General features: G+C 48.1%; 2 protein-coding genes and 2 pseudogenes across 9 annotated transcripts; 2 read left to right on the top strand and 2 right to left on the bottom strand.

Annotated features, from left to right (window-relative positions):
• Positions 1 to 38008: 38008 nt before the first annotated feature.
• On the bottom strand, positions 38009 to 38140 carry LOC115832069 (annotated as a pseudogene).
• Positions 38141 to 69415: 31275 nt separating this feature from the next.
• RUFY1 (RUN and FYVE domain containing 1) lies at positions 69416 to 128728 on the top strand. Its single transcript, XM_030824684.1, has 18 exons — positions 69416 to 69735; positions 78783 to 78956; positions 79622 to 79739; positions 84919 to 85020; positions 87686 to 87809; positions 95319 to 95380; positions 98201 to 98266; positions 100904 to 100973; positions 104598 to 104699; positions 106683 to 106799; positions 108483 to 108650; positions 112273 to 112370; positions 115224 to 115343; positions 117431 to 117560; positions 120578 to 120672; positions 124553 to 124601; positions 126252 to 126329; positions 128078 to 128728. The coding sequence occupies exons 1-18, from the start codon at positions 69426 to 69428 to the stop codon at positions 128219 to 128221; spliced, it is 2127 nt and encodes a 708-aa protein (XP_030680544.1). The 5' UTR covers positions 69416 to 69425; the 3' UTR covers positions 128222 to 128728.
• Positions 90324 to 91133, top strand: LOC100606625 (annotated as a pseudogene).
• Positions 128729 to 132997: 4269 nt separating the features above from the next.
• On the bottom strand, positions 132998 to 142460 carry HNRNPH1 (heterogeneous nuclear ribonucleoprotein H1). Of its 8 annotated transcripts, none has more exons than XM_030824633.1 (14): positions 142336 to 142446; positions 141775 to 141902; positions 140005 to 140160; positions 139655 to 139798; positions 138023 to 138161; positions 136895 to 137073; positions 136739 to 136810; positions 136549 to 136682; positions 136260 to 136395; positions 135793 to 135852; positions 135611 to 135700; positions 134866 to 134958; positions 134361 to 134410; positions 132998 to 133777 (listed from the first exon to the last, which is right to left on the bottom strand). In XM_030824633.1, exons 2-13 carry the CDS (start codon positions 141869 to 141871, stop codon positions 134361 to 134363), a joined length of 1350 nt encoding a protein of 449 aa, XP_030680493.1. In that variant the 5' UTR covers positions 141872 to 141902; positions 142336 to 142446; the 3' UTR covers positions 132998 to 133777. The 8 variants fall into 8 exon arrangements, with proteins under 8 accessions (XP_030680493.1, XP_012360339.1, XP_030680535.1 ...); XM_030824641.1 differs by having other exon boundaries at positions 133008 to 133777; positions 142377 to 142459; XM_012504885.2 differs by lacking the exon at positions 134361 to 134410.
• Positions 142461 to 142711: the final 251 nt, after the last annotated feature.

Below are 142711 nucleotides of genomic sequence, written 5' to 3'. Positions count from 1 at the left end.
ATCCCCACATCACTCTCCCACCCGTCACCATCATCCCCACACACCACCCTCCCCACCCTCCCACCCATCACCATCATCCCCACACCACCCTCCCACCCTCACCATCATCCCCACCCCACCCTCCCACCTGTCACCATCATCCCCACACCCACCCTCCCACCCGTCACCATCATCCCCACACACCACCCTCCCACCCTCCCACCCATCACCATCATCCCCACCACCACCCTCCCACCCTCCCCATCACCATCACCCACACCACCCTCCCACCCATCACCATCATCCCCACACACCACCCTCCCACCCTCCCACCCATCACCATCATCCCCACACACCACCCTCCCACCCTCCCACCGATCACCATCATCCCCACACCACCCTCCCACCTGTCACCATCATCCCCACACACCACCCTCCCACCCGTCACCATCATCCCCACACACCACCCTCCCACCCTCCCACCCATCACCATCATCCCCACATCACCTTCCCACCCATCACCATCATCCCCACACCACCTTCCCACCTGTCACCATCGCTCCGTGCACTGCCCTCTCACTTGTTAGCATGAGTGCACTAGGCAGGGACACATTGCTCTGTTCTTCCTCTTGGGCCTGGATCCCCATCCACTCACCACCTCCAATGCACTGCCCAGCAATTCTCTGCATGTTTCTCTCTGTTGTATCATCCCATAAGCAGACCGATAAGCTCTTCTGTCACCCATCTTGGCCACAACTGAGATGACTCCAGATCCCACCCCCAGCTTCCATGCAGTTCCCACCCTTTGCAGCAGCATCCCCCACCCTCCCTTCAGTGACTCCATCCGGGCTTCCCCCACCGCTCCACCAAGGCTGTTCTCACGAAGGCTCATGGCCTCTGGGTCGCCCTCCTCCAGCAGTCAGTGGCTTTGGCGTAGCCCATGACGCCCCCCTCATGGATCCACGGTCTTCACTTGGCTCCCAGGACATCCACCCTGGCATTTGCCCTCCGCCTTGGTTGTTTCCCCTCCATCTTGGCTTGGTTCTGCTCTTCCCCCCAGCTTCTGACTGCCACAGTGCAGTCCTCTCCGCTCTTCTAACTGCACTCACTTCCACACTGATCTCCCAGCTCACAGCTTTAGATGCCATCTATAGACCTCCCACCCCCAGGTGCAGCAGGGTTCAGCCCAGCCCTCGCTCCCAAAGCCCAAGGTCAAATGTCCAGCTGCCTGCTGGCGTCTCTCCTGGATGTCTCATCCTTGACTCCGATGAAATATGCCCAAAGCTGCATTTCTGCTCTTCCCCGGCCCCACCTGCTCCAGGCATCACCTTCTGCATCTCAGTTGATGGCAAAATCTTTCTTCCAGTTGTCTTAGCTCCTCTTCTTCCTTCACAGCCCTGCCCCCGCCCCCCGGCCCCCCATCCAACCCATCAGCAGATTCTCTGGGCTCTACCTTGAAAGTACACTCCCATACTCGCCCGTCCCACCCTCTCCAGGGCAGCCTCCAGGTCTGGCCCACCATCACCTCTCGCCTGGAAGACTCTCACCGCCTCCGACCTGCTTCTGCTCCTTCTCTCCTCTGCTCATGGCTCCCACCATGGCTCCCTATTTTCTCATGTAAAAGCAGAAGTCCTTTCAGCAGCCTGAGACCATCAGGACCAGCCCCCTTTATCTCTCTGGCCCCACCCCCTGTCACTCTCCCCGGCTCACTTCAGCGGGCCACACCCATCTGTCGGTGCTGGGCTGCAGCTCCCCTGGGCCGGGAACTCTTCCCCACGCGGCGAGCTCCCTCACTCAGCTTGAAGATTTGCCCAGAAGTTCCCTTCTCAGTGATGTCCAACCTGACCACCCTGCTTCATACTGAAGCCTACCTCCTCCCTCACCCCACTCTTCATCTTTCTTCCATAGCACCAATCATTTCCTAGCACATGAAGTCATGTATTGACTAATCACGCTTATAGTTTACTAGCTGTTCTCTCCTACTAAAATGTGAGCCCCATGAGGGCAGGGATCATTTTGATCTGTTTTGATCAGTGATGTGTCCCAAGTGCCCTGAACAATACTGTTACATAACAAGTACAGATGAGCTGAATGAGTAAACATGAAATGCCCCATGACCACTCAGTTTAGGAGCATTAGGTGAGCACCGCCCTGGGTCGAAATAACTTTCCAAGCTTGACTCTTAGGAGAGAGATTAGTAGGATGGGTATTTCTTCTTTTTTCTTTTTGTTTGGGACAGGATCTTGCTCCATTGCCCAAGCTGGAGTGCTGTGGCGCAATCATAGCTCACTGCAGCCTTCGCCTCCTGGGCTCAAACTCTCCTCCCACTTCATCCTCCCAAGGTATGGGATTACGGGCAGGAGCCACTGCTCCCGGCAGGACGGGTATTTTTCAAGAATCTTCTAGTTTAACGTGTCCTAATGCAAGATGATGTAACAAGCCTTTATTGGCTCAGGCAATAAAGAGGAATTAGCTGCAGGAGTGGGCGGATCCATTCAAGCAGATGCTGTGGTCACGGGTTGGGCTCTTTCCTGCTGCCTTGAGCCTGAGGCAGGCTATTCTTCCTGCGTGGCTCCACAGCTTCAGCCAGCCCCCTCCCCGCTCAAATCCCTGAGGCAGAGATCCTCTCAAGAAGACTTCCGATATTAGGTTGCCTGGGCCCAGCTTGAATCAGGTGCCCCCAGCCGAGTCGCCCTCCCAGGGAATGGAATACAGTGACTCCCAGCCCCGGAAAACGGAGTCCGCCTGAACCACAGGGACTCGGATGGAAGGCAAGTGAGGCCTGATACCTCAGTGCAGATACACGGCTGGCTTTGTTGCAGGACTTTTCCTTAGTTTAGCTAAAGATGGGATCTTGTCCATCCCATGGCCATGAAAATTTAGGCTCACAGACGCTTTAAAAGGTGAGTGAAGCAGGGTTTTATTGGGTGAAAAGGGAAAAAAAGGGGGTAGGTAACAGGGATTCTCCACAAGGCCAGAGTCCCCTGCTAGAATGCTCCCTACCCGCTCCATTCGAATCCCAGGTTCCACACAGGAAGAGGCCCCCAGGTTCCACACAGGAAGAGGCGGTTCCCAGGTTCCACACAGGAAGAGGCGCCCAGGTTCCATACAGGAAGAGGCGGGGCTAGGCTCCTCCCGGCTGCGAAGAGCACAAACTTCTTAAGGCTCCACCTCAGCGGGTTTGCTGGTTCTCCAGGGACCCCTCCCACCTGGCTGTGTCAACTTGAGCAGCCGTCCATGCTGGGGTGCCCGCCAGGGGTGTGGGAACCACTCCCAAGAGGCCTAGCGGTCCTGGCACTGACCAGGGGTGACCCGAAGAGTAACCTGTCTCCCCGAGAAAACCTGAGCTGTCTTCTTCCCACCTCAGTCACCACTCAAATGTGAAGTAATGCAAAAGGCTCAACATGGTCAAAAGAGCCCCGTTAGCCAGAATCTGGCCTCGGTTGCAAAGCAGCTTAACATGCAACAGCTCCCTACACATTCTCCGGACCCCACCCTCCACCAAAGCCAGAAGCCATGAAGTCAGGACAAAGAAGGGTGGTGGCCATGATATCCCATTGTTCTACAGGTATAGGACCACACAACGAGGACAAAATAAGTTTAAATATTCAAAAGAGCTGTCTCTACTATAATGTAGATGATACATTTATAAACCTGGAAAACTCAAGAATGGACTGTGAAGGTATTAAAAATAATAAGATAATCTACTCGGGAGGCTGAGGCAGGGTAATGACTTGAACCAGGGAGTGGGAGGTTGCAGTGAGCCGAGATTGCACCAGTGGACTCCAGCCTGGTAACAGAGCAAGACTCCGTCTCAAAATAAACAAATATAATATAATATAATAATAAAATTATACTAAATGACTTGAAAGACTTGGTTAAATAACATATCTTGTTTTTTAATACAATGTCAACACGAATTTTAAAGATATTATACCAGTAACTGTATACCTGTAACTTCAGAATGTGACTTTATTAGGAAACAGGGTCATTGCACATGTAATTTAAGATGTGGTCATAGTACAGTGGGATGTGTCCTTAATCTGACACAACTGGTGTCCTCATAAGACAAGGACAAGAAACAGAGAAACACCAGGGAGGATGCTGTGTGAAGGCAGAGACACAGATTGGAGTGATGCGGCTACAGGTCAGGAAACACCAAGGATTGCCAGCAAAACCAGAAGCCAAGAGAAAGGCATGGACCAGACTCGCCCCTAGGACCTTCAGAAAGAGCATGGCCTTCCAATGCCTTCACGCTGGACTTCAGCCTCCAGAACTGACAGAGAATACATTCTTAATGTCTTAAGGTGCGTAGTTTGCGGCCATTTGTTACAGCAGTCTTAGCACACTAATAAGGATCTCAATTCTTCCCCATGTTGGCTACAAGCTTAATTCGATCCTGATGAAAATCTTAAAAAGGTTTGTTTGGGTTTGAGATTTTGTGCTTTGAGTTGTTGTTTGGTTGGTTGGTTGGTTTTTTGGTTGGTTTAAGATAGTATTTTCTATTTTTTTCCTCTTGTTTTTGCTTTTTTGGAAGGGTAAGAGACTTAAATGTCAACATATCAGAATGAAAACAGAGTTATATCCAGGAAATTTCTGAAAAAGAAAAGTAACAGAGCAGGACCAGCACTCCCTTCCAGGAAGTGGCCCTGCTGCTGAGAGGGAGGGGCCAGGACAGAAGAGGGAGTTCCAAAACAGCCTAAGCATGAACGGGGATTTAGTACACAACAGGGGAGGAATGTCAAATCAGTGGGCAAACATAGATCTTTCTTTTTTTTTTTTTTGAGATGGAGTCTCGCCCAGGCTGGAGTGCAGTGGCACAATCTCGGCTCACTGCAAGCTCCGCCTCCCGGGTTCACGCCATTCTCCTGCCTCAGCCGCCCAAGTAGCTGGGACTACAGGCGCCCGCCACCACGCCCGGCTAATTTTTTTTTTTGTATTTTTAGTAGAGACAGGGTTTCACCATGGTCTCGATCTCCTGACCTCGTGATCCACCCGCCTCGGCCTCCCAAAGTGCTGGGATTACAAGCGTGAGCCACTGCGCCCGGCCTGGAAGTTTCATGTTAGAGTGAGATTCATTTTTCCCACCAAATCTCCTTGGTGCCTCTTGCAAAGGGGTTCTCGACATCCAAACGTACCTGAGTCCCAAAGCGTGTGCCGCTCATTCTCGGAGACGAAACCCGATACTCTAATAAGGAGAAAAATGACTAATCGAATAACATTTCTGTTCATCTCCCTTTTGCAAAAATCATCCTCCTTTTGCGAAGATTTGGGGAAAATGAATCAAATGGAAATTCCCCAAATTCAAAACCTTTTTATTCGCATAGACCAACATCTAAGACATATATGACCTTGTATAATACAATACATAAACCAGTGTAAAACACACTGACTTATACTCTCCGCACCCCCAGGACCACTTGCCATGTTTGCTCGTGGTTTGTTCAAACAAAGGAAATAAACCCCCGGGGATGCGTCCACTACCCGGACACTCCACAGAGGGGAGAAACGCAGTCCACTGGGTTTCAGGCAAAGCCCAAGTTCCCTTCCCCTTCTCCTCCCCCTATGAAAATTCCTTTCCAACAGTCCTCAGGCTTTTTGTAAGCTGTCCTCCAAAGCCCTTCCTCAGCGCGGACTACGGGGCTGAAATGTAATCATTCTCCTGAAGCATTGCTGAGTTTTGCCGAGTCCTGCTGGTGCCCCAGCCACTGAGTGTGTCCTTGAAGCTGGTTCTAGAAGTTGTGATGGATTTTCACTTATCGCTTCCCCGTCCCCTCTTGGTCAGCCTGCAGAAACAGAGACTGCCCCGTGGCGCCACACAGAACACCGTGGCCTTGGCTGCACAGTGGGAGAGCGCGCTGTATATTCTTGAGAAACGGGGAATCTGTGTGCAGGCCAGGGCCTCCTCCTCCATTCCCCAACAGAGTCAGGAAGCAGCCCCAGTGGGCAGCGAACTAGGGAATAAACAGTGTGGATTACCAACGGGGAAGGAGCCTGGACCAGGCAACCCACACACGTTCACCCCTTGCTATTATTAAAGTTAAAGCACCGTTTAAGTCCTGTTTTATATCCACCAAATTAGCAAAGAATAAGAAAGTTCTGGCCAGGACACAAGGAAATTGGCACACACAGGCACACAGGGCAACTGAGCATGGGCCTTCCCCCCAGAAGGCACAGAAACCGGTAACTCTCCAGTTTCCCCTTGGCAAGCTCAGGTCATATCTGCCATTTGCAACCCAAGAGTCCTGACTAAACAAGGACAGTGCACAGAGATGCTTACAACACCTGTGCAAGATTAGAGACCACCTCGGCTTAGAGCACAAGACTAGCTAAAAAAATGTTGACATGTCAGCACAACAGAATAATACAAAGACTAATAGCAAAATGGAAAAACAGTCCGGGCATGGTGGCTCACGCCTGTAATCCCAGCACTTTGGGAGAACAAGGCGGGTGGATCACCTGAGGTCAGGAGTTCAAGACCAGCCTGGCCAACATGATGAAATCCTGTCTCTACTAAAAATACAAAAAATTACCTGGATGTGGTGGCACATGCCTGTAATCTCAACTACTCAGAAGGCTGAGGCAGGAGAATGGCTTGAACCCAGGAGGTAGAGGTTGCAGTGAGCCAAGGTCGTGCCATTGTACCCTCAAAAAAAAAAAAAAAAAAGAAAAGAAAAAAATGGAAAAACAAACCACACATGATTCCCAGTTAAGGGAAAGAAGAGCCCTGAGGGATCCCGTCCGGTGCTTCCGGCTATAGAAAAGTGTAGGCCAGGATGGTCCAGATGGCAGGTGTTCACTGCGCCCTACCCTGTGCCAGGCCTGGTGCTCCGTGGCTCACCAATGTTGTCATGTGTCACATTCACTCTAATTCTGAGGCAGGTGCATTTTGCAAAGGAAGACACTGAGGCATTAAGCAGTTCCATCGCTTGACCATGGTCAAGAAGGGGGTCCCAAACCCAGGCTGTGGGCCCCAAGCCAGAGCTCCAAAGGCCGCAGGAAAGGGAACAGCAGTCATGGAAAAGGGGAGGTGGTTTAGGGGCTGTTTATTTGTTGGTTTGGTTTCAAATTTCATCTTGAGTTTTTCTATTATCTTTTCCAATTAAAAGAAAATCCACAAGGAATCTGTGAAAGGGGCCGGGCACCGTGGCTCATGCCTGTAATCCCGGCACTTTGGGAGGCCAAAGCGGGTGAATCACCTGAAGTCGGGAGTTTGAGACCAGCCTGGCCAACATGGTGAAACACCATCTCTACTGAAAATACAGACATTAGCCAGGCGTGGTGGCCCTCGCGTGTAATCTCAGCTACTCAGGAGGCTGAGGCAGGAGAATCGCTTGAGCCCAGGAGGCAGAGGTTGCAGTGAGCCAAGATTGTGCCACTGCACTCTAGCCTGGGCAACAGAGCAAGACTCTGTCTCAAAAAAAAAAGAAAAGAAAAGAAAAGACATCTGTAAAAGGATCAACACACAGCCCCCACTTGAGGACACCTACCTGATGGCTCCTGCCACGCTGGGACCCTCCACCCTGATCCCCCACGCCACTCAAGACTGAGTTCCCGAATGCACCTCCCCAGGGTGGTGATGGGGTCCAGCTTTGTGTCCACATACCAGCATCTGGCATGGGGCCAGGCAACATTGACACTCAGGCCCTGTTGGATGGATTCATTGATTGAGTGATTAGCAGCCTGAGGGCAGGGGACAGAGGCCATTCTCATTCCAGGACCTCCCTCCTCCCAGGGGTATCCAGGGAATCTCTCCTGGGCCCTGGGCCCACCCACCACTCCCCATTGATTAGGCCTTCCATAGAACTCTCAAATCCACTCCCTCCACCCCATGCCTGGCACCACCATCCCAGTTCAGCCCTGGTTTCAGCCGCATACTCCTGTTCCAGGACCAGCTGTCTAAAGGGTAAGTGTTCTGCTCTCCCTATCCTGTTCCAGTTGTTCACAGGCTCACTGCGGCCTCCAGAGAAAATCCTGACGTCACAGCCTGATGTCCCTGCTGTGCCCACAGTCCCTGTCTGCCACCCTCCCCCCACCACGCTCGCACTGCAGGCTGCCACCGGCACACCAGATCCCAAATTCATCATGTGTGCTTCCTCACACCCCTGGACCACACTGCTCTCCAGCCCAGCACTCCTTCTACACTGTCTGGTGAGTTCCTTTTTAAATAAAAACTTTACTGAGGCTGGGCACGGTGGCTCACGCCTGTAATCCCAGCCCTTTGGGAGGCCAAGGCGAGTGGATCACGAGGTCAAGAGATGGAGACCATCCTGGCCAACATGGTGAAGCCCTGTCTCTGCTGAAAATACAAAAATTAGCTGGGCGCAGTGGTGCATGCCTGTAGTCTCAGCTACTCGGGAGGCTGAGGCAGGAGAATCGCTTGAACCCAGGAGGTGGAGGCTGCAGTGAGCGGAGATCGCGCCACTGCACTCCAGCGTGGTGACAGAGTGAGACTCTGTCTCAAAACAAAACAAAAAAAAAACCTTTACTGAGCTACAATTCATATACCATAAAACTCACCATTTCACACCATTTTAACGTGTAAATTCAATGGTTTTTAGTATAGTCGCCATCACCATAACCATCACCACAATTTTAGAACTTTTTTTTATTTTTTTTAGACAGAGTCTTCTGTCTCCAGAGCCTGTTGCCCAGACTGGAGTGCAGTGGCAGGATCTCAGCCCACTACAACCTCTGCTTCTCAGGCTCAAGCAATTCTCGTGCCTCAACCTCCTGAATAGCTGGAATGACAGCAGTGAACCACAATACCTGGCTAATTTTTGTATTTTTTTTTTTTTTTTTTTTTTTTAGTACAGACAGGGTTTCGCCATGTTGGCCAGGCTGGTCTTGAACTCCTGACCTGAGGAGATCCACCCACCTCGGCCTCTCCAAGTGCTGGGATTACAAGCGTGAGCCACCACACCAGACCTAGAACACTTTCATTACCCCCTAAAAACCCCATGTTCCATTAGCCCTCACCCCTCTGCCGCTCCCCATTCGCCCCTTGGCCCTAGGCAACCTGTAAGCTACTTTCTGGCTCTATGAATTTGCCTCCCGTGGGCGATTCATATAAACGGAATCATCTCACTGGTCTTTTCAGGCTGGCTTCTTATTCACTTGGCATGTTTTGAAGATTCATCCATGTTGTAGTACGTGTCGTGGCTATAGCACCTCTTGTTCCATTCACCAGTTGATGGATTTGAACGTTGTTTTTCTTGTTCGGCTATCATGACTAACGCTGCTATGAACATTCATGTACAAGTGGGGTTTTTTTGCAAGTTTTTTTTTTTTTGAGACGGAGTCTCGCTCTGTCACCCAGGCTGGAGTGCAGTGGTGTGATCTCGGCTCACTGCAAGCTCCCCTTCCCGGGTTCACGCCATTCTACTGCCTCAGCTTCCCGAGTAGCTGGGACTACAGGTGCTCGCCACTATGCCTGGCTCATTTTTTGTATTTTTAGTAGAGACGGGTTTCACGGTGTTAGCCAGGATGGTGTCGATCTCCTGACCTCGTGATCCACCAGCCTCAGCCTCCCAAAGTGCTGGGATTACAGACGTGAGCCACCGCACCCGCGCAAAAATTTTTTGTTTTTGTTGTTGGATATACACCGAAAAGCAACATTGCTGGGTAACATGGTCGCTTTGTGTTTAACCTTTTGAAGAACTGCTGGGCTGTTTTCCAAAACAGCAGCACAGTTGTAGATTCCTACCAGCAGTGTAAGAGGCTTTCAATGTATCCACATTCTTGCTAACACTTGCTATTATCTGACTTTTTTATTGTAACCATGCTGCTGGGTGTGAAGTGGTGTCTCTGTGGTTTTGACTTATAATTCCAAGATGGTTAATGATGTTGAGCATCTTTATATATGCCTATTAGCCGTTCATATATTTTTTGAAGCAATTTCCATTCTGATCATTTGCCCATTCTTAATTGGGTTGTCTTTTCTTATTGAGTTGTAAGGGGTCTTTATATATTCTATATACAAGACCTTTATCAGATATGCAAATATTTTTACTTTTTCTGATGGTGTCCTTTGCAATGAATGGGAGAAGTTCCCTTGCCCCCCTCACAGGGGTGTGGCTCACTTCTTTGTTTCCCCACTACTCAAACCCCTAGTGGGAGCGTGCAAATGGGCAGGTCGTGGGGAGCACTTTTGGGCTCCGACCCCACAACAGCGACTAGAATAGGGTGTTTACAGCTCCCGAAGCCCCAGTGGGTGTGTGTGACAGTGTGCTCTTTCAGCTTTGCCATCTGCAGGTGGCTTGTGTTAATCAGCTCAATTAGACCCTCTGCGTTAACACAAGGACAGAGGGCTTTCTGTATCCCGGATTCTTGCCCTGGTGTACCAGAAAAATTGGATCACAAGTGGGCTTGGAGAATGACTGCAAGGTTTTATTGAGTGGTGGAAGTAGCTGTCAGTGAGATGGATGGGGAGCCAGAAGGGGAACGGAGTGGGAAGGTGGTCTTCCCCTGGAGTTGAGCTGCCCAGCAGCCGGACTCTCCTCTGATCACCCCTAACTGAATTCAATGTTGTCCCGCTGTTGATGGCCTGCCAGCATCTGCTGGTGTCTGTCGATGTGCTCTTCTGGTCCTCTGCCCCTCTCAATGTCCAGCCACTTGTGTGTGTGCCCACTAGGGTCTCAGAGTTTTTATGGGCACAGGATGGGGGGTGTGGTGGGCTGAAAGGCAACTTTTGGGGCACGAAAACAGAAATGCTTGTCCTCACGTAGGTCTGTGGGCACAGGCCTGAGGGTGGAAGCCTCGCCAGGGACCCAGCCCTTCTCTACCCAGCACTTCCCTGCCCTGTTCCCGTATCAGCAACACAAAAGTTTTTAATTTTGACAAAGTCCAATTTATCTATTATTTCCTTTCATTGCTGAGTGCACACAGAAGCAAGTGCACAATGGGAATTTTTTCAATTTTTATTTTGTAGAAATGGGGTTCCACAACGTTGCCCAGGCTGGTCTCGAACGCAAAGTGCTAGAATTACAACATGAGCCACCATGCCCAGCCTGTTTTTCATCTTTTTTCTAGCTTTACTGATTTCTGTTGCCTGTGCTGTTGGTGTCAATCTGCTTACATGCCACAGGTCTATTAGAATTTTCTGTTTCTTCTTGAGTCAGTTTCAGTAGTTTGTCTCCATCTATGAATTGTTCATTTTATCTAAGTTATCCAATTTCTCAGCAAATACTTGTCCAGATATTCTTTTATAATCCTTTTTATTTCTATAAATGATGCCCCTTCTCTCCTTTTTTTTTTTTTGAGACAGAGTCTTGCTCTGTCGCCCAGGCTGGAGTGCAGTGGCGTGATTTCGGCTCACTGCAAGCTCTGCTTCCCGGGTTCACGCCATTCTCCTGCCTCAGCCTCCTGAGTAGCTGGGACTACAGGCGCCCACCACCACACCCAGCTAATTTTTTTGTATTTTTTTGATAGAGACGGGGTTTCACCGTGTTAGCCAGGATGGTCTCAATCTCCTGACCTTGTGATCCGCCCGCCTCGGCCTCCCAAAGGGCTGGGATTACAGGCGTGAGCCACCACACCCGACTGCCCCTTCTCTTTTTTTAAAGCTTGAGTCTTTTCCTTTATTCATTAGTTTTCAGAATAATTACTGGCTCCCTACCACCTCGCCTGTAGTCCCAGCTACTCGGGAGGCTGAGGCAGGAGAATGGCATGAACCTGGGAGGCGGAGCTTGCAGTGAGCTGAGATTACGCCACTGCACTCCAGCCTGGGGGACAGAGCGAGACTCTGTCTCAAAAAAAAAAAAAAAAAAAGAATTCCAATCCTCCCTTTCTGTCACTTGGACCTATCCTCTCCACTCCTGTGGCCCAGGCTGGAGTGTGATGGCATGATCTCAGCTCATTGCAACCTCCGCCTCCCCGGTTCAAGTGATTCTCCTGCCTTAGCCTCCCCAGCAGCTGGGATTACAGGCACCTGTCACCACGCCCGGCTAATTTTTTTGTATTTTTAGTAGAGACGGGGGGTTCACCATGTTGGCCAGACTGGTCTCAAACTCCTAACCTTCAGGTGATCCACCTACCTCGGCCTCCCAAAGTGCTGGGATTACAGGCTGGGATTACCATGCTCTGCCCTATCCTCTCTTTTCAAAGTTATTGATCAACGCTGACTTCTCGGTATCAGTGACCTGTTTAACTTTTCCTGCCTTAACCCTAGGTACCTATGGAGCCGCTGGGAACACCCACATGCTCTTCGGGGTCACTGACTCTTGCCTCTGGCTCTTACCTGATGCCCGATTGTTTGATTGTCACTTTTGCCCGTGGGCTGTGAGTCCTGAGGACCGATAGGCTCCAGGCCTTACTGTCCCCCTTTGCCTAGGAAGTTCGTATTCATCATCTAAAATCCATCTAATACTGACCTAGTTCACCAGCTTCCCAACACGCCCACGCGTGCCTTCCCCACTGTGCTCTGCATTCGCTGCCCACCATGGTCACACTGTAACCCAGGCACCTAGCCACCCTGTCACAGCCTGCATGCTTCCACGTCAGGAATCTGTGAGCTCACCAGAAGTCAGGACCTCACCCCTCATCTCAGTGCCCAGCTGCTGGGCCAGGGCTAGCCCGGCTGTCACTGAACTACGTGAGTCTCTGCTGGCGTCAAAGAAGGGGGCACCCTTGGCTTTCTCTGGCACCCCCTTCTTTGATACCTAGGAGGCAAAAAGTGGGAGCAGGCATGAGGGAACATGAGCTGGGAAATGGTAAGGGAATGCGTTTCCAAATGCAATGGCCCACGAAACCTTCCTATGCGGTAACGAGTTCACTCTAGACCGTGTGAATTAACTGCTAAGGAGCCAGGGTGCGTGAAGGGTTCTGGGGCGCCCCACACCATTAGCTACTCATGAAGTGCTTTGTGTGCCCACTTCTTTCTCCAGAGGTATTTGGCATGAGTGACTTAACTGATAAGGTTTGAAAGTTAAAACCAGTTCCCACTAAGGCAGCCCTGGGGTCCTCCAGACACCATCGCCAACCATCGGAGTCGGTAACGAACACCCAGCACCGAACAAAGCATGTCAGGGCTGCTCCAGTGGGGCTGGGCGGTTCTGTGGGATCCCTTCGCTAATTAAAATTCACTCTTCCAGACAACTGTGATCTTTGGTGTCTTATGCACTTGAAAAATATATCTTGACATTTAAGCCATGCTTGCTGGGATGGTGTGAGTCGCAGTGATAAGCCACAAATTCCAATCAGTGTAAAAATGCTAAATTCCATGTTGGGGCTTGATTTGAAGGACAAGGGCACCCGAATTCCTACAGTTTGTCCCCACTCCGTCAGCACCCGCGGAGACAAGTCTCTTCCTGGTCTTGCGATGACACAGATGCCCACCCAAGGCCACTGCCCACTCCTGAAATTTCAGGCTGCAATAACCACAAACTACATTTTCGCTCTGGACAATTTCGGGTGCTGTTACTGGCCAGTTGGTGTCTGCACAGCAGATAGTTCAGGAATGTTCTGGGCCACACAAGGTCACAAGCCTGGGTGAGCAGAGCCTCCACCCCTGCCCCAACTCAGCTCCCAGCCCATGGTGGATCCAGCCATCATCTCTGCCCAGGGTCGCTAAACAGGATCCAAGAGCCTTGGGGGAGTAGGGAGGCGCCTGGCTTATTGCGGAATCCCTGCTCCCAGACATCCCCATCCTGGGAGCCTAGCCTCTGAGGCACACAGGGGGATCTCCCCAAGGCCCCTCCCACTCTCTCCCAGGTCCCCAGGGGAGGGTACCCGTGGCAGGGCAGGATGCTCCGTAAACCCAGCAGGCCTCTTCTGTCTGAAGGCCCAAGCCATGCATCTCTGACCAGGGCGGCTTTGAAAGGTGTCTGAGGTGTGGGCCCCAAACACCCTCCCGCTTCATGCCTTGGCAGGAGCTGCTCTATGCGGCCGGAATGACCCCCACTCTCTGCCCCACCCTTCACCTGCACCACACCAGCCAAGGAAGGTCAGCCACCTAAGCTCTGCGGACCCTATGTTCCTAATGCAGACAGCCCCTACAGGCTCCCCCGCACTGCTGTGGTCTGCCATAGCCTGTCCCCGCCCATTGTAGGGAAAGTCACGTTCTATCATGAAGTGGGGGCGAGGCTGGGGATGAGAGCATAGGGAGACCTGCTCTGGGGGGTCAGGAAGACCCCCCACTGGCCACTGGGTCACACCAGGTTCAGAGCAAAGGGTGGGATAGGGAGTGGGCACCATGGAGCGTAGGTGGTCTTCTCAGGGTGGAGAGGTTACCCAAGCAAATGCTCTCTTTCTTCCTTTTGTTTCCTCTAGGAGATTTGTTCAAGGTGGAGGCAGGGCGAGCCCAGGCATGGGACAGGGGCGTCTCCAGAGGAGAGAGACGCTGGACAAGTGGGGCCCTGGAGTGGGTGGGGCGCGTGCGGCTCAGGCCACTTTCTACCCGTGCTGTGGGTCCCCTCTGTCACCTGCCCCAAGGTTTGTTTTGTTGACAACATAGATACTTTGCCTCCCTTAGTGCGTTCAGCTGTCATCACAGAATACCATAGACTGGGTGCTTATCAACGACAGAAATTTCTTTCTCGCAATTCTGGAGGCTGGGAGCCCAAAATCAAGGGCTGGCAAATTCAGCGTCTGGTGAGGGCTGCTTCCTGGTTCATAGATAGCCCCTAGCCTATTCATGAGGGCTCTGCCCTCATCACCTCATCACCCCCCAAAGGTCCCTCCCACCACCTGATACCATCACGTTGGTGACTAGGCTTCAATATATGAAGCTGGGGGTGACACCAACATTCAGACCATAGGATTACCCATTGGCAAAATAAAATTCTTCTTAAAAATACATGTGGAAGGCCGGGCGTGGTGGTTCACGCCTGTAATCCCAGCACTTTGGGAGGCCGAGGCAGGCGGATCACGAGGTCAGGAGATCGAGACCATCCTGGCTAACACGGTGAAACCCTGTCTCTACTAAAAATACAAAAAATTAGCCGGGCGTGGTGGCGGGCGCCTGTAGTCCCAGCTACTCGGGAGGCTGAGGCAGGAGAATGGCGTGAACCCGGGAGGCAGAGCTTGCAGTGAGCCGAGATCGTGCCACTGCACTCCAGCCTGGGCAACAGAGTGAGACTCCATCTCAAAAAAAAAAAAAAAAAACAAAAGCATGTGGAAGCATGAGGCAGAAGCATCCCCAGCCAGCTGCTACGTCTATTATCACCCTCTGACCCAGCAGGCACGGCCAGTGCCCCCCTGCTCTGTGAGCAGGACCAGGTGTCATCGGAGACACCTGTTGGGGGACACAGAGGCCTTGGGCTGGGTCAACTCCGCCAGCTGCTCCTTGGGGAAGGCAGGATGAGGGGCCGGCTTTTAAGATGGTGGCTGCTGGGGAGCTGCCTACACGCTCTGTTTAATATTCTCTTTAACTCGAGACCTTCTGACACCGTGCTGAAGGCTGATGAAGGGGAAATCTGACTGGAGCTATAGGGTGGGTCTGAGATGTCAGTCCTCGCTCTGCCATCTCTCTCCTCTGTTGCCACATTTGGGTTGGACCCGGGGCCGTCGGAACTGGGACCTTTAGAAGTCCCTTGTGGAACGTTTGCTAGCTTTATTGTTAGGCACCCTATACTTTTTGTTACTTTGGTAAATTGATTTTTTCATTGCTTTTTGGAATGTAGAAAGGCAATTGATTTTTGTTTATTGATCAAGCAACTTGCTCAACCACCCTATTAATTCTGTCGTCTGTCTGAAGTTTGGGGGAGGTTCTATTTATATAATCATGTCATTAGACAGAGATTACAGTTTGCTTTCCCTTCTTCTCATTCTCATACATTGAATTTCTTTTTCTTCTCTGTCTGCACTGTCTGGGGCCCCCAGGACAATCTCCAACGGAAACAGCGTGCTGGGCATCTGATTGTATTCCTGACTGGCTAAGGATGACGACTAGCATGTCACTGTCAAATGTGACGTTTCCCATAGATTGTTAGTGTATATCTTCTTTGACTTCAGATTTGCTAAGAGTTTGAGTTTTTTTCCAATCATGAGTGTTTTTTACATTTTATCAATTTATTTTCATGCATCTATTAAGAATATCATCTGCTCTTGACTGGGCACGGTGGCTCATGCCTGTAATCCCAGCACTTTGGGAGGCCAAGGCAGGCGGATCACGAGGTCAGGATATCAAGACCATCTTGGCTAACACGGTGAAACCCCGTCTCTACTAAAAATACAAAAAAAATTAGCCGGGCGTGGTGGCGGGCGCCTGTAGTCCCAGCTACTCGGAGAGGCTGAGGCAGGAGAATGGCATGAACCCGGGAGGCAGAGCTGGCAGTGAGCCGAGATCCCGCCACTGCACTCCAGCGTGGGCGACAGAGCGAGACTCCGTCTCAAAAAAAAAAAAAAAAAAAGAGTATCATCTGCTCTCTTTTCCCTGTGCTTATGAATATGGCGACTTCACAGGTAGATTTTCTAACGTTAAATCAACCTTGAGTTTCTGGAACATAATAACCTTGACGTGACCCGTTATATTTCTTTTTTTTGTTTTTTTTCAAGATGGAGTCTCAGTCTGTCGCCCAGGCTGGAATGCAGTGGTGCGATCTCGGCTCACTACAACCTCTGCCTCCCAGGTTCAAGGGATTCTCCTGCCTCAGCCTCCTGAGTAGCTGGGATTACAGGCACCCGCCATCATGCCCAGCTAATTTTTGTATTTTTAGTGGAGATGGGGTTTCACCATGTTGGCCAGGCTGGTCTCTAACTCCTGATCTCAGGTGAACCACCCGCCTCGGCCTCCCAAAGTGCTGGGATTACAGGCTTGGGCCACCGTGCCCGGCCTGAACTCCATGTGTTTTGCCTGGATTTGATTTGCACAATATTTTACCTAGAGAGTTTTCACATCCATGTTCATAAGTAGATTGTTTGTTTGTTTTTGTTTCTGAGACAGAGTTTCGCTCTTGTTGCCTGGGCTGGAGTGCAATGGCGCGATCTCGGCTCACCGCAACCTCTGCCTCCAGGGTTCAAGTGATTCCCCTGCCTCAGCTTCCCGAGTAGCTGGGATTATAGGCATGCGCCACCACACCTGGCTAATTTTGTATTTTTAGTAGAGATGGGGTTTCTCCATGTTAGTCAGGTTGGGCTCGAACTCCCGACCTCAAGTGATCCGCCCGCCTTGGCCTCCCAAAGTGCTGGGATTACAGGCGTGAGCCACCACACCCAGCCGTTCATAAGTAGATTGGCCTGTAACTGACTTTTCTCCCAATTTTCTCTTTTTCATACTATAAAAAGAATTGGAGAATGTTTCCTCTTTGTCTCCAGAACACTTTCTATATAAAACCAAAACCATCTTCTCCTTTAAAGATGTCTTAAACTTACCTCGGTCTGTTTCCTTTGTGAAAGATTGTTTACCAATAATCTAATTTCTTTACATTTTATCAGACACTTCATTCAGGTTTTCTATTTATCCTTAAGCTGGTTTTTATTAATTGTATCTTCTAGGTGTTTTAGACAGTTTTGAGTTTACGAGCACCAGGTTGAAACGGGAAAGGTTCCCTTGTCCTCCTCGCAGGGCATGTGATGGGGGGTGTGGCTCGCTTCTTCAGGGCCCCACTGCTCAAGCCTCCAGGAGAGCACACAGACAGGCAGCGTCTAGGGGTGGATGTTCGCAGCACCTGAAGCCCCAGTGGGCGTGTGCTGCATGTGCTCTTTTAGGTTTTCCGTCTGTAGGCAGCTTGTGTTAACCAGCTCAATTAGACCCTTTACCCTGTTGCAATGGCAGAGGGCTTTCCGTGTCCCAGGTGTGTACCAGGTTCCTTGGTGTCCCGGAAGAATCAGACACCACGTGGGCTTGGAGAATGAGCGCAAGGTTTTATTGAGTGGAAGCAGCTGTCGGAAGATGGCAAAGCCAGAAGGGAGATGGTTTTCCCCTGGAGTCAGCCACTCAGCGGCTGGACTCTTCTCCGACCACTTCAGCCAAACTCCATGTCATTCCCCCGGTCAACAGCCTGCCAGTGTGCCAGCCTCTGCCTGTGCCTGCCGGTGTGCTCTTCAACCCATGTGCTCTTGTCAAGGTCCAGCCGCCCTTGTGTTCCTCTGCTAATGTGCTCCTCTGTCCAGCCACCTGTGTGTCTGCCTGCCAGGGTCTCGGGTTTTTATAGGCACAGGATAGGGGCTTGGCAGGCCAGGGTAGTCTTGGAAAATGCAATAGATGGGCAGGAAAACAAAAATGCCTGTCCTCACCTAGGTCCGTGGGCGCAGGCCTGGGGGTGGAGCCCTTGCCAGGGACCATGCCCTTCCCTTCCCAGCATTTCTGTGTCAAAGCCGTAGTACTTTTTACTGTCATTTTAATCTTTGCTGTACCTGAGATGTATCTTCTTTTTCACTCCTCAAAGTTTTGGGGTGTATGTGTGCCTTACTTCTTTTCTTACAGCTTTATTGAGATATATTTCACATACCATAAAATTCACCCATGTAAAGCATACAGTTTAATGATTTTTAGAATATTCACAGTGGTACAACCAACACCACCATCTAATTTTAGAACATTTTCAGCATCCTTAAAAGAAATCCCAGCGACATCAACAGCCACTCACTATTTCCGTTCTCCCCTTCTGTTTCATTCTCCACCTGAGATTTTTTTTTTTTTTTTTTAATTAGACAGAGTCTCACACTGTCACCTAGGCTGGAGTGCAGTGGCGCGATCTCAGCTTACTGCAACCTCCGCCTCCCGGGTTCAAGCGATTCTCCTGCCTCAGCCTCCCGAGTAGCTGGGACTACAGGCGCCCGCCACCACGCCCGGCTAATTTTTGTATTTTTAGTAGAGACAGGGGTTTCACAATGTTGGCCAGGATGGTCTCGATCTCTTGACCTCGTGATCTGCCCGCCTCGGCCTCCCAAAGTGCTGGGCTTACAGGCATGAGCCACCAGTGCCCGGCCGAGACTGGCTTTTAATTTGTTGCATGTTTGCATGGTTCAAAAGTCAAAATGACATGATGAGGCATAGAAAAAGTATAGGCTGGGCACGGTGGCTCACACGTATAATCTCAACACTTTGGGAGATCAAGACAGGAGGATCACTTGAGGCCAAGAGTTCAAGACCAGCTTAGGCAACATAGCGAAGCCCCATCTCTACAATTTTTATATTAAACTTAGCTGGGCATAGCGCTGTGTGCCTATATTCCCAGCTGCTCGAGAGGCTGAGGCAGGAGGATTGCTTAAGCCCAGAAGTTCGAGGCTGCAGTGAGCCATGATCACACCACTGCACCTCCAGCCTGGGCAAGAGTGTAAGACTCTGTCTCTAAAAAATTAAAAATTAAAATGGGGTATAAAAATATACAAAAAAAATTCTAACTCCCATCTTCATCTTCCCCACAACTGTCTCTCTCACACTCACATAACCATTTTTATTCATTTTTTGTTTATTTTTCTGTATTTCTTTATGCAACTACAACAAGGAAATGCGAATATATTTATTCCTATCTTCCACTCTTTTCTTACAGAAAGGTAACATCATTGATACAGTATCCTGCACCTTCTTTTTTTTCTCACTATATCCTAAAGTAGCTCCTTATTCTTTCTTACAGTTGTGGTTCATGTTTATTCAACCAGCTCCCCATGGGCAGACCCTTGGCTGGTTTCCAAGCTTTTGCCATTACAAACAGTGCTGTAGTGTATAACCTCCTTCATGGGTCATTTTATATTCGTGAATATCTATCTGTAGAATAGATTCCCAGAGGGAGGATTGCTGGGTCAAAGGATAAATACATTTTTTTTTGTTTGTTTGTTTTTTGTTTTTTTTAAGACGGAGTCTCGCTCTGTCGCCGAGGCTGGAGTGCAGTGGCACCATCTCAGCTCACTACAAGCTCCGCCTCCCAGGTTCATGCCATTCTCCTGCCTCAGCCTCCTGAGTAGCTGGGAATACAGGCGCCCACCACCATGCCTGGCTAATTTTTTGTATTTTTAGTAAAGACTGGGTTTCACCGTGTTAGCCAGGATGGTCTCGATCTCCTGACCTCGTGATCCACCCACCTCGGCCTCCCAAAGTGCTGGGATTACAGGCGTGAGCCATCGCGCCCGGCCAATACATTTGTATTTTTTATAAGCAATGCCAAACTGCTCTCCATAAGGTTTGTACAATTTTGTATTCTCCACAACCAAACCTGTTTCCTCACAGCCACACCGACACTGTATTTGACAATTTTGGATTTTTGCCAAATTGAATTGTGCAAAATGATGTCTAAGGGCAATTTAATTTGCATTTCTCTTATTACAACTGGGATTGAGCATCTCTTGATGTTTAAGGATCATTTGCATTTCATTCTGTATGAACTATTTCTTTCTTTTGCCCATTTTTTCTTTGTAGTCCTTGGTCTCTTTCTTAGGAAAGTAAAAGCTGTCTTTACCTATTACTGCATGACGAACTACCTCAAAACCTAATGGCTTAAAGCAACATAATTTATTATTCCTCAGGATTCTGCGGGTTGAGTGGGCCCAGCTGGGTGGCTCTTGCTCTACTTGCTACCAGCTGGGGTTACTCACTTGGCTACATTTGGCCCCGCAGCTTGGCTGAGCTGGATGGTCCACGAAGCCTTCACTCACTTGTCCAGTGCCTTCGTGCTCGTCTGCATAGCCACGTCACCTCGGCTTGGGCCTCCTCACAGCATGGTGGTCGCAGGGAAGTCAGCCTTCTTACATAGCAGCTGGCTTTCAAGAGGGAGGAAACAGAAGCTGCCAATCCTCTTAAGGCCTGGATGCCAAAGTCATGGGATGTCACTTCTGCATTCCTTTGGTCATAGAAAGTCACAAGGTCAGCCCAGATTTAAGGAATAGGAAATAGACCCCACCTCTGGATGGGAGAAGTGGTGTGGGCCACAGGGAAGGAACGCACTGGTGGCCATCGGGGCCAAAGACCTGGGATAAACGGGGAGAACTGGGGCAGCTGCTGGCATCACCTTGAGCCTGTCTTAGCCCTTGGGGGCATCATGAGCTTGGATTATTTAAAGACAGGGCTCTGAGGGTTGGGAATCTTGAGGGTTATAACAATACTAAAAACTAAGGACACGCATACATTTTGTTGTGATTTTCGGTGGAGGAGCTTAGTGAAAGTGGTGTTACGGGGTCAGGGAGAAAATGTAACAGCTTGGCCATGGGTGGGTTGGGGCCGACCCTTTCTCCCACCGGTTTTTGGCTGGTGAAGGTGGGAGATGTCAACTCCATTTAGGGGACTGGAGGGACCTGGACAGTTTTGAAGGGGAATTTGAGGGTTGAATTTGAGAGTGCACTTGTAAAGGACTCGACCCTGCCAGTCGCGGTTCAAGGTCAGGGTTGGCTGTAGGTGGGAGGCCGTGCAGTTCCTGGGAAAGCTAACTCACCGCGGTGTCTTTTCTTTCTCACACCAAGAAGAGCCCTGTTTGTGCTCCGCTACTGCCTGGAGTCTCCAGAGGACGCAAACAGGCGAGGGGATGTGTGGGGAGAAGTACTTGCTTTTTCTTGCTTTCTTCTTTACAGAATTTGTTCTTTTCCCACAAGGCCACTCTAGCCACACCAGGAGCGCTCTCAGAAGCAGTCACAATCTTTTTCCTTTTTTTTTTCAGACAGGGTCTCACAAATGACAAACAACAAGACAAATGACAAACAGGCAAAAAAAAAAAATTCTTTTTTTTTCCAAGATAAAACCCAAATGGATTCAGCAGACATTTTAATCAGGAAATCCTATAAATCAGGACCACTCTAATTTCAGACACTCCATTATGAAGTGGACATCTACATCTGGGGATGAATAAACCATTGAATCTTCTAAAAACTGGCTTTTTAGGGACTGTTGCCGAGGCTGGAGTGCAGTGGTACCATCTTGGCTCACTGCAGCCTTAAACTTCTGGGCTCAAGTGATCCTCCTGACTCCGTCTCCCTAGTAGCTGGGAGCACAGGTGCATGCCACCACCATGCTGGCTAATTTTTTTTTTTTTTTGAGACAGAGTCTCGCTCTGTTGCCCAGGCCAGAGTGCAGTGGCATGATCTTGGCCCACTGTCACCTCTGCCACCCAGGTTCAAGCGATTCTCCTTCTTCAGCCTCCCAAGTAGCTGGGATTACAGGCACCTGCCACAGCGCCTGGCTAATTTTTGTATTTTTAGTAGAGACGGGGTTTCACTATCTTGGCGAGGCTGGTCTTGAACTTCTGGCCTCGTGATCCACCCCCTGCTTGGCTACCCAAAGTGCCGGGATTACAGGCATGAGCCACCGCGCCCTGCCTAATTTTTGTATTTTTGTGTAGAGATGCGATCTCGTTATGTTGCTCAGGCTGATCTCAAACTCCTGCCCTCAAGCAATCTTCCTGCCCTGGCCTCTCAAAATGCTGGGATTATAGACGTGAGCCACCGTGCCTACCTAAACAATCTCTTGAGCCTCTCTCCTATCCTCCCAGCCAAACTTTCTTATTCCACCCTTGCTGGTGTCTGTAGGAATGGACAAGAGACCCTGGATGTTTTTCTGCTCTGCGCTGGCCTCTGTGAAGCTGTGGGCCTCAGCCTCTGCACGTCCTCACCCGTGCGGTTTGTCTCCTTCTCCCATGCAGCTGTTCTTTGTGACTGAAGCTGGTTTTAAAATGTGGCTTTCCCCGAGGAGAAATCACAGGCTTTGCCCTTTGAAGCTTAATGGTGTCTTACGAAGGTCCTACCCCCAAATGCAAAGGTAGCAAAGCCAGTTTTTAAGAGATGTAATGGCTTGTTCATCCTCCAGATGTAGATGTCTGCTTCATAATGGAGTGTCCGAAATTAGCGTGGTCCTGATTTACGGGATTTCCTAATTAAAATGTCTGCTGAATCAATTTGGGTCTTGTTTTGGGAAAGAAAAGAATTTTTTTGCCTGTTTGTCATTTGTCTTTTGACTTTGCTTACGTTTGTGTCTGTGTGTCCATGTGCACATAGGGTTTTGTTGAACATTTTATTTGGAAACAATTATAGATTCACAGAAGTTGCAAGGATAGTATCAAGATGTCCCCATTTACACTTCACACAGTTTCTCCCAGTGACAATATCTTACATAACTATGGTACAACATCAAAACCGGGAAAATTGACATTGGTACAATGTGCGTCATCTTTTTTTTTTTCTTTTTTGAGACAGAGTCTCACTCTGTCGCCCAGGCTGGAGTGCAGTGGCATGATCTCAGCTCACTGCAACCTCTGCCTCCCGGGTTCAAGCCATTCTCATGCCTCAGCCTCCGGAGTAGCTGGGATTACAGGCGCCCACCACCACGCCCGGCTAATTTTTGTATTTTTAGTAGAGAAAGCGTTTCACCTTGTTGGCCAGGCTGATCTCTAACTCCTGACCTCAGGTGATCTGCCCATCTCAGCCTCCCATAATGCTGGGATTACAGGCATGAGCCACCAAGCCCGACCCAGTGCGTGTCATCTTATCATATGTGTAGTTTCATGTAACTATTACAATCAAAATACAAAACTGTCCCATTGCCACAAAAATCACCCTTGGGAGCCACCCCGTGATAGTCACCTACACAGCCATGTCCCCACCATCCCTAACCTCTGACAGCCACTCATCTGTTTTCCATCTCTGTAGGGGGTGAATAGGCCTCCAAAAATGTCTGTCCAGCTCCTAACCCCTGAAGCTGAGTGTGACCTTATTTGTAAAGGGGTCTTTGCAACTGTAATTCAGAGTCTCAAGTTGAGATCATCTCGGAGTCAGAGTGGACCCCGAATCCAATGACAGCGTAAGAAAAGGAAGAAGGACACTGGAGACAAAAGGCAAAGAGGAGAAGGCGATGTGGAGATGGAGACACAGGTGGCAGTGACGCGTCCAAAAGCCAAAGAAGGTCAAGGATTTCTGCAGCCACCAGAAGCCAGGAGGGAGGCATGAATCCAATTCTGTCTCAGCGCCTTCAGAAAAAACACTTCACTTAAACTGGTCAAAACCAAAACCAAAATCAAACAAACCAAAACATTGACAAAGGGGAATCCACACCCACAGGGCATTAGAGCATTCAACAAACATGAGTGCCCACCACAGGCCAGGTGCTGGACAGAGCATTTGGGATACTTCAGTGAACAGGAAGGCGAAGGGCCTGCCCTTGAGCAGTGACTTGCTAATGGGTTGTTGGTTTTTCCGGGCTATTTTCTTTCTGCTATTCCAATTGGATAATGTATGTCATTGTACCTCCAAGTTCATGGATTTCTTTCCTCCATCATCTCCATTCTGCTGTTAAACCCATCCATTGAGTTTTTATATTGTTGTTCTATATTTTATCCATACTTTTTTTTTTTTTTTTTTGAGATGGAGTCTCACTCTTTGTCACCCAGGCTGGAGTTCAGTGGTGCAATCTCGGCTCACTGCAACCTCTGCTTCCTGGATTCAGGTGATTCTCCTGCCTCAGCCTCCCAAGGAGCTGGGGTTACAGGTGCATGCCACCATGCCTGGCTAATTTTTTTGTATTTTCAGTAGAGATGGGGTTTCACCATGTTGGCCAGGCTGGTCCCAAACTCCTTCAGGTGATCCGCCGAGCTCGGCCTCCCAAAGTGGTGGGATTACAGGCATAAGCCTCTGTGCCTGGCCTCATTTATTTCTTTTTTCTTTTTTTTTTTTTTTTTTTTTTTTGAGACGGAGTCTCGCTCTGTCGCCCAGGCTGGAGTGCAGTGGCGCAATCTCGGCTCACTGCAAGCTCCGCCTCCTGGGTTCACGCCATTCTCCTGCCTCAGCCTCTCCGAGTAGCTGGGACTACAGGCGCCCGCCACCACGCCTGGCTAATTTTTTGTATTTTTAGTAGAGACGGGGTTTCACCGTGGTCTCGATCTCCTGACCTCGTGATCCGCCCGCCTCGGCCTCCCAAAGTGCTGGGATTACAAGCGTGAGCCACCGCGCCCGGCCCTCATTTATTTCTTAATATCATCTATTTCTTTGCCTAGACTTTCTCCTTTTTCATTTGTTTCAAGCGCATTCATAATGTGCACATTGCAGCATTTTATGACAGCTGCTTTAAAATTCTTATCAGATAATTCTAACATCTGTGTCATCTCAGTGTTCGTGTCCGCTGTCTCTTCTTATTCACGCTGAGACTCTGTCCCTACAAAAATTAAAAAATAATTCGCCGGGCATAGTGGCATGTGCCTGTGGTCCAAGCTCCTCAGGAGGCTGAGGCAGGAGGATCACCTGAGTGCAGGAGTTCAAAGCTGCCATGAGCCGTGATCACACCACGGCACTCCAGCCCGAGTTACAGAGTGAGACTGTCTCCGAAATAAATAAACAAATAAATAAAAATACACACATTTAAAATATTTGACTCAACTCGTGAATGAATGAGAAAATCAGTAAGCTACCACAATTAGTTTAAAGGAGAATTCAAAGAACAGAGACACCTTTGGATCATGAAGTGGATGTATAAATATATATCAAATTGGCTCTTTTTTGATAGGGTTTGCATTAGCTTCCTCTTGCTGCTATAACAAATTATCACAAATGTAAGTGGCTTAAAACAGCAAATGTATTGTCTTGCAGTTCTGGAGATGGGAGGTCCAAAGTGGGTGGACAGAGTGGAGTTCCTTCGGGAGGCCCCATGAGAGCCTGTTTTCTGGCCGGGCGCGGTGGCTCACGCCTGTAATCCCAGCACTTTGGGAGGCCGAGGCAGGCAGATCACGAGGTCAGGAGATTGAGACCATCCTGGCCAACATGGTGAAACCCCGTCTCTACTAAAAAAAATACAAAAAATTAGCCGGGCTTGGTGGCGGGCGCCTGTAGTCCCAGCTACTCTGAAGGCTGAGGAGGTAGATTGGCGTGAAGCCAGGAGGCGGAGCTTGCAGTGAGCCGAGATTGCGCCACTGCACTCCAGCCTGGGCGACAGAGCGAGACTCTGCCTCAAAAAAAAAAAAAAAGAGAGAGCCTGTTTTCTTGCCTTTCCCACTTCTAGAGGCTGCCCTCATCCCTTGGCCCATGGCAGGCCTCACTGCACCCTCTGCTTCCAAAGCCACATCTCCTTCCCTAACCCCGGCCCTCCTGCCTTCCTCCTAGAAGGAGCCTTGTGGTTACGCCGGGCCCTCCGAGATAATTCAGGGTGATCTCCTCACCTCAAGATCTTTACCTAATTTACGTATGCAGAGTCTGTTTTGCCATGTAAAGTAACATACTCACACTGTTGACATCTTTGGGGGTCTGTTACTCTCCCTGCCACGATGGGGAATCAAGTGTTCTTTCTGCCAGAAAGAATTAACTTGCACATCTACAGGTAAAAATCCTTTGCATTGCTGTTGCTTATCTACAGCTTACAAAATTACAAAACAGCACAAAGACAATGAAAAGCACAGACCCAGAAGTGGGTGGCCCAGAAGAGAGTGCTTCGTTTTACACTGTGATCCAAAGCACTTTTCCACTGAAGACACCTAATCATTCTTCTGGTCCATTTCAAAGGCTTTTACCACTTTTCCTGATATTTCTAACCTGCTTCATCCCTTTACTTCTAGTTCATGCTTTTTCCTCATTTCTGTTATCTATGTGCCTTAGCATGTTTTCAACTCTATCTCTCTTCAACTCCTTTTAATTCCATGTTCATTCTGAAATAGGTTTGCCTTTTCTTCTATTTTTTTTTTCTAATTCTACCAGTGCATAATGTCCATCTGCTATCTGGTCATCTCTTCCTCTTGTCTGGCTATTTCGATCCTGAGTTCTTACATTTCTGCTTTGTGGTCTTTATAGTTGCAACTATTTCACTGAGGTTTTTTTTCTTGATATATGTTGGAAATTTGGGGTGCAATTTTTCTCTGCCTTTAGCAACATTTTTCTGACATATTTTCTTCGTCTGCAGAGAAATTCTGTTTCTCTTTTTCAGGGTTTTTCTTACAGTATTCTGTGTGAATTTGAAGTTATAGCTATTATGTTACTAATATTTGGGTGAGTTCTTTGATCCCAGACCAGCTGTTATGTTAGCAGGAGAATCCTGGTGGTGGTGGTGGTTGGTTTTGTTTTGTTTTGTTTTGTTTTGTTTTGCTTGAGATGAGATCTATGTTGTCCAGGATGGTTTCAAACTCCTGGCCTCAAGCAATCCTCCCACCTTGGCCTCCCAAAGTGCTGGGATTACAGGTGTGAGCCACTGCGCCTGGCCTATCCTGTGTCTTGATAGCATAAACTCAGATGTGGTCCAAGGGCCACCATGAATAACAAACACAACTCTTGTCACTTGGAGAATTCCAAGAGCTTTAGAAGCTTCATCCCATGAACTCTAGGGAAAAAAAAATCTTTACCATAAAACAGAGGGACTTTCTGATGAGTATGCCTAAGGAAGTGAGAGGCCGAAGCTTATCAGAACAGCCAAGGGTATCAAGAGAGAAGGCCTGGGAAAGAAGAGACGGCAGACAGGAGATCTGTCTCCATAAAGAGCTACATAAGTCACGGCACTTGTTCCTCTGGGCCTCAGAAGATGACTGGAAACAGTCCACTCCAGGTCCAGGACATGGGCTGCGTGTTAGAGGGAAGTAATCCTTCCCATTCGAATCCCCCTGAGAGAGTGATGGGCTAAGCCAGTAACCACCGTATCTGCAAGCGCCCTGGGCCTTCATTTGATGTGGGGCCCGGAAAGATCCTGCTCCAGGGAGGAGTTAGGGCACCCGTAAGGGTCACCACAACTCGCAGGGGTCCAGCACAGTGGCCAGGCCTTCACATGCACTTGGTAGACAGTTTTTTTGTCATGCTGTACAGACTGTCCCTCCAGGTTTTGGAGAAGTAGGGGACGTAGGGTTGGGTCCACCACTGTACACAACAGGGCACAGTGTAAAACTGAGGAGTGGGTCACGTCTGCCAAGCCCCTGAACCACCACCCTATGTGAGATGATCTCACTGATCATCTTTACTCTTCATGCCGCCTCTTGCCATAGGCTGGGTCTCCTCCTCCCTTCTTACATGGCATCAACCCCTCATCCTCAAATTCTTATGCACAATCCCAAATAAGGCTCCAGGAAAACATTTGCTCAACCAGAAACTCATGATGCTGAACCTTAAACAAAGTGTCAACCACCCTTGCCCCCTGCTGTCAGCAGCACAACATAGAAGCTTTGATTCCTTCTTCTTCAACATACCCTTGACCTGCTCTTAGCAAGGCCCCCAACCTTGACTGCAGGGCGGGGTGTTTCTTCCTGCAGAACTGGGTGTGAAGAACATCATCCACCCTGGCACCCCTGCTCCCTGTCCCTCTGCTGCACAGCCAGTGGGGCTGCCTGGCCACCTGCTCCGGACTCATCATGCACCAGCTCATTGGGATTCTGTTGACTGAGGCTTCCATGTGCCCCCACTCCTGGTTTCCCTTCCAGCCTGTCCCCTATTCATGGTGTCCCCAGAGTCTCCTCTGTGTCTCATGACTTTCACACCCTCCCTGGGTCCCATGGCTTCCCATCTTACCCAGTTGCTAAGGACCCCCAGTTTCTGTTTCCTGTGCAAATCCCCCTCCCATCTGTGGATGGAGACACAGAAACTCTTTCACTGTGGTTTCCTTTGGGTAGAGCTGTGAGGAGCATAAAGTGATATATACACGTTGTAGAGGATGATTATAAGTGTTTTCCTCCCATCTCAAACTCCTGCTAGTTCTCCCCAGTTTGAGATTGCAGTGGGCTATGATCGTGCCATCCTGGGCAACAGATTATAATTACTTGGTTTTGTGTTTTTGTCCTTTTTTTTTTTTTTTAAGACAGGGCTGTCTGGGCGCGGTGGCTCACAACTGTAATCCCAGCACTTTGGGAGGCCAAGGTGGGCAGATCACGAGGTCAGATCGAGGCCATCCTGGCTTGCATGGTGAAACCCCGTCTCTACTAAAAGTACAAAAAAAATCAGCCAGGCATGGTGGTGGGCGCCTGTAGTCCCAGCTGCTCAGAAGCCTGAGGCAGGAGACTGGCGTGAACCCCGGAGGCAGAGGTTGCAATGAGCCAAAATTGCGCCACTGCACTCCAGCCTGGGCAACAGAGCGAGACTCCGTCTCATAAAAAAAAAGGGGGGGTGGGGGGGCCTTGCTCTGGGCTCAAGCAGTCCTTCTACTCCAGCCTCCCAAGTAGCTGGGACTACAGGTGTGCACCGCCATATGCAGCTAATCATGTTCTGCAGGGACAGGGTTTGGCCATGTTCCCCAGGCTGCTCTTGAACTCCTGGGCTCAAGTGATCCTCTCACCTCAGCCTCCCAAAGTGCTGGGATTACAGATGTGAGCCACGGCACCTGGCCACGATGGTCAGCTTTATGTGTCAACTTGGCTAGACTATAGTACTCGGTTATTTAATCTGTTAAAAAAGTAAACCAAGACAATAAAATGTTAAAGAGTTTATTTGAGCAAAGAGTGATTCACGAATCAGGCAGCTCCAAACCAGAGGTGGTTCGAGGGTTGCACTGAAGATGCAAAGGCACAGGTGTTATAGGGTAAATGTGGAAGTGATGCTGAGAAAATATTTAATTGGTTATAATTACAAGTTGCTTTATTTGGTCTATCCCACTGGAAAGTCCTTAGTTATATAATTAGAAGTTTTTTGGCTGATTCTGACTAGTTGAGCTTAAGTTCTGTTTCTCTTTAACATAGACATTTGTAAGAAATAGCTCGAGTTAAGTTTCACTTATGTTTGCAAATCAAGCAAGGTGAAGGTCGCGTATGGGCCTAACCGGCTTTGTCTGCTCAGAATTCTTCAGACCTGGTCTTCATTTTAATTGACTTTAACAAACTCCACACTAGCCTAGGTGTTCTGTAAGGCATTTTGTAGATGCAAATCACGTCTGCAGTCAGCCAATTTTAAGAAAAGGAGATTATCCTTGGTAACCTGGGTCAGCCTCATCCAATAGGATGAAAGGCCTTGAGCAGAACTGAGGCTTCCCTGAGGATGGAGAAACCCTGTCTGGACTGCAGCGTCGGCGCCTGCCTGAGAGTTCCCACCCGCCCTTCCAGTGCCCTGGCCTACGGATTCCTGACTTGCCCTGACAGCCCCACCTCTGGGGAAGCCAGTTCCTTGCGATGCATCTCTCTCTCTGTATATATGGATATACATACTGGTTCTGTTTCTCTGTTTCTCCGGTAGAGCCCTGACCAATACACTACCTAATAAAATCAACTAAATTCAAACTCATCATTCTCTCTCCCACTATCCTGCACCATCACACCCCCACAAGGCGCCCTCCAGTCCTCATCCTGGTGAACGGCATGGTCTTCCTTGCTGCTGCCCAGGCCAGAAGCTGCGGGGTCTGGCCAGACTCCTCCCTCTCTCTCCTCCTATACCCAGGCATTGGGCCAGCCCAGGGGTTTGGAGAATCCGCACCCATCCCTCCACTCACACCTCCGCTGTTTGCCCTCTGGCTTTCCACTGTAGATATCTCACTGGATTCTCTGTCTCCATGACAGTCTCATCTCCCCTGCCCCACCCACCAGCCAGGGTGGTCTCTGAGAATCCCATCTGTCCTGTTTAAAGGCCTCTTCTGTGGGCAACGTGGAGTCCACACCCCCATGCCGGCCGGCCCTCTCACTCCAGCCGCTGCCCCAGGACCAGAGCTTTGGGCCTCCATCTACCTACTGGCTGGCTGCTTGCTTTCCTGAATGCCAGGAAAACCCCAGCCACTGGGGGCTTGGGCTGGGTCTCTCAGTTCCTACTTTGGAACCTAAAACCTAGTAAGTACTTAAAAACTGTTTTCCTGCAGTGCGATTGAATGGACTTACCCCTCCCTCACCATCTCCTTTAACTGCTCATAATACAGAACCCAAGAAATGTACTTAATTAGTTTGGGGGTTACCAACAGGAATTTCATTGTCTTTGTTCATGATTTAACGGTAGGTGATTCGCGCAAAAAAGATGTTGCCCCTTAAGAAAATGAAATCTGCTTTTGTCTCGCGTGTGGGCTTCAAGTGAGTTTTATTTATTTATTTATTTATTTATTTATTTATTTTTGAGATGGAGTCTCGCTCTGTCACCCAGCCTGGAGTGCAGTGGCGTGATCTCCGCTCACTGCAAGCTCCACCTCCCAGGTTCATGCCATTCTCCTGCCTCAGCCTCCCGAGTAGCTGGGACTACAGGTGCCCGCCACCACACCTGGCTAATTTTTTCTATTTTTAGTAGAGACGGGGTTTCACCGTGTTAGTCAGGATGGGCTCGATCTCCTGACCTCGTGATCCGCCCGCCTCGGCCTCCCAAAGTGCTGGGATTACAGGTGTGAGCCACCGCGCCCAGCCCAGTGAGTTTTATTTTTTGTTTCCCAGTGGTGCTTGATACTAAAATATGTTTCACTCCGCTGTTGATCCTTCAACAAGTCTAGAAGAACATGTGGCCTCAGGGCCATTTCTTTAGGGTCCTAAGCAGATAGGAAGAGCTTTGCTCTGTCTCATGTTCCAGCGGACCCAACATTCATGTCTCTATTGGATGGGAACTGCTGCTGGAGCATCTTCCTTTCTGGAGACAGAGCCTGAGTCCTAGGCCCCGGGCCTTTCTCTCCATCCCTGTCATGCAATTCTTTTAAGTGTTAGCTCCTGGCACAAAGCCTGTGGTCTGCCAGAACCCACCCTGAGGGCCGAGCCCCATGCCTGGCTTCCCTAATGCCCCAGGCTGGGAGCTCAGCAGCCACAGCCTACAACTTGGAGCAGGAAGAACTTACTGAAAAGGCTCACTGTGAACTTGGACCTGATTTTGACTTCTTCTCTGTTTGAGAGTTTGTGTTTCCCCCACTGGATTCTGGATTCCTAATAATCCTGTGATGAGTCCTCTCTGGAACGATGACAGTGATTAAGCCAACAGTTGTGTGCTGCAGGAGGCAACTCTGACCCACACAGTCTTCTTGAGTTCATGAATCAAAGATGCCAGACCCTGAACCCCAAGGGCCGGGTGCCAGTGACCCTGTGAAGGTCGTCCTGTGGCCCTTGCAGGTGGAGCCTGTCTTTCCTCCGTGCAAAGCGTGCTCTTGCTGCCCACCGTGGGAAGCTGGGCCCCTGAGTTCCAGCCTCCCTTGCAGAGATGTGCACTTTCCCGGTACTTTTCCGCCCTGGCATTCTGCATGACTGCCAGGCAATCGCTCGGAGATAAAGTGTACCCTTTATAAGCCCAGAACTTTAAGTTTCTCTCACACAGAGATCAGACTCCTAAAGGGAGTAACTGAAGACATTCTGAAAGCTCCAGGAACAGAGAAGCAGAAGGAGGCCGCCTGCCTCCTGCCAACAGCCAGTCAGGTGAGCTGCGAGCCACCTGGCTGTGTCCCCGGCTGCCCTCCGGGGCCCACTGCCATGGAAACCGCACACGGCATCGCTGCTTGAGGAGCCAGACAAACACGGCTGGCAGGGCCACTGGGTGGGCAGAAGGCAGCTGAGCAGAGCTTCAGGAAGCTGGGCTTCTCTTCTCAGCCCTGCCGCCCCCTCTTCACCGTGTCTGGAACAAGGTATTGCCCCACTAATGATCTGCTCCCTTGAAAGTGATAAACAATCTCACGCTTCGATTCAAGGATGCGGAGCCCTGGTTCTGAGGCACCAGCTGCTCTGTGAGCCTGAAGTGGCTCACATAGTGTTTGAATCAACATGCATTGCATGGCGATGAGAAGGACCACCCTTCAGGAACCAAGTGGGAAAGTGGCCCTCAACCTTTGCAGTCGGAAAGCATCGTAGAGAGATTCCTCGTCCCCAGGGTTTGTCCCCAGGCCCCTCCGTGTCATGTAAGCAGTGGTAGCATTCGTGTGCTACCATAGCAGGTAAATGGAACAATTAAAAGTTACGGAATCACTGTAGTCTCTTCCCCACCCTTCACAGCCACTGGAATTCATATCTGCCTTAACGGAGTTCTGGCCACCTCCTTCCTCCTCTGTGAAACCCTCTGTGGCTGCCCATTGCTTGCAGGAAACACCCAGAGCTCTGAGTGCAGCAGCTCACGTTCTTCACAGTCTGGCCCTGACCTTCCCTCTGGCTGCTCAACAGCCTGAATGTGGACCCCGGCCAGCCTGCCCTCCACATCACCCCGGCGACACTTAGTTCCTTCAGTGCGTTCTCATCTGAACACCACACAGCAAGTGTACCTACCACATTGTCCACTTACGAGTGGCTTTCCTTTTGCGAATAGAATCTTTAATGGTACCCAAAAACAATACAGTACTTTGAAAAAAAGAGTGCAAATATTAGTTGGTACTGGGAAACAAGAAAGGGTTAGAAATATTCTGACTCTGCCGGGTGCGGTGGTTCACGCCTGTAATCCCAGCACTTTGGGAGACCGAGGCAGCCGGATCACCTGAGGTCAGGAGTTCAAGACCAGCCTGGCCAACATGGTGAAACCCCGTCTCTACTAAAAATACAAAAATTAACCAGGTGTGGTGGCGCATGCCTGTAATCCCAGCTACTCAGGAGGCTGAGGCAGAAGAATCACTTGAACCCAGGAGGCGGAGGTTGCAGTGAGCCGGGATCGCACCATTGAACTTCAGCCTGGGTGACAGAGCGACACTCCATATATATATATATTAAAAAAAAAAAAAAAAAGGCCAGGTGTGGTGGCTCAAGCCTGTAATCCCAGGACTTTGGGAGGCCAAGATGGGCGGATCACAAGGTCATGAGATCAAGACCATCCCGGCTAACATGGTGAAACCCGGTCTCTACTAAAAATACAAAAAATTAGCCAGGCGTAGTGGCGGGCGCCTGTAGTCCCAGCGACTCGGGAGGCTGAGGCAGGAGAATGGCATGAACCCAGGAGGCGGAGCTTGCAGTGAGCCGAGATCGCTCCACTGCACTCCAACCTGGGCAACAGAGCGAGACTCTGTCTCAAAAAAAAAGGTTACCTAGAGGGGGAGGTGGGGGAAGGAGAATGAGCAGGTGGGGATATCTTTTCATATCATTTTGATGGTTTGAACTATGTCATGCATCTCCCATTTGAAAGTTAAACATATTTTTTGAAAAATTATACAAGCATAAAACATTGTTAAATTCAGTCACTTCACAAAAACATGTAAAGTTGGACTCCAAATGCCAGAGGATCCATGGAATCTAACTGTTCTGCCTCTTCTCCCCTATATAAAGCTTCCTCGAGGGCAAGTATCTTGTCCTATTCATCTTTGCATCACTGGGCCCAAGCACATAGTAGATAATCAACAAATCTTTATTGAATACATGGGTTGTGGAAACTGACAGCCACAGATGAAACGCAGAAGAAGGCACTAGTGCACATGATCAGGACTGCTCACTTTATTTAACAAGAATCACCATAGTGATGAGAGATGTGTGAGGGAAACTGCACTGCGGCTGCCAACAGCAGCAGGCTAGGGCCAACGGGCTCCTGGAGGCAAAGCCTGGACCATTTCTGACTGAGGGGCTCGTCATTGCCTAGAACTTTATGCTTTGTGTGGGGGGCGAATTTCTTTTTGTAAAATTGTATTCATTTTAACAGCAAATGTTGAAAATGTTTCAATATGCATTCTCCCCTAAAATGTGTAGTTATAAGATAGGAGACTTGGTTTTCTTGCCATTTTTCCTTTGCTGATTAAAAAGAAGAAAAAATAAAAAAAAAAAAAACAGGAAATGAAATCTGGTTTATATATAATTTGTCACACATGTAAGATATCCAACTTTGTAAGCACTCCAAGTTTTCATTAACTCTGCTAAAATATATTTACATTAAGAAATTTCCCAGCCCTAATGTCGTTAGTTTCAAACTTCCAAACTCAGTTGTTTTGCTAAAAACGCAGATCAGGGCCAGATGGAGGAACAAGCACCCCTGATTGACCTCCCTCCGAACCAAAATCCCATAAATGACAGAAACATCTTCCTTAATTAGAAGTAGCACAAAAGGGAAAGAAAGGGGAAGGAAATGCATCATGTTCTGGGAATAAATCAGCAAGGTCACCAGCTTCGCACAGCATTTGCCCCCAGTTGATATAGAAAGTGTGAATACTTGCTCCAGAGAAGAAAGACAGTCTCCCCAGGAATCACTGACTCCCTGTCCCTGAGAAGGACAGGGAACTCATGGCCGGGCACGGTGACTCACGCCTGTAATCCCAGCGCTTTGGGAGACTGAGGTAGGCAGATCATGAGGTCAGGAGATCAAGACCATCCTGGCTAACACGGCGAAATCCTGTGTCTACTAAAAAAATACAAAAAAAATTAGCCGGGCATGGTGGTGGGCGCCTGTAGCCCCAGCTACTCGGGAGGCTGAAGCAGGAGAATGGCATGAACCCAGGAGGCAGAGCTTGCAGTGAGCCGAGATCGCGCCACTGCACTCCAGCCTGGGTAACAGAGCAAGACTCCATCCCAAAATAAATTAATTAAATAAATCGGGAGGCCGAGACCGTCACTTGAGGCTAGGAGTTCGAGACCAGCCTGGCCAACACGGCAAAACCCCTTCTCTACTAAAAATACAAAAATTAGCCTGGCATGGTGGCACGCCTGGAATCCCAGCTACTTGGGAGGCTGAGGCAGGAGAATCACTTGACGCCAGGAGGCGGAGGTTGCAGTGATCTGAGATCACCCCACTGCACTCTAACTTGGACGACAAAGCATGACTCCGTCTCAAAAAAAAAAAAAAAAAGTAAAGTGGAATTTTAGAAATCTAGGCACATTGCAGCAAAATTTTGGAATACCAACGAAAAAAGGAAAATCCTCATAGTTTTCTGACAGAGAGAATAAGTTGTCACAATAGAATGAAAATCAGCTTGACATCAAGACATCATCAATCCCGAATCCTAAAAGATAGTAGAGCAATTTCTCTAACATTCCAAAGAAAAAACTATTCGTAATCTAGGATCCAAGACCCAGCTAATCTAGCCTTAAAGTGGGGGTGCAAAATAAAGACATTTTCATGCATATATGGGTTCATCCCACCTATAAACTCCCCCCAAAGAATCTAAGAAAATAAAAGAGATCGACTGCAGTAAGTGCTGAAGGGAGAAATAAAGACAGAGATGATGCACTAAGCTGGTCTTAAAAATATGAAACTAAAGTCTCAAATGAGCTCAGTGTGGTAGAGAATTGGTCACAGGCGGGCAGAAGCAGCGGCGAGAGAACAGCGAGTAAATTCACATTCCCGGTGCGGGCATGACTGTCCCAAGGCAAGAACAGAGCTTTCTGCAAATGATCCGCTCAGACCTGCCGCACTTCTGAAAACAACCTCACTGGGATTTCTAATAAACTGGACTGATTCACTAAATAATTGGACTAGCAAACCAGTTTTACCTTTTTTTTTTTTTTTTTTTTTTTGAGACGGAGTCTCGCTCTGTTGCCCAGGCTGGAGTGCAGTGGTGCAATCTCGGCTCACTGCAAGCTCCGCCTCCCGGGTTCACGCCATTCTCCTGCCTCAGCCTCCCGAGTAGCTGGGACCACAGGTGCCCACCACCACGCCCGGCTAATTTTTTGTATTTTTAGTAGAGACGGGCTTTCACCATGTTAGCCAGGATGGTCTCCATCTCCTGACCTTGTGATCCGCCCGCCTCGGCCTCCCAAAGTGATGGAATTACAGGCATGAGCCACAAAGCTCTTTCTCTTAACTTACGTTGTCAGGAAACTGGTAACGTAGATTGAATGACCCGCCCCAGTTTTTCACCCACACTCACACCCTCGACATAGCCTCCCTTTCCCACCCCTTGACTTTGGGCTTGGCCAAAGGGATGCCAGCAGGCATGACACAGCAAAACTGGAAATGTGTCTGTGGGGTTAGATGTGCCCTCTCTCAGGGCCCTGCCATCAGCCAGAGATGAACCTGCCCCTGCTGGTCCCAGGAAGAGGATGAGAGGCATGTGGAGCAGGGCTGCCCAGCCAACCCACAAACTCATGAGTAAGAAATAAATGATTATTACTGTTTGCCACTGAGATGTGGGGATGGTTTGTTACACAGCATAATGGTGACAATAGCTAACTGATACTCAGAGGGCAAGTGTCATGGCAGCAAACATGAGGTGGAATTCCTGAGCCTTTATATTACAGTGGCTGCTCTCGCTAGAGATGCAGTTCAACTCTGGCTGGTGCGATGGCTCACACCTGCAGTCCCACCTGCAGTCCCAACACCTGCAGTCCCACCTGCAGTCCCAACACCTGCAGTCCCACCTGCAGTCCCAACACCTGCAGTCCCACCTGCAGTCCCAACACCTGCAGTCACACCTGCAGTCCCAACACCTGCAGTCCCACGTGCACTCCCAACACCTGCAGTCCCACCTGCAGTCCCACCTGCAGTCCCACCTGCAGTCCCAACACCTGCAGTCCCACCTGCAGTCCCACCTGCAGTCCCAACACTTGCAAGGCCAAAAGCAGAGGATTGCTTGAGCCCAGGAGTTTGAAAGCAGCCTGGGCAGTGGATCGAGACTCCATCTCTACAACAACAACAACAAAAACACAGTGTTTTGAACTAAAGGAGCCATACAGAGGATGTAATACAGATTTATTAAATTCAAAACCAGGCCGGGTGCGGTGGCTCACACCTGTAATCCCAGCACTTTGGGAGGCAGAGGTGGGCGGATTACCTGAGGTCAGAAGTTCAAGACCAGCCTGGTCAACATGGTGAAACCCCATCTCTACTAAAAATACAAAAATTAGTCAGGCGTGGTGGTGCATGCCTATAATCCCAGCTACTTGGGAGGCTGAGGCAGGAGAATTGATTGAACCCAGGAGGTGGAGGTTGCAGTGAGTCAGGATTGCGCCACTGCACTCGAGCCTGGGCGACAAGAGCAAAAGTCTGTTAAAAAAAAAAAATCCAGGCCGGGCGCAGTGGCTCACGCTTGTAATCCCAGCACTTTGGGAGGCCGAGGCGGGCGGATCACGAGATCAGGAGATCGAGACCACGGTGAAACCCCGTCTCTACTAAAAATACAAAAAAATTAGCCGGGCGTGGTGGCAGGCGCCTGTAGTCCCAGCTACTCGGAGAGGCTGAGGCAGGAGAATGGCGTGAACCCGGGAGGCGGAGCTTGCAGTGAGACGAGATTGCGCCACTGCACTCCAGCCTGGGCGACAGAGCGAGACTCTGTCTCAAGAAAAAAAAAAAAAAACAGAAAAACTACTTTTCTGGAATACAAATCAGAATAGTGGCTGCTTGGGGATTAGGGCACAAGGGAAGTTGAGTAGACTGTAAAGGGACTGGGGGGAGTTTTCTACAATGGTGGCAATGTTTTCTGCCTTGATTGGGGCGTTGGCTACAGATAGATATTTGTAAAAAGGCATTAAATTATATACTTAAGATCTGTGTGTTTTACTAAACTATTCCTCAGTTTTTCAATTAGCAATAATCGCGCCTCGGATAAACCTCATTGGCTACGAGACTGCCACTGCACAAAGCTATTCCTCAATTTTTAAAAACATATCTGTATGGAGTGGACACCCAGACCAGGGTGAGGCTGAGGTGCAAACAGGCCAGGCTGAGGTGCTGCGCAGCCCTCCAAGACTCCAAGACTAGGTGGGCTCTGGGTAGACAAAGCCTCCCTCTCACAAAAGGTCTGGGAACCCTTTTCAGGGGGCTCAGAGTCTGGCCACATCTCTAGGTTTTCTGACGTCCTAGACACACCATGAGAAGGAACTTTGACTGGGCTCTCAGTCTGGTAGGTGACCTAGGATATGAGGCTTATACCCAGGGCCAGGAACCCAGGGCTTGTATCCAGAGCCTAGGACTTGGGGCTTATACCCATGGCCTAAACCCTGGGGCATATACCCAGGGCCTAGGACACAGGCTTATACCCAGAGCCTAGGACACAGAACTTATACTCAGGGTCTAGAACCCGGGGCTTATCCCCAGGGATTAGGACATGGGGCTTATACCCAGAGCCTAGGACACAAGGCTTCTACCCAAAACCTAGGACACAAAGCTTATACCCAGAGCCTAGGGCATGGGGATTATACCCAGAGCCTAGGACGCGGCGATCATATTCAGAGCGTAGAACACGGAGCCTGTACTCAGAACACACTAACCTGGAAATAGATGCTCTGAAACGCAACTAGGAGAAAACCTGGCAAACGTCAGTCGTGATTGTCTCTTGTCCCCGTGCAATAGGATTACAAGTGTCTTCCTTTTCTTTGTTCTTGTTGGTTCCTTATAAATTTAAAATAAATGATTAACCTCAAATGTATTTATGGACATGTGATTACATATAGAAGAGTGATTGTTAAATATTCTTTCTCAGGATTTATACTCTGAAAATCTCCTGTGGACCCTAAGGAACTTTACGTGAATTGCATCTATCAATTTTACTGTAATACAGACTAAATTTGAGGAGGTTTTGAAATATGTACTTATTTTAAAATAGTCATGATTCCACAATATCTACATATTTCAAAACATCATGTCGTACACATTAAATAATTTCATTTTCAATTAAAAATAAGCTGTAAAAAGAATCCAAATTGCTCAATTTTTTAAATTAAAAAACAACAAACCCATTGTCGTATGTTAGCAATAAATAATTTTGCATGGAAAGCAACAATATCTTCTGCAAAATTAGTGAGTTGCATTGTTTTCCGCTGGCAAATCTCTAGGTCGATGTCTGAGCTGATTCTCAGATCTGCTTTTGCCTTCAATCTGTTACAATGTCACACATCACGGCATCTCTGGAAAATTCCACTGTATACTCATGGGAGAATGAGAATGAAAAAAGGCAAATCACATCTTACCATTATTATGAAAATAGTTTTGGCTACACTTTGAGAACTACTAATATAGAGTATAATCGCAACTGTATAAAAATAGGCAAAGAAAATTTCTGAGTAACAGTGTCATGGTGCCACCTCGTGTTGTCTTTAATTATTGCAATGCCTGCTTACCAAACTTGTCTGTGCACATGTATCAGGTTGGTGCAAAAGTAATCGCGGTTTTTGTCTGGGCATGGCGGCTCACGCCTGTTATCCCAGCACTTTGGGAGACTGAGGCGGGTAGATCACCTGAGGTCAGGAGTTCAAGACCAGCCTGGCCAACATGGTGAAACCCCGTCTCTACTAAAAATACAAAAATTAGCCGGGAGTAGTGGCACACACCTGTAATCCCAGCTACTGGGGAGGCTGAGGCAGGAGAATCACTTGAACCCCAGAGGCAGAGGTTGCGGTGAGCTGAGATCACCCCATTGCACTCCAGCCTGGGTGACAGAGTGAGACTCCGTCTCAAAAAAAAAAAGTATTCGCAGTTTTTACTATTGAAAATAATGGCAAAAGCCGCGATTACTTTTGCACCAACCTAATAGTATATGGGGTGTGTGTGCATAATATGGCTTGTGCACGCAGGCTGTGGACATGTGTGGAAATATGTGTATCAGTGGTGTGTGTGCAAGTATGTGTGAACATGGTGTGTGCATGTAGCATGGTGTAAATGTGTGTGCACAGTGTCTACATATGGCTTGTATGTGCCTGTATTGCATGTGGTATAGATGTGCATGCATGCAGTATGTGGCATATGTGTGTGTTCATGTGGGTCGTGTGTGCATGTGATGCAGTATGTGTACATATGATGCACATGTGTTTGTTGGTGATGTGGGTCATATATGTGCATGTGGTACATGTGTATCCTGTGACTGGTGCATTGTGTAGTGTGGTAGGTGGTATACATGTGTATGTGTTACACTCTGTGTTGTATGTGTGTGCAGTGTGTGTTACTGCAGTGCGTGTGTGTGTGCCTGTGTTATGTGTGCCATGTGTTGTAGGTCTGTTTGTGTGTGGGGAAGGTGGTGTGTGTTTAGGACTCACACATGGAAGAATGGAAGTAATATTTCACCCCCATCTGCATGCATGCCTGCTCTGTGCTTCCCTTAACATTCAGAAAACATACTTTAAGCTGCCCAGAGAGTATCAGGCAGGCCTGAGTCCCAAGAGACTTCCATTCATTCCTCTCCGACTTCATCCTGTCAGCCTCCTGAGCTAGGCATTGCCTCCTTTGCACAGACTCTCAGAGGCGCAGCCGCTTGCTTCAACTAACAAGTAGGGGATCCAGGATTCAGACGTGGGTCTTCTGACCAAAGAGGAATTCAATCATCTTGTACTAATGTACAAGATGATTAGCATTAAATGTGAATGTAACATAACATGAATGTTATAAAAATCGTTCATATGGTAGGATCAAAAATGTGTAAAAAGGCAAACAGACTTCTGAATAAAAATAATAGGGCAGCATCAGCGGGGCACCCTCTCCGCTCCCTGCCTGTTTCCAGTGTGTTCGTGTGCACTCAGGCCATGTACACAGTTAGGATTCATTCACTAGGAATCACTGGGCACTGACTTTATGCCAAGTGCTGTGCAAGGTGCTTTCACATTCAAGTATAAACGTGGCAAACACATTATCCGGCTCAAACGTCACATGTGCAAAATGTCACTCATTATTTTTCATAACTCAGTTTTAATTTCTGATTCCAGTTTCTGAAAATGTAATCCAGTCCCTCTCAGAAAATTTCAGCCCCCAGCCCCATGTATGGTCACTCAGACCCTGCAGGTGGATTTAGACCAAGCTGTCCTTCTCTCCCTTTCCTCAGAGTGGTGCCCTGGCATCAGGGAGAACGATGCCTGGCCCCTGGCTTCCTAGCATCTGCCAGGGTAGCACATGATGGGCTGGCATCTGTGCCCACCAGCATCCACGGAAGTCCTCCGCAGGGATGGACCGTGCCTGGAGCCTGGCGCCTGGAGTCTGGGAAGGAGGAGGAGGAGGATGCTGATTCCAGAAAGACTTTGCCAAGCTCGCCTCCATCCTGGTCCCTTCCTCTCCCACCGGCTGGGAGGGGGAAGCACTCGAGGTGCATGCTTTTGTGATAGCTACACGTGCCCCTGAGGTTTACCAGTCCTCGCTCAAGAAACCCAGGGATGCGTAGCTGCTCTCCCTCCCACCCCCTCTCCTCTAGCTCCTGGGTGCTGGGACCCTGCGGCCAGCAGGCTTTCCTTCTCAGATGGACACTGCCTCACACGACCCAGCCTGGGGGCCCTCTCCTAGCCTGTGGACCTTATCTCCCAGCTCCCACCAACCTGCATTCTTCTCCATTCTGTTTTTTTATGTAGAAAAATGTTGAGACAGAGTCCTTCAGGATGTGTCTCTTGATGGCCAAAGCAAATCAAACACATCTTGATTTTCAAACCTGTATCTCCTCTGCTGCGAGCTCTTCAAATCCATCCGGAAACTCAGTTGGCTGCTGCTTCTTTCTGGCTGTGAGGTCTCGTGGCCCACCTTTCCCTGGGCCAGGACAGAGCCTTGAAAAAGCCCACAGGGACCACAATGAAAGTAAGAGCAGTAACCCACATGCAGGGAGATTGCTGGGGCTCAGTCCGACCCCAGGCACACCCGCAGAGCGCCCTGAGAAACAGGCACGGGGGTTCTCCGTGGGACAGCTCAGTGGCAAGGGCCTTGTTGGCCGGCTCACCTGCCAGCCATTGCCTTCCCCGAGAGAAGGACTTGCCTCCTGCCTCATGCAGGCTGCCAAGAGCCTAGATCCTGACCAGCTCAGTCTGGAGGGGCCTCACCCCCCACAGGGGCAGGAAAAGCCAGGCCACCGAGAATAGAGGCCGGGTCTCAACAGAATCCCCTGGGGAGCTGCAGCATCTGCGGTCCTGGGCTCCACCCCAGAGATTTGAGTCAGGAGGTCTGGAGCAGGGCCTAAGAATCTGCATTTCCAACAGGCACCCAGGGGATGCCGAATGCCATGGGTCCAAGACTACACTGAGCAGCACTGATAGGAAGGACACAGTAACTTGAGCAGCAGAGCATCAGAGCAGGGGGGCTCCTGGAGATAGGGGCTCCAGTGAAGAAACAAGACAGAATCGGAAAAAAAAAACTGTAATGAGAAGAACCCTTAAAGAGATTGGTTTTCTCATATTGTTTCTTTGCAATATCTTCTTAACTCTCCTTAAGAGTTCTCACTACAGTCATTTGTATTATAATTTTTTATTATTGTATGTTATTATTAAATAATATAATTATATAACAATATAATTATAATAAATAATATAATATAATATTGCTATAAATAATATAATATAATATTGTTAAATGAAACATAATATATTATATATTATATTTTATATTATTGTATGTTATTTATTTTATATGTATTTTATAAAATTTATAAAAATATATATTTTATATGTATGTTATATTATTGCATGTTATTTATTTTAAAAGACAGGATCTTACCCTGTTACCCGGGCTAGAGTGCAGTGGCACGATCACAGCTCACCATAACCTCTAAGTCATGGCTCAAGTGATCCTCCCATCTCAGCTTCCTGAATAGCTGGGACCATAGGCATGCGCCACCATGCCTGGCTAATTTTTTAGTGTTTTGTACAGATGGGGTCTAACTGTGTTGTCCAGGCTGGTCTCAAACTCCTGGCCTCAAGCAATGCTTCTCCCTCAGCCTCCCAAGGAGCTACAGGTCAGGCCAGGCTCCACCCACATGCAGGGCTCGTGGGGCCTCAGTTTCCCTCTTGGGCATCCCCGATTTGTAGATCCAGAAGGCCTGGGCTAGGCCACTGCAGGGCAGTGCTGGGGCAGGGATCTCTCCTGGCCTCCTGTCCCAGCTCCCTCTCCTCTTGAAACCCAGTGAAGTCCGTGCTCTTGTGCGTGTCTGCTGTTTACATTTCTCCCATGGATGTATTTGCCTTCATTTGCATAAAAAATGCCACAGTCCTAATGAGTTTGCCCACCTGGCAGTGCAGGCCTCCTCTCTGGGCTCGGCTCCACTGAGAGCCTCAAGGGAGCCCTTATAATTGGGCCGCTCCCTTCCAGGATCAGGAAGGACTGTCCCCAGCAGGCTCCTGGCTCACCACCTGGCCCAGGGCTCCACGGCAGGCTGGAGCAGGCTCCCTGAGCTGTGGGCGTCGTGCTTGTGTGTCCATCAGCAGGGGTGTCTGGGCCCACCCTGCCTTGGCCACCACCAAGGTAAGCATTTCACTGTACATTTCAAAATCAAATTGGGGCAGCCTCATGGCACCCCGTGGAGCTTGTCCCAGGCTGGAAGGATTTGAATCCTGGAATATGGTGACACAGAACGTGTCCTTTGGAAACTCAGCTGTGGGCAGTGCCTGGCTGGGCTGTGTCAGAGAGTGTGCCTTAGCCTCTCAGTGTCACTCTGATGACCCCACACTAAGCCCTCTCCCACCTGATGCATCCATCCATGACATTTACTGCCCCCTCCCCTGGGCCAAGCAGGCTCGATCCTGGCCTCGGGAGACAGGGGTGAAGGGTCCAAGCCTTGTGGCATGGGAACCTTAGGACACAGGCGCTACCACGCAGTGACATGATTGCTAGAAGAGGGGATGGAGGTGTCCAGGGAACCTGGCGGAAGAGGGTCCTGTGCAGTCCAGCATCAGGCTGTGTCCTCTACGTCTCCATGATTGCGTAGGGAGCCCCAGGCCACCTCTGACTGCCCTTCCTGGGCAGTTTCCAGAAAATGGTGAGGGAGCCCCCTAACCATCCCAGGACAGTGGGTGCATGCTGGGGGATGTGGAAAAGCCCAACAGTGGCTTGAAAGCATGGCAGCAGGGCAGGCACAACGGCTCACACCTGTAATCTCAACACTTTGGGAGGCTGGGGCAGGTCGATGACTTGAGGTCAGGAGTTCGACACCAGCCTGGCCAACATGGTGAAACCCTGTCTCTACTCAAAATACAAAAATTAGCCAGATGTAGTGGCACGTGCCTGTAATCCCAGCTACCCAGGAGGCTGAGGCAGGAGAATCGCTTGAACCCGGGAGGCCGAGGTTGCAGCGAGCTGGGATCACGCCACTTTACTCCAGGCTGGGCAACAAAGTAAGACTGTCACACACACCACACAAAGAAAAACAGTGGCAACTGGCGGCACCTGGGATGCATTTTCCCTCCTTTTTGCTTTGCTACAGGAAAGTGAAGGAGAAATAGAAACTCAGAGGCACAGTCTGTTAAATTCTCAGCTCACAGCTGCATGGCTGTGTAGTTACAGAGACTAAAACTGGCATGGATGTGCCCAGTGCCTTGAGGCCACAGGGATGGACCGTGCCTGGAGCCCAGGGCCTGGAGTCTGGGAGGGAGGAGGAGGCGGATGCTGATACCAGAAAGACAGCAAGGCCGAGCGTGGTGACTTATACCTGTAATCTCAGCACTTTGGGAGGCCAAGGCGGGTGGATCACGATGTCAGGAGATGGAGACCATACTGGCTAACATGGTGAAACCCCGTCTCTACTAAAAATACAAAAAATTAGCTGGGCGTGGTGGCGGGCACCTGTAGTCCCAGCTACTCGGGAGGCTGAGGCAGGAGAATGGCGTGATCCTGGGAGGCGGAGCTTGCAGTGAGCCGAGATGGAGCCACTGCACTCCAGCCTGGGCGACAGGGTGAGCCTTCCTCTCAAAAAAAAAAAAAAAAAGAAAGAAAGACAGTGAGGGGCAGAGGGGTGGTTGATGAGTGCTAAGGAGGTCCTTTGTGGCCAGGTGCGGTGGCTCACGCCTGTAATCCCAGCACTTTGAGAGGCCGAGGCGGGCAGATCACAAAGTCAGGAGTTCGAGACCAGCCTGGCCAAAATGGTGAAACCCTGTCTCTACTAAAAATACAAAAATTAGCCAGGCATGGTGGCACATGCCTGTAATCCCAGCTACTCGGGAGGCTGAAGCAGAAGAATTGCTTGAACCCCGGAGACAGAGGTTGCAGTGAGCCAATATCGCACCATTACACTAGAGCCTGGGTGACCGAGCGAGACTGTCTCAAACAAAAAACAACAACAAAAAGAGTTCCTCTGCATTAGTTCTTCAGATTGGATTCTCTATTTGCATTTTAAAAACAGGAGGTAGAATATGGCAGAGCACATACAGGACACCGATATGGAAGGCATCAGGCCTCCTGCGGCTCCTGGATTAACCACGCTTTCTAGTTTCTGTGTTCTATGGTGCTTTGGCATCGCAGGAGGCTTTGCTGGCGGGGAAGGGACTGCCCCTCCCAGGGTTGGCTAGTTCTGGAGACAGCACACACCTCCCTATGAAACCAGCAGTCAGAAGCCCCTGCCCCCAGCACACCCTTTATCTAACTCACACACCCCGGGAATATTCTCCCTGCCCCATCTCACTCCAGAGCATGGTACTGGATGACTAGGGACCACCCCGTAGCCCCAGGCCTGACAACATTAGGCAAACGGGCCCACCCGAAGCTTGCTCAAACTCACCTCCACTCTCGTCCATTCCTTCCCACAGAGACCCCAGTGAAGGCCCGGCCTGGGCCCTCCCCTTGCTCCTTCTGCCTCGGGACTGACCTGGTGCTTCCCCGTGCTGGAAAGTCATCAACTCTTCATTCAAAGGCAGTGTCTCCCAGGCTGTCATCTGACCAGAGCTGAGGAAAACAAAGTCCCAGGTGCATTTCGAGACAGCCCCTCCTCTGCCTTCCCGGTCTGTACACTCCTGTGCCCTAGGAGGTAACCATTGTTCTCATTTCCACATAACAGTTTCGCCTACTCTTGTCCTTTCTATAAAAGGAATCATTCAGTACGTTCCCTTTTGTGTCTGGCCTCTTTTACCCAGCGTGAGAGTCACCACGCTGTTGAGGTTGTCCTCTGCTGTGTGTGTAGTTCTCCTTCGTATGCACAGGGCGCAGTTCACTTACTCATTTACTGATAAGTGTTTGGGGTTTTGACTATTAGGAATAAAGTTATGATGAACATTCTTCAATGTGTTCATTATTGGAGAGAAGTGAAACCGGCCCAGTTGTCCCATAGAACTGATGTTTATGGTTTCTTTGAATAAACATAGAAATGATCCTCCCAGTCTCACAACTTGAGAAAGTTACATTTGTCTTATCTGAGTTCCCTTCTCAAGAAACCATCCATCAGGCCTCCTGGACAGAATCAAAAAAACTCCCCAGACCACCACACCCTCCCCACCTCCCAGATAGAATCAAGGAAACTTAGGGGACCACCACACCCTCCCCGCCTCCCAGATAGAATCAAGGAAACTTAGGGGACCACCACACCCTCCCCGCCTCCCAGATAGAATCAAGGAAACTTAGGGGACCACCACACCCTCCCCCTCATGATTGCCTAACCCACCACCTGCTTCCTGGTGGCCAACTCTTCCTCACCCCTCCCTGATTCCTGTATTCACACATGGTTACATTTCTTCTCTGCTAGATAAACCCCTGATTTTCATGGGTCAGGGGATGGGCTGAGACTGATCTCCCATCTCCTGGGCTGCAGCATGGGATTCAAGCTTCTTCTCTGGCAATGCTCCTTGTCTCAGTGACTGGCTTTTTGTGTGGCCAGCAGCAGCACCTAGACAAACCCCTGGTGTTTCTGTAACACACACACTCATTTCTCTGAAATACAGAACAAGAGAGAAACATGTGGGTCAAAGGACCAGCATACGTTAGGGAAGAGGAGGGATTTCCAAACATTTCTGTGCAGTGGTGGTACCAATTTATATGCCCACCAACCGTGCACGGGGGTCCTAACTGCCCCACATCTACACCCACACGGGGTACAGCCAGTCTTTAATTTTAGCCATGCTGCTGGAGTACTGCAGTAGCTCAGTGTGGTTTTCATTTGAATTTCCCCGATGAATAGTGAGGTTGAGCCCCTTTTCATATATGTGTCTGCCACTTGCTATCTTCTTTTGGGAAGGCTCCCGTAAGTTATTTTTGAAATTGGGTTATCAGTTGATTTCATATTGTGAGTCTGTCACTACTGTTTGTGCATGAAGAATTGAGTAGGTAACGTGCTTGTGGCCGGTGGAGGTGAGCGCTCCTTGGGTGGCTGTGCCTGCGGGAAGGACCCCGGGGGTTTCTGGAGCCCAAGCACCACATCCCCCAGAGGAGGCCTGTCTGGATCTCACACTCAGCTCACCTCTCCCTCCCTGTGCCGATTTCTCATAGCGTTTTACATTTCGTTGTCATTAGACTCTTTTGAAGTAAATTGCAAGGGTCTGATGAGTCATGACTGTGTGTGCCTCGTGTTCCTGTGTCTTGAGCCCGATGGCAGCAGTTCTCCCTCCGTCCAGGCGGCACAGTTAGGGAGCACTCACGGGGCCCAGCGCTATTCTAGGTGTCAGGCGACCTCACGCAGGGAGCCGCATTCTAGCGGGGGTGGCGCCAGTGGGGACAGCAGATAGAACTTAAACAAGAACAGGAATCATGTAATTTCCGGAAATTATACACACAAGAAAATAAAGCAGGGTGAGGGTGTACAGTGTGTGTGTGTGTGTGTGTGTGTCTGTGTGTGTGTGTGTGTGTGTGTGTGGTTATCATGGGACAGGGAGTTAGGGAAGGGCTCTGTGAGAAGGTGGTTTTCAGTAGCTGCCTGAATGCAATGGAGGAGGAAGCTCTTCTGGGGAAAGAACCATCCAGACAGAAGGAGACAGCATATGCCAAGGCCCCGAGGCAGAAGCCTGCTTGCTGTGAGTGCAGCAAGAAACCCAGAGGGACGGAGAGGTGGAAATGAGGGGAGAGCTGCGGAAAGAGAGGGGAGAGCTGTGGGAAGCGAGGGGAGAGCTGTGGGAAGCGAGGGGAGAGCTGCGGGAAGCGAGGGGAGAGCTGCGGCCTGGCCGGTTACAGATGCACCTTAAGTCTCAGTTTCCTCATCTATAAAATAGAGGGTCATCATGGTTCCTATCTTGTGAGGTTGTTAAGTGGATTACGTGAAGCCGTGGTGTGTAGATCCCCCAGCACCTGCAAGTTCTCAGGAAAGAGAAGCTGTGATTATCAGGCTCTTCTTTCTCTCTGCTCCCAGGGCACCTTGTAACCCCACATCAGGTCATGTTGTAATGATGTGTGTGTCTGGCTCTCCCTTGAGACCAGAGGCTGCACACTGGCACCCATAGCCTGAACCCAGCCTGGGGGTCTTCTGTTTAGCCTCACAGGTTTGTTTTGTTAAGATAAATGGGTGCCGGCCGGGCGCGGTGGCTCACGCCTGCAATCCCAGCACTTTGGGAGGCCGAGATGGGCGGATCACAAGGTCAGGAGACCGAGACCATCCTGGCTAACATGGTGAAACCCCGTCTCTACTAAAAATACAAAAAAAAACTAGCCGGGCGTGGTGGCGGGCGCCTGTAGTCCCAGCTACTTGGGAGGCTGAGGCAGGAGAATGGCGTGAACCCGGGAGGCGGAGCTCGCAGTGAGCCGAGATTGGGCCACTGCACTCCAGCCTGGGTGACGGTGCGAGACTCCGACTCAAAGAAAAAAAAAAAAGATAATTAGTTGCCAACTTTCAACATTTCAGAAATTTTATATAAAAATCTGGGTTTCTGGCTTTCTTGCAAATTACAAGATCTGGCCGCTCTGGGTCCGAGTGTCCACTTGGCCACGGCTGGCTGGAGGGAGCAGGGGCTGCCCACAAATTCACACCTGTGTCCTCCTCTCTGCCCGGGCCCCACCCAGCCACTCCTCCCATCTCTCTGCCTCTTGGTCCCTGAAGGCAACTGTGGTTTTGAACATGCGAAAGACCCTGAAGGCCTTGAAGACAAACAAATATTTTGTTCTCTTGTTGTGTATCCCTGGAAGATCCTTCCCTGGAGTTCACAGGGCCTGGGGCAAGGGTGCAAACAGAAACCTGAATATCCAAAGTGAAAATCAATAGTTCTTCCCTTGTGGTCTGCAGGACCCTAGGGCTCCCAAGACTTATTCAGAGGGTCTGTGAAGTAAAAGTATTTTCATATGACTATTAAGACATTATTTGCCCTTTTCATCATATTGACATTTGGTGTAAAAGGTACAAAATGACCGTGGGTAAAACTAATTCAGATCAAGGCAGTGCATCCCCAGTGTGCCAGCACTGTGTTCCTTACTGCTCTACACTCCCAATGTCAAGAAAAGTCGCTTTTGGGAGGCCGAGGCAGGTGGATCAGCTGAGGTCAGGAGTTCGAGACCAGCCTGGCCAACATGATGAAACCCCGTCTCTACTAAAAATACAAAAATTAGCCAGGTGTGGTGGTGCTAACCTGTAGTCCCAGCTACTCAGGAGGCTGAGGCAGAAGAATCACTTGAACCCAGGAGGCGGAGGTTGCAGTGAGCTGAGATCACACCACTGCACTCCAGCCTGGGCAACAGAATGAGACTTCATATCCAAAAAAAAAAAAAAAAGTAAATACATAAATAAATACATAAAAATAAATGTTTTTGATGTCGTGCAAAGAAATGTGTCAACATTTGGAGGATCCACATAACTCAGTGAACCAATATTTTCCAGATGATCAATGCTTCCTGTTTCCATTAGGAAAAGACGATCATCCTCTGTGGATCTCTCACGCTCCCACAGGTCTTGCTGGGTGTGCCAAGAATGCAAAGCTTGGGCACTCTTTTCATCCAAACTATTCCTAAGGTTTATATTTGTAGTGAGCAGCCTTGAGGAATGAGCTACTCTCTCCCTCTGGGACAAACAGCAGGCTTGCTTGCTGCATGCTACAAAAGCGATGGGCCTCCAAGCTCAGTGCTCCTCAGCTGCAACGCAAACCCACTGTGTGTGTAGCATCTATCTCAGCTCCTCTGCATCACCTCTGCAGGACTTGGGGGGCAGAGGGAACAAGTGCAAAACAGGCTGATGCCCACTCTGTTTGCTGTGTGAGCAGCAATAATAAAGTCCTTTTTCTCTGACACAGGAATCTCATCTCTTTTGCCAGCATCCACGCAATAGTAACAAGTTAATGGATTAGTTTGTAGTAGAGTAAGATGAAATCCCAGTCCTGATGGTTCCACGCCCATGCAAACATGCATGGGCAAAAGATCCATTCAAAGTCCAAGAAAAATGAATGAATTTTGATGGAGCAGAGAACAAAAGTTTATCAGTCTGGATTCAAATTTCACATTGCATCTAGCAGGGTGGATATTAGGTTGAAGGGAACAAAGCGCTGGGTCAGCACCTGCACACCCCTGAGAACCAGCGCCTCCCTGAGTTTGCACCCCGGGCCTCACTCTCCAAACCCTAGTCTGGCCCCAGCAGCTAATCCTTAGGAAACTGCTACTCGTTGAGTTCTGGAGTAGCATCAAATAAGAACACCCGCAGTCTCTGAAAATGCTCTGAAAACATGGCTCCCTTTTCTAGTTTCCTCTCTGCGGGAGTCTGGAATTTCTTCGTATGCTTCAGCCCGACAACACATCGCAACACGGACTGAAGGCCGAACAGAGATGAGAACTCAGCTGTCTGGTCTTCATCCAGGCCGTGAAGAGATCTGCAAAGCTTTCCAATAGTACCACTCTTCTCACTACGGTTTTTTGTTGTCTTGGAAAATAGAGTTAGTTTTCTTAAACACAAAACAAAAAGTATGTTACTTGTATAACTATATAATGGGCTTATTGTTATTTTTCTAAAACTTAATGAATAAATATTTTTAAAATGCTTCAGTTTAAAATTACAATATGGTAAACATTGATAGATGTAACCCACACGAACAAAAACTCTTTGGGGTTCTCAACGATCTTTTAGAATGCAAAGGGGTCCTGAGCACAACACATTTGAGAACTGCTGGTCTAAATATTTATAAATCAACTTATAAATTAACAAACAAATTGGTAAATAAAATATGTTCTAGCTCCACCCTGGAGAAATCTGCTGTTAAAGTGACTTTATTCCCATTGTGAATTCTTGGCCACCTCCAGGTTCTATGCTGGACGGCAGTAGGAAAGGCCCAGCACCCCGACCTCTGGTCAGCCCCGGCTCCAAGCAGCCCTGCAAACAGCTGTTTTATGCCCACCTCTCAGGCCTACTAGCTCTCTGGTCCACCCTCCAGGAGAGATACGTGCAAGAGGCCTGTGCTAGGCCCTGAAAGGGGCTCGGGGCTTTTGGGGCAGGGAACTGTGGGGCCTGGGGTACCCAGAGCATGGTCCAGGGATTGTGGGAGGGGGCTCCAGGTGGGCACCTGCCCTTGGCCCTGAAGACACCAGATCCCATGAAAAGAGCCATGCTGGAGGAAGGCCTGAGAGGAAGGTGCAGGAGGACTGCTCCCCTGGTGAGCCACTACCCTGTGTGAACAGACAGGAGAAAGACTCGCTGGCTGGACAGAGAATTCCAGGACAGCACTGCAGCCGCTGCTCCCAATGCCTTCGTGGCCCTGGGCTGGCGGCTCCTCTTCCTGGTCTCCCTGTGCTTCAGTGCAGGATGAGGGCTCAGCCCGCGGGTTCTCAGCACTGTCTTGAGGCTCATGTTCCTTTCGGGAGCATGGGGTTTCTGGGCTGCTCTGGAGATCCTGACACCCTTTACACTGTGTGGATTTCACTGGCTGCTTCGAGAAAAAGAGTTTTTCTATTTCTTGGAAAATTGAACAGAAATATTTATGAAAATTTCTTTGTTAAATAATGTTGCTATTTATTCAGCATAAGAGGAAAGGCTACTGAACAGGAAAATATAGGGATTTCTCTCCTGCATAAATCCCTCTCACATGCCTCAAGTGAAGATATATACATATATATAGACTCGGCACAGTGGCTCACGCCTGTAATCTCAGCACTTTGGGAGGCCGAGGCAGGTGGATCGTGAGGTCAGGAGTTCGAGACCAGCCTGGCCAAGACGGTGAAACCCCATCTCTGCTAAAAAAAAAAAAAAAAAAAAAAAAAAATGAGCTGGGCGTGGTGATGGGCGCCTGTAATCCCAGCTACTCAGGAGGCTGAGGCAGAGAATTGCTTGAACCTGAGAGGTGGAGGTTGCAGTGAGCCGAGATCTCACCATTGCACTCCAGCCTGGGTGACAGAGTGAGACTCCATCTCAAAAAAAAACATGTATACATATATACATAGACATATATATTATACGTATATAAATATACATGTTATATATACATATATATTAATCAGTAACATTTCAAAGTACATTTTAAAGGGTATAAACAACAGTACTTTTTTTTTTTTTGAGACAGAGTCTCGCCCTGTCGCTCAGGCTGGAGTGCGGTGGTGCAGTCTCAGCTCACTGCAAGCTCTGCCTCCCAGGTTCACGCCATTCTCCTGCCTTAGCCTCTGGAGTAGCTGGGACTACAGGTGCCCGTCACCACTCCCGGCTAATTTAATTTTTTTTTTTTTTTTGTATTTTTAGTAGAAACGGGGTTTCACCATGTTAGCAAGGATGGTCTTGATCTCCTAACCTCTTGATCCACCCACCTCGGCCTCCCAAAGTGCTGGGATTACAGACGTGAGCCACCGTGCCTGGCCATTTTTTTGTGTTTTTTTAGTGGAGACGAGGTTTCACTGTGTTAGCCAGAATAGTCTCGATCTCCTGACCTCGTGATCCGCCTGCCTCAGCCTCCCAAAGTGCTGGGATTACAGGAGTGAGCCACCGCGCCCAGCCAAACAACAGTACTTTTTATAAAATAACCCCTAAGTGCAATTTTTTTGGGAGGGCGACCATCACTGTCACTGATTTTGCCAGGTTTTCCTAAGAATCTTACCTGGTCCGTGTGGGATCTGAAGGCAATAATCCTGTCAGTGTTGTCTGGAAAAGTCTGTTTCAGTTCAGAAATATTTTGCTAAGCCTGTTATGTAGAAATCACTGTAGGTGGCCCGGCACGGTGGCTCGTGCCTGTAATCCCAGCACTTTGGGAGGCCGAGGTGGGTGGATCACCTGAGGTCAGGAGTTCGAGACCAGCCTGGCCAACATGGTGAGACCCCCGTCCCTACTAAAAATACCAAAACTAGCCGGGCATGGTGGCAGGTGCCTGTAATCCCAGCTACTCAGGGGGCTGAGGCAGGAGAATCGCTTGAACCTAGGAGGCAGAGGTTGCAGTGAGCTGAGATCACGTCATCATACTCCAGCCTGGAGGACAAGAGCGAGACTTCATCTCAAAAAAAAAAAAAGAAAGAAAAGAAAAGAAATCGCTAGGTAAAAACAAGGAAGTGAAATGCACAGTCCCACCTTAAAAAGCTTACTTTCTCCTGGTCAGGCACAGTGGCTCACACCTGTAATCCCAGCACATTGGGAGGCCGAGGCAGGCAGGTCACCTGAGGTCAGGGATTCAAGACCAGCCTGGCCAACATGGCAAAACCCTGTCTCTAGTAAAAATACAAAAAATTTTGTATATTTGGCCTCGTGATCCGCCCGCCTCGGCCTCCCAAAGTGCTGGGATTACAGGCGTGAGCCACTGGGCCCGGCCTTGCTCATTTCTGAATTTGATTGTTAGGTTTTTGTTATGTTTTTTTAATTGAAGTGTAACGTTCATACAGAGAAGCCACCAATCCCCAGAGGGCAGCTTGGTAAATTATCGTGGAGTGAATACGTCTGGTTCACCAGCCCTCGGATCAAGAAATAGAATATTACCAGAGCCACCCTCCCCCAGAGCACTAAGAGAATCGCTATCCTGACTTCTAACCAGATGTTTCTTTTGCCTGTTTCAGAGCTTCGCAGAAACACAGTTGTGCAGTGCGCGTTCATTTGTGTCTGGCTGCTTCTGCCCAACATTATATTGCTGAGATTCATCAACTGTGCATGGCGGCTGTTAATCCATTTTTAGTGCTGTAAGAATTTTACTCCATAAATACACTGAGAGGTACTTATCCATTCTCCTGCTGGAAGTTGGGGCTGTTGTGAAGGGTGCTGATTAAACAATCTGGTGCACATCATTTGGTGAACACATGCACAGTGCACAATTCTTTTGGGTCTATGCACAGGAGTGGCATGTGGGGATCACAGGTGTGGTCTCCTTTAGTAGGTATTGCCTAAGGGTTCTCCAAAGTAGTTGTGCTATTTTACATTCCCAATAGTATATGAAGTTTCGGTTACTCCACATTCTTGCCCAGACTTGGTATCAACAGTGTTTTTAATTTTAGCCATTCTAGTAGGTATAATATTGGTTTCTCACTGTGGTTTAAATTGGATGGCTTATGAGGCTGAGCATGTTTTCTATGCTTTTTGGCCATTTAGATGTTCATTTGTTCTTTCCTCTCCCTCCTTCCCTCCCTCCCCCCTCCTCCCTCCCTTTCTTTCTTCCCTTTTTTGTCCCTCTTCATTTCTTTCACCCATTGTCCTATTGGTCTGCCAGCTTTTTTCTTAATTTTTAAAAAAATTTTAAGTACTGGGATACATGTACAGAACGTGCAGGTTTGTTACACAGGTAAACATGTGCCATGGTGGTTTGCTGCACTTATCCACCCGTCACCTAGGTATTAAGCCCCGCACGCATTTTTCTTATTAACTTACAGGAATTCTCTTTATACTCTACATGTGATTTATCTTTTCACCCTCCTCCATTCCTCACCTCTTTTTTTTTTAAGAGACAGAGTCTCACCCTGTCACCAGGCTGCAGTGCAGTGGCACAATCATGGCTCACTGCAGCCTCAGCCTCCCAGGCTCAAGTGTTCCTCCTGCCTCAGCCTCCCAAGTATCTGGGGCCACAGGTGTGCACCATCACGCCCAGCCAATTTTTCATTTTTAGTAGAGACAACGTCTTGTTAAGTTGCTCAGGCTGTTCTCTAACTCCTGACCTCAAGTGATCCTTGCACCTTGGCCTCCCAAAGTGCTGGGATTACAGCATGAGCCACCACACCCGGCCCCATCTTTTTACTCTCTTATTGATGAAAAAATTCTTAATTTTACAATCATCCAATGTATCAATCATTTTCTTTTGTCCTGAGTGACCCCAGGACAGAGGGAAACACTGAGGGCGTGGATGGGCCACACCTGAGCGTCCCCAGGACCGAGGGAAACACTGAGGGGTGGATGGGCCACAGCTGAGTGACCCCAGGACAGAGGAAAACACTGAGGGGTGGATGGGCCACACCTGAGAGTTCCCAGGGCCGACATAAAAAACTATTGGGATAAACCAAACCTGTGAGTCCCCAGAGTGAGGTAAACACTAAAGGGATTAACAGACCACACTTGAGGGTCTCGAGGACAGAGGCAAAACACTCAGGGGATGGATGGGCCACATCTGAGGGCCCCCAGGACAGAGGTAAACACTAAGGGGATGGGCCACACCTCAGGGTCCCTAGGACAGAGGGAAACACTAAGAGGATGGATGAACCACAACTGAGGTTCCCCAGAATAGAGATAAAACACTTTGGGGATCGACCACATCTGAGGGGCCCAAGGCAGAGGTAAACACTAAAGAAATGGATGGACCACACCTGACGGTTCCCAGGATCGATGTAAACACTAATGGGACAGATAGACCACACCTGAGAGTCTCGAGGACGATGGAAAACCACTAATGGGATGGATTGACCACACCTGAGGGTCCCCAGGACAGAGGTAAACACGAATGTGATGGATGGACCACACCTGAGGGTCCCCAGGACAGAGGTAAACACGAATGGGATGGATTGACCACACCTGAGGGTCCCCGGGACAGAGGTAAAAACCAATCGGATGGATGGATGGGACCTGAGGGTCTCCAGGAAAGAGGTAAAACACTGAGAAGATGGATGGATCACAGCTGAGCATCCCCAGTACAAAGGAAAACACTAATAGGATTGACCACACCTGAGGATCTCCAAAACAGAGGGAAACACCAAGGGGTTGGATGGCCCACACCTGAGGGTCCTCAGGACAGAGCAGCGAAGGATGGCTGTTGCTGGGATGATAATTCCACATCTTTGGAGAACAAGAATTCCAGGTAGTTTTCTTCCCTCCAAACAGCGTGGTTATGAACTAGCTCTCACTCCAGGAGGCTTTAAGGCTCCATATAATACCTGTAGTAATAAAGAAAAACAGGCCAGGTGCCACGGCTCACTCCTGTAGTCCCAGCACTTCGGGAGGCCAAGGTGGGAGGACCACTGAGGCCAGGAGTCTGAGACCAGCCTGGAGAACGTAGCGAGAGCCCATCTCTGTAAATAATTTCAAAAATGTTAAAAAAAAAAAAAAAAAAAAAAGAAAGAAAAACAAATAGTGGTAACTGTCACAACATATTGTTACAAACAAAAATTTACACCGAGGTGAAAAAAATCAACTTTTTTTTTTTTTTTTTTTTTTTTTTTTTTTTTTTTACCAAAGCGATGCCTCAGTCTAGGAAGAGGTGCTTCCTCTCCGGAAGCAGCTGAAGCCCTGAGCTGCTGTGCATAGGTGGACAGACTCTCCAGGAGCCCCCAGTGGGCCTCGGATCCTCCACGTCAGCTCCTCTCTTGTCCCTCTGCTGGTCCACGGGGGCCACTGCAGCTGGCCAGGTCTCCTGGGAGTCAGAGGGGGCCATGGGTTCCACCCCAGGGGCCCACCTCATCAGCACAGCGCTCTCACCATCTGAGCACCAGCCCAGAGGAAAAGGAGAAAGAAAGGGTGACGCTGATCCCCCAAGCAAAATGGAAACCCCTCCACCTCCCACCCTCAAAAGCACCCAACAATGGGCCCTGGGCACTGAGGGCCTCACAGGGAGTTGTTTGCATCACAGTGAAATCTACAAAGTTCCCATGGCACGTGAGTGGATGCTTCATCAACACGGGAATGTCCGGCTGCCCCAAGGAAGGCTCCAGTCATGTTGAGATCTTTGAATAGGAGCAAGGGATCAAGGCCGATGGCCTCTCTGAGGGCCTCAGTTTCCATCCATGCGGGCGAGCTCCCCTTTCGGAATCTGGGTTATGGTTCCCGAGATGGGGACAAGAGGCATCTGCTGACGGCTATATTTACAAAAATCCATCAAGTCAACACACTTGTGAAAGTCAAAGCAGCACAGTAACTCACTGGAAAAGTGAAAGTTTCTCATCTTCACACCCGTAGAGATAATGGGGGCAGGGTGGGGGCAATCCGAACGCATGTGTGTGCTCTGTGCACTCACCGCCGCCCCTCTCCGCTGCTCTCTGGCTCCTGATTTGCATAGTGAGAAGCAGACACCAGGCTTGAATCAGGAGGGACAGCGCCTTGTCCTGGTGAGTTTGGGTCTTGAGACAGTGAGTAGCAAGGGTGTAGAGAGGAAGGGATTTATCGACAAAGTTATCTGACTTTGATTCTTGAGCTCAATAGGGAGAGTCTGAATAACAAGGGACACCGATACTAACACACGTTAAATAGACAAACTGCTTCTAATATTTGATAGGCAATAAATGTCGCATTTGTTTATACTTCTAAGCAAAGTCAAGTCTCGATCTCAGTTGCTCATTTTCAGAGAATGAGAAAGTCCAAGATCTCATGGGCCCCTCCCCTTCCTTGGGTTATGGACACCAGGGCCCTGGGGAGGTCTCCTGGGAGTCAGAGGGGGACGTGGAGGAGAGCGGAGGAGAGAACGCTGTTCTTGGGTGTGATTAGGTGGCTGTCAGATCCCTGCTCCTACATTCAGTAGGGAGTGACCTTCGGAAAATTATGTAGCCTCCCTAAGTCTTGGTTTTCTCATCTGGAAAATGGAGCTGATGATAATAATCCTCATCTAGGAGAATAGTATGTGTTGATCATCCTCGTGGCATTCTTTTTAAGAGCTGCACAACACTCCATTGTATGGGCATTAAATCATTTATTTATTGTGTGCAATCTCGGCTCACTGCAACCTCTGCCTCCCAGGTTCAAGCGATTCTCCAGCCTCAGCCCCCTGAGTAGCTGGGATTACAGTTGCCCACCACCATGCCTGGCTAAATTTTGTATTTTTAGTAGAGATGGGGTTTCACCATGTTGGCCAGGCTGGTCTTGAACTCCTGACCTCCGGTGATCCGCCCACCTCAGTCTCCCAAAGTGCTTGGATTACAGGCCTGAGCCACCACTCCCGGCCCATAGACCTAAATATAAAACACGTTTGTTGAACGCCATGAAACCAGCAGCTTTGCTGTCACTACCAGAGGAACTCACATGATTTGGAGAATTTTCAAATAGGGATATTGATGCAAACAAACAGGAAAGACCAGCAGCTCTGCTCGTCTCGTCAGAGACCAGAGCCTGCCCAAACCACCCAGCATCCCTGACTGATGACGGTGCCTGACTCATGTGAGGAGAAGACACAGCGAGGGGAGAGGCCTGTGGAAAGCAGATGGTCTGTGCTCTGTACGCACACCCAGGTCCGCAGGTAGATCCATCAGCCGCAGTGGAAGCCTCACCGACTCAAGGTGTTAGTGTGCAAATTCAGACAACTGTGGGTGGAACACCAAGCATGCAGACACAGGAGCGGTTCCTGGGAAGCCATGCATAAGAAACAAACAAAAAATGAGCAGAGATGGCTGTGGCTACACACTGCTCACAGAATTTACAAATTTAGTACAGGCTGATTACAAACAAACGCACAAACAGTAACAACGCTAAGCAGAAAAGAATCAGAATCCAGAGTTGAAGAGTCTGTAACCCAAAGTATCCAGTGTTCAATGATAAGTTACAAGACAAAAGAAACAGGCAAGTGTGGGGGGAAACCAGTTAATAGAAACTGTCTTTGTGTCCCCAGATGTCACACTTAGCAAACGAAGACTTCAAAGCAGTTACTTATGTTAAAAGAACTAAAAAAGGGCCGGGCACGGTGGCTCACACCTGTAATCCCAGCACTTTGGGTGGCTGAGGCGGGCGGATCACCTGAGGTTGGGAGTTCGAGACCAGCCTGATCAACATGGAGAAACCCCCGTCTCTACTAAAAATACAAAATTAGCTGGGCGTGGCGGCGCATCCCACTATTCGGGAGGCTGAGGCAAGACAATCGCTTGAACCTGGGAGGCAGAGGCTGCAGTGAGTCGAGATTGCGCCTGGGCAACAAGAGCAAAACTCTGTCTCAAAAAAAAAAAAGAAAAATGACTTATGAAACATCAAGCACAACATATGTAGAATGAGAGTCTCAGAGAGAAAGAAAAGGAGAAAGATTTATAGAAATAATGGCTGAAAACTTACCAAATTTGATATAAAACATTAATCTATAGAATGTTTACTTTCAGTAAAATAAATACCAATATATTCACTCCTACACACCTTGTGTCAAGCTACGAAAAGACAAAGAGCAAATATTGAAAACAGTAAGACAAAAACTTCACCTCGTGTACAAGAGCACCACGATAATATTAGCCACTGATTTCTGATCAGAAACAATGGTGAAACCAGGCACGGCAGCTCACACCTGTAATCCCAGCACTTTGAGAGGCCAAGGCAGGTGGAATACCTGAGGTCAGGAGTTCGAGACCAGCTTGGCCAACATGGTGAAACCCCATCTCTACTAAAAATACAAAAATTAGACCAGGCGCGGTGGCGGGTGCCTGTAGTCCCAGCTACTCAGGAGGCTGAGGGAGGAGAATGGCATGAACCCGGGAGGCGGAGGTTGCAGTGAGCCGAGATTGAGCCACTGCACTCCAGCCTGTGCGACGAGACTCCATCTCAAAAAGAAAAAAAGAAAAGAAAAAATTACCTGGGCATGTTGGTGCACACTTGTAATCCTAGCTACTTGAAGGCTAAGGCCAGAGAATCACTTGAACCTGGGAGGCAGAGTTTGCAGTGGGCTGAGATCACACCATGGCACTCCAGCCTGGACAAAAAGCAGAGGGAGATTCCGTCTCAAAAAAAAAAAAAGAAAAAGAAAAAGAAACAATGATGGGAAGGCAATGGGATGTCATAATCAAAGAATGAAAGAAAAAGAATTGTCAGCTAAAAATGCCATGTCCAGCAAATCTACCTTTTAAAAATAAAGATATTCCCAGATAAACAAAGACAGAAAATTTGCTGCCAGCATTCCTACCTTATAAGAAACACTAAAAGAAAGCTTATGAACTGAAAGAAAGGCTTGATTCTTCTATTTGAAAATACTGAATTGATTTGCCACAGGGTATGTGTGTGTGTGTGTGTGTGTGTGTGTATGTGTGTGTATGTGTGTGTATGTGTGTGTGTATGTGTATGTGTGTGTATACGTATGTGTATGTGTATATGTGTGTATATGTGTGTGTATGTGTGTGTATGTGTGTATGTGTGTGTATGTGTGTATACATGTGTATGTGTGTATGTGTGTGTATATGTGTGTTTATGCCGAATATTCCAAAATTTCTCATGCACTTTAACTTTTACTGATTTTAGAAGCAAAAATATTGCAAATATATAAAAATATTCTTTGAAGGTTTAATTAGTTCAATTTTATACTTTTTTAGTCCTATGAATTTTAATAATAAATAATTGATTTAATGTTTGATCGAGTCTAGCTGAAGACAGTAAAGATTAATTGAAACAAAAATTGTAAAACTTTTTTCAAAACTCACAATGATAAGTATAAAAATATAAGCTCTATGGCTGAGTTGATGCAAGGCAAGAACATTATGTGGGAAAGTTAGAATTGCAGGCAGAGGAGACCCTGAGAGCAACAATCTCCGGAAATAACAAATTTCGGGGACAAATCCAGATCCTCAAAAACTGTGAAATTGAGGGAGCCTGAGCGGAGAACTCCAAGGAGCCAGGTACCATCTGTGTGCCAGGGTGAGAGGACAGAAAATGGACCAGGTCTTATCAGAGAAATGCAAATCAAAACCACAATGAGATAGCATCTCACACCAGTTAGAATGGCGATCATTAAAAAGTCAGGAAACAACAGGTGCTGGAGAGGATGTGGAGAAATAGGAACACTTTTACACTGTTGGTGGGAGTGTAAACTAGTTCAGCCATTGTGAAAGACAGTGTGGTGATTCCTCAAGGATCTAGAACTAGAAATACCATTTGACCCAGCCATCCCATTACTGGGTATATACCCAAAGGACTATAAATCATGCTGCTACAAAGACACATGCACATATATGTTTATTGCGGCACTATTCACAATAGCAAAGACTTGGAACCAACCCAAATGCCCATCAATGATAGACTGGATTAAGAAAATGTGGCACAAGGCCGGGCGCGGTGGCTCACGCTTGTAATCCCAGCACTTTGGGAGGCCGAGGCAGGCGGATCACGAGGTCAGGAGATCGAGACCACGGTGAAACCCTGTCTCTACTAAAAATACAAAAAAATTAGCCGGGCGTGGTGGCAAGCACCTGTAGTCCCAGCTACTCGGAGAGGCTGAGGCAGGAGAATGGCGTGAACCCGGGAGGCGGAGCTTGCAGTGAGCGGAGATTGCGCCACTGCACTCCAGCCTGGGCGACAGAGCGAGACTCCGTCTCAAAAAAAAAAAAAAAAAAAAAAAAAAGAAAATGTGGCACATGGCCGGGCGCGGTGGCTCATGCCTGTAATCCCAGCACTTTGGGAGGCCGAGGCAGGCGGATCACAAGGTCAGGAGATCGAGACCATCCTGGCTAACATGATGAAACCCCATCTCTACTAAAAATACAAAAAATTAGCCGGGCATGGTGGCGGGCGCCTGTAGTCCCAGCTATGCAGGAGGCTGAGGCAGGAGAATGGCATGAACCCTGGGGGGCAGAGCCTGCAGTGAGCTGAGATCACGCCACTGCACTCTAGCCTGGGCGACAGCGAGACTCCGTCTCAAAAAAAAAAAAAAAAAAAAAAAACTAGCACACAGTTGCAAACATATTCTAAATTTTGTTAAATATAAGATAAACTTATTTTCATAATTTTTGTTTTTATTATCCAAAATAAAATCTCAATCAAGGTTTCTGTAGGGGCTTTTCACTGTTTATGAAACACTGATTCTTGTTTTATATGGACTCACTTTTTTATACATCTTTTTACTTTTTTTTTTGAGACGGAGTCTTCCACTCTTGCCCGGGCTGGGTGGCGCCATCTCGGCTCACTGCAAGCTCCGCCTCCAGGGTTCAGGCCATTCTCCTGCCTCAGCCTCTCTGGAGTGGCTGGGACTACAGGCGCCCGCCACCACGCCCGGCTAATTTTTTGTATTTCTAGTAGAGACGGGGTTTCACCGTATTAGCCAGGATGATCTCGATCTCCTGACCTCATGATCCGCCACCTTGGCCTCCCAAAGTGCTGGGATTACAGGCGTGAGCCACCGCGCCTGGTCTTTTTTTTTTTTTTTTTTTGAGATGAAAGTCTTGCTCTGTCGCCCAGGCTGGAGAGTGCAGTGGTGAGATCTTGGCTTAGTGCAACCTCTGCCTCCTGGGCTCAAGCAATTCTCCTGCCTCAGCCTCCTGAGAAGCTGGGACTACAGGTGTGAGCCACCACACCCAGCTAAGTTTCGTATTTTTAGTTGAGACAGGGTTTCACCATGTTGGCCAGGCTGGTCTCAAACTCCTGACCTCGTGATCCACCTGCCTCAGCCTCCCAAAGTGCTGGGATTATAGGCGTGAGCCACTGTACCCAGCCCATCATTTTACTTTTTATTATGAAAACTCAGACATTCAGAGAAGTAAACAGAATATAACTCTTTTATACTCATTACCTAAATTTAAAAATTTTCAACAATTTGCCATTTTTGCATCATCTATTTTATTTTTTGGAAGTATTTTAAGGTGAGGTCTAGACATCCTGACATGCTGCCACTTAATACACTAATGCAGCTCCTAAAAATAAGGGAATTTTCCTACGCAAGCACACTCCATTATCACATCTAACAGAATTTATAGTAATCCATAATATCACCTAATATCTAGTCCATATTCAAAGTTCCCCAATTTAAAAATGTCTTTCCCAGCAGATTGCTCTGATCTCAACAGGGTTGTCTCTTGGGGTTTACAACAGGTGCTGTTTTCACTTCCTCCTTTCTCTACGTTTTCTGCAAACTGGAAGCTCGATCTCAAGCTGTGCTGGCCAGTACAGTAGTCACTAGCCACATATAAATTTAAATTAATTGAACCGAAGTAAAATTCAGCTCCCCAGTCATGCAAACCACATTTCAAGTGCTCAGTAGCTGCTTGCGGCCACTGGATATCATACTGGACAGTGCAGACGGAGAACATTCCCATTACTTCAGAAGGTTTTGTTGGACAGTGCTGCTCCAGACACCTCATGTGTTTTTAAGCAAACTTTTTTTTTTTCTTTTTACCATTTTGCTTTTCATGGATCATACCTCAGACTTTATTTATTTATTTATTTATTTTTTTGAGACAGAGTCTCGCTCTGTCACCCAGGCTGGAGTGCAGTGGCACGATCTTGGCTCACTTCAACCTCCACTTCCCAGACTCAAGCGATCTCCAGCCTCAGCCTCCCAAGTAGCTGGGATCACAGGTGCCAGCCACCACGCCTGGCTAATTTTTGCGTTTTGTAGAGATAGGGTTTCACCATGTTGCCCAGGCTGGTCTCTATTCCTGACTCAAAGAATCCGTCTGCCACGACCTCCCAAAGTGCTGACACTCACTATAGGCATAAACCACCGTGCCCAGCCTAGGCAAACATTTTTGGCAAGAAAACTTCATATAGCATCGTTCAGAAAATGATTTCACTGGCCAGGCGTGGTGTCTGACACCTGTAATCCTAGCACTTTGGGAGGCCAAGGTGGACGGATCACTGGAGGTCAGGAGTTCGAGAGCAGCCTGGCCAACATGGCGAAAGCCTGTCTCTACTAAAAATAAAAAAATTCCGAGTGTGGCGGCAGGTGCCTGTAGTCTCAGTTTAGGGGCTGAGGCTGGAGAATCGCTTGAACCAGGAGGCGGAGGTTGCAGTGAGCTGAGATTGCACCATTGCACTCCAGGCTGGGCAACAGCAAGACTCCATCTCAAAAAAAAAAAAAAAGATGGTTTACAGCGAAGTGCGGTGGCTTACGCCCGCCTGTAATACTAGCACTTTGGGAGGTTGAGGCGGGCAGATCGCTTGAGTCCAGGAGTTCAAGACCAGCCTGAGCAACATGGAAAAAACCCGTCTCTACTAAAACCACAAAACAGGTGGACATAGTGGTGCACGCCTGTAATCCCAGGTACTCAGAAGGCTAAGGCAGAAGAATCACTTGAGCCTAAGAGGAAGAGTTTGCAGCAAGCCGAGATCGCACCACTGCACTCCAGCTCGGGCAACCCAGCAAGACTCTGTCTCAAAAAATATATATATAACTAAAAAATGCTGGCTGGGCGCAGTAGCTCACTCCTGTAATCCCAGCACTTTGGAAGGCTGAGGCGGGTGGATCACGAGGTCAGGAGATCGAGACCATCCTGGCAAACATGGTGAAACCCTGTCTCTACTAAAAATACAAAAAATTAGCTGGGCGTGGAGGCGCATGCCTGTAATCCCAGCTACTCAGGAGGTTGAGGCAGGAGAATCACTTGAACCCAGGAGGCAGAGACAGCAGTGAGCAGAGACAGCACTACTGCACTCCAGCCTGGTGACAGAGTGAGACTCCGTCGCAAAAAAAATTAAAAATTTAAAAAAAAAATGTTAAATGCTAAAGATCATCTGAGCCTTCAGTGAATCATAATCTTTTTGCCAGTGGAGGGTGTTGCCTTGATGTTGAGGGCCTTGGTCTGGATTACGTTTTGACTTAGGGGAATGTTGTGGTTGATTTAATCTTCTATCCAGACCACCAAAACTTTTTCTTTATCAGAAATAAGGCTGTTTCACTTTTTTTTTTCTTTTTTTTTTTGAGACAGAGTCTTGCTCTGTCACCCAGGCTGGAGTGCAGTGGTGCAATCTCAGCTCACTGCAACCTCGCCTCCTGGGTTCAAGTGATTCTCCTGCCTCAGCATTCAGAGTAGCTGGGATTACAGGCAACCACCACCATGCCCAGCTAATTTTTGTATTTTTAGTAGAGACAGGGTTTCACTATAATGGCCAGGCTGGTCTCAAACCCCTGACCTCAAGTGATCCACCCACCTCAGCCTCCCAAAGTGCTGGGATTGTAGGCATGAGCCACCCCGCCTGGCCTTTTTTTTTTTTTTTTTGAGACAGAGTCTTGCTCTGTTGCCCAGGCTAGAGTGCAGTGGCCTGATCTTGGCTCACTGCAACCTCTACTTCTTGGTTCAAGCGATTCTCATGCCTCAGCTTCCCAAGTAGCTGAGAATACAGGCGCACCACTGCACCTGGCTAATTTTTATATTTTTAGTAAAGACACGTTTTCACCATGTTGGCCAGGCTGGTCTCAAACTCCTGGACTCATGTGATCAGCCGCCTCAGCATTCCAAAGTGCTGGGATTACAGGCATGAGCCACCACACCCAGCCAGAGTAGCACTTTTAATTTCCAGCAAGAACTTTTCCTTTGCATTCACAACTTGGCTAACTGTGTGCAAGAGGCCAAGCTTTTGGCCCATCGCGGCTTTTGACGTGCCTACCTCATTAAGCTTAATCATTTCTAGCTTTTGATATAAAGCGAGAGACACACAACTCTTCCTTTCACTTGAACACTCAGAGGCCATTGTAGGGTTATTAACTGGCCTAATTTCTTTTCCTTTTTCTTTTTGGAGACGGAGTTTCACCCTATCATCCAGGCTGGAGTGCAGTGATGCAATCTTAGCTCACTGCAACCTCCGCCTCCCAGGTTCAAGCAATTCTTGTGCCTCAGCCTCCCGGGTAGCTGGGATTACAGGTGCCTGCCACCGCACCCGGCTAATTTTGTATTTTTAGTAGAGACAGGGTTTCACCATGTTGGCCTGGAACTCCTGATCGCAAGTGATCTGCCCACCTTGGACTCCCAAAGTGCTGGGACTACAGGTGTGAGCCACAGCCTAATTGGCCTAATTTCAATATTATGTCTCAGGGCACAGGGAGGCCCCAGCAGAGGGTAAGGGAGAGGGAAACACGTGGTTGGTAGAGCAATAAGAACACATACATTTATCAATTAAGTTTACCATTTTATATGGGTGCAGTTTGTGGTGCCCCAAAACAATCAACAATAGTAACACCAAAGATCACCGATCACAAACCATATAACAGATGTAAGGGTATTTTAAAAGTTTAGAATATTTTGAGAATTATGAAAATGTGAAACAGAGGCACAAAATAAGCACGTGCTGTTGGGTTGCCAACAGCCACTTTTTCTTTTTTTGAGACAGAGTTTTCTTTGCACGTCGCCCAGGCTGGAGTGCAGTGGTTCGATCTCAGCTCACTGCAACCTCTGCCTCCCAGGTTCAAGCGATTCTCCTGCCTCAGCCTCCTGAGTAGCTGGGATTATAGGCTCCTGCCACCACGCCCGGCTAATTTTTGTGTTTTTAGTAGAGACGGGGTTTCGCCACGTTGGCCAGGCTGGTTACGAACTCCTGATCGCAGGTTATCCACCCACCTGTGCCTCCCAGAGTGCTGGGATTACAGGCGTGAGCCGCCATGCCCGGCCGCCACAAAACTTTAATTTGTTAAAAAAGCAATAAAGCGAAGCACTATAAAATGAGACGTATTTCAATATGTAAACGAGGCACAACTACCACCGAAATAACATAGACATTTGCACATGTAATTCTGAACAAATCAATTTAGCTACATTCCAGGAAAATTTAGGGTACACTTATGGTAGTCATTACACTGCTCACAAAAATTCCCAATTGTGGTTTTCCTAGACAGAAATAGGTCTGAACTTCCCAACTCCCTAGAAATTAAACGTGGCCATGTGATTTGCTTTCACCAATGAAATGTGCATAAGTGACCTTTGTCATTCAGGACTGGAGCATGTAATATTTATGCAAAACTCCCAACAGGCTGGGTCCTGAGAGACTACAATGAGTTGGGCAGAGTACTCACGCCATCTACATTGACATGTCGCATGATAAGAACCAATTTTTAGGTTAAGCCATTGAGATTTGGGGGTTGTTACTGAAGAATAACCTTGCCTGATAAATGTTGAAACTGTTCCCCCCAAAAAGTTAATGTTTTTATACAAAATGGAATTCGGTTCCACGCCCTGATCATTATAAACAAACTTTTCACCTACATAAATGTCCAGTAGCATTGGAAAGTCATGAAGGATTCAGGACAATTCTGTTATACTAGACTATCTTCATCCCTGTCTATGCGTCCAGTAAAGACTAGTAGGTCCGGGCTCAGTGGCTCACGCCTGTAATCCCAGCACTTTGGGAGGCCAAGGGGGGCGGATCACGAGGTCGAGAGGTCGAGACCCTCCTGGCGAACATGGTGAAATCCCGTCTCTACTAAAAGTACAAAAATTAGCCAGGTGTGGCGCCACGCACCTGTAGTCTCAGCTACTTGGGAGGCTGAGGCAGGAAAATCGCTTGAACCCGGGAGGCAGAGGTTACAGTGAGCCGAGATTGCGCCACTGCACTCCAGCTTGGGGACAGAGCAAGACTCGGCCTCAAAAACAAACAAACAAGACTAGGCAGGGCGCGGTGGCTCACGCCTCTAATCCCAGCACTTTGGGAGGCTGAGGCTGGCGGATCACGAGGTCAGGAGATCAAGACCATCCTGGCTAACACGGTGAAACCCCGTTTCTACTAAAAATACAAAAAAAATTTAGCCGGGCGTGGTGGCGGGCGCCTGTAGCACCAGCTACTCGGGAGGCTGAGGCAGGAGAATGGTGTGAACCCGGGAGGCGGAGCTTGCAGTGAGCCGAGATCGCGCCACTGCACTCCAGCCTGGGCGACAGAGCGAGACTCCGTCTGAAAACAAACAAAAAAAGAGACTGGTAGTATGCCCTCAATCATTATACAACTCAAACACCAACTCTACAAATTCCCAAAACACTCATAGATGAAGTGGTATCCCTTCACTGAGAACTGGCCTTCACGGACCAGACATATCATGCAACCTAGTGAAGTGGGCTGGACCAGGACAGGTCCAGGGAGCAGCTAGGCTTCTGAAGGGGCAGCACAGTTCGTTCCCAACAGTTTGTTGCCATCAGGGAATATACCATGAGTTACCAAATCTTCCAGTGATTCCAGAGAAAGCTAAAATCCAGATTCTTATGTGAAATCTTTTGATTTCTAAATATCGGCAACAACTTTTAAGATTTGTAAACATTCTGGGAATCCAAACAGCTCTGCTGGTTTGGTGTGGCTCATGTTTTCTCACTTTGCAAAGTGTTAAGTGCTAGTGAAATTTTAGTGTTTTTTTGAGACAGGGTCTACTTTGTCGCCCAGCCTGGAGTGCAGTGGCCATGATCTCCGCTCACGTGGGCTCGACCGCCCGGGCTCAAGCGATCCTCCCACTCTCAGCCCCCCAGGGAGCTAGTAGAGCTGCCCCGCCACGACGTACGGCTATTTTTTTTTTTTTTTTTTTTTTTTTTTTTTTGGTATTTTAGTAGAGACGGGGTTTCGTCCTGTTGGCCAAGCGGGTCTGAACTGGTGTCAAGTGATCCACCCGCCTGGGCCTTCCAAAGTGCTGGGATTACAGGCGTGAGCCACCGCGCCCGGCCAAAATTTTCCTTTGTATTTAGTCAAATTCCTTTCTTTTCCAAGTGAAGAAACAGACTGAGTGTATAGTGACTTACCCAGGCCACACGGTTGGATACTAGAGATAGTAGTCACAATCGCTAACATCTGCCATGTGATCCTTGCTGCAAATCGTATTTAATAATGAGGTCGGCTTTTTGTTATCCCACTTAACTAATCAATAGAAGCCAGCTCTGATTTCCAGTCCACGATCGTGCACTCTTTCTTGCCAAGCCGTCATAGTCATTAGCTTAGAAAAAAAAAAAAAAAATTCCCGCTTTCCTGCCTCGCCTGTGTGTTTCCTTAGTCGCCCTTTCGGGGCTTGTTCTGATGAGTGTTGCAGAAAAATGACGAAGTGGAAAATATAGAACATGAGATGAAAATTTGAAAGAGGAAATGGTGTCACAAAGACAACGACGGCCAGGGAACCCCGTGAAGCGCCGGGCAGGGTGCACAACGGTCCTCGGAGAAAGTTCAAGAGGAACTTCCCCGCGAACAGGTCCTGCCGGCGGCCGGGAATACGCACACTTTTTATGTTATGACTTGGACTTTCCCGAACCTTTCGAAGCAGAGGGAAGGCGAGGCGGGCGGTGAAGAGAAGAAAACTCTCGCCTACCGAAGGAAAAGGCAGTGCCCGGCCGCGCCCACCCCGCGCCCGCCCGCTGGGTCACATGACACGGCCAAGATGGCCGACCGGGAAGGCGGCTGCGCTGCTGGGCGGGAGCTGGCGCTGGAGCCGCCGCCGGGGCCCGGGCTGGGGCCTGGGTCAGCGCTTGAGCCGGGAGAAGACTTTGAGATCGTGGACCGAAGCCAGCTGCCCGGCCCGGGCGACCTGCGGAGCGCAACGAGGCCGCGGGCGGCGGAGGGCTGGTCGGCGCCCATCCTGACCCTGGCACGCAAGGCCACCGGGAACCTGTCGGCGAGCTGCGGGAGCGCGCTGCGCGCGGCCGCGGGGCTGGGCGGCGGGGACAGCGGGGACGGCACGGCGCGCGCAGGTAGGCTCGGGCCGGGTCTGTCCCGCGGCGGACCCGCGAGTCCCCGCTGGCCGCCGGCGCGGGCGCGGTGGGGCCGGGCTGGGAGGGCACTGGCCAGTCCGGGAGGTTACGCGAGCTGTTGGCCGGCGGGCGGCGCCTGGCTGCTCCTGGGTCTTTCCTCCGGCGGCCCAGCCGAGACCGCCCCCAGCAGCCTCGCGTGCCTGAGCGCGCTCCCGCACCCGCGCCTCTATGCTCCCCCACTAACTAGGTGAAGGACGTGTGCGCGTCCGGGCTTCGGAACTCCGTAGTAACTCCACACACGAAACGGAGCCAGCACTGTTCTGCTTTTCAACCGCTCAGTGCGGGAGTGGAGCGCCGGCGGGTGTCGGGAGGGCGTGCGCCCTGGGCGCAGCGGACCAGCAGCACCTCCGCTCACCTCTGCCTGTGAGATGGGGATTTTAAAGTCACCCGATGATCTTTTAAAGACCTTTTCAGCCCGTGTAATGAATAGAGTGCCAGCATATCAGTGATAGTAAGATTTAAGTAACTTAGCCCTCTAACGCCAGACATCCAGAGCTGTGCTATCCAATACAGCAGCACGCATATGTTTTCGTGTGTGTGTTTTTGTTTTTATTTATTTATTTTTTTGAGACCGAGTCGTGCTCTGTCGCCCAGGCTGGAGTGCAGTGGTGCGATTTCGGCTCACTGCAACTTCTGCTTCCCGGGTTCTAGCGATCCTCCCGCCTCAGCCTCCCGAGTAGCTGGGATTACAGGTGCCCATCACCACGCTCGGCTAAGTTCCCCGCCCCCCCCCCCATATTTTTAGTAGAAACGGGGTTTCACCATCTTGGCCAGGCTGGTCTTGAACTCCTGACCTGTGATACACCTGCCTCGGCCTCCTAAAGTGCTGGGACTATAGGCTTGAGCCACTGCGCCCGGCCGTATTCCTCAGTTTCCAACTGAATCAAATTGAAATTGAGTACTTTTAAATTGAATTAAAAATTGAGTTCCTCGGCCGGGAGTGGTGGCTCACGCCTGTAATCCCAGCACTTTGGGAGGCTGAGGCGGGTGGATCACGAGGTCAAGAGATCGAGACCATCCTGGCCAACACGGTGAAACCCCATCTCTACTAAAAATACAAAAAATTAGCTTGGTGCGGTGGCATGTACCTGTAGTCCCAGCTACTCAGGAGGCTGAGGCAGGAGAATCGCTTCAACCTCGGAGGCAGAGGTTGCAGTGAGCTGAGATCGTGCCACTGCACTCCAGCCTGGGTGACAGAGCGAGACTCTGTCTCAAAAAAACAAACAAACAAAAAACTGAGTTCCTCGATTACAGCGGCCACATTTTAAATGCTCAGTAGCCTGTGTGTGGCTGGTGGCTACTGTATGAGATAGCCATAATAGAACATTGTCAACTTCATAGAAAATGCTGGGACAGAGCTGAGGAAAGGTTGTGGTGCCTTCCAAGGAGCATCATAGCACACCCTTGAGGCTTCCTGATTCCTCCCCATCCACTGGTACCTTTGCTGTAGATGCACTGACCCCAGGTAGTGAATTGTGAGATTTTCAGTGGTCAAGAATAATTAATGAGTAAAGTTGAAAGGCTGACTCGTTTTGAGATCCCAGCAGTGGAAAATAGCATTAGAGGATGATGAGAGCCTGTGCAGCCCGGGAATCTGCTTCCCTCTAGCTTGACACCTTTTCCCGAGACTTTTCCACACATCAGTGGATGCTGAATTGAATACTCATTGACAGTCAGTACTGAAAGTCAAGGCATGGCGTCTCCTGGAGGCCTCTTAGATATTTCGTGGCAGGAGTAAGCAAATAATAAAAGTTCTTCCCTGATAGAATTTCTTTCCTTTAATGCAGAATCAAGGAAAAAATTAAAAAGATAAAATGAAATGTGTCAGTACCTGGCACAGAATAGTGTTTGCTGAACAAATGCATATTTGAAAAATACCTGTGTTCCATCTATGGAAGTGATACAAACAATAGCCAACACTTATATTGTCCTTCAAAGGCGCCAGGCGTTAGTCTTAAATCTGTACAAGTATTCATTCATTCCTCACAACAACCCTATGTGATAGCAGGACTAGCTTCATCGGTGGATGGTCAATGCAGGCTTTGATCACTCTGGTGGAAAGGGCCAGGCACTCAGAAGTATCCCATGCTTGAAATTCTTAAATTTTATCTTTGAATTTGTGTTTTTTAAGTGAAGTCCAGTGGGACAGGTTCTCAGCTGCCCTGGCCCACTCGAGCTGCCCTGGGGCTTCTCCCTACCCTCCCTGATCCCACTCTTGCCCAGGCAGTGTTGGGATTGCACCCTCCGAATCTCAGGGCAGGGTGGCTGGTACCACAGCACATTAGGCAGGCAAGTGGGCAGGGGCCTCTCACCCGTCCCATCCCTGCAGGGAAGTTGCAATCCATTAGGGCTGTAGTAAGGGGGAGTCTGACTTCTGTGCTCTGCTGCAGGCTGGGAATTTTTCACTGGGCCTTGTAAATTATGTAGATGGCACAGGGTGATGAGTACCATTATTATCCCTGTTTTATAAAGAGAGTATTAAAGAGAAGTAACTTCACCAACTGCAAAATGTCAATATATATATCCCATATGGATTTAAAAAACTAGGCCGGGCATGGTGGCTCACGCCTGTAATCCCAGCATTTTGGGAGGCCAAGGCAGGCGGATCACCTGAGGTCAGGAGTTCGAGACCAACCTGGCCAACATGGTGAAACCCCATCTCTACTAAAAAAAAAAAAATACAAAAATTAGCCGGGCTTGGTGGTATGCACCTGTAATCCCAGCTACTCAGGAGGCTGAGGCAGGAGAATTGCTTGAACCTAAGAGGCGGAGTTTGCAGTGAGCCGAGACCATTCCACTGCACTCCAGCCTGGGCAACAGAACGAGACTATCTCAAAAAAATAGTAATAATTAACTCAATTTAAGGAAAGTATTAATAACTGCCACTCAATCTAGCAAAATGGTGACCATGGCTTACAAAGAGATGAAATTTGGGGAACTGCTGGGTAGAGGACCATGTGGCTGGTCCCGAAGGTCACCGGGATTTGAAGCCATCAGGTAGGACAGGAGCAGAGGTGGGGAAAGGAAATGGGCCAAGGGGGGCTTGCTCTGCAGCGACACAAGAAAAACAGGATGGGAGAAAGACAGTGACACCACTTCAGCCAGGGCCAGGCCCAAGGCTGACTCATGGTCTCTTTCCCCACTGATCTGCCTACACAAGCAATGAGGACAGGCAGGACTTTCCCAGGGAGCAGTTTAGGAGCAGAGATCGAATGTGAGCAGCACTCGTGCTGGATAATATTTTTTCAATGGTAGAAGCTAAAGGAAATGCTGTGGAATGTTTTGAATACTGGTTTTAAAATGTTGTCCCGGTCGGGCGCAGTGGCTCACGCCTGTAATCCCAGCACTTTGGGAGGCCAAGGCGGGCAGATCACCTGAGGTCGGGAGTTTGAGACCAGCCTGACCAACATGGAGAAACCCCGTCTCTACTAAAAATACAAAATTAGCCGGGCGTGGTGGCACATGCCTGTAATCCCAGCTATTCGGGAGGCTGAGGCAGGAGAATCTCTTGAACCTGGGGGGTGGAGGTTGCAGTGAGTGAAGATTGCCGCATTGTACTTCAGCCTAGGCAACAAGAGCGAAACTTCGTCACAAAAAAAAAAAAAAAAGTTTTCCCATGTGGGGTCTGGTATGTGATTGCATTGTCCATAGGTGTCCTGTTTGGTTTTGGGGGATTTTTTTTAATGTAATAAGCAAACATGATTTTTAAAAATCAAACCATACAAAAGAACATTCGGACAGGCGTGGTGGCTCGTGCCTGTAATCCCAGCACTTTGGGAGGCCGAGGCGGGCAGATCATTTGAGGCCAGGAGTTCAAGACCAGCCTGGCCAACATGGTGAAACCCCGTCTCTACTAAAAATACAAAAATTAGATGGGTGTGGTGGCACATGCCTGTAATCCCAGCTACTCAGGAGGCTGAGGCAGGAAAATTGCTTGAAACCAGGAGGCAGAAGTTGCAGTGAGCCAAGATTGCGCCACTGCACTCCAGCCTGGGCCACAAGCAAAATTCTGTCTCAAAAAAAAGAAAGGACAAATACTAAATCCTCCTTCCCAGAAATTTTCCCCAGTACTATTGTATCTTTGAGCGTTTCGGCACATAGCACATATGCTTTCCTCTCTCAACATTGACTGTTTTCACGCATGCAATAGGATGTACCCACAAGGAATATATCTTGCTTTTTAGAGTAATGCTTCCTAAAGGATGAGTAACAAACGTGTGTTTTAAGAATTAACATGCTGGCGGGGTGCAGGTGGCTCATGCCTGTAATCCCAGTACTTTGAAAGGCCAACGAGAGAGGATTGCTTGAGCCCAGGAGTCTGAGACTGGCCTGGCAATTTATTTGGCAATTCAGTAGGTGTAGAACTTCCCGATATTCTGTGTGTCATGTTGAACTATTATTAATGAAGCTTAGAGATGTGAATAGTTTGGCCAAGGTCACAAAGCCAGTAAAATTGAGAGATGGAACTGCTAAAAGATGGTTCCAGGTTTAATTTTCCATGCCTCTAACTTGAGTGCTAATGGGTACAGGTAACCCCATAGTAGGGGATGCATGAGATGGCAAAACACTGCCAGCAGCACTTCCAGAGACAGCACCACCCAGCGCTGATTGCCTGGAACACTGGTCTTAACATTTTTTTGCTCATGTAACCCCCTAAGAAAACTCCCAACCTTTTTTTTTTCGAGCCGGAGTTTTGCTCTTGTCACCCAGGCCGGAGTGCAATGGTGCGATCTCGGTTCACGGCAACTTCCGCCTCCCAGGTTCAAGCAATTCTCCTGCCTCAGCCTCCCAAGCAGCTGGGATTACAAGCATGCACCACCACGCCCAGGCAATTTTTTGTATTTTTAGTAGAGACAGGGTTTCACCATGTTGGCCAGGCTGGTCTCAAACTCCTGACCTCAAGTGACCTGCCCACCTCGGCCTCCCAAAGTGCTGGGATTACAGGCATGAGACACTGCTCCCAGCCGAAAACTTAACTTTTAAAGTTAACTTATAAGATTCTTCATCATATTTTAAAGTTGCTCAGAATTCATTTTCTGGCATAGTGTAAATATTGACTTTTAAAATAAAACTGTTACATTGTTTTTTGAAATGTATCAAGTGGTATGTAAATACCTTAATGAATTGATAATTACCACCATCCATCTTTAAAATAGCAAGTTATTTAATATTTGAAAATTTTACATTTTCCCTTTTATTCATTAAACTTGAATTTCCATTCCTCTTCTGCCATAGAATTAATGTAATAGATTTGTATGTTTTTAAAAGTGTTATTGGTCATCTTATAAGTCTTAGCAAAAAGTATGTAAATAAGTTAAAGTTTAATAAATTTTTATTGTGACTAAAGCTCTAATTGTATAAAAATTTTTCTTCTGAAGTGAATTATCATTAAGTTTATTAGTAATGGTACATTGGTAACAGGAACATAAATATAATTTTTATAAAGAATTATACATAAATTTTTCTTGAATTTCATTTTTTTTTTTTTTTTTTTTGAGAAGGGTCTCACTCTGTTGCCCAGCCTGGAATGCAGTGGCGCAATCTTGGCTCACTGCAACCTCCGCCTCCCGAGTTCAAGCGATCCTCCCACCTCAGCCTCCCCAGTAGCTGAGACTACAGGTGCGCACCAGCACGCCCAGCTAAGTTTTGTATTTTTAGTAGAGACGGGGTTTTACCATGTTGGCCAGGCTGATCTCGAACTCCTGACCTCAGGTAATCTGCCTGCCTCAGCCTCCCAAAGTGCTGGGATTACAGGCATGAGCCACTGCACCCAGCCAATGAATTGCATCTCTAAATGAGATGAATGGTGTTGGTTTTTGTCATTAGCAGATATCTGTACATGAATATATATGATTTACTGCTGAAGTGTAATAGAACTCAGCATCAGTTTTAGTCCTGTTTTTTGTTTGTTTGTTTGTTTTAGTAATGTTGGCCATCTTTGAACTCTTTCCAAGTTATATGCCCCAAATCACACTGATCTAAAGCCAAAAATTATTTTTTGTTCCCTTATTTTCATTCAAAGCAAATAATTGAAAATTACCTGACCTGCAACCTAATCATATTAAGGAAATTTCTCAACTTTTGGAAGTTACCAAAAAAAAAAGTTTTACCAAGACTTATCAAGTGTGAGCCAGGCACGGTGGCTCATGCCTGTAATCCCAGCACTTTGAGAGGCTGAGGTGGGTGGATCGCCTGAGGTCAGGAGTTCGAGACCAGCCTGGCCAACATAGTAAAACCCCGTCTCTATGAAAAATACAAAAAATTAGCCGGGCATGGTGGTGGGCACCTGTAATCCCAGCTACTGGGGAGGCTGAGGCAGGAGAATCCCTTGAACCCAGGAGGCGGAGGTTGCAGTGAGCCAAGATCGTGCCATTGCACTCCAGCCTGGGCAACAAGAGCAAAACTCCATCTCAAAAGAAAAAAAGCCTTATCAAGGGATAATTTCACTTCTTATTCTTTCACTTAGGCACTTTGTTTAACCCAGAATACTCAGAATGGTTGGAGACATCTGAATATTGCTTATTTCATTCACCTTTGCCAATACAGTACTTTTTGACAAAAATACTTTTAGTTTATCATGTATTTCAAATCCATTTTCATCAAATACTTAGCTGCAGTTTGGGCTTATTCAATTTATGGAAAATGGCCATCAAGCTAATGGCACATCTTAGGGTTGTGAATAGTGACTGGTTGAACATAATTACATAGATTTGTAGGGAGAAAAATTTAACTTTCTAAATTTAGGATACCCAAGCAGAGGGTTAGAGACCACCCCTCTGCCCCAAGACCAAGCTTAACTGAATACCATAAAGCAGTAAAAGACTGGTCTTCACGTTTTCGATTACTTAATCATCAAGGGCGACACCACCTCCATTTGGTGTATGGAACCTAGGGCACCCCAGGTCACTGCATCAAGAGGAAGACAGGTTATGGAGTGAGTTGCCCTTCTTTAGAGGGAGGAGAAAGAGTGCCTGTGAAACTTGAAAATCTGGAAATTGAGTTCCTTAAAACATCTGGGCATACCTAGCTTTGGCAAGACTGCTGTGTATGTATTCCAATTTCAAGACCACTAGATGACAGAACTGGGCTTGGTGTCTTCTTTAAGGATAAATCTTTACAAATTGCTTTTATGGTTATTGCTCTCTTCAGAGTTTCTCCCTTCTCTTGATGAAGTTTTACAACTTTTATTTCCTTTGCCAATCATCCATTAAAGTTTTAAAATTTATAAATATATATAGGCTTCTCTCGAAATATAAAAATAATTATACTGGCCGGACGCGGTGGCTCACGCCTGTAATCCTAGCACTTGGGGACGCCGAGGCGGGCGGACCACCTTAGGTTGGAAGTTCGAGACCAGCCTGACCAACCTGGAGAAACCCCGTCTCTACAATTATTACAAAATTAGCCGGGCGTGGTGGCACATGCCTGTAATCCCAGCTACTCGGGAGGCTGAAGCAAGAGAATCGCTTGAGCTCAGGAGGCGAAGGTTGCAGTGAGCCGAGATGTCGCCATTGCACTCCAGCTTGGGCAACAAGAGTGAAACATCTCAAAAAAAAAAAAAAATTATACCACCCCCAACGAAATGCTTTACTTAAGCCACTTTTAACCCTCTCCACAACCAAGGTGAAATGCTTAGGCTGTTTCTTCTTGCCCAGCAGCTCTCCCCCTTCTTGGGTTTTGCTGAGATAATTTTGAATTTTTAGTCCCAGGATGTCTCAGTATTTATTTAAGACCTTTACTACAAGTTCACGGCCATAATACTATCGTTCTTTCAGATTTAACTGTAATTAACTATATAAAAATATAGTACTTATAAATATGCTCTTTAATTGTCCATATTAATCAATGCTGGTGAAATAAAACAGGTAAAGGATTAATATGCAAAATATACAGGTAAGACAAAGGCAAGCAATTCAACACGAAAGTCAATTGAGCAAGCAATTCACAGAAGAAATACTAGGAGACAATAAACAGAAGTTATTTAACCTCAGTAGTAATTGGACAGCTGCAAACCAAAAACAATACGATCCCCCGCCCCCATTCCAATTGGCAAATATTTCCAAGACAATGTAAGCAAGCGCGCGCGCGCTCGGGTGAGGGCCGCGCTCCGCACCTGGGACTTTCCTGCCAGGACTCTTACTTTGGGATCTAAACTTTTAGTTTCTAGGATACCAGCTTACTGGGTTTGAGAGAACATTTGGCCAGCACGTATAGATATCTGATGATAACTGCAGTCTATTACACCCTCAAAGCGATGCGACAAGATAATGGGAGTTGAAATGGAACTCTCTGAATTCATTTGACTCCAACAGTTTTCCTTACCAAAAAACAAAGTGCGTAAAACCTAAAATTGCCCACTAGTAGCGGACGAAAGATCGGCAACAAGAATTTGAGCCTGGAACTGAGGGGAAGATGCTTCCCTGCAGGCAGCCGGCTGGCACTATCCGGCAAGAGAGAAGGCTGGAAAAGCCTGGGCGGGGTGTGCATCCTCCCCGGTCCGGGACAGAGGATGCAAAATGGCGCCCACTAGCTCCGTAGGAGTGGCCTTGAGCTGGACTCGCCCAATAGGAATGTTGGGGGGCGGGACGCTTTCCCAGCACGCCCTCTAAGAGCTTGGGGCAGGGCTTCCTGTAGGTAGCGCCCTTCCATTGGTCAAAAATGGAACCGGGGTTGCGGGAGAAGCCAAACGCGGCGAGTCTTGCTAAAGCCGTCGCCGTAGCAACGCGCGGAGCCGTCTGGGAGAGGCCTCTGGAGCAGGAGGCCCAGTGGCTCTTCTGACCGGAGGCCCCGCCGTCCAGGCAGGGGGCTGTGGCCTCTAGGGATCAGGGACTACTTACCTGCGAATCCCGGTTGTCCGCCCGCCAGCACGTCCGTTCCCTAAGCAGACCGCCTGGCCTCCTGCTTGACCCATCTTCTCACCGTTGCCCGGAGTCTGACCTCCCCACGCTCAGTCCACTAACGAAGCTGTCCCTGCTCCTGCCCCACAGCTCCTAAGTGCCAGATGATGGAGGAGCGTGCCAACCTGATGCACATGATGAAACTCAGCATCAAGGTGTTGCTCCAGTCGGCTCTGAGCCTGGGCCGCAGCCTGGATGCGGACCATGCCCCCTTGCAGCAGTTCTTTGTAGTGATGGAGCACTGCCTCAAACATGGGCTGAAAGGTGAGCCTGAGGGGGCGTTTGGGAACGTGGAAGTTCGGGCTGGGTGTTTGCTTAGCATTTTTTCATCAGTGCCAGACATCCTTCTAGGTGCCGAAATGCCAGCCGAGGCGCCTGTTTTATTCCATGGGCAACACATACTTCCAGAAGGAGCACAGTAAGCATATCAGAGAAACTCTGTTGCCAGAGAAAGGGAGACTAATTTATTACATGGCCTCTCCCGGTCCCCAAGAGTAAATCAAGAAGGGTTAAGCAGGCCGGGCGCTGTGGCTCACGCCTGTAATCCCAGCACTTTGGGAGGCCAAGGCGGGCAGATCATGAGGTCAGGAGTTCAAGACCAGCCTGGCCAAATGGTGAAACCCCGTCTCTACTAAAAATACAAAATTAGCCCGGCGTTGTGGGCACCTGTAACCCCAGCTACTCAGGAGGCTGAGGCAGAGAATTGCTTGAACCCGAGAGGCAGAGGTTGTAGTGAGCTGAGATTGCCCTCTGCACTCTAGCCTGGGCGATAGAGTGAGACTCCATCTCAAAAAAGATTTTAAAAAAAGGATTAAGCAGTGAAGTTTAGCAGCTTTCACTTCCACTTGGCTTTTGGGGGAGAGGCTGTGGGTCCCTGAAGAAATTTTGCAACCTGTTCTTATGAATAACACTTTTGTTTTTCCTTTTAGTTAAGAAGAGTTTTATTGGCCAAAATAAATCATTCTTTGGTCCTTTGGAGCTGGTGGAGAAACTTTGTCCAGAAGCATCAGATATAGCGACTAGTGTCAGAAATCTTCCAGAATTAAAGTGAGTGAGAAGTGGTTATGCCAATTTGATGATTTTAAAAACTCTGTCATATTTACTCATTTCTCAATTCCTTGCTGATGAAGCCCTTTCTAATTGGAAAGAGCTCTGCTGCTCATTATCCACATGATCTCTAGCAAGATTTGACTCTGTCTGAGCCTCAGTTTCCTTTTCTTTAAAATGGGGACAGTGATTCCTGCTTGCCACACAGGCCAAATAGGTTGATAAGGTGTTGTCAACCAAAGGGCACTCACAGGAGGAAAAAGAACTACTGGTACACTCCTGAAATCACTGCTTCAGACACAGGTGGGCAGCTTTCTGAATAATACATTTTGGGCCAGATTGTAGATTCCAGGCCAAAGGACATTTGTAATTTGTTAGGGTAGGACTAACGAATTATGTGCCATGTCTGGATTTGTCCTTGGGATCGCTATGCTTAGGCTCAAAATCAAAAACAGGCCAGAATACAAATAAGTCATCTTCATGGAATTTGGCATCTAGAAAGAATCTTAGGGATCTTTGAGCCAGTGCAAAAGAACCCTCTGCAGAGTTTCCCAGATGGGACTGGACTGTTCAGCGTTTATTTGACCCTTCTCCTAGGGAGCCTGCCTATTCCATTTTCAGATAATAGTAACAGCCACTGCCCTCAGGGCCTGCTCTATGACAGGCATTGTGCTGAGAACATTCCTTCTCATTTATCTCATTTAATCCTCCACAACTATCCTCTAGGATAGCTGTTAGTGTCCTCATCTACAAGTGTGGGAACTGAGACTTAGAGTGGTTAAGTAACTTGCCCAACGTGCCTTGGCAGGTGAGTGATGGATCAGGAAGAGGACGAAGGTCTGTTATTCCCTGAAGCCCTCTAAATCCCATGAAACTCCATTGCTGCCAAGCCCTGTGCATTCTTCTCAAGATTGGATTTAGGCCCTCTATGCAAATTCTGCCTGCCCTACCTACATCACATATATTTAAAGCCTTTTGCACCTGCCAACCCTTCAAATGTTTATTTCATGACCTTTTTTTTTTTTTTGAGAAGGAGTCTCACTCTCGCCCAGGCTGGAGTGCAGTGGCGCAATCTCAGCTCACTGCAACCTCCGTTTCCTAGATTCAAGCGATTCTCATGCCTCAGCCTCCTGAGTAGCTGGGATTATGGGCATGTGCCACCACACCCGGCTAATTTTTGTATTTTTTGTAGAGACGGGGTTTCGCCATGTTGGCCAGGCTAGTCTCAAACTCCTGACCACAGGTAATCCACCTGCCTCCGTCTCCCAAAGTGCTGGGATTACAGGTGTGAGCCACGGCGCCCGGACTTAATGACGTTTTTCATGAGCCTCTCAAGTCTACTGCACTGCTTCTTCAGTTGTTCTTTATATGGTACAATTTCTCATACCCTTCCTGTCCAGCTCACTTACTCCCTCAAGAGTAAAGCACCTACACAGACAGTGTCCTGATGTTTTCCTTTTTTTTTTTTTTTTTTTTTTGAGATAGGGTTTCACTCTTGTTGCCCAGGCTGCAGTGCAGTGGCGCGATCTCGGCTCACTGCTACCTCCACCCCCTGGGTTCTAGCGATTCTCCTGCCTCTGCCTCCCAAGTAGCTGGGATTACAGGTGCCTGCCACCGGGCCCAGGTAATTTTTGTATCTTTAGTAGAGACAGGGTTTCACTGTGTTGGCCAGGCTGGTCTCCAACTCCTGACCTCAGGTGATCCATCTGCCTCAGCCTCCCAAAGTGCTGGGATTATAGCCCTGAACCACTGTGCCTGGCTGGTTTTTTTTTTTTTTTTTTTTTTAAGACAGAGTCTCTCTCTCTCTCTCGCCTAGGCTGGAGTGCAGTGGTGGTGCAGTCTCTCAGCTCACTGCAAGCTCCACCTCCCAGGCTCAAGTGATCTCTCCCATCTCAGCCTCCCAAATAGCTGGGACTATAGGCTGAGGCAGGAGAATTGCCTGAACCCAGGAGGCGGAGGTTGCAGTGAGCAGAGATCATGCCACTGCACTCCTGCCTGGATGACAGAGTGAGGTGAGACTCCATCTCAAAAAAAAAAAAAACAAAAAAAAATCATCTGCACTTTGACCCAGCAATTCCACTTACATGCATTTTATCCTACACATGTAACACAGGAAAATGACACATGTACAGAATGATCTATTGCAGTCGTTATTGGTAACAGGAGATTAGAACCACCCTAGTTTTTTTTTAACCCAGCTAAATAAATTATGGTGCTGTTCAATAATAACACACTAAAGCTATAAAAAAAGTAAAGTCCTCTGTGTACTGATATGGAAAGATTTTCAAGATGACAGATACTCGGCCGGGCGCGGTGGCTCACGCCTGTAATCCCAGCACTTTGGGAGGCCGAGGCGGGCGGATCACGAGGTCAGGAGATCGAGACCATCCTGGCTAACAGGGTGAAACCCCGTCTCTACTAAAAATACAAAAAATTAGCCGGGCGTGGTGGCGGGCGCCTGTAGTCCCAGCTACTGGAGAGGCTGAGGCAGGAGAATGGCATGAACCCGGGAGGTGGAGCTTGCAGTGAGCCAAGATTGCGCCACTGCACTCCAGCCTGGGTGACAGAGCCAGACTCCGTCTCAAAAAAAAAAAAAAAAGATGACATATTCAGAGAAATAAGCAGGTTGAGAACTGCATGTAAAATACGTTAAATTTTTTTGTAAAAAGGGAGAAAAATAATTTATATTTGGTACTTGTTTTCATGTGTAGAAACATGTTTTGGAAATGAACTTAAACAAAGGACACTATATTAGTGTATAGGGGAGGGGGATGGGAAGGTGGAGGACAAGGAGACAAGTATATGCCTTTTAATACTTTCTAGGTTTTCTTTTTCTTTCTTTTTTTTTTTTTGAGACAGAGTCTCACTCTATCGCCCAGGCTGGAGTGCAGTGGCACAATCTCGACTCAGTGCAGCCTCTGCCTCCCGGGTTCAAGCGATTCTCATGCCTCAGCTTCCTGAGTAGCTGGGATTATAGGCATGAGCCACCACACCCAGCTATTTTTTGCATTTTTAGTTGAGATGGGATTTTACCATGTTGGCCAGGCTAGTCTCAAACTCTTGACCTCAGATGATCCACCCTGCTCAGCCTCCCAAAGTGCTGGGGTTACAGGTGTGAGCCACCAAGCCTGGCCTACTTTCTAGGTTTGAAACCAAGTGAAGATACTGCCCATTCAAAAAAAATTCAGCATTAAAGTGCATATACTGTTTTGTAGCCTTTTTTCCATTTATTCCACTTAATATTAGATTTTAAATCTCTTTGCATATCAAATACTCATCTACAATATCATTTTTTAAATGGCCAAATCATATTCTGTTGTATATCTAATTTTGTTTAACCCCCCTTGTGGCTGTCTTCAAATTCTTGTTACCACAAACCGTGATAATGATGTGGTGACCATCCCGAAACACACTTCTTCGTGTCTGTCTTCAGTTATTTCCCTAGGATATATTACTAAATGTAGAATTTTGGTAACCTGTTGTCATCAAATTGCCACTAGAAAGTTGCACAGTTGGCCAGGCACAGCGGCTCACACCTATAATCCCAACACTTTGAGAGGCTGAGGCGGGAAGAATGCTTGAGCCCAGGAGTTTGAAACCAGCCTGGACAATGTGGAAAAACCCCATCTCTACAAAAAAAAATATTAGTTGGGTGTGGTAGCACATGCCTGCTGTCCCAGCTACTCTGGAGGCTTAACACAGGATTATCACTTGAGCCTGGGAGTTCCAGGCTGCAGGGAGCCATGGTCATGCCATTGCACAACAGCATGGGTGACTGAGCAAGACCCTGTCTCCAAAAAAAAAAAAAAAAAAAAGAAAGTTGTAAAGTTTACAGTCCCACCGAGCAGCACTTGAGAGGCCTTTTTTCTTTTAATGTTTAATGCAGGCCTGTTCTTTCTTTTCTTTTCCTTTTTTCTTTTCTCTTCTTTCTTTTCTGCTCCTCTGGAGATAATGCTAGAATACAGAAAAATTACACCTTCAAGATTGGGGCCAGTCCTGTAATCCCAGCACTTTAGGAGGCCAAGGTGGGCGGATTACTTGAGGTCAAGAGTTCGAGACTAGCCTGGCCAACATGGTAGAAACCCCATCTCTACTAAAAATACAAAAATTAGCTGGGCATGGTGGCAGGTGCCTGTAATCCCAGCTACTCGGGAGGCTGAGGCAGGAGAATCACTTGAACCTGGGAGGTGGAGGATGCAGTGTGCCAAGATCACAATGGTGAGCCAAGATTGTGCCACTGCACTCTAACCTGGGTGACAGAGCGAGGCTCCATCTCAGAAAAAAAAAAAAAGATTGGTTCCACAACATTGTGAATGTACTTAACACTACTGGAGGGGGGGGGGGGGGGGGGGGGGGGGGGGGGGGGGCACTAAAAAAAAAAAATTGGTTCCACAACATTGTGAATGTACTTAACACTACTTAGCTGTAAGATTAAAAATGGTTAACATGGTAAATTTTATGTTCTGTGTATTTTACCACAATTAATAATAAAACATAAAATTGTACCTTTAAGGCCAGGTGCAGTGGCTCATGCCTGTAATCCCAGCACTTTGCGAGGCCAAGGCAGCCTGATCACTTGAGGCCAGGAATTTGAGACCAGCTTGGCTAACATGGCAAAACCCTGTCTCTACTAAAAACACAAAAATTAGCCAGGCGTGTTGACGCATGCCTGTAATCCCAGCTACTCAGGAGGCTGAGCCACGAGAATCGCTTGAACCCAGGAGGTGGAGGTTGCAGTGAGCTGCGATTGTACCACTGCACTCCAGCCTGGGCAACAGGCGAGACTCTATCTCAAAAAAAAAAAAAGTACCTTTGAGCTAACCCCTTAGAGATTTTATAAGCTTCAGCACTTCAACAAGCACTAAGTTCTCTATTCGTCTTTTGAAAGAATGTTTATCCATTACACAAATCTAACCTGATATTTTCCTGTGATGTTTTATGACTATAAGCAAAGCATTATCTAATTGTATTTGTGATAGTACTCAAAGGTGTGTGGTGAGCCATTCTCTCTGCCTGCCCAGGCCGTGTGCATCCCCCTCCAACCCCAAACAGCCATTCTTAGAGTATTGTCTGCATTTACAAGGCTGTGTTTCCTATGTGTCTCCCTGGCTAAATCAGGTGTCTTTTCTGTGTTTGTTGTTGTTATGCCACAATAGTTGATTCTGTGTTTGAATTCTAGGACAGCTGTGGGAAGAGGCCGAGCGTGGCTGTATCTTGCACTCATGCAAAAGAAACTGGCAGATTATCTGAAAGTGCTTATAGACAATAAACATCTCTTAAGGTATTTCATCAACCATGTTTGCTTACCTTTTGCTTGGTAAATAATTAGAACATAGGCTGGGTGTAGTGGCTCACACCTGTAATCCCAGCACTTTGGGAGGCCAAGATCAGGTGGATTGCTTGAGGTCCAGAGTTCAAGACCAGCGTGGCCAACATGGTGTCGTTTTTTTTTTTTTTTTTTTTTTTTTTTTTTTTTTTTGAGACGCACTCTTTCTCTGTCCCCCAGGCTGGAGTGCACTGGCGCGATCTTGGCTCACTGCAAGCTCCGCCTCCCGGGTTCACGCCATTCTCCTGCCTCAGCCTCCCGAGTAGCTGGGATTACAGGCGCCCACCACCACGCCCGGCTAATTTTTTGTATTTTTAGTAGAGACGGGGTTTCACCGTGTTAGCCAGGATGGTCTCGATCTCCTGACCTCGTGATCCGCCTGCCTCGGCCTCCCAAAGTGCTGGGATTACAGGCTTGAGCCACCGCACCCGGCCAATGGTGTCTTATTTTTATCTCTACTAAAAATACGAAGATTAGCCAGGTGTGGTGGCGGGTGCCTGTAGTCCCAGCTACTCGGACGGCTGAGGCAGGAGAATCGCTCGAACCCGGGAGGTGGAGGTTGCAGTGAGCCGAGATCACGCCACTGCACTCCAGCCTGGACGACAGAGGGAGACTCCATCTAAAAATAAATAATAATAGTCTGAGCGTGGTGGATCACTCCTGTAAACCCAGCACTTTGGGAGGCCAAGGTGGGCAGATCACGAGGTCAGGAGTTCGAGACCAGCCTGGCCAATGTAGTGAAACCCCATCTCTACTAAAAATACAAAAATAGCTGGGCATCCCAGCTACTCAGGAGGCTGAGGCAGGAGAATCATGTGAACCTGGAAAGTGGAGGTTGCAATGAGCCGAGATCGTGCCATTACACTCCAGCCTGGGCGACAGAGTGAGACTCCTTCTCAGAAAAATAATAATTAGAACACAGTTCTGTAGATGATTTTGAATTAAAATAAGTGTATCAGCCAGGTGTGGTGGCGCATGCCTGTAATCCCAGCACTTTGGGAGGCCAAGGCAGGCTGATCACTTGAGGTCAGAAGTTCAAAAACAACCTGGACAACATGGTAAAACCCCATCTCTGCCAAAAATACTAAATTAGCTGGGCATGGTGGCATATGCCTATAATCCCAGCTACTCAGGAGGCTGAGGCAGGAAGATTGCTTGAACCCAGGAAGCAGAGGTTGCAGTGAGCCAAGATCACTTGATACCACTGTACCTCCAGCCTGGGCAACAGAGCGAGACTCTGTCTCAAAATAAAAAATAAAAAAATAAGGCCGGGCGCGGTGGCTCACGCTTGTAATCCCAGCACTTTGGGAGGCCGAGGCAGGCGGATCACGAGATCAGGAGATCGAGACCACGGTGAAACCCCGTCTCTACTAAAAATACAAAAAAAAAAATTAGCCGGGCGTGGTGGCGGGCACCTGTAGTCCCAGCTACTCAGAGAGGCTGAGGCAGGAGAATGGTGTGAACCCGGGAGGCAGAGCTTGCAGTGAGCCGAGATTGTGCCACTGCACTCCAGCCTGGGTGACAGAGCGAGACTCCACCTCAAAAAAAATAAAAATAAAAATAAAAAATAAATAAATAAAATAAGTATATAATATTTACAGAAATTTATGACTGGTTCATTTTTGATATTTATAACTAAGCAATAATCATTATAAAAGGAATGTTCTCTAGACTATGATGATTTACGAGGGAGGACTCTGCAGAGTTAAAGCTCTCTTGTAATTGAGAAATAGATATATTTTACAGCATAGCCTAAAACCCAAGCTTTTCAGTGTTTTCAAGTCATGGCTCATTATCGAATGTATCTTTACAAGACAAATACTGATTTACAATATTTCACATACTCTGAGTACAGTTACACTGAGTAACTGAGTTACAGATTTTGTTCTAATGAACTAATTCTTTTTCAATTAATTTTTTATTTATAATCGATACAAAATGATACATATTTATGGGATACTGTGTGCATGTATACACTATGTAATGATGAAATCAGGGTAATTACCATATCCCTCACATTACTAATGAACTAATTCTTAAGAGAAAAGTCTTCTGCACACACGCACAGTGGCCTGGATGCCACTGGATTTGGTACATTAGCAAGTCATTGCTGACCAGAGCAGTATCAGGCAGGGGATGGACCACCCCTGCAAATGGCCGCGATAACTGGGCAATAAGGAAGTAAAGCAACAGATGTTGCTCCGTGGGATGCAGGAAGGGGCAGTGTTATTCTTGGATGTGGGATCCCATTTCCTGTTTATATGAGCGTAAGTGGAGAAGTAGTTCATATCAACACAGAAGAGGAGCCAGTGGAGACACAGGAGGGGAGAGTGACAGGAGTCAAGAGGAAATGATGAGAACTGGGGTCCAGGGTCTGCACGGAAGAGTTAACTTTAGACAGGGGGAGAGGTGAGCCCATTCTAAGCCACAGGAAGCGAAGAGAGGACAGGGGAGAAAAAGCAGCCGTTGAAGCAGTGAAGAGAAATGAAAGGGAGGGAGGAAATCCACAGCAGTATCTTCTGGCTCCAGGGCACAGTTGAAAAGGCAGTTCAGGGTGGGGAAGGAGTGGGGATGGTGAAGCTGTTTCTGTGCATCGCCCTGTCCTGTCCATCTCTTTTAGCGAATTCTATGAGCCTGAGGCTTTAATGATGGAGGAAGAAGGGATGGTGATTGTTGGTCTGCTGGTGGGACTCAATGTTCTCGATGCCAATCTCTGCTTGAAAGGAGAAGACTTGGATTCTCAGGTAAAATGGAATTTTGGCTCTAGATGAACACTTTCATTAGTCCAGGGACTTTACATAGGATCTGCAAACAGGTACTGAACCCAAAGAAGGGCAAATGGCAAAGAGCCCACTGGTAGAGGGACCGTCCAGGGGCAGGTGGGGAAGCAGCTGGGGAAGGTCTCGGAACGGTGAAGAAGTTGCATAGCCAGAGGTACACACGGAAAGCTTGGCAGGTTTGGGAACGGGCAGACAGCTCTCCATGGCTGGAGCAGAGGATGCTCTGTGGGCGAGATGAAAGTGGAGGCTGGGCCTGATTGTTAGGCCATTGGTGCTATGCTGAAGGGTGTAGCTTTTTTGTTTTGTTTTGTCTTTTTTTTTGAGACGGAGTCTTGCTCTGTCTCCCAGGCTGGAGTGCAGTGGTGTGATCTCGGCTCCCTGCAACCTCTGCCTCCCGGGTTCACGCCATTCTCCTGCCTCAGCCTCCCGAGTAGCTGGGACCACAGGCGCCCGCCACCACACCCAACTAATTTTTTGTATTTTTAATAGAGACGGGGTTTCACCATGTTAGCCAGGATGGTCTCGATCTCCTGACTTTGTGATCTGCCCACCTCGGCCTCCCAAAGTGCTGGGATTACAGGCGTGAGCCACCGCGCCCGGCCTGTATTTTTTTTTTTAGTAGAGATGGTGTTTCACCGTGTTAGCCAGGATGGTCTCGATCTCCTGACCTCGTGATCCACCCGCCTCGGCCTCCAAAAGTGCTAGGATTACAGGTGTGAGCCACTGTGCCCTGCCTGAAGGGTGTAGCTTTTATCCCCTTTTATCCTGAGCTTTGGGGAGCTGTTGGAGTCTTTTAAAAAGTACACTGAAATGATCACGCCTGGGTTTGGGAAAGCTCAGTCTAGCGGCCATTCAGGTTATGAGTTGGAAGTGGCCAAGAATAGATACAGCAAAAGCCTTGAGGAGACTAGTCTAGAAGTCCCTCCAGGCTGGATGGGGAGTAGGAAGATAGAGTCAGGAGAGATTTGGAAAGTCAGTTGATAAAATGGCACAAAGGAGAGTAACCAGTAAGGTGTAGAGTGCTCTGTGGGAAGGACAGCCCTCTTGGGATGGGCTTTCTTCCGGCATGGGAGCTGGTGACCAGAGCCAAGGCCTAAACTCCTGGTGGCAAGGACTGTAAATGTGTGAGGGGGAATAGGCACCCTAACCCATTCCTCACTTGGACCCCCTCTTCGGGGCACCTGCAGCTGTGGCTGGGCCACTGCCCGGAAAAAAGAGATTATTTTACATTATCTAGCAAAATTCCCAGCCTTTTTCCTGCATTGTGTTGGGTGAATCTAAAGATTCCCTGATCCCTCCATGTGCAGGTCAGTGTTTTTTTGTAACCTCTCCTCCCTTTAAAAAAAAAAAACAAGTTTGATTGTCTTTGCATGTTGAAAAATATCTTTTTTTGAATTCAGAGAAGTATTTTTGAAAAGACACTAAATATCACACATATTCTCATTACTCTGAGACCAATAATTCAGTGTTGCATTGTGGGGTATACACCCTTCCAGCAGATGAATAAAGGTGTGTGCATGCATGTGTGTGTGTGTATGTTTGTGTATTTTAGAGTGAGATGTTTGAAGGGTTTCTTTTTTTATGAAACCAAACTATGATTATTTTAAGCACACCATTTTGTAGTTTTAAAACATTTAACAATGTGTTCCACACAGTTCTCAATAACGAGAGATACAAACCATTTAAAATGACTATGTAGTATTTCATTTTTTAACGTACCATTATGTAACCAGTACCTTATTAATTTAGATTGTTTCCATATTGTAACAATACTGTTGCTGGGCACATGGCTCACGCCTGTAATTCCAACACTTTGGGAGGCCAAGGTAGGAGGATCACTGGAGCCCAGGAATTGGAGACCAGCCGGGCAACATAGTGAGACCTTGTCTCTACCCAAAATTTAAAAAATTAGCTGGGCATGGTGGCATGCCGTCTGTCATCCCAGCGACTCTGGAGGCTGAGGCGGGCGGGTTGCTTGAGCCTGGGAGATCAAGGCTGCATGGGCTATAATCATGCCACTGCACTGCACTCCAGCCTGGGCAGCAGAGCCAGACTCTGTCTGGAAAAAAAAAACACCAATATTATAGACATCCTTGAAGTTCTCTGTACTCTTGTCCATGTATTTCCTTAGGATAAATTTGGGGTTGTTGTGTCAAAGTATACAGGCTACATTTTGCTAGATAATGTAAAACGGACCTCCAGAAAGGTCTTCATTCTATACACCCACCAGCAGTGTGGGAGAGAACACATTTCCTCCTGACACTGGATGTGATGAGCATTCTCAGTCTTTTTCAGCCTCGTGGACAAAACAACTCATTATCTCAAATTTACAAGTATTTTCCTGTTATTTGCCATTGGTGGTTCAGCATTTGTGATTATCTTTTCATATTTGTCCATTTTTGAGTTTTCTTTCTCTACTTCTTTATTAAAGACTAAGCACATTGACCCTTTTTCAGAATTATTTGTTATAATTTTTTTTTCTGGTTTCTCGGGGGTGGTTTGCCCTGTAAGTTTTTATTTTTAATTTTTGGCAACCAGATTTAGCAGATGTTTCCTTTATACCTTCTAAGGTATTGTGCTTTGAAGGTCCTTCCTTATCTAAAAATTACCCTAACTTTTAATATCAAATGTGGGGCGCTGGAACCCAGGTCCATACGTCTGGTTGTCAGTCTGTCCAGCCTTTACCCCCACAGCTTTCAGTCATGGCTTCCAGTCAGTCGCAGCTCAAAAAGCCAGCCCCTGACTTCAAGGCCACTGCCCTGGTGGATGGTGCCTTCCAGGAAGTGAAGCTGTGGGCTACAAAGGGAAGTACGTCGTCCTCTTTTTCTACCCTCTGGACTTCACTTTTCTGTGGCCCACGGAGAACATCGCGTTCAGCAGCCATGCCGAGGATTTCCACAAGCTGGGCTGCGAAGTGCTGGGTGTCTGGGTGGACTTAGTTCACCCACCTGGCTTGGATCAACAACCCCCAGAAGTAGGGAAGCTTGGGCCCCCGAGCATCCCCCACCCGCTGATGTGATGGGAAGCTTGTCTAAGGATTACCGCGTGCTGAAAACCAATGAGGGCATTGCCTACCCTGCCTCTTTATCATCGATGGCAAGGGTGACTTTTGCCAGATCACTGTTAATGATTTGCCTGTGGGGTGCTCCATGGATGAGACTCTGCAGCTGGTCCAGGCCTTCCAGTACGCAGACGAGCACGGGGAAGTTTGTCCCACTGGCTGGAAGCCTGGTAGTGACAATGAAGCCCAATGTGGATGACAAGGAATACTTCTTCAAACACAACTAGGCTGGCCAATGGATAGTGAGCTTGTGCCCCTACCTGGGTACCCTGTGCTGACCCAGGAAAGGCCAGACCTGCCCCTCCAATCTCCACAGTCTGGGACCCTGGAGGGCCAGGCCAAGGCCTTCTGCTTCTACCTGGGTAATTTTTTACACACTTTATGTGTAAAAAATGTGTAAATTTTACACATTTTTGCCATTTGTTTTGGCATAGTGTGAAGTAGGAATCTAAATTTCTTTTATAAATAGTTAACCAGTTTTTGCAATATCATCATGCAATATATTTTTTCTACTAATTTGAAATTCCACTTATATGTGAAATATCCATAATATGCATTGGTTTATTTCTGGACTCTTCTGTTGTAAATCTGAATCTGTGTTCCTATGCCAGTGGCACATTCTTTTAACAACTGGAGCCACATAGTATATTCTAGACTCTGGTAGTTAAGTGCCTGCCTACTCTGCTGCCATCCATTCTGCCAGATGAACTTGAACATCATTTCGTCAAATTCCAGAATAAAAACTCCATTGAGATTTTAATTAATTAATAGACATGAGTGAGCATTCTGGTCTAGTGCTATCTGGAATGGCAGTGCCTATAGTGTGTTGTCATAAAGTATACATGTTTGCTGCTGATGTCTGAGGGATGCTGTTTCTCACGTTTAGAGAGTGCTATTCCACTCCAGTTTACTCTGTGTTTTGTTGTTGTTGTTTTGTTTTTTTCTTTTTTTCGAGATGGAGTCTTACTCTGTCGCCCAGGTTGAAGTGCAGTGGCGTAATCTCCACTCACTGCAACCTCCGCCTCCTGGGTTCAAGTGATTCTCCTGCCTCAGCCTCCTGAGTAGTTGGGATTACAGGTGCCTGCCACCATGCCCGGCTAATTTTTTGTATTTTTAGTAGAGATGGGGTTTCACTATGTTGGCCAGGCTGGTCTTGAACTCCTGACCTCATGATCCACCCACTTTGGCCTCCCAAAGTGCTGGGATTACAGGCGTGAGCCACTGTGCCCGGCCTACTTTGTGTTTTTTTAAGAGATGAACGTTGAATGTTGTCAGATACTTTTTTTGGATCTATCAACACGTCAACCTGTTTTTAACCCATAAATATAATTGAACTAATTCATAGGTTTCTTATTGAATACTATCCCTGAATTTCTAAAATAATCCCTACCTGATCATTGTAAACCCCTGGATTTCATATGTTTACTGTTTGGAATTTTTGTGTCTCTGCTTGTAAGTGAAACTATTCTGAATTTTCTATACTGTCTTTGCCACCTTTCGGTGTCAGAATTATATTAGCCTCATAAACTGGAAGGCCGGGTGTGGTGGCTCACACCTATAATCCCAGCACTTTGGCGGGCCAAAGTGGGCAGATCATCATGAGGTCAGGAGGTCGAGACTGCCCTGACCAACATAGTGAAACCCCGTCTCTACCAAAAATACAACAATTAGCTGGGCGTGGTGGTGTGTGCCTGTAATCCCGGTTACCCAGGAGGCTGAGGCAGAAGAATCGCTGGAACCTGGGAGGCAGAGGCTGCAGTGAGCTCAGATGGCGCCACTGCACTCCACTGTGGGCAACAGAGCGAAACTCCCATCTCAAAAAAAAAAAAAAACATAAAAATAAAATAAACTGGAAAATCGCCTTCCTTTTCTTGTTTTCTACCACAGTTTATTAGATCAGGAATTATTTTTTCTATGCAGGCTTGCTAGAACTTACTGGTATGACCACTTCACCCTTATGCCTTTTTTGATCTTTGTTCTTTGACCACTTTAACTTTTAGCATAGTTTTGATCAATTTATTGATTTCCTAAGTCTTAAGACAATTTTTAAAGTCATTTATAATTTTTTTAGAAACCATTTCATTCAGATCTATTAAGCTAGAGTTGTATGAAAGTATTCTCTTACAGCTTTTGAAAAATCACTGTTCTCATTTGTGATGTGTATTTGCTAAATATTGATCACACTTAGTAGAAATTTGTCTACTTGGTTGAACTTTGACAAACCAGCTCTCTTATTTATCAATTCTATTTCGGGAGTAGGGCTTTATTTGCTTTCTAATCCATTAATTTTTGCTTTGGGCATTAATTCTTTCTCATCTTTCTGTTGGTTTTTTCCGGCTGTATTTTTTTATGATTTGGTTTTTTATTATAAAAGAAATGCTTGCTTATTGAAAAAAGTTAGGCAATACCAAAGTATATAATGTGAAAAGAGAAGTTGAACCTCCTCTTCTCACCCCAACCCCCGCCCCAGCCACAGTCCTCCTCCCTTTCCCACAGGTGATGGTAAAGATTCTGGGGAAAATTTTTCTAGAAGCTTTTCTACTTTTTCTATACATTTATGTTCACGTAGGTTTTGTTTTAAATTAAATATTTTCTGGTCTTCTATTACTGTGTAACAAGTTAGCAACAGCACTTAAACAGTAACAATCACTGTATCTTTCACAGCTGGGGGCTAACTGGGTTCAGCTAGTCGGTTCTTGTTCAAGAGCTCATGTGATTACAGTCAGGTGATGGCTGGAGCTGGAATCACCTGAAGGCTTGCTCTCTCCCGCGTCTGTCTGCTGTGCTGAGAAGACCAAGGAGCTGGGGGCTGGAATGGCAGGGGTTTCTTGGACATCTCTATGTTTACGTGGTGGAAGCTGTGTTGCCCTTTTAACCTAGCTGCAGAAGCCACACGGCATCATTTCTGCTGCATTTTACTTATCAAGACAGGCACTAAGACCTCCCAGAGTTGAAGTTTGGAAATATAGATTCCTTTTGGTAGGTATGTCAGAGAGGTTGCAGACATGTGTTAGAACCATTATACATAGGCTTGGTTGCTACATAAGTAGGATTACTATAATGAGATTGTACATATGATTCTTTGACTTGAAATTGTATCCTGGAGTTTTGTTCTTTTTTTGTTTTGTCTTTTGTTTTGGCAGTGTCTCACTCTGTCACCCAGGCTGGAGTGCAGTGGCATGATCTCAGCTCACTGTAGCCTTAACCTCCTGGGCTCAAGCAATGCTCTCACCTCAGCCTCCCAAGTAGCTGGGACTGCAGGCACGTACCACTGCACCCAGCTGATTTTTGTATTTTTGTGGACACAGGGTCTCACTGTGTTGCCCAGGCTGGTCTTGAACTCCTGCGACCAAGCCATCCACCCGCCTCAGACTCCCAAAGTGCTGGGATTACAGGCATGAGCCACCGTGCCCAGCTTTTCTGTATTTCTGCAAATGTATCTACTGCATTCTTTGTTATAGTTGCATAGGTTCTGTGATATGGCTGTAACATGATTGATTTCAACTTGAATGATGAACATTTAGGGTACACCCAGTTTTCCTGTATTTCAGATAAGAATGACTTCACTTATTCATTCTCAAGTGCTTTATTTCTTGGCAAAGCCGTTGATGTTTAGATGTGTAAGGGGTCTTGGTTCTCCCTTGAACCTAAGGGATGGAGAATTTTCCTGAAATACTGATTAGACCATTTTACCAAGATTTGGGGGAAGAAGGACTCAGAAATGTCAGTTAAGGTCACCACTTTATTTTTTTTTTATTTTTATTTTTTTGAGATGAAGTCTCGCTCTGTTGCCCAGGCTGGAGTGCAATGGCACGATGTCAGCTCACTGCAACTTCCGCCTCCCAGGTTCAAGCGATTCTCCTGCCTCAGCTTCCCGATTAGCTGGGATTACAGGCACCTGCCACCATGCCTGGCTAATTTTTGTATTTTTAGTAGAGACAGGGTTTCACCATGCTGGCCAGGCTGGGTTCGAACTCCTGACCTCAGGCAATCCACCCGCCTCGGCCTCCCAAAGTGCTGGGATTACAGGCGTGAGCCACCATGCCTGGCCAGGGTCACCACTTTAGAGATCCAGAACTTTTTATTATTATTATTATTATTACTTTGTAAACAAATAATTTTGTCGCTCTTTGTAAACAATGTGATTATTGAATAAACAGAGAAAACTAAACTAGGTCATGAAATTTCAGAATAGTCTCCGAAATCTGACATCTGGTAAGTTTTTCTTCTAGAAGGTGATAGGGTTAGGTTTTTTTGGTTTGTTCAATTGATTTCCGCTTCACAGAGCTGGTTGACCTAACTAAATGTTCATAGGAAAGAGATAAGAAAGTAAATACCCTGAATTTCAAAGGTTGTAAGGTTTATGAAAAATAGGACATTTTATTTAAACTTGTTCATTTTATTTTGTTTAGGTTGGAGTAATAGATTTTTCCCTCTACCTTAAGGAGGTGCAGGATCTTGATGGTGGCAAGGAGTAAGTATTGCGTTGTACATCACTTTTTTTTTTTTTTTTTTCTGAGACAGAGCCTGGCTTTGTTGCCCAGGCTGGAGTCCAGTGGCACAATCTTGGCTCACCACAACCTCCACCTCCCGGCTTCGAGCGATTCTTCTGCCTCAGCCTCCTGAGTAGCTGGGACTACAGGTGCGCGCCACCAAGCCCAGCTAATTTTTGTGTTTTTAGAGACGGGGTTTCACCATATTGGCCAAGCTGGTCTCGAACTCCTGACCGTGATCCGCCCGTCTCGGCCTCCCAAAGTGCTGGGATTACAGGCGTGACCCACCACGCCCACCACGTCACATTTTTAATAAAATTCTGGCAAAGGCGGGTCTTTGGGCCTAGCCGAGCGCCGGGTCTGCCGACGGAAATTGCCAAAGACTATGGAGGCCCCAAAGCCGGGCGTGGTGGGGCTGGAGGGGAGGGCGGAGGTGGGGAATTTCGGCCAAAAGAGCAAATCCGGGTTGGACTGCGCGATTGGGCCCGGTGGGGGTGGGCAGGGCAGGTGATCTGCCCACCTCGGCCTCCCAAAGTGCTGGGATTACAGGTGTGTGCTACCGCACCCAGCCACAAAATATACTTTTAATATATTTTAATTTGCCACAAAAAAAAAAGCTGGAAATAAACTGAGTATCTACCAGTAAGGAAAAAATTGAATTAATTATGGAACATCTGTAATATTCCACACTATGGTATATTTTGCAAACATAAGAAAGAATAAAGTAGATCTACTGGTATATTGAATGAGACTATACTATATTGAATGAGGAAAGTATGATGCTGAGGAGTACGTATATCCCGTTTTTGTAAACAAAAAAATTCCTAGTGTTTTTGTGTGTATATATGTATATATATATATTTTTTGAGGCAAAGTCTCACTCTGTCGCCCAGGCTGGAGTGCAGTGGCGCTGTCTTGGCTCACTGCAAGCTCTGCCTCCCCGGTTCACACCATTCTCCTGCCTCAGCCTCCCGAGTAGCTGGGACTACAGGTGCCCACCACTGTGCCTGGCTAATTTTTGTATTTTTTAGTGGAGACGGGGTTTTACCATGTTAGCCAGGATGGTCTTGATCTCCTGACCTCGTGATCCGCCCGCCTCGGCCTCCCAAAGTGCTGAGATTACAGGCATGAGCCACTATGCATGGCCTATTTTATATCTTAATTATATGTACTATATGTATATTAAATATTCTGATTATATGCACATAGCAGGGTACTCTGGCTGGGTGCAGTGGCTCACGCCTGTAATCCCAGCACTTTGGGAGGCCAAGGCGGGCAGATCACGAGGTCAGGAGATCGAGATCATCCTGACCAACATGGTAAAACCCCATCTCTACTAAAAATACAAAAAATTAGCTGGGCATGGTGGCGCACACCTGGTAGTCCCAGCTACTCAGGAGGCTTAAGCAGGAGAATCGCTTGAATCCAGGAGGCGGAGGTTGCAGTGAGCTGAGATCGCACCACTGCACTCCAGCCTGGTGACAGAGCAAGACCCTGTCTCAAAAAAAAAAAAAAAAAAAAAAAAAGATACTCCACAGGCTGTCAGTATGGGCAACCTGGGAGAGCAGAACAAGTAAAGGAAAAAAATGACGATACCAGAAAACAAATCCAGTACCTATAGCATGAACGTGTGTAGGATAATCCCCTTTTATGTGGATTACATATGTACATATGTATGTAAAGAAATTAGGAGAGCCTTACTTGCCTAATGCTCCGTAGAAAAGAATAAAAAACAAATTAGTAGAACCTAACTTTAAAATGTTACAGATCTTTTTTTTTTTTTTTTTGCGACAGGGTCTCACTCTGTCACCAGGGCTAGAGTGCAGTGGCATGATCACGGCTCAGTGTAGCTCAACCTCCCGGGCCCAAGCAATCCTCCTTAGGAGGTGGAGGGAACACAGACGCACACCACCATCCCCAGCTAATTTTTGTATTTTTTTTGTAGAGACAGGGTTTCGCTATGTTGCCCAGGCTGGTCTTAAACTCCTGGGCTCACGTGATCTACCTGCCTTGGCCTTCCAAAATGCTAGGATTACAGCACTTTTTATATTTCTTTTTCCTTTTTCTGTAGAAATGATGAGCATAAATAGTTGTGGGTTTTTTTGTTGTTTGTTTTTTGTTTTGAGACGGAGTCTCACTCTGTCGCCCAGGCTGGAGTGCAGTGGCGCAATCTCGGCTCACTGCAAGCTCTGCCTCCCGGGTTCACGCCATTCTCCTGCCTCGGCCTCCCGAGTAGCTGGGACTAGAGGCACCTGCCACCACGCCTGGCTAATTTTTTGTATTTTTAGTAGAGACGGGGTTTCACCGTGTTAGCCAGGATGGTCTCGATCTCCTGACCTCGTGATCTGCCCACCTTGGCCTCCCAAAGTGCTGGGATTACAGACGTAAGCCACCGCACCCAACCAGTTTTTTTTTTTTTTTAATCCAAACTGGCCTAGACTTTAGACTGATCAGTTTTGTGTTTTGAAAAGTCCCGTGCGCGCCTTTCCTTCCGTATCATAAGGGTTATGTCGAGCCATTTGCAGGTGGCAGGTTGGTATCTTCACCTTGCTTGCTCATCCTGAAACCTTGGTCTGCAGGGAGCCCACTCTCCTGGCAGCCTGGTCCTGGAGACGCTGGCTACTGTGCCCCAGGCTGGCTTTCTGTCTGTATTCTGGGGTGTGGATGTTACTGAGCTCTTCTGTCTCTTGGTTTCTTGAAGGCATTGGTACTTCTATAAGGTGATTGGAAGATTGGGGAACAGTTACAAAGTATTAACCATTAATAAAAAAAGTTCTCCCTTCCTATGCTCCTTTTAAAAGGCATGAAAGAATTACTGATGTCCTTGATCAAAAAAATTACGTGGAAGAACTTAACCGGCACTTGAGGTAAGACTCCTTTTTTTCCAATATGACAGTTACATACTCGGTATCCTGTCATTGTTTCATGGAACTTCTTTGAGTTGCCACATATTTATAAATAACTTGTTTCTGAACCAAGACAAAAGGGTCATCATTCAGGCAACATTTATTTGTACAAACTGAAGAAGTATGATTTCTTCTTGATAAACTCTTGGGAAATCTTTATTCTGTGCTTTTTGCAGTTACATAATACAGAGAGGTAACTACATTAAACCTGGACTCTCCATTCCTCGCCCCACAGCCACGTGGCTGGAAATCCCTTCCTGGCAAGCACTGTTGCTGCTGGGAATCAGCACACAGCACCCAGTGCATTAGGCCAGGAAAAAAGAGTTGAAAACCACTGGGCTAGGCCCTCCAGAGCAATGTACTAGTGATCACAGGCATCTTTATCTTGATTTTTTTTTTTTTTTTTTTTTTTTTGCTGGAAATCTGTGGATGTGTTTCATGAAACACTAATCCTTGGAGGTATTCGTGGGGAATGTGGAGAGACATGTTATTCCCTTTGAGTCCCCTCTAGAGAGTACATTGCACATTACAGTTCTCTGCAGGGGCCGCCTCTCTGGCCCCAAAAGCCAGGTGAAGAAGCTGGCATGTTCCTCCCAGTGTAGTTAGGGACACGTCGCTCTGGGGCTGTTTTTACTTTTCTTTTTTTTTTTTTTTGACAGGGTCTCACTCTGTTGCCCAGGCTGAAGTGTAGTGGCGTGATCTCGGCTCACTGTAGCCTTGAATTCCCAGGCTCAGGCAATTGATTCTCCCACCTCAGCCTCCTAAGTAGCTGGGACTACAAGCACACGTCACCCCTCCTGGCTAATTTTTGTATTTTTTGTAGAGACAGCGCTCCACCATGTTGCCCAGACTGGTCTCAAACTCCTGGGCTCAAGCAATCCTCCCACCTTAGCCGCCCAAAGTGCTAGAATTACAGGCGTGAGCCACCACACCCAGTCTGGGGCTCTTCTTAACTGTGATGTTGACTATTTTTTGAAAGAGTTTTTTGGTTGATTCCTAGTTTATTGAGAGTATTTATAAGAAATAGATATTGAATTTTATCAAATACCTTTTAGTGTCCATTAAAGTAATCATGGTTTTCATCCCTTAATCTACTGATGTGGTGTATTTTATTAATAGACTTCTTCATACTGGACCATTCCTGTATCACAGGAATAAACTCCAATTGATCATAATATTTTTTATTATGATTTTTTGAGACAAGGTCTTACTCTGTCACCCAGGCTGGAGTGCAGTGGTACAATCGTGGCTCACTGCAGCCTCCACCTCCCTGGGCTCAGGTGATTTGCCCACCTCAGCCTCCCAAGTAGCAGGAACTACAGGCATGCACCACTACAGCTGGCTAATTTTTTTGTATTTTTTGTAGAGACAGGGTCTCCCTTTGTTGCCCAAGGTGGTCTCAAACTCTTGGCCTCAAGCAATCCTCCCTGGTTAGCCTCCCAACTGCCGGGTTATAGGCTCATGAGTCACCTCGCCCAGCCAGGATCATAGTTTTAATAATTCAATTATCCTTTTAACATGTAACCTGGCTGGGTGTGGTGGCTCACACCTGTAATCCCAACACTTTGGGAGGCCGACGTGGGTGGATCACCTGAGGTTGGGAGTTCAAGACCAACATGGAGAAACCCCATCTCTACTAAAAATACAAAATTAGGCAGGTATGGTGGCGCATGCCTGTAATCCCAGTTACTCGAGAGGCTGAGGCAGGAGAATGGCTTGAACCTGGGAGACGGAGGTTGCAGTGAGCTGAGACTGAACCATTGCACTCCAGCCTGGGCAACAAGAGCGAAACTCCATCTCAAAAAAAAAAATGTAACCTGACTTGCTGAAATTTTATAGTTTTCTTTCTCCGCCATCATGTCAGGGTTATGTAGCATTGCAAAATGAATTAGTAAGCTTTTCGTTATGCCTGGGAACAGCTAGCTTCTAGATCATGGGCATTATTTGCCCCTTGCGAATATGAAGCAGCCAGGCGTGGTGGCTCACGATTGCAATCCCAGCACTTTGGGAGGCTGAGGCAGGCGGGTCACAACGTCAGGAGATCGAGACCATCCCGGCTAACACGGTGAAACCCCGTCTCCCAGGATTACAGGCATGAGCCACTGTGCCCGGCCTATTTCTTTTTTAGTCATCTGGAAAGAGAATTTTTTTCTCCCAACACAAATGGTGATAGAAACCAAAATGTGTTGGCAGTCATGTACCTAAAGTAAAATTCATTAACAAGGTATTAATATTTTTGGGTAGAAGGATTCAAGGTGTTTTTTTTGTTTGTTTGTTTTGAGACACAGTCTTGCTCTGTTGCCTGGTCTGGAGTGCAGTGGCGCGAGCTCAACTCACTGGAACCTCCACCTCCTGGGTTCAAAAGTGATTCTCCTGCCTCAGCCTCCCAAATAGCTGGGACCACAGGCGCCCGTCAACATGCCTGGCTAATTTTTTGTATTTTTAGTAGAGACGGGGTTTCACTGTGTTAGCCGGGTTGGTCTTGATCTCTTGACCTCGTGATCCGCCCGCCTCGGCCTCCCAAAGTGCTGGGATTACAGGCGTGAGCCACTGCACATAGCCTCAAAAAAGTTTACTTAATATTCTTATTTTCTACAGCTGCACAGTTGGGGATCTTCAAACCAAGATAGATGGCTTGGAAAAGACTAATTCAAAGCTTCAAGAAGAGGTTTGTAAGTTTTATTGAAATTTTTAGACAAAACAGAATGACCCAAGGTTAAGAGAAATGGTGTAGTCGGTAGGAAGGGGACTTGCTAGCCTCCAGCTGCCCCACGTGGGACAGGAGAATGTCTGTGTTCTGCCCTGTCCCAGGCTCCCAATGAGACACTGCAGCTGATCACGAGCTAGTTCTAAGTGACTTAGATTTTATCACCTCAGAGTCATCCCATAGAAGGCAATTGTTCTTTGGAAAAGCCCAGCTTGTGTTATGGAAGTGCCATGTCTTCCTCTTTTTCTGCCCTTCCCATGATGCCTTGTGCCTCCCTGCTGCCCCAGAAAGCACAGACTCTGTCATAAGGAATAAGTATCCTAGCCCAGCCCTTCTGCGTTGGCCTCAGGAGCATGCAACCAGCCTCCCCACAGTGCGGTCTTTCTCTGCTTTCTCACTAGGAAGAGAGAATGAAAGGACAGGACAAAGGAGGGCTGAGCCGAGGAAGAGAGCTTGCTGCCAGCTGCCCGGCAGTCTCCTTGGTGGACACATCTTGTCTCCTGTTAGCAGGAGGGGGGTGCTCAGCCCTTCTGAGGCTTTCCACAGGTAGCAGTCCCCGGCTGCCCAGGCCTCCCCCCTAGAAGGACAAGGGCTCTGAGAGGGGCTTGAGAAGGAACACCTCCACGGCATGGAGGTGGGTTACAGCAGAGAGGAGAGCCTCAGAGCCCATCTCTGTAATGAGGGACCCCGTGTAAGGCTGCCTTAAAGCTGACTGCTCCCTCCTGAGGTGCCAGCCCTGAAAGGCTTTCAGGAAAGGAGCTCAGATTTGTGTGAGCAGAAGGAACTTCAAGACAGTGTCATAGATGGGGGTGTCATGGGAGAAACTTCAGGGAACTTAGGATTGGAGGCTTCACAGTCACCTTGGTAGGCAGGGCTTTGAGCGTCACTTTTCTCACCTTCAAATTAGGTAATAATACATACTTTACACCACTGTTGCAAAGATTAAGACTAGTATCTTGTAAATGTGCTTAGGACAACACTTGCCACGTGGGAGCACTCGAGTTGTTTGATTTTAGAACAAGCAGATTCACTGCATCTCAGTCAAGATGGCGTGCTTTGATGAAGCTCCACTTTAGCTTTTGAAACTAAGCAGAGTTATATGGGGTTTTTCTGCTTTTTGAGACAGGGTCTCACTCTGTCACCCAGGCTGGAGTGCAGTGGCGCAATCATAGCTTACTGTAACCTCAGACTCCTGGGCTCAAGAGACCCTCCTGCCTCAACCTCCCAGTAGCTGGGACTACAGGTACACACCACCAACACCCGGCTAATTTTTTAACTTTTTGCAGAGACCGGGTCTCGCTTTGTTGTTCAGGCTGGTCTCAAACTCCTAGGCTAAAGTGACCCACCCACCTTGGCCTCCCAAAGTGCTAGGATTACAGACACTGAGCCCAGCTTCGGTTGTGTTTTCTTTTTCCTTTTATCTTTCTTTTTTTCTTTTTTGAGACAGAGTCTTGCTCTGTCTCCCAGGCCACAGTGCAGTAGTGACGTGATCTCCGCTCACTGCAAGCTCCCAAGCTCCGCCTCCCGGGTTCACACCATTCTCCTGCCTCAGCCTCCCGAGTAGCTGGGAATACAGGTGCCTGCCACCACGCCCAGCTAATTTTTTTTTTTTTTTTTTTTTTTAGTAGAGATGGCATTTCACCGTGTTGGCCAGGATGGTCTCAATCTCCTGACCTTGTGATCTGCCCACCTTGGCCTCCCAAAATGCTGGGATTACAGGCGTGAGCCACCGTGCCCAGCCAGGTTATGTTCTCTTTAAAGGCAAACGATTGTAATAGAAAATGTGCTTCAGGCAGGTGTGGTGGCTCATGCCCGTAAATCCCAGCTCTTTGGGAGGCCAAGGCGGAAGACTTGCTTGAGCCCAGGAGTTTGAGACCAGCTTGGGCAACATGGTAACACCCTGTCTCTACAAAAAATTTAAAAGTTAGGTGTGGTGACACACACCTGTACTCCCAGCTACTTGGGAGGCTGAGGTGAGAGGATCACTTGAGCCTAGGAGTTGGAGGCTGCAGTGAGACAGAGTAACACCCTGTCTCAATTAAAAAAACAAAGAAATGTGCTTAGTGAAAAGCATAGCCCTCTTCAGGGCATGCTCTCTGCATCTCCAGAGAGCGGAGTGGGAATTAGCTTATGGTTTTTGCCTGCTTCTTCCCTTTGAGCAACTAACACGCCCTTTAAAGCCTTGATGTTTCTTTTTTGGGGCACAGCAGTTATGTGTAGAAACCCCAGGCCTGGGTTCTGAGTCTAAGTGGAGAGTAATTCTCAGGGGGTTTAGACACTGTTGACAGAGAAAGTGAGGAGTTCAGTGCTTCGAGGTCCCTCCACTAGTGAATGATGCCGAGAGCCAGCCACGCACCAAGGACAGAGATCTTGCTTCTTTCTCCCCAGCTGCACCTTCCTCTCTGCAAGCTGTGTGATGAGGCTGGAATGAGGAGGGGTTGGTTGGTGCGTTTACTCATCTGCCTTGCCTCTTGCGACAGCCTCTCCTTAGGCAGGTCCCTGATGGTGTCCTGCTTCTCTATGCTTTTCCCTCAGCCATGAGAAGTCCTTCCAGGGGAAGAAGAGGTCCTCTTGGGCATGTCTTCAATGATTTGTTTTTTATTCCTCCCTGCAAATTCTTTAATTCTCCCTCTAGTGATTTAAATATACTTTTACTGATCATTAGCTAGAAAAACTGGAAAGAAAGAAGAGTCAGGAAAAAAGCCCATAACCCCTTTACTAAGTGACAACTATTCTTGTCATTTTATTATTTGATTTGTATTGTTCCCAACTTTTCTTTTTTCTTTTTCGAGACAGGCTGTGGCTTTGTCACCCAGGATGGAGTGCAGTGGCATGATCTCAGCTCACTGAAACCTCCGCCTCCTGGGCTCAAGCCATCCTCCCACCTCAGCCTCCTAAGTAGCTGGGATTACAGGCATGAGACATCACACCTGGCTGATTTTTGTCTTTTTTGTAGAGATGGGGTTTCACCATGTTGCCCAGGCTGGTCTCGAACTCCTGGGCTCAAGCAGTCCACCCACCTCAGCCTCCCAAAGTGCTGGAATTACAGGTGTGAGCCACTGTACCCAGCCACTCCATCTTTTCTTAAGCATTTTTAACCTAGTTGATTTTTTTTTAATACAGGTGAGAGCATACCATATAACCTTTTTTCCTTATTAGTATTATATCTTAAGTATGTTCTCAAGTGATTAAAAGCTTTTGTAAACATTTTATTGACTACATATTTGTTTTATGCTTCCACTATGATTTAACTATTTCCCTAATAGTGAACATTCAGGCTGTTTCTAATTTTTTGTGTCTATAAATCTTTGTCCACATTAAGCAGTATGCTATCATTTTTGTAGAGGGAGACAATCTGGAGAGGGCAGAGATGGCTAGGGGCAAGGGCGAGGAGAGATTTTACTACATACATTTTCATGTCTTTGGAATTTGGAACCATGTATTATTACCTATTGAAAACAAGGAAATAAAATATCAAACCTGTGAACATACATTGTCAACTGTGAAGATGCCAAATTAATGTTTTTAATTTGAACAATGAGATTAATTTTGATGTTAAGAACTGTAAAAATTTTCCTTAATCAGCTTTCAGCTGCAACAGACCGAATTTGCTCACTTCAAGAAGAACAGCAGCACTTAAGAGAACAAAATGAATTAATTCGAGAAAGAAGTGAAAAGAGTGTAGAGGTGAGAAATTGACCTTACAGTTGGGCAGCGTGTTCCTCACTCAGACACACCTATTGTCAATCTCAAGTTCATGGCTTAAGAACAACCCAGTCTTCAGAATGCAAAGGTGCCTTGCTTATGTCAGAAAGTGCCTCTCACCACCATCCCTGCCCACGTCACTCTCAGACCACCTGGATCACTTGGACGGGGACTCCCTGCCTGGCCTGTGGGCCTTTGCATGCCAAAGTTCCTACTTGTTCTTCAGCATCCACTCACCTGCCATGTCCTCCATGATGTCATCCCAGGGGCCGTGGGCAGGCCTGGGCCATCCTCCTGTATTCCCATTGCTCTTTGTGTCCTTCTGTGATACAGTCCCTTCGCTGTTTTGTAGAATTGTTGGCTTGCAGCTCTGTCACATGATGACTTGAGGATAGAAACCATATCTGGACCGGGCACGGTGGCTCACGCCTGTAATCCCAGCACTTTGGGAGGCTGAGGCGGGCGGATCACGAGGCCAGGAGATCGAGACCATCCTGGCTAAGACAGTGAAACCCCATCTCTACTAAAAATACAAAACAATTAGCCGGGCGTGGTGGTAGGCACCTGTAGTCCCAGCTACTTGGGAGGCTGAGGCAGGAGAATGGTGTGAACCCAGGAGGGGGAGCCTGCAGTGAGCTGAGATCGCGCCACTGCACTCTAGCCTGGGGGACAGAGTGAGACTCCGTCTCAAAAAAAAGAAAAAAAAGAGACCATATCTGATTCACTTCTAAATTCACTCAGTGCTGAAAACATGTTCATAAGTACTGGATGATGGGTTGAATGAGGGTTTTTCCCACGAACGGACCCTTGTTCTGTTTTTTGTTGTTGTTGTTGTTGTTTTTGTTTGTTTGTTCTTGAGACGGAGTCTCGCTCTGTCACCCAGGCTGGAGTGCAGTGGCACGATCTCGGCTCACTGCAAGCTCCTCCTCCCGGGTTCACACCATTCTCCTGCCTCAGCTTCCCGAGTAGCTGGGACTAGAGGCACATGCCGCCATGCCTGGCTAATTTTTTTGATATTTTTAGTAGAGACGGGGTTTCATCGTGTTAGCCAGGACGGTCTCGATCTCCTGACCTCATGATCCACGCGCCTCGGCCTCCCAAAGTGCTGGGATTACAGGCATGAGCCACTGCACCCGGCCAAGTCTTGTTCTGTTTTAAAGAAAATTAAATTGCGTTATGAACGTAACTTTTTTTTTTTTTTTTTAAACAGAGTCTTGCTCTCTGTCACCCAGGCCGGAATGCAGTGGCGTGATCTTAGCTCACTGCAACCTCCACCTCCTGGATTCAAGCGATTTTCCTGCCTCAGCCTCCCGAGTAGCTGGAATTATAGGCACATGCCACCACACCCGACTGATTTTTGTATTTTTATTAGAGACAGGGTTTCACCATGTTGGCCAGGCTGATGTCACACTCCTGACCTCAAGTGATCCTCCTGCCCCGGCCTCCCAAAGTGCTGGGATTACAGGCATGAGCAACCACACGCAGCCTATGAACTTAACTTTTCAAATATCTATTGACTTATTCTCATTCTTCTTTTTTTTTGGGATGGAGTCTCGCTCTGCCACCCAGGCTGGAGTGCAGAGGTGCGATCTTGGCTCACTGCAAGCTCCGCCTCCTGGGTTCACGCCATTCTCCTGCCTCAGCCTCCCAAGTAGCTGGGACTACAGGTGCCCACCACCACGCCTGGCTAATTTTTTGTATCTTTAGTAGAGACGGGGTTTCACCGTGTTAGCCAGGATGGTCTCGATCTCCTGGCCTCATGATCCGCCCGCCTCGGCCTCCCAAAGTGCTGGGATTACAGGCGTGAGCCACCGCGCCCGGCCAAATTTTAACCTTTTTCTACCATGCTTAAAAAATAAACATTACCTTACATTTTTTTAAATTGTGGTATATTTTGAAATTACTTCATAATTAGCTTGCTTTCCATAAGCAAACAATTCCTCTTGGTGTCCTTGTTTGATACAGATAACAAAACAGGATACCAAAGTTGAACTGGAGACTTACAAGCAAACTCGGCAAGGCCTGGATGAAATGTATAGTGATGTGTGGAAGCAGCTAAAAGAGGAGAAGAAAGTCCGGTTGGTGAGTGTGCAAGACCGAGTGTCTTTAGAAAGAGTCTCCCAGTAGCCCTCTAAGTTAATTCTGTCAACACTTTTCATAGACATGCTTAACCGTCCTGATGCTCATGGAAAGTCAGAAGCTGTTCATTAAAAAAATTTTTTTTTTTTTTTTTTTTTTTTTTTTTGAGACAGAGTCTCACTGTCGCCCAGGCTGGAGTGCAGTGGCACGATCTCGGCTCACTGCAGGCTCCACTCCCCAGGGTTCACGCCATTGTCCTGCCTCAGCCTCCCGAGTAGCTGGGATTGCAGGCACCCGCCACCATGCCTAGCTAATTTTTTGGTTTTTGGGTTTCTTTTTGAGACGGAGTTTCACTCTTATGGCCCAGGCTAGAGTGCAATGGCGCGATCTCGGCTCACTGCAACCTGTGCCTCCCAGGTTCAAGCAATTCTCCTGCCTCAGCCTCCGGAGTAGCTGGGACTACAGGCATACACCACCATGCCTGGCTAATATTTGTATTTTTAGTAGAGACGGGGTTTCAGCATGTTGGCCAAGATGTTCTCCATCTCCTGATTTTGTGATCCGCCCGCCTGAGCCTCCCAAAGTGCTGGGATTACAGGCCTGAGCCACCGTGCCCGGCCAGTTTTTTGTATTTTTAGTAGAAACGGGGTTTCACCATCTTGGCCAGGCTGGCCTTGAACTCCTGACCTCGTGATCCACCTGCCTCGGCTTCCCAAAGTGCTGGGATTACAGGCATGAGCCACTGCGCCCGGCCATTTTATGAATCTTTTACAGGGATTGCCATGAGACCAGATTAATGTTTTCTTTGACAATACAGTTCTCTCAGTCATAACCTCTGGCCTATTTATTTCCACTCAACCTGTGCATCAGTGACCAGAGTTACTTGTAAACACTGTTCTTGTGCCTGCTTTATTCTTTGCTTCTTTGCATGGATGCAGGGAAACATGTCCTGGGTCAGGACAGAACCATTTCAAAATGGTTGCACTTTTGTTGCTATAAACTAGCAAACCATTCCAGAAATTCTAACATTGCACTATCAGATCCCTTCCAGCACTCAAACGAGACAGATATTCTTTGAGAACATGCGTTCTGATCTGTGGGTATGGAAAACATGGTTGCTGGAACCTAGGCTTATCCTGCCACTGACCAGCTTTCTGTTGACTTGATGTGGAGCCAGCTTTAATCGTGCAATGAGGAAGAGGGGAAACACTACCTAATCCTGCTCCAGACAGACTCTTTTCAATCTCCCTAAGCTATTCTCACCTTCAGTTTGTTCGTTTTGTTTTGGTTTGTTTTTTTCTTTAAGACAGTCTCACCCTGTCACCCAGGCTGGAGTGCGATGGTGGTGTGATTTCGGCACATTGCACCCTCCGCCTCCCGGATTCAAGCAATCCTCCTGCCTCAGCCTCCTGAGTAGCTGGGATTACAGGCACCTGCCACCATACCCAGCTAATTTTTGTATTTTTAGTAGAGATGGGGTTTTGCCATGTTGGCCAGGCTGCTCTCAAACTCCTGGCCTCAAGTGATCCGCCCGCCTCAGCCTCCCAAAGTGCTGAGGATTACAAGCATGAGTCACCGCGCCCAGCCTTCAGTTTGTATTTTAAGCATTACCTGAGATTCAACCCCAGTTAAATACATTTCTGTGATCTATTTTAATAACATTTTCCTTGTAAATATCCTTTTAAGGAACTGGAAAAAGAACTGGAGTTACAAATTGGAATGAAAACCGAAATGGAAATTGCAATGAAGTTACTGGAAAAGGACACCCACGAGAAGCAGGACACACTAGTTGCCCTCCGCCAGCAGCTGGAAGAAGTCAAAGCGATTAATTTACAGATGTTTCACACAGCTCAGGTGGGAGTTGGCTTTGTGTCCGTAGCACAGCCTGGTTTCTGCTGCTCGCCAGTCTCGTGTCATTCTTCTCACAGCATGAGCGAGTAGACACACAGAGCCCCTCGTATGTGTCAGACCTGCTCCTAGGACCTATTATGATTTTGATCCTCATGGCAGTCCCTGAGAAATAGGGGAAAATGTAAGTGACAAGGCAGAGCCAAGTCACTAAGTCACATGCCCCTGGTGACATAGCTCCTAAGGGGAGACGTGGGTCTTTTTAACCCAAACCCAAACTTTGTCCATCTACCTTCACTGTCCCTCCACTGTCTGTTTTCTTCTATTGCAACGATTTATTGTTTTTTTTGTTTGTTTTTTTGTTGGTTTTTTTTTTTGGTTTTTTTTTTGAGACGGAGTCTCGCTCTGTCACCCAGGCACCCAGGCTGGAGTGCAGTGGCGCGATCTCAGCTCACTGCAAGCTCCGCCTCCCGGGTTCATGCCATTCTCCTGGCTCAGCCTCTCCGAGTAGCTGGGACTACAGGTGCCTGCCACCACGCCCGGCTAATTTTTTGTATTTTTAGTAGAGACGGGGTTTCACCGTGGTCTCGATCTCCTGACCTCGTGATCCGCCTGCCTAGGCCTCCCAAAGTGCTGGGATTACAAGCGTGAGCCACCGCGCCCGGCCCAACGATTTATTGTTTACACCAAGCATGGAGGAGTGAATTAAAGATGTCATTTAGAGCCAGGTACGGTGGCTCATGCCTGTAATCCCAGCACTTTGGGAGGCCGAGCGGGCGGATCATGAGGTCAGGAGTTTGAGACTAGCCTGGCCAGCATGGTGAAACCCCGTCTCTACTAAAAATACAAAAATTAGCCGGGCATGGAGGCGCACGCCTCTAATCCCAGATACTCAGAAGGCTGAGGCAGGAGAATTGCTTGAACCCGGGAGACAGAGGTTGCAGTGAGCCGAAATCATGCCGTTGGACTCTAGCCTGGGCGACAGAGCGTGACTCTGACTCGAAAAAACAAAAAGTCATTTAGTATTGTCTTTTCCAACTTTGCCACTAAGTTAATCTTTCTGAGTCTTCCGGGCCACATAGGTAGCTGGTTGCCTCTCCTGTGTCATTTCAGGGTGGGCCAAGGGAACGGTCCCAGACAGAACCAATCATGCCAGAGTTTGAAAAAGAGCATCTAGTCCGGGCGCGGTGGCTCACACCTGTAATCCCGGCACTTTGGGAGGCCAGGACAGGCGGATCATGACATCAGGTGTTCGAGACCAGCCTGGTCAACGTAGTGAAACCCCATCTCTACTAAAAATACAAAAAATTAGCCGGGGGTGGTGGCGGGCGCCTGTAGTCCCAGCTGCTCGGGAGGCTGAGGCAGGAGAATGGCGTGAACCCGGGAGGCGGAGGTTGCAGTGAGCCAAGATTGCGCCACTGCACTCCAGCCTGGGTGAGAGTGAGATTCCGTCTCAAAAAAAAAAAAAAAACGGAAAGGAAAAGAAAAACAGCGTCTAAAAATTAGAAAGCTTTTATTGCCCAGGAGCTCCCCAGAAGGGGACCGTTCTGCATCCTTCTCAAAACCTGTGACATTCTGGTTCCTGTTTTCTTGCCCAAACAGCCCCATTTCATTTTCCATGGATATCACTTCACTCTTACTTCCTGTAACATCTATGTCACAGATAATATGAGACAGCAATAATAAACTGTCATTTTTTCCTGTCTTTTTAAAACTATTAATCAGTCAGGCACGGTGGCTCATGCCTGTAATCTCAGCACTTTGGGAGGCCGAGGCGGGCGGATCATGAGGTCAGGAGATCAAGACCAGCCTGACCAACATGGTGAAACCCCATCTCTATTAAAAATACAAAAATTAGCTGGGCGTGGTGGCATGTGCCTGTAATCCCAGCTACTCAGGAGGCCGAGATGGAGGAATCGCTTGAACCAGGGAGTCGGAGGTTGCAGTGAGCCGAGATCGTGCCACTGCACTCCAGCCTGGCGACAGAGCAAGACTCCAAGGAAAAAATAGGAAGAAAATAGTTTCACCCTCCTGATAAATCATCTATTCATTTTTTTTCTTTTTTTTTTTTGAGATGGAGTCTCGCTCTGTCACCCAGGTACGCCTGACACCCAGGTGTCACCCAGGTCCGCCTCCCAGGTTCAAGCGATTCTCCTGCCTCAGCCTCCTGAGTAGCTGGGACTACAGGTGCCCACCACCATGCCCAGCTAATTTTTGTATTTTTAGTAGAGACGGGGTTTCACCACGTTGGTCAGGATGGTCTCAAACTCCTGACCTCGTGATCCACCTGCCTCAGCCTCCCAAAGTGCTGGGATTACAGGCGTGGGCCACTGTGCCCGGCCCATAATTTCCCTTTTTTTAGCTCAATCGTTGCTAGCAATACGCTATTTAGTTTCCAGATACGAGGTGTTTCTAGCTGTTCTTTTGTTATTAATGTCTGATTTGATTACACTAAGGTAAGAGAATACAGTCTGTATGTTATTTTTCAGGAATTTATTAGGACTTTTGTCTTCAGGCTTCTTTTTTTCTTTTTTTTTGAGATAGAGTCTCACGCTGTCGGCCAGTCTGGAGTGCAGTGGCACAATCTTGGCTCACTGCAACCTCTGTCTCCCAGGCTCAAGCAATTCTCCTGCCTCAGCCTCCCGAGTAGCTGGGATTACAGGCATGTGCCACCACGCCCGGCTAAGTTTTGTATTTTTAGTAGAGTTTCAGCATGTTGGCCAGGCTGGTCTCAAACTCCTGACCTCAGGTAATCCACCTGCCTTGGCCTCCCAAAGTGCTGGGATTATAGGCATGAGCCACCACGTCCCACCTGTCTTCAGGCTTTTTAAGGTGTCTCTTGTACACACACAGGAACATACAGTGCCCCCTCCTGGCCACTCTGTGTCTGTCATGGTTAAAAACTGTACTTAGAGAAAAGCACACAGATGTGGGTGTGAACCCAGTTCCACCCCTCATTTGCTCTTCACCTTCATCCAGTCGCTTTCTTCTGAGTTTCTCAGTGGGAAAAGTGGGGTGAGAGCATCTTCCTTGAGAACCATTCAGGGCTCAGATGAACTAGTGGATGTGCCTGGCACATGGGGACAGCGGGGAAACACTGAGCCTGACCTGACTCTGGAATATGCTGCCAAAAATTAGCAAAGACTCCAGGACCTCCCTCTCTACCTTTCCTTCTGTTGACAAGGGCTCTGGGGAAGAGCAGCAATTGGCAGAATACTCTTGAAAGTGTCACAAAGGTACCAGGTTAACAAATATGGCCAGGCGTGGTGGCTCACGCCTGTAATTCTAGCACTTTGGGAGGCCGAGGCAGGTGGATCATGAGGTCAGGAGATTGAGACCATCCTGGCTAACATGGTGAAACCCCGTCTCTACTAAAAATACAAAAAATTAGCCGGGCGTGGTGGCGGGCACCTGTAGTCCCAGCTACTCGGGAGGCTGAGGCAGGAGAATGGCCTGAACGTGGGAGGCGGAGATGGCAGTGAGCCAAGATCACGCCACTGCACTCTAGCCTGGGTGACAGAGCAAGACTCTGTCTCAAAAAAAAAAGCAAATAAGCCCTGTTTGTAATCCAGAGCAGGTGCAAGGATGTGGGACAGGCAGAGTATGAACCCCTCCTTTGCTTTTGTAGAATGCAGAGAGCAGTTTGCAGCAGAAGAATGAAGCCATCACATCCTTTGAAGGAAAAACCAACCAAGTTATGTCCAGCATGAAACAAATGGAAGAAAGGTAATCACTTCCCCTGGCAGATATTCTCTGGAAGGCACTGAGCATTCCCTGGGCCTGGAGACTTATTCAGAGTCCCTCTCCAAAGTGCATGGGAGAGGCTGGGCGCGGTGGCTCACGCCTGTAATCCCAGCACTTTGGGAGGCCGAGGCGGGTGGATCGCTTAAGGTCAGAAGTTCAAGACTAGGCTGGCCAACATGGTGAAACCCTGTCTCTACTAAAAAATACAAAAAATTAGCTGGGCGTGGTGGCACACGCCTGTAATCCCAGCTACTTGGGAGGCTGAGGCAAGAGAATTGCTTGAACCCAGGAGGCAGAGGTTGCAATGAGCCAAGATTGTGCCACTGCACTCCAGCCTGGCCAACAGGGAGAGACTCTGTCTCCAAAAAAAAAGGCCAGGCGCAGTGGCTCATGCCTTAATCCTAGCACTTTGGGAGGCCGAGGCAGGTGGATCACAAGGTCAGGAGATCGAGACCATCCTGGCTAACACAGTTAAGGCCTGTCTCTCCTAAAAATACAAAAAATTAGCCGGGCGTGGTGGCATGCACCTGTAGTCCCGCCTATTCAGGAGGCTGAGGCAGGAGAATCACTTGAACCTGGGAGGTGGACATTGCAGTGAGCTGAGATCACGCCACTGCACTCCAACCTGGGCGACAGAGCAAGACTCCATCTCAAAAAAAAAAAAAAAACTCTCAAAGCTCAGCAGTAAACAAACAATCCAATAGAAAAATGGGCACAGGCCAGGCGTGGTGGCTCACGCCTATAATCCCAGCACTTTGGGAGGCCAAGGCCGGTGGATCGCCTGAGGCCAGGAGTTGAAGACCAGCCTGGCCAACATGGTGAAACCCCATCTCTACTAAAAATACAAAAATTTGCCAGGTACAGTGGTGCACGCCTGTAATCCCAGCTGCTTGGAGGGAGGCTGTGGCAGAAGAATCGCTTGAACCCGGGAGGCGGAGGTTGCAGTGAGCCAAGATCATGCCATTGCACTCTGGCCTGGACAACAAGAAAGAAACTTCATCTCAAAACAAAACAAAAAAAGGAGGGGGGGGGAGGGCAAAAGACTTGAACAGATACTTCATCAAAGAGAACATATGGACAGCAAAAAAGTACATGAGATGATATTCAGATCATGAGCCATTAGAGAAATGAGTGGCACAATCCCACCACACATCTGTTAGGACAGCTATGGTTTGTTTTTTTTTTTGTTTTTTTTGTTTGTTTTTGAGACAGTCTCGCTGTGTCACCCAGGCTGGAGTGCAGTGGCGCGATCTCGGCTCACTGCAAGCTCCGCCTCCCGGGTTCACGCCATTCTCCTGCCTCAGCCTCTCTGAGTAGCTGGGACTACAGGCGCCCGCCACCACACCCGGCTAATTTTTTGTATTTTTAGTAGAGACGGGGTTTCACCGTGGTCTCGATCTCCTGACCTCATGATCTGCCCACCTCGGCCTCCCAAAGTGCTGGGATTACAAGCGTGAGCCACCATGCCCGGCCTAGCTATGGTTTCTTTTTGTTTTTTTGTTTGTTTTTGTTTTTGTTTTCGTTTTGAGCCAGAGTTTCGCTCTTGTTGCCCAGGCTAGAGTGCAATGGTGCGATCTCATCTCACCGCAGTCTCTACCTCCCAGGTTCAAGCAATTCTCCTGCCTGAGCCTCCCAAGTAGCTGGGATTACAGGTGCCTGCCACCACGCTCGGCTAATTTTGTATTTTTGTAGAGATGGGGTTTCTCCATATTGATCAGGCTGGTCTTGAACTCCCGACCTCAGGTGATCTGCACGCCTTGGCCTCCCAAAGTGCTGGCCAGCTACAGTTTCTTTAATGACAATACCAAGTGCTGATGAGGACACGGAGCTAATGGATCTCTCACACTTTATTGGTAGGAATGCAAAATGGTGCAACCACTTAGGAAAACAGTTTCTCAAGAAGCTAAACATCCTCTTACCATATGACCCAAATAGAAATGAAACTTACGTCTACACCAAAACCAGTACATATGTTTATAGCAGCTCTGTTCATAACTGCCGAAAACTAGAAGCAATCCCAATGTTCTGCATTGGGCGAATGGACAGACAAAGTGGTACGTCTGTGCAGTGAAGCATGACTCAGCCGTAAAAAGGAATGAACCACTGCCCTTTGAAAATGTTCAGACCGGGCGCGGTGGCTCACGCCTGTAATCCCAGCACTTTGGGAGGCCGAGGCGGGCGGATCACGAGGTCAGGAGATCGAGACCATCCTGGCTAACACAGTGAAACCCCGTCTTTACTAAAAATACAAAAAATTAGCCGGGCGAGGTGGTGGGCGCCTGTAGTCCCAGTTACTCGGGAGGCTGAGGCAGGAGAATGGCGTGAATCCCGGGGGGCAGAGCCTGCAGTGAGCCGAGATCGCACCACTGCACTCCAGCCTGGGCGACAGCGAGACTCTGTCTCAAAAAAAAAAAAAAAAAAAAGAAAATGTTCAGAGAGGAAACAAAAGGAATGAACCATTGATAGACATGGCAACTTGGATTGATCTCCAAGACATTATTCTGAGGAAAAGCCAGTCTCAAGGTTATATAATGTATAATTACATTTAGATTACATTCTCAAAAAGCCAAAGCCGTATTGTTGCAGAACAGATGAGTGGTTGCCAGGGGCTGAGGTGGGGAGATTGTGTGACTCCAGAGGGGCAGCACTGGGGAGTTTTGGGAGTGGTGAAACTGTCCTGTATTCTGATTGTGGTGGAGCTGAATCTCCACGTGTTAAAACTCACAGGAGTTCATTTTACTGTATGTTAATTTTAAGAATGAATTTCAGCCAGCAAAAGTCATCCTTTCCTTACAAAGATTTGCTTCGTTTGCACTCTTGCTGTGTCGCATCCAGGTTGCAGCACTCGGAGCGGGCGAGGCAGGGGGCTGAGGAGCGGAGCCACAGGCTGCAGCAGGAGCTGGGCGGGAGGATCGGCGCCCTGCAGCTGCAGCTCTCCCAGCTGCATGAGCAATGGTAGGGGCCCTGCAGGGAGCCTGCGCTGGGGTGTGGCTCAGGAGGGACTGGGAAGAACTGGGGGCAGGTGGTATCCTGCTTCAGCACGAACTGGGGGGCGGGGGAGCAGGTGGTATCCTGCTTCAGCATGAACTGGGCCGGGGGGGCAGGTGGTATCCTGCTTCAGCACGAACCGGGGGGAGGTGGGGGCAGGTGGTATCCTGCTTCAGCACGAATGGTGGGGGCAGGTGGTATCCTGCTTCAGCACTCACCTCTGCAGGGTTTGTCTGTTATCCCTAGGGCACTCCCTCCCCACAGGGCTCCTCACGTGGTCCAGCTCGCCTCCAGAAGATCTGGCCACTCTCAAACCATGGTCCCAGGTCACAGCCTGTATCACCCTTAACCACCCTTTCTAAAAAGAAACAACTTTGTCAGTGTTGAACAGAAAGTCACCTTTCACCTAGCCTTTGCTGATGCAAGCTTCATATAATTTTGTGCACAGTTCGTCTACAGATTTTTTATTTTTTACCAGTCTCACTCTGTCATCCAGGCTGGAGTGCAGTGGTACGGTCTCAGCTCACTGCAACCCCCACCTCCTGGGCTCAAGCGATTCTTATGCCTCAGCCTCCTGAGTAGCTGGGACTACAGGTGTACATCAACACACCCGGCTAATTTTTGTGTGTTTTTGAGACAGAGTCTCACTCTCTTGCCCAGGCTGGAGTGCAGTGGCACGATCTCGGCTCACTGCAACCTCCACCTCCCAGGTTCATGCCATTCTCCTGCCTCAGCCTCCCGAGTAGCTGGGACTACAGGCGTCAGCCACCATGCCCAGCTAATTTTTTGTATTTTTAGTAGAGAGGGGGTTTCACTGTGTTAACCCAGGATGGTCTCGATCTCCTGACCTCGTGATCCTCCCGCCTCGGCCTCCCAAAGTGCTGGGATTACAGGCGTGAGCCACTGCGCCCGGCCTAATTTTTGCATTTTTATTAGAGACAGGGTTTTGCCATGTTGGCCAGGCTGGTCTCAATCTTCGGCCTCAAGTGATCCACCCGTCTCAGCCTCCCAGAATGCTGGATTACAAGTGTGAGCCACCGTGCCTGGCCTATAGATTTCTTGAGATAGTATATATGCCAAGTTAAAAGCTTGATGTTGAGAGAAGAGAGAGAAGAGACATCTTTATTCCCACAAAGAGAGCAGACTCCAGGGAGTCCAGCAGTGCCCCCAGGGCCACTCAGCTGGTACAAGGGAGGAGTCAGGTTCAGGCTGAGGCTCACTCCTGGCCTTCTCCCTCCAGGATCCTTCATTGTCAGTCTGGCCGTAGGTTATAGGAGGCAGAATGAGGCTGGGTGCGGTGGCTCACGCCTGTAATCCCAGCACTTTGGGAGGCCAAGGCAGGGAGATCTTGAGGTCAGGAGTTCAAGACCAGCCTGGCCAACATGGCGAAATGCCATCTTACTAAAAATACAAAAAATTAGCTGGGCGTGGTGGCGTGTGCCTGTAATCCCAGCTACCAGGGAGGCTGAGGCAGGAGAATTGCTTGAACCCAGGAGGCAGAGGTTGCAGTGAGCCAAGATGGCGCCACCGCACTCCAGCCTGGGCGACAGAGCAAGACTCTGTCTCAAAAAAAACAAAAAGCAGAATGAATTGGCCAGTGAGGTGGCTCATGCCTGTAAACTCTGCACCTTGGGAAGCTGTGGCGGGAGGATCACTTGAGCCCAGGAGGTTGAGGCTGCAGTGAGCTGAGTTTGCGCCACTGCACTCCAGCTGGGGTGACAGAGCTAGACCCTGTCTCAAAAAAAGAAAGAACGAATTTTGAGCTTCCTTTCCTCAGCTCTCCATGTCGGGAGACGTGGTCTAAATGTTCTAGAACTCTCTTCCTTCTCTCCTGCGTAAGTGTCAAGTGTGTGCCTGCAGGCTTTTCTCTCCCTGGTTCCTGCTCTTTCTTGTGGAAGGGCAGGTGACCCTGGGGGAGAGGGAAGCCTGCCGAAGGGTTTAGATGCTCAAGAGGCAATTCAGAGAGCTCCCGTTTCCCAGGCAGTGAATTGGGTTGTGGATCTTCCATGAAAATCTCCCACTGAGACTAACTCAAGTTCATTTTGGGAAAACAGCTCAAGCCTAGAGAAAGAATTGAAATCAGAAAAAGAGCAAAGACAGGCTCTTCAGCGTGAATTACAGCACGAGAAAGACACTTCCTCTCTACTCAGGACAGAGCTACAACAAGTGGAAGGACTGAAAAAGGTGAGGGGGGCCATCCTGGGAGAGGAGAGCCTCTGGCAGCCTCCAGAAGCCCCTAACATGCTCCGGGCAGGCTCCTCTCCCCGCACCCTTTGTGTGGGGGCCCGGCGGCTCCAGGGTGTGGGGAGGCTGTTAGGGAGCTCCTGTTTTAGGAGCATAAGACAAAGACAAATCATAAACCACTAAGCCTGCTGGCAGCTCAGGTAGAGGCGAGTGCCATGCAGAGAATAAAGCAGAACAGTGTCCTCACCTGTGTGCAAGGGGCCTGGGGAGGGAGCGACTGGTGAGCAGAGGCTCCAGTGAGTTATGCCCTGCAAAGCACCTCTTGGGTGGAGACTGCAGGAGCAGACAGGAGTGTGTGGAGCCAAGGGGAGGCCTCAGGCAGTAGGCAGGAGGAAGCCCTTCATGGGCCCTGGGAGCCAGGGGAAGGAACGTGGGTTTTATTTTAGCACAGTGGGAAGCTGGTGGAGGGACAGGATCCGTTTCGTTTGCAGATGGTCATTGGCTCCTGTGTGGAGAGTGGGTGGTAGGTTCGCAGGAGAGGAGGAGGAACCAGTAAACATCTCCTGCCACATGCCAGCCTCACCTCAGCCACTGTGCCCAGGGTCAGCTGACCCCAGCCCTCCACTTCCCCCACATCACCTCAGTTCCTTGGAGGCCCCTCTCACTTGGAGGCATGGCCTGGATGCTGTGGGCTTCAGAGGGCGAGAGAAGTGGGGTCCAGCAGGCCTTCACCGTCTGGCTGTGGAACTGGACCTCCCAGGAAACTCCGAGGCCGTATGGAACATTTGCCCTGATGTAAAATCATCGGCTGTTTTCCCAGAGGGGGGAGGCTCTGCGATCCTGGATGGAGCTGACTGCAGCCTGGGCCACTGCTGGGGGCTGCTCCCACGGGGGGATGGCGTGCTCTCTTCTCAGGCCCCTGCGCTGCCGAGCGCTGCAGCAAAACAGCCCAAAGCAGGCTCCCCCTCGGCACCTTCCCAGGAGGGGCCTTCAGGGCCGGGGTGGCTTCTGGACCTGGATTTTGTTGCATCGAACATGGTAATGGACACACTGCACGATTCCAGTGAGTCAGGAAAGGCCCTTTGATTTCCACTGGAAAGTGCCTGGAGTTGTTGGGGAAGGGAGGGCTTCCTCAAGAGCCAGGTCAGGCTTGGAGAGTGGAAGGGAGGAAGTGGAAGGCAGGAGAGGACTTTCTTAGAAAGTCCCGCCTCATCACGGGGCACACCTCCTTTATTCTGCTTCAGAATGCTTCCGTCAAAAGATTCCAATTACACAAGTACAGCCCGCCCCAGCAACAGGAACAAAACAATGTCCGATAGCCCCAGTTAAGCCACAGCGTGCTTTGTGCTTTGCGAGCCTGTGCACAGAAGCAGAAGCTACGGCACAGGGTGTGCAGGGAGGCACCCCGCCACTCGGGCCCAAGCTCCACCGCTGCTCCCCGTGGTCCCAGAAACCCCAGTTACTTTCTGGGTCTCCATCCTGGCCTTACCAGACTGGCTCAAGGCGCTCTGGCCCCAGGTGTCAGTGCCGCTGCCCCCTGGGGAGCTCCCTCCGTGCAGGGCTCCTCACACGGTCCACCCAGCCCCCAAGTGGTCTAGCCATGAAATGAGGTCCCAGGTCACCGCCTTCATCATCCTTGACCAGTGCTTTCCAAAAAGCAGCTTTTTCAGAGTTGAACAGGAAACCACCTTTCAAACTAGTCTTTGCTGATGCAAGCTTCGTGTGATTTTGTGTACAGTTCTTCTATAGATTTTTTGAGATAGCAATCTGTTTTGTAAAATGTTTATCTTTTAAAAAGACGCTCAAATAGGCAAAGCCTCATTTGTCTATGATGGTAACTTTTTTTTTTTTTTTTGAGACAGAGTCTTGCTCTGTTGCCCAGGCTGGAGTGCAGTGGCGCGATCTCGGCTCACTGCATCCTCCGCCTCCCCAGTTCAAACGATTCTCCTGCCTCAGCCTCCCAAGTAGTTCGGATTACAGGCATGTGCCACCATGCCCTGCTAATTTTTGTATTTTTACTAAAGGAGGGGTTTCGCCATGTTGGCCAGGCTGGTCTTGAATGCCTGACCTCAGGTGATCCGCCCACCTCAGCCTCCCAGTGCTGGGATTACAGGTGTAAGCCACTGCGCCCAGCCGAGGGTAACTAATGTGGCTGATGAATGTAACTATCCTGTCCCATGTCTCTGTCCCCAGCTGCAGAGCCCTCGTAGACTGCTTGCCTTCGAGCTGCCCAGTGTCAAGAGTAAGCTAGCAAGAATCTTGAATGACATTAATACAGGACTGCATTTTGCTCTTTTTTTGGTTTTGTTTTGTTTGAGATGGAGTCTCGCTCTGTCGCCCAGGCTGGAGTGCAATAGCACGATCTCAGCTCACTGCAACCTCCGCCTTCCAGGTTCAAGCAATTCTCCTGCCTCAGCCTCCCAAGTAGCTGGGATTACAGGTGCCAGCCACCACACCCAGCTAATTTCTGTATTTTTAGTGGAGACAGGGTTGCACCATGTTGGCCGGGTTGGCCTCAAACTCCTGACCTCAGGTGATCCACCTGCCTTGGCCTCCCAAAGTGCTGGAAGTACAGGCATAAGCCACTGCGCCTGGCCACCTTTTGCTCTTGAAAAACATTCTGATCTGCTTGTTGCTCTGGTTGCTAAATCTTTTTTTTTTTAAAAAAAAAAAAAGCCGGCTCGGTGGCTCACGCCTGTAATCCCAGCACTGTGGGAAGCTGAGGCAGGCAGATCACAAGGTCAGGAGTTTGAGACCATCCTGGCCAACGTGGTGAAACCCCGTCTCTACTGAAAATACAAAAATTAGCAGGGCATGGTGGCGGGCACCTGTAGTCCCAGCTACTTGGGAGGCTGAGGCAGGAGAATCGCTTGAACCCAGAAGGCAGAGGTTGCAGTGAGCCAAGATCGTGCCACTACACTCCAGCCTGGCAACAGAGCAAGACTGTGTCTCAAAAAAAAAAAAAAAAAGGACCGTGTAATCCTCTGTCCAGCATCTGGTTGGTTTGTTCATTTTAGGAGTTGCGGGAGCTTCAGGACGAGAAGGCAGAGCTACAGAAGATCTGCGAGGAGCAGGAACAAGCCCTCCAGGAAATGGGCCTGCACCTCAGCCAGTAAGAACCCCACTCGCCTCGTCTGTCGCTGCAGGCACACCAGGCTACCCACCACATCCCTCAGGCCCCAAACCTACCTCCTTCTGGCGAACGGAGGGTGGGCCATTTAGGAGCCCAGTCCGCTGTTCACGGATGAGCTCTCAGGACGTCCGGCCTCAGAGGGGCCCAGCACTGATCTCTGCTAACCACATGGGATGTCAGTCAGCTCTTAGTTAATTCATGAAGCACGTTCATTCCTAGTGACCAGGACACTCCTATTCCTTAGCTTCATATCCAGGGCCTGAGGGAACAGATGGGCAATGAGAGGACCGCTTGGTCAGCCTACAGTCAGGCCAGAGGGAGCGGGGCTGGTTTGGGAACGGAAGCCTGGCACGGTAGAGGTGCACTCACCCGCCTTGCGCAGCACAGCCCCCTTCCTTTTGGGGAACTGGCCACTGCATCCGCCAGAATCTGTCTCTGCTGCAGGCGCTGATGGGGTGCAGACCCTGGTAGTTCTGCTCCCCTCTGACTTGACAGCTCTCCTCCTTGGTGTCCCAGTCTAGACACGTTGCTGTGGACGCCTGGGCCTTGGGGTGGATCACGCTGCGGACCGTGGAACTTGTCCATCTGTTGATGAGTCTGCATTTTCAACACAGTGGGTAGCTTTTCTCCTCGAGTCAGGGCTCGTGGTTGCGAGTAACAGAAATCCAGCTCAAAGTGGCTTAAGCAAAAGAAGCCATCAGGAATCGGTCTCTGTCTCCTACCTCTGCTATCCTGCCTGCCTCACAGGTGGGTCTGGACCCTGCAGGAGCAAAACAGCACTCAGCAAGGCCATCTGTCAGAGGAACAAAGTCCCTCTTCTTTCTGTATAGCTGCCAGGATCACCCGAGATTAACTGCTCCTGGGTTACCCATGCCTGATATAAGCACCATGACCAAGGAGATGGGGCTCACGACCTCAGCACAGCCTGATCCACACCAGAAATTTGTAGAGTCTAGTACTATTAAGAAAATAGGCTGGGTGCGGTGGCTCACGCCTGTAATCCCAGTACTTTGGGAGACTGAGGTGGGCAGATCACCTGAGGTCAGGAGTTCGAGACCAGCCTGGCCAACATAGTGAAGCCCTGTCTCTACTAAAAATAAAAAAATTAGCCAGGCATGGTGGCAGGCGCCTGTCATCCCAGCTACTCAGGAGGCTGAGGCAGCAGCATCGCTTGAACCCGGGAGGCAGAGGTGCAGTGAGCCGAGACTGCACCACTGCACTCCAGCCCGGGCAACAAAAGTGAGAATCCGTCTCAAAAAAAAAAAAAAAAAAAAAAAAAACAAAAGCTGGTCAAGGAATCTGGTGTCTCTGGTGGGAATGCGGTCTGCCCACTCCCAGATGCAGGTGCTGGCCACTCGCCATCTCTCCTGTGCCCCTTACCTTTCTAGACTAGCCCATGGCCGCTGCTCCCTCCCCTCCCACCCTCCGCCCTGCCTGCCACCCACTCAGCTGAGTGCCCTGCGCTGCTCTCGTCTGGCCTGTCAACTTGCCATGCTCTGGCCCCTGTTCCTCCCCAACCCCCAGGGAGCTCCTTGAGGGACGCAAGGCCCAGTGTCTGTCCCCATGCTCAGAGCGTAGGCCAGCTGTGAGGGCATCCCAAGAGCACTTACCAGAAGCAGACGTGCAACAGAGCTGGCGTGGAGCTGGCCTCTGGGGTTTGCAGCCAGTGTTTTCCTCTTTACATTGGATGGACAGCAAGGCAGTGTCACAGGTCCCCTCCTAGTGGACCATAGACCTCGAAACTGTGGATGGTCTCTGATCTTTAAAATGTTATCATTGTGGCCAGGTGTGGTGGCTCACGCCTGTAATCCCAGCGCTTTGGTAGGCTGAGGCGGGTGGATCACCTGAGGTTGGGAGTTCGAGACCAGCCTGACCAACGTGGAGAAACCCCATCTCTACTAAAAATATAAAATTAGCCAGGCATGGTGGAGTGCACCTGTAATCCCAGCTACTCAGGAGGCTGAGGCAGGAGAATCGCTTGAACCTGGGAGGCAGAGGTTGCGGTGAGCCGAGATCGCGCCATTGCACTCCAGCCTGGGCGACAAGAGTGAAACTCCACCTCAAAAACAAAAAAATGTACTGTTGCACTTTGTGGCCGCCTGGCACTACCAGCTAACCTAGCTTCCGAATCCCAGTGTGAGCTGCCTGGCCACCGTTCCATCCCAGCGAGTGGTGGGTGTCACAGCATCAGGTGTATGCAAACCCAGACAGGACTACCTGAGGAGCTGCTTTTGTGCTCGCTCCCCTCCTCCCTTCTTCCTCTTGCAAGCCTATACCGGATGACAGAGATGGCAAAGCCACTTCGCAGACCCTACATTAGCTACAGCAACAGTTTCCAGTTTCATTATCTTGGGAACATCTGGATTCTTCCTAAATTGTGTTTCCCAGAGTTCTTGTATGTTCAGTTTGCCATTTTGACCTGGCTTCCCAAGGTCTGTCCATCTGTGCAGCCTCTTCTCATCCTGTCAGTCTGCTGGCCTATTTCCTGTTTCTGCAGCCTGACCGGGAAGGGAAGGAGCTGCCTCCCAATCTTTAGTAAAAGCCACAAGGATTTTTCTAAATGCCCTGATGCTGTTTTCTAATCCCTCCCTTAGAATTCTGTCTAGCCTGTGTTTCCCAGAGACCTGCCATTTTGTCACGTAGATTAGTCTAATCTGATGATAGTTCAGACTGATCTCAGTTTTTAAGAAAGGCTCAGGCCAGGCTGGGCATGGGGGCTCACGCCTGTAATCCCAGCACTTTGGGAGGCCAAGGCAGGTGGATCACTTGAGGTCGGGAGTTCAAGACCAGCCAGGCCAATATGGTAAAACCCCATCTCTAGTAAAAGTACAAGAAAATAAGCTGGGCCTGGTGTCGGGCGCCTGTCATCCCAGCTACTTGGGAAGCTGAGGCAGGAGAATTGCTTGAGCCCAGGAAGCAGAGGTTGCAGTGAGCCCAGATCACACCACTGCACTCCAGCCTGGCCGACGCAGCGAGACTCCATTTAAAAAAAAAAAAAAAAAAAGGCTCAGGCCTATAATCCCAGCACTTTGGGAGGCTGAGGCAGCTGGATCAATTGAGGTCAGGAGTTCAAGACCAGCCTGGGCAACATGGCAAAACCCCACCTCTAGAAGAAATACAAAATTAGCCAGGCGTGATAGCACCCACCTGTAGTCCCAGCTACTTGGGAGACTGAAGTGGGAGGATCACTTGAGCCCAGGAGGTCAAGGCTGCAGTGAGCCATGACTGCACCACTGCATTCCAACCTGGGCAATATAGCAAGATCCTGTCTCAAAAAAAAAAAGGATCAGACTATTTCCCTCAATTGCACAAACTGCTTCATTTTATTTGGTTTAGTTCTGCCAATTTAGACCATGTTCAGTCCTGTCTCTTACATAAACAAAGGAATTGTTCTGACATTAACAAGAATGGAGCAAGAACAAATGGCTGTGCCCTCTGAGCCTGCCCCTTCCAGACAGCAGGCAGCAGAATGGAGGCCGGGGAGAAGCCTGCCGACAGGTTCCTGCTGGGGAGAGCGGTAGAGACTAGAGCAGAACAGGGCCAGGTCTTGGACTTCTGGCGTCAGGCCATCCTCTCGCATCAGCCTCCCTCAAAGGCTTTTTGAGCCCCTGCAGGCTAAGCAGTGTGTTCTTGTGCCAGATGCAGTCCCAGGCTCAGCCTCAGCCCTCAGCAGACAGGAGCCAGTGTGATGAGGCGACTCTGGGATTGTACAGAGGCAGAAGGCATTTTAACAACTCATGTTCTGGGTCTCCTCACAAGTCCGGTATCCTCACAAAGCTAGTCATGAGAGCCAGCTGTGTTAGGGATTCACAGCCTCACTCTCTCTCACTGCTATGAAATGGCCTTTTTTTCCCCTTAGGTCCAAGCTGAAGATGGAAGATATAAAAGAAGTGAACCAGGCACTGAAGGTACTGGCTTGCTAAGAACCACTTCTTCGCTGTCAGCTTGCGCTGATTGCCTGTGTGCTCGTACGTTTAAGTATCCCGAGTCAGGTGAGAGTGTGTGGTTGAGGCAGTGGTGGTGATGACATATTTACAGAGAAGCCAAACGCTGCTCAGAAATGTGTCCCTCGGCTGAGGGCAATGCTGACAGGTGGCAGGGCCAAAGCTGAACCTAGGTCTTCTGACTCCAGTTCTTCTGCCATCAGCTGTGCTTTGAAAATAGGCCTGATGGGTATTCCTAAAGGGGGAAGCAGCTGGCAGAGAGGAGAGACCCGCGGATATCTTTAAACAGTGAAAAACAGGCCCTTCTGTTGAAGTGAGGGGCCAGAGGCCAGCCAGCCCCACTGCAGTGCCCTGTGCCATTGCTAGGGACCACTCAAGCCAAGCCCTGAGTTGGGCCAGGTTTCCGCACCCTTGTGGGGAGGGCAGAATGACACATTCCACTGAAGAGCAGGGGCCTGCAGGTGGCCTGGTGCGGGCGCAGGTGCCAGGCTGAGCTGCAGGGCGGAGAGCGTGGGATAGGAGGCAGACATTCGGGGGCACAGCAGCCTGGCCTTCAAGACGGCCTTGCCTGCAGGAGCACCCCGCTTCGGCCTCAGCTGTGCCGTGGCAGCAATGCAAAAGCAGTCCCTTTGCACACTGTTCCACGTGGTGCAGAGCAGGGACCCGAAAGTCTCTGGGCATCTAACTTCCAAGTGCCAGGTCCAGGGGCAGCAACTAACAGTAGCCTGGACTTCTAGGTAGTATCCGTTTCACAGCATCGGAGGGAGGAGAGGAATCAGAACAGGACTCTAGAGCCCTAGAGCTCTTTGATGTCAGGATCAACGTCCTGGGCACACACTGGCAGCCCCAAGGGTATGTGAGTCTAGCTTAATCTGTGAGATCTATTTGGCAGCGGGAAGATCATGTCCAGCAGATGCTAACAGGCCAGAAAAGTACCTCATGCCTTTGACTTCTCTGGAACACCCCAGTCCCTAAGCCCGAATAAATCACAGGTGCTGCTTCGCCCCGAGAAAGCCCTCCCAGGGGCCACCTTTCAAAGCCTCAGCCACCTCCCCTGTGGAATGGAGTCCATCTGCTCCCCAGGGCTGTTCAAGAATCAGAGCTTTGGCCCGCATGGAGAAGGGCTTCCTCAGGCCTGTGGGACGCAGTGCCCGCTGTCCATCACCTTCTGTCTCTCCACAAGGATCAGCATCAGCGAGTGTCTTAGTCTCACTCAGATTTGGCCCTTCTCCCGCGCCTGCCAGTTCAGCCAGTGTCTCAGGCAGGGTCTAGGGTTGTAGGCACCAGAAGCGCACTCTGCTTACTTCAGCCAAAGGGAACTGATTGAAAGTGGGAGTGTGCCTGAGTAAGCGGATGCCGGAGACGGCCTTGAGGCCCCAGGGCAGCCTGCAGAGGCCAAGAGGTGGAGCACGGAGCTAGGATGCAGAAATCCCGGCTGCGGCCAGACCGGGAAGGGCCCCTTGATGACAGTCCTGTGAGGCCACATCTGATGGAAAAACAGTGCCTCACTAGGAAACAGGTGCTGTGAGGGACAATGGATGCAGCCAGAACACAGCTGCCCACTCACCAGGGCTTGGACACAAAGTGGATTCTAGGATGTCCTTTCCTCTTCAGGGCCACGCCTGGCTGAAAGATGACGAAGCGACACACTGTAGGCAGTGCGAGAAGGAGTTCTCCATTTCCCGGAGAAAGGTACGTGGGGGCTCCACCCACCCTCCCAGTGCCCTGAGTCATTGCCCACTGAGATTCCCTTCCTCTGGCTCCAGAAGCCCACATCAGACCAGGCTCACTGCCCTGTGACTGTGCTCACTGGTTGGCAGATGGGCAGCCCCGCCTCTCCTGTTTGCCTGTGCAGATGGCTTTCCATCCTGGCACCCTCTTTCTGGGAAGCCTTGGCCAGTCACAGGCCCCTGGTCTCCAGCACATCCTTTCAGTGATTGACAGTGATTTTTGGGGAGATGGGGCTCCTTATGTACAGAGCTGCTCTAGGGGACGGTCACTGAAAATTCTCTGTGTGCGGCAGGAACAAAATCTGGCCCAACTTAGGCAAACAATCTATGAGGAACCTACAGGGCAGCAGGTCACCAAAAATCACTAGTTATCTAGGCAGGGTGCTTGCCCCTGCCCTTAGGTTCTGGAAACGAGGTCCTAGGCTCACCCTTGGGTCTAGGGTTGACTGGGCCTTATTAACAGTCTCACCAAGACCAGCTGGGTAGGGGAAGAGTTGGGTATAAGAGCAAAACTGAGAGCTAAAGGAAACACTGCCAGCGCCACCCCCCCTTTCTGCCACAGCCACCTGACCCCCTCCCCACCCCAAGTTTCAGGCAGTGCCTCGCAGTAAGCTCAGAGCTAGAAACCACATCCTGAGGCTGCCTTTGACATCACGTGTCTACAAGGCCTGGCTGTCCCCATCTGTGGAGTCACAGAAGCAGAGGCTGCACAGGCACCCAGGGAACCTGTTTAGAAAGGGAAAGACCCACTCCCACCCCCTTGGAATGCAGCAAAGAGAACGAACCAGACTCTTCCCATAACATGGACTGGCAGCTCACTGGCTTAGTGATGAAGTACAGCAAAAGTAAACTTTTTGTCTTAAAAAGACCCTTAGGCCAGGCATGGTGGTTCATGGCTGTAATCCTAGCACTTTGGGAGGCCGAGGCGGGTGGATAATGAGGTCAGGAGTTCAAGACCAGTCTGGCCAAGATGGTGAAAATCTACTAAAAAAAAAAAAAAAACCAGGCACGGTGGCAGGCACCTGTAATCCAGCACTTTGGGAGGCCGAGGCGGGTGGATAATGAGGTCAGGAGTTCAAGACCAGTCTGGCCAAGATGGTGAAACCCCATCTCTACTAAAAAAAATACAAAAACTAACCAGGCACGGTGGCAGGCACCTGTAATCCCAGCTACTTGGGAGGCTGAGGCAGGAGAATCGCTTGAACCCGGGTGGCAGGAGATTGCACCACTGCACCCCAGCCTGGGCGACAGAGACTCAAAAAAAAAAAAAAAAAGCCAGGTACGGTGGCTCGCGCCTGTAATCCCAGCACTTTGGGAGGCAGAAGAGGGCGGATCACAAGGTCAGGAGATCGAGACCATCCTGGCTAACACGGTGAAACCCCATCTCTACTAAAAATACAAAAAAAAAAAATTAGCCAGGGGTAGTGGCGGGCGCCTGTAGACCCAGCTACTGCACCAGAATGGCGTGAACCTGGGAGGCGGAGCTTGCAGTGAGCTGAGATTGCGCCACTGCACTCCAGCCTGGGCGACAGCGAGACTCCGTCTCGAAAAATAAAAAAAGACCCTTGTTTGCACACAGCCCCTCACCACTCCATGGAAACATAAGAACCCATTCCAAACAAATTATGCGCTTCTGGGTTAGGAAGCAGGGAGGGTGTGCGGATGGCTTTTCCCTGGGTGTCCTGTGACTGCCTTCTTCCCGTCCTCTAGCACCACTGCCGGAACTGTGGCCACATATTCTGCAACACCTGCTCCAGCAATGAGCTGGCCCTGCCCTCCTATCCCAAGCCAGTGCGAGTGTGCGACAGCTGCCACACCCTGCTCCTGCAGCGCTGCTCCTCCACAGCCTCCTGAACGTCCATCCTCAGCAGCACAGCCTCACGGACAGTGCCAAACCCTGTGGGTCTCCAGGGGCCAACCAGGGGCTTGGGAAATGTGTTCTTTCCCAAGAGAATCAAAGGAAAGAATCTGATTTCTTGCCCGGCCACTGGCACTCCAGAAGACAGTGTGCCAGAACCGGCAGCTCTCACCTTTCTGTGATTTCGTTCGGAATTAACTCCTCTGGATGGAAACTTCCATCTTACTTGGTCACATCACGGCTCTGGTTCAGATACTACTTCATGATTTTGCTACTATCATTTTTCACTTTTCAAAGAATTTAACCTGTTTTACAGCAGTTCAGTTCTGCTAGTGAGTAGTTTTCCTGTCCTACCTCCCTTCTAAAAACCTGATTTATGCACACCATTTGACACCCACGGAGTCTGTCAGTGTGCCTTCTCTGCTTCAGTCAAGAGATCTGCCATTTCATGCCCTTGTGACCACCTATCACTGGCCCTGCAATAAAATCATTTATTTTTCACTCTGGCGCATGCAGAAGCTTGTGTCAGCTTCCAAAGAGCCCACCGCACCGGAGGAGGCCTCAGAGCGCCCCTCGTGCCCGAGCCCAGTGTGAGCGAGAGGCTGCTGGTGCTGCCCCAGAGCCTGCAGGGCTGTGCCTGGTGAGCCAAGGGCAGTTTGCAGGGTCAGCCTGCCGTCAACAGGCAGAGGTGATGACCCCAAGCCTGTCACCAAAGTGCAAGAGAAGTTCAGGACATAGTTGGGAGTTGACAGGTTAAGACGGAGACACCTGTGGAAAGGCACTAGCCAGGCAACCATTTTTCACATTTCAAATGCAGTGCTAGGACTGGCTTCCAGTCTCTCCCTCGGAGGCCCTCACCCCCAAAGAGCCAGTGGCCTGGGGCTTTCTTCCAGTAGAGACAACAGCATTGTCAAGTCCAGACAGCCAACAGTCAAGTCTCCCAGGCCTCATTCTTCTCCACCTTCTATACATACACCTTGTCCACCACCCTACCCTCCCTTCCCACAGGCCCCCTACCCTCACCAAATCCAGGCCTCAGGATCCCACCCCCTCCTTTGGGCTCTTCCCATGAAGCAGGCTCCCCCACGACCTTGTCAGCCCTGGTAGATGCTTGCATGGCACCCTCAACTGAGATTCCTCCTCTGCTCCTCCCTCCCTCAAACCGCTCTAAAGATGGAAAAGATGAGGCTGGGCACGATGGCTCATGCCTGTAATCCCAGCACTTTGGGAGGTCGAGGCAGGCGGATCACGAGGTCAGGAGATCGAGACCATCCCGGCTAACGTGGTGAAACCCCGTCTCTACTAAAAATACAAAAAATTAGCCGGGTGTGGTGGCGGGCGCCTGTAGTCCCAGCTACTGGGGAGGCTGAGGCAGGAGAATGGCGTGAACCCAGGAGGTGGAGCTGGCAGTGAGCCGAGATATTGCCACTGCACTCCAGCCTGAGCGACAGAGCGAGACTCTGTCTCAAAAAAACAAAAAAAGATGGAAAAGATGGGAGCTTGGGCAAGGCTCAAGGATTCACCCTCCATCCTATAGAGCTTAGGACTGTGTGGCCAGACTTCAAGACGAGGTCTGCCCTGCTCCAAAGCCATGTCCTAGCAGGTTTCCAACCCTGTTAGGCAAGCATATTGGCAGCCCTCCCCTTCCCTCACCCCTCACCGTACCAGCTGCCATCTCATACAGGGCCAAACTTTCAGAAAAATACTGCCTATCACTCACTACCCCTAACTGGCATATATGACATCTGTGCCTTTTCAATACACCCAGTTTGGACCCCTAACTTGCTGGGCAGCCTTAGGCAAGTCAGTTCACTTGAGTCTTAGCTCTCATCTGCACGCAGAAAAGCAGAATAATCCATCCCTCCCCTACTTCAAGTCTGTTCTGACAGCTCAGTATAAAAACATGCAGGAGGTTCCCACCTCTGTGCCTGACACTTGGGTATAAATTTCAAGTGTTTAAGTGAAATTTTCAAAGTTGGCAATATTTGGTCAAGATAAACTTCCCTACTCAGAAATTGAAGCATATTCCAAGCCCTAACTTTGGAATCTCCAGTCCCTGGTCTGGTACCATACCACCTTTACCCAGCCTGAGAAATGAAGGATAGATGTTTTTTTTTTTTTTTAGAAGCCTTCCCCACAGTCCCCCCCCCCCCCCCCCCCCCCCCCCCCCCCCCCCCCCCCCCCCCCCCCCCCCCCCCCCCCCCCCCCCCCCAAGTGGGAAAGGGAGGGGGAAGATAGATGTTTTAAGGAAGCACTTCCCAAGTCAACTGAGGTAGGGGTGAGTGGTCAGGATTTTGTTTAAAATGCAGATTCCAACTGACAAGGTCAGGAGGTTAAGTCACTGCAAACAAGCTATGGAGCACAAGATTCCAAAGAACCATAATGCTTCTAGACTTGACAGGAATTTCGCTCATTGCCCAGACTAGAGTGCAATGGCGCGATCTTGGCTCACTGCAACCTCTGCCTCTTGGGTTCAAGCAATTCTCCCGTGCCTCAGTAGCTGGTATTACAGGTGTGCACCACCCTGCCCAACTAATTTTTGTATTTTTTAGTAGAGACGGTTTCACCATGTTGGCCAGGCTGGTCTCGAACTCCTGACCTCAGGTGATCCACCCACCTCAGCCTCCCTGCCCTGGACTAGCCATATGGCTCTGGATTTAGTTTAACCTTACTCCAAGTTTCTAGTTCTAGTCCCTTCTCTAACAGGGCAAGCTTTATCCCTAAATGTACCACAGTTAACTAAAGGACCCAGAGAAGGAACCCTCAATACTGGGCCTCAGTACCAAACTATTAACGCAAGATCTCAAGGGCAGTAACCAGGCTTAGCACACAGCTCAACTCTCAATGCTGCCTCCCCCGACAACTGCTGTTCTCTAAACCTGCCAAAGACAAAACCAACAATACACATTCCAGACCCTTTCCTCTGCTAGTGTCCAGTCCTGGTAGGGCAAGCAAGGTAGGATCTGCAAAGCCCTCCCCTCCATGTCTCCTGCATGCACTGCTCCTGTGGACAGATGGTGAGAAATGACCGATACTAAGCCACTCTGTCCACCCGACCTAGCCCTACCCCAACAACAAACTCAAGAAAAGCTTGTGTAATCACAGACAAGGGAAAGCTTATCCACTTTGCTTTAAAAGGCACAAGCCTATGTGACAGCCTAGCTCTGACGGTACCTTCTAATTTCATTATCAGGGACTTGAATCTAATGGGATGAGAGTAGCGGCAGTTCCCACACTGCAGCGCCCTTGAGCATCTACTGAAGGAACCCCGGGAGCATGCTTTTCAGGACTGCTTTTGTAATACCCAACCTTGTAGTAACACGAATAGACTCTCCCTTAGATGCTTAACCTTGTTTTTAATATGAATACTCTCCCTTAGCTGAGAAAACCAGACCAACTCCATTTGGCTCCTTCATTTACAAGATACCAAGGGCTCCTTACCCACCCCCCTTCCCTCAAGTACTTAACTTGTGCAAGCTCTCAATGTATCAAAGAGTGCAATTAACTGATAAGGTGCTGAGGCAAGTGATGTCCACAGTTCCCAGCAATTTACTCAGAGATGGTACCATAAAGCCCCCACCTTTGTCAAGGGGGTAACGCCCAGAACCCCCTCACCTATCACTTTGTGATGAATTTAAAGCTCCTGCACCTGGAACTGTTTTCCTGTAACCATCTGTCTTTGTCTGTTTTCTTCTGTAAGATGGCTGCAGCTGGAATCCCCCTCCTCTCTAAACCAAAGTATAAAAGAAAATCTAGCCCCTTCTTCGAGGCCGAGATACCTTCGAGCGTTAGCCGTCTCTCAGTCACCGGCTAGTAAAGGACTCCTGAATTCGTCTCAAAGTGTGGCATTTCTAACTTGCTCGGGTACAACACTTTAAAGCAGCTTGAATACTTCCTAGCATCCTGTTGGAGTTCCGAACTACCAAAACGGGGTATATTTAAGAGTTCATTTAAACTTGTCATGTTAGTTCTCAATCACTACCTATCATTCTACCTTAGGAGATTTACATGGAATTTTGCTTCCAAGTGGAATTGATTTTTAGGCATGAGCCAAAAATATAAAAGTTCAAAACTTCAATTTGAAACCATCTGTGAAAGCTGGGCACAGTGGCTCAAGCCTATAATCCCAGCACTTTGGGAGGCCAAGGTAGGCAGATCACAAGGTCAGGATTTGGAGACCAGCCTAGCCAACATTGTGAAACCCCGTGTCTATTAAAAATACAAAAAAATTAGCCTGGAGTGGTGGCGGGCGCCTGTTAACCCCAGCTACTTGGGAGGCTGAGGCAGGAGAAACCCACAAGGTGGAGGCTCAGCCCGCGAGGTGGAGGTTGCAGGTGAGCCGAGATCACACCACTGCAATCCAGCCTGAGACAAGAGTAAGACTCCGCCTCAAAAAAAATAAAAAACCACCTATGAGCTAGAAGAAACCCATATTCATCATACCTCCCTTGCCTCTGGCACCTTCCCAGCCAAGCATGAAGGCCTCAGACACACAGGCCATGCAGTGATGGCACTGGTGCCTCGCCCTTTGCTTTGTACAAGTGCTTAACGAGTTACAGGCAGTTCAGATCAGGTCCTGTGCAGCCAAATGACATACAGCCCTTCCACCAGGGCCCCGAAGACAAGTTTACCTTCAGTTGCACTGGAGGGAAGTCTGAAGACATCTACACAACAGCCTCAACTGCCAAGCCAGAGATGTGGCCCTAGGCCCCAGGTGGGCACAGAGCACCAAGACTCAGTCCACATGACACTGAAGCACAGACAAGACAGAGTGCAGTTTTTAAAAGGAGGATTTATTTGACAAGTTTCACTTAGCGCAATATACCTAAAAGGAAATCACAATACAATGAAAGATTTAAATCAAGGCCTCAGAATTTCATACGAACACCAAGACCAAAATCCTAAGTATTGGTATTGCGTCTCAAATTTTTCCCATTAACTTAAAAAAAAAAAAAGCTTAAACTTACGTGCCTTACAGGTTATTAAATGAAACTAGAATTAACAAACATGCCAAAATGTTTCACTTTTAATAGTAGACACAGCTCCTATATTGTTTTACAAAAAAATAAAAGCATGTCTTTCAACATGCATCCAAACAGTGTTCAATGTAACGTGGCAAAGGGCAACATTTAACATAATTCAACTGCTTTTACCTAAATACGCTTACTGCTTAAGTACATCCTATAACTAACTTGAGAAAAGCTGGAACTTAAGTTTAACAGTTATAGTTTACTCAGCTTCACTGTTATATCCTAGATGAGTATTGTATTCAAAAATACTGGGCCTTAAGTCTTCAAAACAATCCTGATTTCCACTTAGAGTAAGCATAAATCACAAGCTTGTATTGCAAAAACTGTTAAACTGAAGTTTTGTTTTTTCTTAAAAAAAAAAAAAAAAAAAGTTGACCAAGAGTCAGTGATCAGGATGGATCAATTACATTCCCCATCCACCACTCATACTGGACATGCTAGACATCCCTCCCATTCCGTTCACGCCCATAGATGCACGGTTTCCACTACTGTAGTAGCTGCTGTTCACTGCTCCTTGGTTACCTGCAAAGAGATCAATTTGACAAGTTAGGAGTAATGTCAGACTACCAGTCAAATAAAATATAGTATTCTAAGAAAAAGTTTAAAAAGTATACGAGTACAAATGGCTGCTGTCCAAGTGGCGAGACGCATGTTTGGGAAAGGGGAATCCCGACTCCAAACAAGCCTCAATTAACCCCTTTTCTCTGCAGTACCAACTTGCCAGACTCTTGTGCTACCATTTTAACGGATTCTTCAGGATCAACATGAAAAATTAAGTTTAAAGGAAAACTAGTGTTTTTCAAAAATTGCAAAATTACTTCGTGTTTTTAAAGCTAAACAAGGCATTTTAAAAAAAAATTTACCATAAACATTCACAATGTGTCCCTCGAATGGCATTTGAGAAAAGGGAGCACAGGGGAAGTCTCTTGCTTTTCCTATTCATGGTGGGCAGGAAGTGAGACAACCAAGCTGGACTAAAGGCAACTCACTGTGCCCAAATGGCAGCCTCCATGGAGTTAAGTCAGAGCCATTGACTGCTATAGAAAGTATTACAACATATCAGTATTTGCTATTGGGAATTTATATTTTTTGAGAAAATATTTACCTATGCAATGTTTGATTGAAAATCACTGGAGTTTTCCTGTAAAACTTGGTCTGCAAAAGGATTTTGTAGGGTAAGACTATAATACCAAAATCACCATTCTTTAGACCAATTGAAAAAAAATAAATAAAACCAATCCTAGGTTAACTAACTAATAAATACGGTCCTGAACCCAACCACCATTCTACTATTTCAAATTCTCCCTCCATCTAAAATTGACTTAATGCTAACCAAAAGACAAAAAAGTCAACAACTTTATTTAATGTTTTAACAAATGGAGGCAGATATTTTCTGGCTCGACAGTATTCCAAAGCTGCAATGACTAGTTTTTAATTCAAAGAACACTTCCCCCTCCCAATGTTTCTGAAAATTAGCCAGTAAAAAGTTACATTTGGATTGAAAGCATACATTTAATAACCCAATTTCACCAAGAAGGAGCCTGCATCTTCCCAACTAAAGAAACCTGCCTAAAACTTATTCTAAGGATATTAAAAAAAAAAAAGCTTACCGTATCCACTCATGCTGCTCTGGCCACCATAGCCGCCTCCATAACCACCACTCAGCTGCTGGCTGGCTGGACCCCCATAACTGGACTGGTTTGCTGTTAAGTTAAGAAAATATTAGAACCCTGTTCCTTATGTAATGTGGTACCTGGTGGTACCGGGCTTGTAATTCTATATCTATGATTTTCCAGTCTTGATCTTATATTACTATAACCCTCTGCCTCCTTCTGCCTACTGTCTATAACCAGGCTATCCTTCTACCCATCATTGAGCTAGTCAAATATTTATAAACCAAAGTGCTAACGGTATATACATCAGCAGGACTAAAATCCATGATTCCATAAGTAAGAGGCATTTTATGAAGATCTCATGAAACTGCCTGACTGGATTTAGTGGGGTCCCCCCTTAGTTTGATACATCAAAGGCATGTCAATACACCTAATTATGCCCACATCTTAATCCTGTTTTGCTATTTCAGATTTAAAATTTATACTTAGAAAATTTAAGTAGTTTCACTCCGTAGTCCCCTCCCCCAAGAGTACTTAAATCTAATTTGAATTATCTATCCTAAGGAACTTCATAACTCACAAGGATTTAAGTATGCCAGATACAAAATTCAAATATCAAGAAACTGCTTTCTTTGCCTAAGTTTGTTATGCTAAACTTATTAAATAAATAGATTAACTTAACTTATAATTGACTTATACAGATATAAACGTTTTGGTTTTTAAAAAAACTAACGATATTTACACAAGCCCATGCCTCCCATCATTTGGCTACCATAAGCACCACCGCTTGCTCCTGCTGTAGAATTCAAGAAGAGTTCTACATATCTGTGTTCTGAAATGAGAGAAAAGGCATACAAGGTTAGCTTAAAAAAAAGACACTAAAGTGATATTTACACAAACCCATGCCTCCTAGCATTTGGCTACCGTAAGCACCACCGCTTGCTCCTGCTGTAGAATTCAAGAAGAGTTCTACATATCTGTGTTCTGAAATGAGAAAAAAAAAAGTTTGGAAATGTTTGTTGGTGAAACAAAACAGGATAAGCACTTTTATTAAGTTTTAAACAAGCAGATCTGTGAACTTCAAATACTTTGGCAAAGAAAATCCTAGCTACTTCTCTTAGGTGTTCTACTTTTAACTCCAAAATCTAGCCTTTACATATTCATCTATATTGTCAATTAAGGATACACACTTCAAGATGTGCATATCACAAATCCGTAATACTAATTTTTAAAACCCAAACCTTCAACACACTGCCCCCCCATCCCCCAAGAATTAATCTTTATTACTGGAGAGGAAACTTCTCATACATCCTTATTTTTCCATTTCTCTATTGTAAATGTTAGTCACACAATCACCTGTTAAGAGCCCACAAATGCTCAATCACACTTACGCATATTTGCTTTGTCTTTTGACATAGCTGCCACAGCATCTTCATGAGTTGCAAACTCGACATCCGCTTCACCAGTTACTCTGCCATCAGGACCAATTTCAATGTGTACTCTCACAGGATTGAGCGGTGAAAAAAACTACAACACAAGGCATTTCAAAGAATTAAACCAACTTTCTAATGTTACAAAATAAAACTAAAATTTCTAACGTAGTGCTCACATTTATAGAATAAGGCTCAGACTTTTACTGCCATACTGAAATATTGACTTGTGAGTTCATCTTACACTTACATTATAAATGTCATTCTCAGTAGCTCTGTAAGGTAATCCACGCATGTGTACACAGTGTCCTGTTGTGCTCTGGAAAGTAGAGCCACCATCCCCGTATCTGTGATCAGACATTCCTGAAAAACAGTAATTGAGGTCTAGATGGACAAGAGTGTAAGCATCCTTCAACTGAGAAATTCAATTCTTACCTTACCTCTTCCAAATCTATCTGACCCAAATCCATAGCCATCATTATAGCCATTGTAATCGTCATAGCCTCCATAGCCTGAAAGACAAAGTACAATCAATCAAACAGAACACCTAGAAAAAGGAACAGATTACTTGCTGAACCTTGCGAATCCTCACGTACCTCCACCATAAGCACCACGCCTCATCCTCTCAAAGCCAGCTCCTCTGCCAATGCTGTTATACCCTCTGCCAGCCCCAGGTCTGTCATAGGGACCTGGCCGCTGCATGGCCATAAGCTTTCGTGGTGGATCATAGTGAGTTCTAACTTCAGCTCTACTGCTCTTAAAGATTTCAATATACCTAAAGCATTGTTCATAAGGAAGGGGTAGGGAGGGGAGAGAAAACATTAGTTCATTTTATACAGGTATTTAGTTATACAAGAAAACAATCTAGTCATAGCCATGAAACTGACATATTTAAAGCCAGATTTCTTATATTTGCATAGGCAATGACCAGAAATTCACTCAATAAATAGTAAGACAATGTAAACTTCATAGAAAAAAAAAAAAAAAACTCACTCCTCTGAGGCAGAGCCCAACCTTAGGGGTAGAGAGGAGTACTGTAAATAAATGTTCAGGAGGGAAATAATTCCACTCAACTTTCAACATTTCAAGTCTTAAATCCATTGGCAGCATGTATAGCAAGTGGGCTAAAAAGCCAGCCTCCACCAACAGTCTAGCCCACACTACACATTTCCTTTCGCCAATAAATACCCCAGCCTATGCTTTTAGTAAGAATCAGCATAGGTAAGCGCATGCTTCAATGAAAAATAGTCACAAGCAAAGAGAATAAAACCTTTTGTGACAATTTCTTGAAAGCTATGCTTATTAATACTATGCAGAATATTTATATACAGCAAGAAAAAGTTTGTTGCATTTCAACTTTAAAAACAAGATCAGAAAGTATCACATTTTCTTATGGTAATATTAATTTACTCTAGGTGGGTGTTATTACAGCTAAAGCCAGGTTTGCATTAATTTTTTAAAGCCATAGTCTCTCAACTCTACTGATTGGGGTTAATAAGACTCACAGAATTGTCAAGTAGACCAATTAACTAGGGACAAATTTTAAACCTGAAATTTAGTTTGCGTGTAACATGGGACTGACACAGGAAAAGTTTGGAAATCATGGCAAAACATCAATTACCTAGGACTACAAAACGTTAATTTCTTATTTTAAGCAGAGAGAATATGGATTTAATTGTTTACCATAAGAAAAGTGACATATCCAACCAACCATCCATCCCCACCTGTGCCCTATTCTTTCCTTGTGTTTCTTTAGAGCCTTTTCAGCTATTTCCTGTGAAGCAAACTGCACGAAGGCCTCCCCCGTACTCCTCCCCTGGAAGTCCACCGGCAATGTTATCCCATTTGGCACGATTTCCAACCCTTCAACCCAAGGACAAATAACCCCAGTAGGGGGGCAATATTAACATCACAAGCCCAGAAATGATTCTTCTTATAGCTTTAAATAAACCAGAATTTTTAACTTTAGGTGAATGGTATGCTTTCAACAAGTACTCTTTAAATATGCATTGCAATAATATGAAGTTCCATTATTATAAAGTATAACTATTCTTAACACACCCATGGTACAGTATATATTAAAAAAAAAGAAACTTGCTGAACACAGGATGCATTAAGAATTCAACAACTTAAGAACACATATCTATGCAGCTTAATGTTGAGAATTATACAATTCAATTAAGTTTTAAGCATTAAATAACAGTTTTACTAAATTCAAAACACCTTTTACCTCATTTTATATTTCAATGCTTTAAGTTATTGGAACTTCAAGTTTTTAAAAAGGTATACATTTAAAACATTTCATATAAAAACTGAAACATTAAATTATAATTGACAAACACAATCTAAACTTTCAACAAAACTGATCTACACAGCACAATCATGCATGCTTATGCTCTAACAGTAGTTATGATTCACTTCTGGAAATTCCGTCTATGAAAAATCCTTTCCGTGGATACATTCCCAAGCTTACAAAAAGGACTTAAAGCACTTTCCTAGAAAATATGAAATTATGTTCATATTTAACGTTGACAGATAGCATTCAATTATCACCAATTTAGAGTAAAAACAAAACAGACTTGATTTTTAAAATTCTGACATTAGGACTTGATACATACATAAATTTTTAACATACTACACTAAACCATGAAAGGATTTCTTGCTTCCAGTGTATCACATCATAAATATTAATATTTAAAATATACGATATCTTATCTAACATTGTTAAACATGCAATCTTATCAGCTCTTCAGCATAAAAACATTCAAATACTTTAGGCCCAGGAACAATTTCAAAACACTTGTTATTTCAGATACTGAGACTACAAGCATTCAAACTACTCTCACTACATCTGATTTTCAGTAAGTTTATACCACACAGGTTAAAAACCAAGTCTTTCATAAACCGACTTTTGCATTGAAGAGAATTAGACCATCAGATGTTTCTGGTCACACGACCCAATGTGTCTCTTGCAACACAGACACCTGCCATAATTTACAACAACCTAATTCATCGCACTAATCTGCTGGTAAAGGGATCTTACCTTTAACTTGAGGCACTTAGCTGGACACCAACCAATGTGGGGAAAGCAGTTAAGCTGTTGAGGGCAATCCTCAATGAAAGATCTACTCTGAACTATAATACTAAATATAGGCAAAGTTAACATTTTGGAAGTACATCATTTCCACCTTTAAGATGGGCTTAAATTATTTGAAGGTCTCTAGGAAGAAAACATTAATTCATTGGCAATTTACAACCTATTGAAATACCTAAGCTACTCAACTTTAAGATCTATTACATCACCTTGCCAGAAGCTAGCCAGAACTCACTGCTCAGCAACAAACATGACTACATACCTGAGAAGAACTGAACAATTTCTTCCTTGCTACATCCAAAGGGAAGTCCTCTAAGCCGTACAAAGCCATCATTGGCCGTGTCAGGACTATTTGGACCAGTATGCTTCAACACCCAATCCATTTCAACGTTGTTTGACTTGAATACTGAAAGAGGTGCTTAGAATTAGTCACTTTTGGAAAATTAGATAACAAAGTTCAGACTTCCTGGGTCTTTAGATAAGCTAAGAAGAGCTGCCACAAACTCCCTTAGATGACCATTTCCATGCAGTCAAATACCTAAAATTCAGAAGGGGTAAGACCTCTATTATTTAATGCTTTATTTACTGTAACTAGGGCAATGTAAATCAAACCTTCAACATATCTGTGTCCCATAGTTTCTCTGTCTTTTTTCAGGGCCAATTTGACTTCATCTTCTGATTCAAGTTCAACAAAAGCCTCGCCACTTGGTCTGCCTTCTCTGGTGTAGATGAAACGAATACCTTGAGCCCCATTTTGAATTTTGCAGTCTGGAAAGAAAACAACCGTTAATACAGAATTTAAAACCTAAAACCACCTCTGGGTGACAGATGAAATGTCTATTCCATGTCCCCACTACAAATTACATAACTTGTGAAGCCTATATATAATGACCACGATATTACCAACTCCTAGAACTCCAATACAATAAAAAAAAAAACCTCATTCCCAAGGTGATGTATTTCCAACCCATCAACAACATACAATATTCAAAGCAGTTTCAGAATGAATTTATCTCGTAAGTCCTTGCTACTCATGTCTACATCACACATCTTTTATCAATTTCTCAGAACATTATCAAGCCTGGACTTTGTGACTTTACGGCAGACATACTTCGTTGCGAGCTGTTTTGGTCTGGCGCATTTGTCAGTTTCACCTTACCAGCAGCCACATTACGGTTTCTCATTCAAATCCAAATTACAGCCCCAATACTCACTCACCTGAAAGGGGATCAGTGTTATCAAGCTAAAACGCTCCAAGTTGCACAGCTGAAGCCAAACCCAGTGTTGCCCCCTGCAAGGAGGCTTCCAGCATACTTGGTTCTTGTTTTACAGGTCGCTTTCCGTTACCAATGCTAAATTCAGATAGTAAGTCAATACTACAAACGTCTTGCCAAAAGCTGTTAATTTCATCCAAATAGAATTTTAATCAGTCTAGTTTCTTTTTCCCAGTCTAATAATGGGAACAAGGACATTCTGATAGAAAATATTCAGGAAACCTATGTACTGCAAAAAAACTTCCCTGGGCTTCAGTGTCTTCAACTGTATAGTGAGCCAGATTAAGAACTAGATGAGTAAACACTCTTCAATTGTCAAATCTTGATTAGGAAAACTGAAATTAAGACGTGACATTTTAACTTTCCGAAGAATGCTCCTTTTCAAGGAAACACCAAAACTGGAAACAAGAGGTTACACTTCAAGATATTGCAAAACATTACTATTATTTGTCTAATAACTCGGAGATTTTCTCAAGATTGAGGAGGAAATCCCACCTATGCCAATTTCTCCTTTCGAAAAGACACCCGGGCCAGGCGCGGTGGCTCACGCCTGTAATCCCAGCATTTTGGGAAACCGAAGTGGGCGGATCACTTGAGGTCAGATGTTCGAGACCAGCCCGGCCAACATGGTGAAACCCCGTCTCTACTAAAAATACAAAAATTAGCCGGGCGTGGCGGTGCGCGCCTCTAGTCCCAGACACTCGGGAGGCTGAGGCAGGAGAATCGCTTGAACCCATGAGGCGGAGGTTGTAGTGAACCGAGATCGCGCCACTGCACTCCAGCTTGGGTGACAGAGACTCCAACTCAAAAGAAAAAGAAAGACACCCATAAAAGAAAAAGCTGGTGTTCAAAGATAGGTAAAGAAAACAAAGTCTGCCAGATCTGCCGCACTCCCCCAAGGGCGAGGAGGACGGGCGGGGCTTTCGAAATTTCCATTGCGTAATAGCGGCCGGCCGGGCGCGAGCTGCACAGCGCCGAGTGTAGTCGCCCGCGCCTCGCTAGGGGGCGCCCCGGGTCCCGCCCGGCCCGCCCCGCCCCAGCCCGGCTGCCCGCCAGCGCGCCCGCCCCGGCCTCGAACTCGAACTCCCGCGTCCTAGTTTTAACTCACCAGAAAAAAACCTCTGCACTTCATCGGCCGAGCAAGACCAGGGCAAGCCCCGGACCTTCACCACGAATCCCTCTCCACCTTCGGTGCCCAACATCATCGTCTCTTACGCGGTCCGGCGTCGAAACAAACTGCAAAGCGGGGAGGAGGACCAGACCTGAGAGCGCCAATTAAGCTGTCCTCCGCCTCTGAGGCGCCCCCGGGCCCGCACCGCCCCGCCACGGAGCAAAAACCGGGCGGATGCACCCACCCCGGCGACCCCAACACCTCCTCGTCCGGCGACCGGACCCCCAAAGCTGTCCTGAGCAACAGCTGTCGGCGCCCCGAACCGTGGGGGCCCGGGCCGAGAGCCAGCGTAGAGGAAAAGAAATGGCGGCGGCCGCTTCCGCTCCGCCTCCTCCGACTTCTCACACAATAGAGTCGGCGCGGCCTGCAGGCCTCAGCGGCGGTGCCGAGATTCAGCGAACCATTCGCGGCTTTCGATAGCAGCCCGCAGCTCGCCAAGGTCCCCGTGACCCTCCCAGAGATATGGGGACAAACAATCGTCGCAAAAACGGTACCCACCGTGGTCGCTGAACTGCAAGCGAAGACCCACCACGACTCACCTAGACACACGACTTCTGCGTGGCTAAGACGAAATGGCCAGCGGGCGCCTGCGCAACCTAAATAAGGCCCTTTGTGCGCGCTCTGCGCACGCGCAGCCAGCTGTGCGCACCGCCCCGTTGCGTCACAAAGCGCTCTGGCGCATGCGTAGTTTCAATAGCCAGCGCACCTCCCGCCGGCGGATTATTACGCGCTTGGGTTTTGGGCTCAGCACCCCCACCCATAAACCCGCCGGGCTTTTTGTTGCGCCTGCGCCTTCCCGCGAATATTGAACTTGGGAGTCTTAGCGGTTTATAATTGTTTCATGCGCATGCGTCTTCCCTGAAACCGTTCTCTA

Source organism: Nomascus leucogenys, chromosome 2, assembly GCF_006542625.1.
Source record: "Nomascus leucogenys isolate Asia chromosome 2, Asia_NLE_v1, whole genome shotgun sequence".
Taxonomy (NCBI): Eukaryota; Metazoa; Chordata; class Mammalia; order Primates; family Hylobatidae; genus Nomascus; species Nomascus leucogenys.
Note: the sequence above shows the minus strand (reverse complement) of the source record. Positions and strands in the feature narration are given on the sequence as shown.

Coding starts and splice junctions, on each gene's coding strand:
- RUFY1 (XM_030824684.1), top strand. CDS start 69,426: ATGGCCGACCGGGAAGGCGGCTGCGCTGCTGGGCGGGAGCTGGCGCTG. Junction 104,700..106,682: donor GAAGTGAAAAGAGTGTAGAG/GTGAGAAATTGA, acceptor TGTTTGATACAG/ATAACAAAACAGGATACCAA. Junction 106,800..108,482: donor AGGAGAAGAAAGTCCGGTTG/GTGAGTGTGCAA, acceptor TATCCTTTTAAG/GAACTGGAAAAAGAACTGGA.
- HNRNPH1 (XM_012504885.2), bottom strand. CDS start 141,871: ATGATGTTGGGCACCGAAGGTGGAGAGGGATTCGTGGTGAAGGTCCGG. Junction 136,396..136,548: donor CTGAGAATGACATTTATAAT/GTAAGTGTAAGA, acceptor CTTGTGTTGTAG/TTTTTTTCACCGCTCAATCC. Junction 133,778..134,865: donor GAGCAGCATGAGTGGATACG/GTAAGCTTTTTT, acceptor ATCTCTTTGCAG/GTAACCAAGGAGCAGTGAAC.